General features: G+C 41.9%; 2 protein-coding genes across 2 annotated transcripts; both read left to right on the top strand.

The window, feature by feature from the left end:
• The first annotated feature begins 21,375 nt into the window (after window positions 1–21,375).
• On the top strand, window positions 21,376–72,404 carry LOC126419576 (uncharacterized). The gene is made up of 7 exons (XM_050086763.1): window positions 21,376–21,458; window positions 34,312–34,723; window positions 36,499–36,852; window positions 38,788–39,000; window positions 43,851–44,077; window positions 68,835–69,246; window positions 72,006–72,404. Exons 1-7 carry the CDS (start codon window positions 21,376–21,378, stop codon window positions 72,402–72,404), a joined length of 2,100 nt encoding a protein of 699 aa, XP_049942720.1.
• Window positions 72,405–105,683: 33,279 nt separating this feature from the next.
• On the top strand, window positions 105,684–111,381 carry LOC126419577 (trypsin delta-like). Its single transcript, XM_050086764.1, has 2 exons — window positions 105,684–106,049; window positions 110,983–111,381. Exons 1-2 carry the CDS (start codon window positions 105,684–105,686, stop codon window positions 111,379–111,381), a joined length of 765 nt encoding a protein of 254 aa, XP_049942721.1.
• Window positions 111,382–144,179: the final 32,798 nt, after the last annotated feature.

Here is a 144,179-nt window from a genome sequence, read left to right on the forward strand (position 1 = left end):
GGCTGCTGCCCCTCTTCAGGAACCACACGTTTGTCTGGCCTCTCAACAGATACCCCTCCGTTGTGGTTGCACCTACGGTACGGCTATCTGTATCGCTGAGGCACGCAAGCCTCCCCACCAACGGCAACGTCCATGGTTCATGGGGGGGTCCGTAAAGGATAAACCAAAAAACACGCGTGTTGATAATGAATATTTGTGGCAACCAGGGAAAGTCATTGGCAGACGCAACAAAATCTTATGAGTCCAGGTCAGCCAGTAAATTACATATGCGCTATAACCATGCCGAATATCCAGTATCCACAATGGTGGGACCCAAGTAGACCACCTCCGACTGTATAATCACAAAATGTGAAAATAGTGGAAGTATCCTCGGAGCCGAAACAGAATATACCAAAGTCAACAAACTAATCTCTGTCCTTGTAGGCCTTCGCCAGGAGACTGAGACTAAGAATTAAGGCAATAGGTGTATGCAAGAGAACGTCAATATGATTCGCTAACAGGATGGTAAGAAAATCGAAGACGAACTCTATCAAGAATCTGCCTTTGCTGATAGGGAAGAAAAGGAATGTATTTAGGCAAGTGTCAATGGAACCATCAATGGTGTATCAACCATTATCCTCGTCGACACAGGTGCGAATGTATCGGTGATGAATGCACAATTTTTCAGAATGGTAACGCAAATAAAAAGACTGCCGATTTTGCCCGTTATGAATTGCTAAGTAATAGGAGCGTTTGGAAAGAAAACACAAATTATTAAGTACGAGACACAGGTTTCCTTTGGAAGTGATAGCTTTATATGCGCGTTCCTATTAATGGAAAACTTATCAATACCGGTGTTACTGGGACTTGAGTTTTTATGGGACAGAGAGACTGTAATAGATCTCGACCGGGAAACGTGTACTTAAGTATTGGCAGCGACCAATAACGCTGAAGCTGAATCGAGAGTTTGGTGTGAGCCTTCCGCTGTCAAGAGGATTAGACGTATCTGTTGGCAAACAAAAATTGTTGGTGTTAGAGCATGATCACCCACAAATGTGTCATACCAACCGAAACAATATGCAAAAAATACCGTGACTGACATCGGTGCAACAATAGAGGAGAAGGTGAGAGAGGCATCTTGCATTGACGCTTCAGAGACTGGGCACTTGATAAAACTGCTATGCATACACCATGAAGCATTTATAGATCGACCAGGTATCATGAAATTACCTTTATGATATGAAAGTCTATCCCGTAAGACCTATTGCAGAGCTTCATACTCGGTCCCCTAGACAAAGAAATTGGCAATTATTCTATGAAGGACCATTTAAAATAATCTCAATCCCATATGACGGGTGTTATGTACTAGAAGATGTCAGTACAGGGAACCTTAAAGGAGTGTATTTTCATAGAGACATTAAGAAATATTTGTAGTAGGAAACCACTTTTCTGTGTCTGTAAAGAGAATAACATGTCCAGTGCAAATGCACAGTAGCACATATGTAAATAATAGTTACAGTGAAAATGAATTTATATGTACTAGTCTATAAGCTCACATCATGTCAGTGGTTACATTGTAGTATACATGAAGTATAAATCCCAAAGGAGGGAATAGTTTTTTATATTAAAAATTTTAATCATTTATTCGATAGAAGTTGGTGCAAATGCTATCCCAGCAAGCATAATCTTCTTGTTGAGTCATGAATGTTTCTATGAACCTCACCTATGTAGAAACACACACGTGACAAAAGTTAATTGCGTGTGAGTTGCGTATTTGTCTCTATCCGCATTCGCTCTTAATGGAACATTTTCCTGTCGTGTATCGTTTTGGGTACACTTGCCATTTGCTCTTATGAGCTTCAATCTTGTTAGGTGAACCGAACATGGGCATCTGTCCCATAATCTGGTATTAATTCTAACAAGGCTATGAATGAATATACATGCACATAAATAAAATGTATGACATCAAATATGGAAATGTACTGGTATCTACACAGTTCAATGATGATCCTACGGTCTGAAAAATGTAGAGGGTTCTAACAGTCATCTTGTCTCATATTTTTGACAGTATATTATCTTTGTTATCATGTTATTGGAATATGGAACAATGTGCATATGAACAAAGATTCATTACTTTGTAAAGTGCCAATTGTATAGAAGATTGTCAGTTGTTTGGTTTATGAAACACTAGCAGCAATCAGGTCAGTGAAGAATTTAACAACTGGATCCTCTTACCGACCTCCCAATTCAGATGATAACATTGCTGATAGGCTCAATGAAAACTTAATACTAGTTTTAAACACGTACCGGACTCATACAATTTTGGTTGGTAGTGACTTCAATCTACACTCGATATGCTGGCGAAAATGAATGTTTAAATCCGGACGCACGCATAATACATCATCTGTAACTGTGCCAAAAACATTCCCTGAAAATATTTTCCAGCAATTACTTCATGAGCCTACTCGAATGGCAAACGGTTATGTAAACACTCTTGACCTCTTGGCAACAAATAATCCTGGGATAATAACGAGCATCAAAACTGATACAACGATTTGTGAACACACCGCTGTCGTAGAGAGACTGTATACCGACAGTTCCAAATCCACCAAAAACAAACGAAAAGTGTATCTATTCAAAAAAGCAGATAAGAATTCACTTGATACGTTCCTGAGAGATAATCCCTACTCCTTCCAAATTAACAATGTAAGTGTAGACTAGATGTGGCTTTAATTCAAAGAAAAAGTATCGACGTCGATTGTAAGATTTATACCAAGTGAATTAACCAACGACGGGGCTGATCCCCCTTCGTACACAAGTCGGGTCAGAACACTGTTGCAGAAACAATGAAAAAAGCACGCCAACGTTCAACGGACGTAAAATCTCCAAGATAGGTGATATTTACAGAATGTCGAAATTTGGCGCCTCCTCCAATGGGAGATGCTTATAATAGTTTGCACAACGAAACTTAATCTCGAAACATGGCAGAAAATCCAGAGAGATTCGGTTCTTACGTAAAGTAGGCTAGCGGCAAGACACAATCAATATCTTCTGTGCGTAGTAGTAATGGAAATACTATCGATGACAGAGCTGCTAGAGCAGAGTAATTAAACACAGACATCTGAAATTCCTTCATCAAAAAAGCCGAAGTAAATATACCAGGATTGGAATCAAGAACAGCTGCCACTATCAGTAACTTAGGAGCAGATAATCTCGGAGTAGTGAAGCAATTTAAATCACGCAATAAAAGCAAGTCTTCCAGATCACACTATATCAATTAGGTTCCTTTCGGAGTATGCTGATGCAATAGCTCCGTAGTTAAGAATAATATACAACCGCTCGCTAGCCAAAAAATGCGTACCCCAAGACTGGAAAGTTGCACAGGACACACCAGTAATCAAGAAAGGTATTAGGAGTAATCCACTAAATTAAAGGCACAAATCATTAACGTCGATATGCAGCAGGATTTTGGAACATGTATTGTGTTCAGACATTGTCAATTGCGTGCTTATCGAATATCGTGTCAGTTATGTGACCGGATACGTGATTTCATGTCAGAGAGGTCAGAGTAGTAATTGAGTCATCGAATAAAACAGAAGTGATTTCTGGCGTTCCCTAAGATAACGTTTTATGCCCTCTCCCTGATCTATATAAACGATTTAGGAGACAAATTATGCAGCCATCTTAAGTTGTTTGTGTATGATGCTGTCATTTATCCTCTGGTAAAGTCATCAGAAGATCGGAACAAATTGCAAACGGTTTAGAGAATATATCTGTATGGTGCGAAACATAGCAATTGACCCTAAATAATGAAAACTGTGAGGTCCTCCATATGAGTGGTAACACGACAAACAGTCAGATGTAAAGGCCGTAAATTAACTAAATACTTAAGGACCATAATCACGAACAATTTAAATTGGGAAGAACACATAAAATGTTGTGGGGTAGGCGAACCGAAGACTGCGTTATATTGGCAGAATACAGAGAAGATGCAACAGACATAATAAAGAGACGGCCTACACTACGCTTGTTCGTCCTCTTTTGGAGTACTGCTGCGCATTGTTGGATGCTTAACAGATAGGATTAACGGAGTTCATCGAGAAAGTTCAAAGAAGAGCAGCGCGTTTTGTATTATCGACAAACAGGGGAGGGAATAACACTGACATGATGCAGGTTCGGGGTGGACATAATTGAAACAAATGCGTTTTTCATTGCGGAGGGATCTTCTCACGAAATTGCTGTCACCACCTTTCTTCTCCGAATGCGAAAATATTTTGTTGGCGCCGACCTTCACAGGGAAGAACGATCATCATAATAAAATATGAGAAATCAGAACTCACATGGAAATAAATAGGTGTTCGTACTTTCCGCGAGCTGTTGGAGACTGGAATAACTGAGAATTATGTGAATGTGGTTCGATGAAGCCTCTACCAGGCAATTATGTGTGATTTGAAGAGGATCCACGTAGGTGTGAATGTATTTTCCGTCACACTCTTGTTCAGTGACCGACAGTCTCAATCACTCGACACAAGCTTTCGTCCGCCCTGCGACTAAAATATTATTTTACCGCTTTCCCTGTATGCACTATAAATCTACGATACTGTGCCTCTTGTAACATCAAACACTTCGGCCTCATTGGTTGCCATACGAGCACCAACAATGCGCCCACGTAGGAATTCACTTAGCTCCGGCATAATGCACTCACAGCTGTTCCAGACCACGACTGACACTTGAAGGACAAAAAAAAAAAAAAAAATGTTCAAATGGCTCTGAGCACTATGGGACTTAACATCTGAGGTCATTAGTCTCCTAGAACTTAGAACTACTTAAACCTACCCAACCTAAGGACATCACACACATCCATGCCTGTGGCAGGATTCGAAATTGCGACCGTAGCAGCAGCGCAGTGCCGGACTGAAGCGCCTAGAACCACTCGACCACAGCGGCCGGCACAGAGATTCAAATCGACCGCTAAAGGTCTCTATCCAGGTAATGGAAGTAACGTAGTTGATCCATTATTGAGGGCGATGCGACTTAACGCGTCAACAATGTGAAGGATCCTATGACCCAACCTATCATTATAGGCTTAGCCTGGCAGTATTTTGAGTTAGTTAAAACCCTCAGCTGCCGAACCAGTGCGTAACACTTTTCAGTAGAAATATACGACTTCGACAGCCACATTGGTTAGGCGACCTATTGGACTAGTGAGTCTGGCCGCTAGCGTTTGAAAGCAGCCGACATCCACGTATGATATCTTTACTGGGGTGTGGTGGAGTCCATTATTAATGAAAACGGCCACACCTCCTCTACAATGTTCCCTGTCTCGGTGATAAACCTGGTATCCTCGATAGCGGACAAGAGAAGAGAATCTGGCTGAACCACGTCCCTGAGATCACAGCCGCTGCTATCTTCCGAGTCCAAGGTTCATATTGAATGACTCATTTACATTCATGATGAAGAACTAATTTATTGGCAATCGCAGATCGTGTATGCCATTGGAGGATCCTAAAGACCGCCGCAGGTGATAGGCGTAAGTGGGTTCGTTAATAGTAGTCGTAGAGACTGTACCCGTAAAGTTCCAAGTGGCTGTGTCTTCACATCTGCCAAGAAGTGCATGATCAACGAGATAATTTTCTTTTGATGACATACTCATTGTTATAACAAAGCGGCATCGGTTGTTGACTGTACTGAGGATGATATGGGTTCGGTGGCAGGAGGCCTTGGTGGAGATGATGAGAGACAGATTATTCGTGACAAATGTCTGAGAATCCCTGTCGCCAGACTAGCTTAGGAGCACTCAATTTCGATGGACCTTTCACGTCAGATACGTCACCCTATGTCTGACAATTGGAGGTCATGTTGACGATATCCGGCAGCGTGATGGAGAGAGCCTAATTGGGACGACACTGGCGGTAACGCTGGTCACTTGGAAGTATCTAGTAAAGCGACTATCGTTTGCAGGGAATGCGTTGGGAGTAGCGGCGGGAAATCCAGAGGATCTTTGGGACTACGGGGTTGTCGAAGAGCAGCGGAGTGCGGGCTACGAATTACCCTCCCCGACGTGGCGTAGGCCTCTGCACGTTGGAGCTCTTGTTGATTGAGAAAGGCCACGAATGAACGGTCTGTCATTGCAATTTAAACATGTCGAAAACGGGGCCATACATGAAACTGCTGGTTGCGGACCATCTCACTTGCTGCAAAGAGTATGACTTCCACATCATCTCCCAATGATGAAACCGGCAGAAATTTATGCTTTGAACGACTGGAGTGATGTACGGTTCCAACAGATTACGCGTCCGCGGTGTAGCAACATGTCAGGGTAGAGTTCGGAAGGGAAACACCACCAGACAGACTGGAATCGGCACCATTTGCTCAGGATGTGAATGATATTTCTTAGTGTATCGTTCGATAATTGCGACAGAAAATATGCTCTGCGCTCTACCATTACCAGATGGGGGGAGGGGGGGGGGGGATTCGAACCCAGTAACTCATCTACATCTATATCTACATACATACTCCGCAATCCACCATACGGTGTGTGGCGGAGGGTACCTCGCACCACAACTAGCATCTTCTCTCCCTGTTCCACTCCCAAACAGAACGAGGGAAAAATGACTGCCTATATGCCTCTGTACGATCCCTAATCTCTGTTATCTTATCTTTGTGGTCTATCCGCGAAATGTAAGTTGGCGGTAGTAGAATTGTACTGCAGTCAGCCTCAAATGTTGGTTCTCTAAATTTCCTCAATAGTGTTTCACGAAAAGAACGCCTCTTTTCCTCTAGCGAGTTCCACCCGAGTTCCTGAAGCATTTCCTTAACACTCGCGTGATGATCAAACCTACGAGTAACAAATCTAGCAGCCCGCCTCTGAATTGCTTCTATGTCCTCCCTCAATCCGACCTGATAGGGATCGCAAACACTCGAGCAGTACGCAAGAATAGGTCGTATTAGTGTTTTATAAGCGGTCTCCTTTACAGATGAACCACATCTTCCCAAAACTCTACCAATGAACCGAAGACGACTATCTGCCTACCCCACAGCTGTCATTACATGCTTGTCCCACTTCATATCGCTCTGCAATGTTACGCCCAAAGATTTAATCGACGTGACTGTGTCAAGCGCTAGACTACTAATGGAGTATTCAAACATTACAGGATTCTTTTTCCTATTCATCTGCATTAATTTACATTTATCTATATTTAGAGTTAGCTGCCATTCTTTACACCAATCACAAATTCTGTCCAAGTCATCTTGTATCTTCCTACAGTCACTCAACGACGACACCTTCCTGTACATCAGAGCATCATCAGCAAACAGTCGCACATTGCTATCCACCCTATCCAAAAGATTACTTATGTGGATAGAAAACAACAGCGGATCTACCACACTTCCCTGGGGCACTCCAGATGGTACCCTCACCTCCAATGAACACTCACCATCGAGGACACATATCACAGTCTGGAACTGGAGGTGAGTCGACCTACAGGAGTTTACTACGGGACTTGCAGATACACTGGTTTCAAGCGCGAAGCTGGAAAGGTCGCTGAGGTGCCTAACTTGTTGATAAACCTGATGCAGCTGTTGTTGTTGGTGGTGAAGCTGCTGGCGTTGCTGTTTTTGTAGCTGCTACAGTTGAAATTACTGCTGTTGAGCCATTTGTTGCAGCTGAAACTGCAGTTGTTGACGGCGTTGGTGCAGATTGCCGCTGTGTGGGTTGATGTTGTGGATCCTGTTGTTGGTGGTGCTGTAGGAGAAGCTGTGTATCCGGCAGCTGTCATCCACTTTGCTGGATCTCACCATGGTTGTCGGACATCGGTAGCAACAGAACATCTGTTGGTACGTTTTGATGATAGATTTTTAGTGCCAACAGTATGACCTGCCCGTATCAGGGGCATAAGCCATTTTACGCTGAACTATACAGCACTACCGCCGAGAACGCACAACGAAGAAAACATTCACAAGCCAGTGTAAGTTACGCTGCACGTAAGTGATCCTGCAGGAAAACCGACGATACAAATAGGGAAATACCAGGAAGAGCACGAAGAGTACGAAGCAAGACACTCGTTCGCGAAACGTAAACAAAAAAGGCGACGCGGAGCGCACTAGCGAGAACGTCCGAACACCGCCACAAGCGAAGTCCACACTTTGCCTGTGAAAGTCTGATTGCTTATTGCTGCTTTCCGATTGGGTGATGATGTTGTTTGGTTTGTAGGGCGCTCAATTGTCATCAGGGCCCGTACAATGTCGCAATTTTTACACAGTCCAATTTTTTTCGCAGTCCAGTGTAGCCACTGTGACGAATAATGATGATGATGATGACGAAATGATGAGGACAACAGAAACACCCAGTCCGCGGACAGAGAAAATCCTCAACCCGACAGAAAAATCGAATTCGGGGCCCCGTGATCCAGTGGCAGCAACGCTATACCGTAGATCACGAACTGCGGACTTCCGCTCTGGTGTTCGCATATTCGTGAATAAGATGCATGTATGAGAACTTAATACAGCAAACAGTTTGAAGTTCAGTTTTGATTGGAACTACGTTAAACTGAATCTTTTCTTGAAGATTTTGTGAAGATGGGTTGTGATGATTTCGTTGATATCTATCCACGGAGGATACTGTTGTGTACGTAAAATTGGTAAAATCCGATCATTCTGATAAAGTTTGCTTGCGTGGTAAGCACAGAAATACTTGTTTTTTAAATAAAGGCGTTTCGCCTTTTTCTGACTATAAGGCATCTTCAGTGGGATCTATAATGGTTGTTATGTTTCGATTATTCCCTGTCTTTTGAAAATGCATACACAACCCTTAGTTCTATACAAAAATATACCCCAAAACTGACAAAAAACAGTGAAATATACCAGAAAGCAGGTATATATCAGTACAGTGTAACATTTGTGAAGGCAGATACAAAGAACAAAGAGGTAGATCATTCGATGTCAGACACAAAGAACCCATGAGAGCCTGGAAGTACGGGACAAACCACTCCGCATGTACAGAACACCTAAGAGAACATAATCACAAACCAACTACTAGAGAAGAAGACATGGACATGATTAGAATCAACAATAATTAGATTCAATAATAATTAGAATCAGTCTTGCAAGAAAATTACCACATACAGCAAACCAAAGCAGACAGGAAAAAACTGTCGAATGGTCAGGTACACATTCCAAACAATTCAGTGCTTACAGTAACAGATCCAATAATGGAATAACGCTTCAAAAGAGGACTAATACAATAATAATACCACCCAAAACCTTTTCACTCACTTTTTCTCGAAGTCCTCCACAGAACATTGAAACCAAAAATCAAATCATCTGACCCCCGAAGCTTTCAACCACTCTCTCACAGTTATCACATTCGATCACATTCGTATTCAACATTCTACAACTGAAACCACCAACCCGCCCTCCTCCAACCCCCCCGCCCCCCCATACACACAACGAAAAAAATAAAAAGTATTTATACACACTGTTCGGGTCACTATCCCTCTCTCGCTCGCTCTTTCTCTCTCTCTCTCTCTCTCTCTCTCTCTAATATACACACACAGACATAAATATCATGAATATAAATTGGTTTTGAACTTACACTTCGTTACATTGGCAACGTGTGGGTAAACAAACCAAGAGGAGGAAATACGTAATGAAGTTACAATATTTATGTTGTTAAAAGCACGATGTTCGAACAAATATCTGTAAGTAGTGGCAAAAGAATAATAGTACATCACAGAGAAGAAGAAGAGACGTGGTGGACAGTCTGAAAACGTTTGGGAAACAAAATTGTGTTCATGTTTCGGAAATAAAACGGTAGTGCCACCTCCAGACCAGCCGGCCGCGGTGGTCTAGCGGTTCTAGGCGCTCAGTCCGGAACCGCGCGACTGCTACGGTCGCAGGTTCGAATCCTGCCTCGGGCATGGATGTGTGTGATGTCCTTAGGTTAGTTAGGTTTAAGTAGTTCTAAGTTGTAGGGGACTGATGACCACAGATGTTAAGCCCCATAGTGCTCAGAGCCATTTGAACTATTTGAACCTCCAGACCAGATGAGAGGAAACGCAGATCCCTGCAGACTGTAAGAAATTACTTAGTTCCACAACAAACGCGACGTGAAGTGTTTAATATTCTAAAAATAACAAAACTTTATATGTATGGATGCCACTGAAGACGCCTTAGCGCAAGAAAAAGGCGAAATGTGTATGGGACAAATAAATTAAGTTGCAGCAAGAAAAGGCTTATGTAGAAACCTTCAGGTTCATGCATTCTGACAGAAGCACTAGTGAAGTTGGTGTTACTCATTCTGGTTTTGGTATAAGAAGGTGAGGATTTTGGAATTACCGTTAGAATTTCCGGGCAAGCAAATAAATGCGGCAGTGTTGTCTTAAGGAAAAGTGCTGAGTGTGTGAAATCTTAATGGATTTAACTACTAAGGTCATCAGTCCCTAAGCTTACACACTACTTAACCCAAATTATCCTAAGGACAAACACACACACACACACATCCATGCCCGAGGGAGGACTCGAACCTCCGCCGGGACCAGCCGTACAGTCCATGACTGCAGCGCCACAGACTGCTCGGCTAATCCCGTTCGGCAAAAGTGCTGAATCAACGGTTGAACACGCATCAGTTTCCAATTGTTGAGCAGTATTAGACAACTTAAAATGGAATTACAGACATCTTGTATTAGCGTTTGTGGCTACCGAGCTATCATCATGTATGAGGGGTAGCCTAGAACGTGCGCAGGGCGTGGCTCGATGGGTCACGTGCGAGCTCAGTGTGCAGGATGATTGCAATCAAACTTTCAAAACGCTGTAGAAATAACAACACTGGTCAGAATGACTTCAATTTCCAACGGAATATTATCGGAGAATGGGGGGAAGAAGAATAAAAATAGTTTGAAATTTGATTAATAGATGGCGCTCTATGTGTCAGGATACCTAAATGAAAACACCTATAATGCGCACGACCCATTGAAGTCGATATAGGTCCGCCGGTTAGACGGCTTTTCCTCCTTTCGCGTCTGCGACGTTCGCCATGGCTGCCTCAATGAAGAATCGCACTTTGTTTGTAAAGCTGTATTAGAAAAATGATGACTGTGCACACGCCGCTCTGCAGAAGTTTCGGACACCGAAGGGTTTGAAAAAAGGCGTTTGTCAGATTGCTGCCCTGGGTCTGGAGAAAAGACGGGTTCTTTTGCTGTGCAACCTGAATTCGACGTCAGTGGAAAAAGTGGCCACAGCAATCTATGAGGAGATGAGTAGTGGTGTGCAAACGTGTAGTGCACGGAGAATTGCCCGAACATTGGACATACCCGTAGGAACGGTGCGTAAAATCCTTCTTTGCTATCCATTCAAAATTGTCCGTTTTGCACGAGTTGTTTGCTATTGAGCGGCCAGCAAGAGAGGCCTTAACTATAGAATTTCTTGCTCGACGGAAGTGGACAACAATTAGCCGTGGAAGGTTTTATGGACAGACGAAGCCCACTTCCATCTGACAGAATATGTCAATACACAGAGTTGTGGAATATGGGCAACAGAAGATCCACACGCAAATCAACCAGTACCACCTCATCCTGAAAAGGTCACTGTGTGGTTGGGGTTTACGGCATCATGTATCTTACAAGGGAACCTCCCCATCGCAACCCCCTCAGATTTAGTAATAAGTTGGCGCAGTGGATAGGCCTTGAAAAACTGAACACAGATCAATCGAGAAAACAGGAAGAAGTTGTGTGGAACTATGAAAAAAATAAGCTAAATATACAACCTGAGTAGTACATGCGCAGGATATGCAACAACAAGGAGATTGTTAGTACAGGAGTGCCGTGGTCCCGCGGTTAGCGTGAGTAGCTGCGGAACAGGAAGTCCTTGGTTCAAGTCTTCCCTAGAGTGAAAATTTTACTTACTTTATTTTCGCAAAGTTATGATCCGTGCGTTAGTTCACTGACGTCTCTGTTCACTGTAATAAGTTTAGTGTCTGTGTTTTGCGACCGCACCGCAAATCCGTGCGATTAGTAGACGAAAGGACGTGCCTCTCCAGTGGTAACCGAAAACATTTGATCGTAAGGTCATAGGTCAACCGATTCCTCCACAGGAAAACACGTCAGATATATTCTACACTACATTGATGACGGCATGTGCGTCACATGACAGGAATGTGTTGTCGACCCAGCTAAATTGTACACTTGGCGAATGGGTAAAAAGATTCTACTACCTTGCCCGATTTAGGTTTTCTTGTGGATGTGATAATCACCCTCAACAAAGTGATGAAAACATAAGAGTTTATCACATAAACTGCAACAAATGAATGCAACAGTTTCACAGTCGCACAGTTTTCTCTGTGCTCTGTCAAAACATATGTTTTTAACGTTTTCAAAAAAATGGCTCTGAGCACTATGGGACTCAACTGCTGAGGTCATTAGTCCCCTAGAACTTAGAACTAGTTAAACCTAACTAACCTAAGGACATCACCAACATCCATGCCCGAGGCAGGATTCGAACCTGCGACCGTAGCGGTCTTGCGGTTCCAGACTGGAGGGCGTTTAACCGCACGGCCACTTCGGCCGGCTAACGTTTTCAAATTTTTCCGTGTGTAGACTGTCAAATCCTGCACATGTCCAAGCAAATCTGAACATATCCTGGAGTTTTGGAGAGCGAAGTCTATGTCTGAGTGCCTGAACTTTGATAATCGTCTGAAAATAAAAAATCAAACTTTTCACTAGAGAAAAGATTTGAACCAAGGATCTCACGTTCCGCAGCTACTCGCGCTAACCACGGGACCACGGCGCTCGTGAGTTCATATTACCGTGGATGTTGCGTATCCTGCCCATGGACTACTCAGTTTGTATATTTTGCTTATTTTTTTCATAGTTCCACACAAGTACTTCCTGTTTTATCGATTGATCTGTGTTCAGTTTTTCAAGGCCTATCCACTGTGCCAACTTATAACTAAATCTGAGTGGTGTGCGATGGGGAGGTTCCCTTGTTAGGGCCATATTTTCTCGAAGAGGCAGGTGCGTCCGGTCCTGTTACCTGTACCGTCACTGGTAAGCGCTATGAATGTCTTTTGCGCAACCACACATCATTCTAGCTCTCCAACAGCGTGGATGTGTGGATGGGATTATTTTTATGCAAGATAGCGCAGCTGCTGAAGCGCCATTTCGGAACTGCTAGAATTATCAGCCGCCATTTCCCTGCAGCCTGGCGTCCCGATCATATGATCTTAATCCGCATGATTTCTTGCTGTGGGGCTCTCTGAAATATGCTGTGTTCAGTGTTCCGATTGGAAACTTAGCTATACTGAAGGTATGCATTATGAAAAACATTCTGAATGTTACCCCAGAAACACTTCGATCAGTTGTTGAACATGCTGTCTCGTGGTTTTAACTTGTTGCAGAAAACGGTGGGCGGCATATTAAGCATGTTTTGCGCCAGTCACACGGAGATTAATAAAACGATTTGATGTTATGCTTTTTATGCGGTTTTTGGCCGTGGGAGAATTAAAAACGGATGTGATTGACGCTTTGTATGCGGTTTATGGCCTCATTATAGTTGAAAACCGATTTTTCCCATGCGATGAGATATGTGGTGAATGGGATTACGTAACTAACAGTATCACAACACACGTTTTCCCCCTTCTCCGATAATATTCCGTTGCAATTTGAAATTTACGTAAGTAACAGTACCACACCACACGTTTTCCCCCTTCTCCTATAACATTCGTTGCAATTTGACGTCATTCTGAACAGTGGTGTTATTTTTACAGCGGGTTGAACTTTTAATTATAATCACCCTGCATACAGCGGCGCTCGACCTAGGAGCCGACCGGCGAAGCTGTTAGACCTCTACTGGCCGGGGTGGCCGAGAGGTTCTAGGCGCTACAGTCTGGAACCGTGCGACCGCTATGATCGCAGGTTCGAATCCTGCCTCGGGCATGGATGTTTGTGATGTCCTTAGGCTAGTTAGGTTTAAGTAGTTCTAAGTTCTCAGAAGCTAAGTCCCAAAGTGGTCAGAGCCATTTTTTTGTTAGACCTCTGGCTATCTCTCCTATCCCGATAACGTATGCTGCGCCTCTCATTGGACTCCCTCCCTCCGCCCACATTCTGGTCACTCCTCAAATTGAGAATGCTACTCATAACGGTTACCCAAAGAAAATTACCGAAGCAGCGAAGGTCGTTCCGGCCGCACCACAACCGTCTGAGCATTCCAATGAAGCCCTGAACGTGCCACTTCCGAGTAGTGTTGCTAAATTGGAACGTTACTGAATCTTAACAACACATTGCAGCAGAAAATGCTGTAAGCTCACCGAAAAGCTGCTTCCCCACAAAAAATAAGAAATGAAAGATTTTTCATCAAGCTGCTGAGTAAGTTGTTCCGCTGATGCGCAAAGAGGTCCTGCAAGCAATACAGTGTGAGATAACGAGCATTTCGCTCTCATTTAAGTATATGGCCGAAAGAGTCAGCCTTCAGAAATTGTGGAACGAACCCTGTCGTCCAGGACCGGGTGCCACAAAGGGCGCAGATTCACCACGTGAGGGGGAAACTCACAAGCGTCTATTGTCTATTGAGGCCTAAGCGCTCTAGTGTGCGAGTGAGACAGACCAGAACCTACATCATAGGTAGAAGAATTTTGTGGCCTGGGATAAGTAGGGATGTTAAGTATGGCAGACCTAAGATCGGCCATAAAGGGAAACATTTATGGAAACCATTTAATTCTGTAGTAATACAGGGAATGAAGTCCTTGTAATGTTAATGTGCCATCGTCCATAAATTTTCATGGTGATCCCAATAAAGCTTGAATATTGATCATATCTATAATAATTTAGGATTTTCTGTTAAAGTGAAGTTAACAAGTTTTGCAACAATGACCTGAATGCTAAACTCTGAACTCTTTGGTCGATCTTAACGATCGACATTTCATATAGAAACGCATGATTAAAATGACAAATGCTGTAAATTTCAACTCAGTAACTTCATTTGTTTAAAAGACATAGTAAATTTAAATTATCAGTATTTTCAGTTAAGCATCAGATGATCATTTCCACCAAACAAAACACATTGAACTATGGCAGCATGATACCTTGTTGAGCCATTGGGTAATAGAGCATTTGATGTAAAGTTTAGTGCGTAACAGTTACTTTTGTTCTTTATTTATTTATTTATGAGAAAACACATTGGTGCTATGCTACTGGCCGTGACATTCAAAGTTAAAAAGGAAATTGTATTGGTTTTATGCAAAAGAATTTAACGTTTATTGTGTAATGGATGTTATTGTTACTTTATTTAGAACGTGAAAGTGATCAAGCTTTGATTATTTAAATAAAAATGTAAAATAATGTAGAATAAGCTGTAGCCAGTCAGATGGACGGCTTCAGGAAAGGGAACTACCCTAGTCAGTTGAGCGAGGATATTCGGCTCGCGGGAAACGCGGCCGGTGACGGGTAGACGGAGTGCTGGTGCAGACGCGAAAGTCGGCAGTTCTGGTATAGACACCAAAGAGTACAGTTCGGCTGGAGGCACCAAACGGTACAGTTCGGATTGAGACGCGAAAGCAGACATTCGGTCTTAAGGCAGCTAGGAAGTGAAATGACTTAGAAAATTGTGTGGTATCGCGGGATTAGTCTCCTAGCGGTGAGCAGCCACGCACCTGGTGCGAACTCTACCTTTTCGCATAGTTAACGAGGTGGAGTATCGAACTTTTATTTCGCGATGAGATTGTTTATGATCGAACTGTGTCGAATGGATATGCGCTCGAGTGTAACAGTAACTCTAAAAACGATCACTTTCGCTATTAGTTTGCTTTCTGAATAAACATATCCTAACCAAATCGCAACTCTGTGGCCTACCTCATTTATGGGGCGTTAATTTAGATCCCGGTATTATTATTACTGTTATTTTATGTTATGTTAACTTCGTATTTCCCAAATTTGCCTTCAGCCAGACAATTTAACCAAAGGGTAACAAGTGTCTAATTTTGGGCGTGTAATGCGACACGTGCGGTTCAACCCCTAGACGAGTTTGAGCCAAGATATTCCGACGAAGAGGAACCGCATGTGAGCCCGAACACCTTTGGGATGTTAGCTCGCAACAGGAATTAAATGATAGTTTGGAAGAATGTTGTAAGCAGACTTAGCCTGTCTCTCTTCACACACCAACCGCCGGTAGTGCACCCAATCGAGCGGAAGCAAAACAAAACAGAACTGTGGCCCCTCACAAAGCTACTGCAGAAATCCGCAGTACAACCGCGAATGTGTTGTTCATACATGGGCGGAGGAGACAGCGGAAGATGCGGAAATCAGAGATATTGAAATAACCTACGGATTTGCTGCCGGGTGACGTCGTCGACCACAGCCGATATTTCGTCAGGAGACACCCTGCCATTCTCAAGACACAACTGCAAGGAGGAAGCACTCTGCAAGGGAATTTAATACCTCGGTTCACAGAGGAGAAACAAGGAAGATACCACACACAGAAAAAGTAACCGCAGAGTCAACACAAAGATAACCAACATCAGAAATATCGATAGTGACTGTTAATCAACAGGTGAGGTAGCACTAGTTCTGTCCCTCTGTTTTTTTGATGAGAGACAGAGCTGGATTCCAGGCAGCATTTAAACAAAATCCACCATCTCTGTTTATAAGGTGGCTTGATAGTTCGATGTCAAAGCTTCCTTAAAACACTATCCCAATAGGTGGACGTGCAAGCCAGAATCTCCGTGTTTTTGTATTCCATAGGATGACCGGTTTCATAGCAATGTTCTGCAATAGCGGATTTGCTCTGCTGTTTTAAGCATGTGTGACGCTTATGTTTAATACACCGGTCTTCCACAGTCCTGACTGTCTGACCACTATATGACATGCCACAACTGCAAGGAATACGATAGACACCAGCCTTACGCAAACCAAGATCATCTTTTACGGACGCCAACAGGGCCTTAATCTTAGAAGGTAGTCGAAAAACACATTTCACATCATATATCCGCAAAATAAGGTAATACTGTTGGAAATGCTTCCTGCGTAAGGAAAAAAGGCCGTAGACTTACAGGTCACTTCATTGCTATCGTCAATCAGCCGTTGCACAGAAGGCTGATAGAGCAACGCACGTTTCATCTGCCTTTCACTATAACCATTTTGACGAAAGGTGACTTCGAGATGTGATAGGTCAGCTGCCAAGCTTTCAGGGTCTGAGATAACGTGGGTCCTGTGAACCAAGGTACGAAGTACTCCTTCACGCTGAGTTGGATGGTGACAACTATCAGCTGGCCGATACAAGGCAGTGAGAGTAGGCTTCCTATAAACAGAGTGTCCCAACGTACCATCAGTCTTCCTTCTGACCATCACATCAAGGAAGGGAAGGCATCCACCTCCATAGTGAACTGAATATTTGGGTGGGTTGAATTCAGGTGTTCGAAAAACCGGTTTAAATTCTCACTACCATGAGGCCAAACAACAAAAGTATCGTCTACATATCTGAAAAAACACGCAGGTTTCAAGGTCGCTGACTCCAATGCACATTCCTCAAAGTGTAACATTACAACAGCTGAAGCGGCTGCTTTACGTTCATTCAGAATAGATCCTGATTTGTTATTTTAACTACGGACAAGGGAAATGCCACGGTTTTCCTGAGCAAACACGATTACATTTAAAAGATGCAGTGTCTACTTGCTGATTCGGCGTATTGCAAAGTCGGTGCTGACGCTACTAAGAATGTTGAGAGAAAGAATAATAACTACGCGATATCTTTGGGTATAGCGCTGTAATTGATACTAGGACTGGAACTGAAATGGGGGCAACGCTACTCTCGAAAAAGGGTATAATAGTCAATCTCGCTGTCAATCTCACAGATAGTACAGGGATCGCTTGTACTGTCTACAACACCCGGAAATTTAGTATAAATGCTTCATTGACAGCAGAAAACAATGCAACCGACCAGAGTTTTTTTAAATATGTAATTGTCTCCCTCCTCGGAGTTCATTACGATAACATCATGATGTTAATCGTGTTCTACGTCCAGAGAATCAAGTCGCTAATTGTAACTAGTCTGATGAGTTAGAATACATTATTAAGCAGTTCCATGCAGCTGACAGGTGGAAGCACAAAAACGATGACGCGTCTTGTTTTACATTCATTACTAACTGTTCGGCAAGTTGCTTGGATAGGATATAAGTATCTAATAACTTAAAGACTGCCGGTCGGTGTGGCAGAGTGGTTCTAGGCGCTTCAGTCTGGAACCGCGCGACAGCTACGGTCGCAGGTTCGAATCCTGCCTCGGTCATGGATGTGTGTGAAGTCCTGAGGTTAGTTCGGTTTAAGTAGTTCTAAGTTCTAGGGGACTGATGACCTCAGATGTTAAGTCCCATAGTGCTCAGAGCCATTTGAACCATTTGAACTTAAAGACTAATATCCCGCGAGCGTAACTGCGGCGCACCAGCTTTACTGACCACGCTGAATTTATTATACACAATTAATATGGAAATACAGGGTACTTACCGCGCTAGACGTTACTGTTAGATCAACGCTGCAGACTTGCAAGATGGCGAATGCCGCGATAGTTTCCACAAAACGTGGCAGAAATGCATACCAATTCAGGTCGTACACTTCTTTCTTCACCTGGTGGCTAAAATGCGCGAAACAACGATTAAGGAAAATGTTAATCGACTATTCGTGGAAAAATATATTTCTAGTAGAGAAAAAAAGCCGGGTTTTATTTGCTGTGTCTGCGGCACCTGTACAAACGGGACGCCTCTGTCGTTGAAGATTATGTTGCCATCAGACGAATTAGATCCAAAATTTTCGCTCTGAGGCGAAAACTGAAGGATTCCAAATGCGTGCGAGAACGCAGGGTGCTATTTTAGGTGACGAAACATCAGCATCTTATGTCATGCGCAAACAGAAGAGGAGACACAAAAATTATCACAGAAATTAAAAGAACTGAGAGGACCTCACAACAAAGAACGACATTAAAAAAGAAATCTACGGCCATCTTGCTCATCTGATGTCCGGCAACGCTGTTAATTGCGAAGCACGAGAAGAACTATTACAAAATCCTCAAGCCAGGCTTATCACAGTGCCATCTGTGATCTTATAATATAGACCGAAGATGCAGATCCACTAACCGCAATTGCGCAGAGTCCCAACAACAAAGCGCCGGGCCTTGCGGCGTTCCAGCAGAGTTTTACCAGATATTCCAGACGCAAATATAATCTAAATTGATCTTCGCATCTAATGAATCATTATTTCTGATAAAAACATCCCAAAGGAATTTTTGTAAGATATTGTCGTGCTAGATCCGAAACACACGCACAGCATTCAGTACAAAAACCTACGACAAATTAGTCTCGTGAACAGTGATTACAAATGTATGGCTGGCATTCTTACCCAAAGACTAAAAGTTATAATGCGTAAGGTAACCGGCCCATATCAAACTAAGGTGGGTAACGACAGATCAATTATCCAAACTGTTTGCCAATATATGGACTTCATACCGACGGCAGATGTTTTCAGACTTCAGTGCGCTATAATTTCGGTTGATTTCGAGAACGCTTTCTATAATGTGAGCCAACAGTACCTTCTCAAAACAAAGACAGCACTGGATTCTCTCCGGGTTTTATCAAAATCGTTGGTAGAATTCTGAAGAACAGTACATCAAAAATCATCATTATTGGTCAGATAACCTGCCAAATTGCTTTCACGTGTTCGGTGCGATCCTATGTCAGTGGTATTGTTTGCCGTTGCCGTTGAGGTCCTCATAGCTACTCTGCAGAAAAATGTACGAGGGCTGCATATAAACTACCAAAATGTCATATGTAACACATACACAGATGACGCGGGCTCTCGATCACCGCCGGCCGTTGTGGCAGAGCGGTTCTAGGCGCTTCAGTCTGGAACCACGTGACCGCTACGGTCGCAGGTTCGAATCCTGCCTCGGGCATGGATGTGTGTGATGTCCTTAAGTTAGTTAGGTTTAAGTAGTTCTTAGTTCTAGGGGGCTGATGATCTCCGATGTTAAGTCCCATAGTGCTCAGAGCCATTTTTTTTCTCGATCAGCGGTTACAATGACGTGAGTGACTGTCATCGACAAATATGAAGTTACCTCAGGTGTGTAGCTAAGCAAAACTAAATCGTGTATCATGAATGTAGGCCGTGGAATATCTTTACAAAACGCAGGAGACCTCAATATTCTCATCCATATGCAAATTCTAAGTGACGACTATAGGTCTAATGTAACGTATACCACAGCTGCAAACATTAGAAAATTCTTACCAGCGCGTGAGTCAGCGACATAGAATATAGTGTGAGGAGACCTGAGTACATCCTAAAGGCAGCCTTTGCAAATATGCACATCGTCTCTAAAGTCAGTTGTTATTGTTGTCGTTTCTGCAGCATCTGGAGTGTGCTCAACATCGCAGTCATCAGCGGCGTTTTGCTGACTCTGTGAGGCCTAAAATGAACCATAAGACCACATACGCTCCCTTGTACTGTTATTTGCTTGAACACACAGGACTTCCCTGAACGGTACAATGGAACGAGGCAGACCATTACAGACAATGATATCTGATCTGGACAACCACAAAGAGGTAAGTGAAGAAAAGAAGTCTGGCGGATCATAAAAACAGTAACTGGATCAGCTAGTCTATCATACTAAAAGCTTCAGCCTAAGAACTTAGGTAGAAGGGAATACAATACACAAAATCGCAAAACACGTGCCACATTCAGCTCACTATCACCTAAAAATGAAGGCGGGTCTGTCTGTAAACCAGCTTGAACCATCTTGTCATTATATAAACTACGGTCCGTTAAAATGTGCGACCTGCAATCAGCTCACCACATGCATCACAAGCAGGCGGTTCTTAACGTCTGACAAGTAAGCAATGGGACAAGAGGCTGTGCGCCATTCGAAGTCGCATTAAAAAGACTTCATCAATTCTAATTGGTCGGGAGGAGCTGCACCATGGCCTCACAGTCTCTTCTATTGATCGCTACTTATTTTCCGTTACGCCCAGCCGCTCTTCCTACCAAAGACGCGTGACAGACCTTCGCAGCAATGAACAGCGCAGTGCAATTCGTCCATGTCCGTCGTGCATTTTCTGGACAATTTTACCTGCTATATCTTTTTGATATAGACGATAACCCCAAAACATAGGGGTATCTGATTCCTTGAAATGTATTTCCTGAAGAAACGCACACACGCAAACACACACACACTCGCACGCACACAGCCATAACATAAACACACGCACACACTGGTCTGGTCCGTGTGAGGAACTTTAGTTCATCCACAGAAACTCTGAATCCATTTTAATTCCACTGCAGGATGTCTATTACCTACTGTGAAAGCTTGTCTACCCTTTCTCTTTGCACCTTGACAGGGAAGCGAGGTCATTGGTGGTGGACTAGTAGGGCCATGTGGATCGACGATTGGAACCACATCCACAGCCAAATCGTCAACAGTAGCAGTAGCAACCAGTTCCACTGCCGGTTCTTTAGGTACTGTGCAACTGGACTTTGACTTGGTCTTTGTGGCGGCTTTCCCTTGTTAAACTGAGTCAGGGGAAGATCCCTGAATGAGTGTACCAGTCAGTGCCGGTGGGACAGTTGCTGCTGTGGCTAGTGGCTCCACATTGTCAGTCTGAGAAGTTTGTGTAACTGAATCTCTGGCAAGCGCAGTGTTACCAGAGCCAGATTGTTGCCATGTGCAGCAATAGGAGCACGTATTGGCAGTGACAGTTGTAACTTCCGTTTGTGTCGTTAGACTGCCTACGGGCTCTTTCGCAGTTGATAGAAATGAGGTAGTGAACAATGGGGGCTGTGTGGATTCAAACAGCCTTCGCTTCGGGATATGGCATTCGACGTGTAACATCAAGTTCTTGAAATTTCATTTCGTCCCTTTAGATAGCGCACTTTCTACTCCAGACTGGATGTGACTTAGAGCGATTAACACGTGATGTCCCTTCGCTACTGACTACAGGTTACGTTGGAGCATGTTAGAGGCGTTAGAGACCGGTAACCTTTCTTACACCAGTACCTTCATTGCAGTTAATGAACCCACCGCCGTATAAGGTACATGTATTCTATGATTTATTTCAGCTTGAGATATTAAATACATTGGTTCTGGTTTCACGAGATTTGATCTGTTCGTGATGACATAGTGCCATCAATTCGTTGTTTGGTTCGACGCATTGAAAGTTCTCCACTGGTTAGGGTCGGAATTTTGGTTCAACACTGAAATTTTCATAATTTATTTCAGGATTGAGCATGAGCTCTCCTAGCATACAATGACAGTATGTGACCGTTTCGACCCCCAGACAGAAAGAGATATTTTCGTCACATCGTTAGAGAGTCACACATGTCACTGCTAGATAATAGGGAAAATAATTCGATAGTTACGATACTTTGGTGTGTTGTCAACGACGATATGTGTTGGGCTCGATTCCCAATAATCACTGTACTCTTCGTCATGTCACTTATAGTTTAAACAAGAGCACTTCTCGCTTCTGGTGAAAGAAATATGTATTTTGTATCCACTCTTGCTTAGAAAACAACGAAGACACGGTGCCGGTTTCGAATCTGGGGAAAGTAGACATTACTAATTTCCTCATCACTGTAGATCCAAGCAGCATCCTACTGCTGAGAAAATTCGATATCTGGAATCAGACTGAACCTGCTGGGTTCGACTTGCCATGCAACGCCTACAACACGTCATTTCATGTTTGTTGTTTGGAAATGAAACCACATTTAACATCTTTCGTGGACTGTTACCAGGGACAACAGTTTCTCGACAGTTGTCCCGATCCAACACAGTAATTTTTGTCATGTAATTTAAAGTTCAGTTTTTCTACCTAATACTGGTTAAAAATGCATTATGATGCGTCCCTCGGAAACTAGCCAGAAATGACGATCAGGCCGTGATCTGATCTCGGTGAGGCACGAATTTATTACTTTGTTAGTACTGGGCCTCTGTCTTAACGCAGAAGAAAACAGTTCGACATGCTATTTAAAGTTCAAACATAAGCACAGTGAGCCATGGTAAAAAATTGCTGTTTTGAAGAGTGCGCCGCAGCGCGTTGTGTGAAGCAGTCGCCCTCCGTTTCTGGCGGTGACGCCGCTGTGGTAATCGCAGCCTTAGCGTCTCCCTCTCGTCGGAAAGTGGAAAGGTTGCCTGTTCACGTGCTTTTAAGGGGCGCTATCAGCTCGGCAGGGTGGTCAGTCGGAGTGAGGCTAGGTCAGTCTCGCGTCACCAGTTGCTGGTCTGTCTCTCGTTTACATTAGTGCGGCACTTACTGTCTGTCTGTCGTCGGAGTGCTATTACGTCTGTCGTTTGGATCAAACTTTAAAGCCAGAAAATGAGAGTCTTGCCACTCCGTCAGTAACAGAACTCAGCTAGTGGTAGCCCAGTCGTTGCTGAGTTCCTGCACCTGAGTCTGCGCATTACGCCGCCAGTCTGCTCGAGCTGCTCGGGCAACGGTCATTGGCGGTTGGATCGGTCGGTTGGTCGGTCGCGCACTGAGACACGAGAAGACTTGTCCGCCTTGAGCGTCGGCGCAAGTGAGGTCCCCACGTGAGTCCAGTGGGCAGCGCCGTATAAAAAGGGGTACTGGCTTCGCGGTTCACCATCTAGAGGGTTGGATCCCTTCCTTCGAAAGCGTCAGATTCCAAAGCCTGGGCTACTCTCATGGTGGAATCTCCGTCTTCGAAGATTGTGTCTGTCTGTCTGTCTGTCTGTCTCTCCGCCCGCCCGCCGCTTGCTGCTGTAGCTGTTCGTCCGTCCGCCTGCTTGCTCGCTGTCCATCGCCGTCGCCGTAGCCGCTGCCGCCGCCGCCGCCGCCGCCTCTGCTGTCCGCTGTCCGTCCGTCTGTTCGTCGCCGACCATCGCCACCGCCGCCGCCGCCGCCGCCGACGCCGCCGCTGCTCGCTGCCCGTCCGTCTGTCCGTCGCCGTTCGTCTGCAATGAGTACTACTACCTCAACTGTCATCTACACCTCCCCCTCCCCCTCCCCCTCTCCCACAATCAGTTCCTGGAGTGCCGCCCCTGGCCTCCCTCCTTCCACCTGCCCTCCCCTTCCCACACTTACCCAACCCCCTATCTCCACCCCTGCTGTATACCCACACCTCTACACCCTTCCTCCAGCCTCCACACCCTCAACAGCTCCCACTACTACCCCCACCCTCACGTACGCTTCTATTGCCGCCTCTGCTGACGTCCCTCAGGTGGTCGGATTCCGCTCTCTCACCCACCCCATCACTTCTTCATCTGCATCTCCCGCACGCATCACGTCGCGCCGAGCCACCATCGCCACCACGAACCCGGCTGCTTCTCCCGGCGCCTCCACTACGCCACAGGGATCTGCCACCCGCCACCTCCCTCTCCTCCTCGTTCCTCTCCCCTCCTCCCAGCCTCCAGTCTCCAAAAAACCCCAAAAACGCGTCATTACCGACTCTGCTCCTGCCACTTCCTACAAAAGTCAACACCACCTCCCCCTCCCCCTGCCGTCTCCATGGACACCACCCCTCCTCCTGCCACCCATGCCTCGGCCCCCACCCTCCACACCTTTAGCCTGTCAACTCCCGATCCTAAGTTCCTCGACGCTCGTATCCTCACCATGGAGATACGAAAGTACTTACCTGGCGCTCCCATTTCCCAACTCATACCCTGCAGGGACTCAGTCCTTATCAAGTCCCCGTCCCCATCCTTTCACACAGACCTCCTGCGAAAACTCCCACGAGTTATGTTTGGCCCCCACGCCTCTCTGACACCCTTCCTTTCCATTTCCACTCCTTGTAAGCCCCAGCCTCCCCGTCCCCCGCCCACCTACACCGCTGTGATAACCAAGCTCTGCCCGGTGATCAAAGAGGATGAAGTGTTGGCAGAACTGAATTCCCACCCGGACTTGGAAATCCGCTCTGCCTGCCGTATCCACAATGCCTCTGGTCCCACCTACCTCATGTGGGTGTTCTCTGAGTCCGCCCCATCCATTGACCATCTCCTCACCCAGGGTGCCCTGATATACCACCGTCGCCACCCTGTCGAATCCTCCAAATCCCCACCCCAATCCTACTGTTGCCAGCGGTGCAATGTACAATGACCACCTGACTCCCAACAGCAGAAACCCCCCCACCTGTCCCAATTGCAAGGCCTCCCACTTTCTTAAGAACTGCCCAGCCTCGCTGCTCCTCCTTCCTATAATACCGGCGATGGCCCCCATCCCACCTACTAACACAAGTGTAAAGCTAAACCCCCTCCAGCCACCCCCGAGCTTACAGTCCCAGTTCGTCCCGTCGATCCCCCTGTCCATCCCAACAATTCCCTCTGTCCACCCCCCACGGCCGAGGACATCATCCGGTTCCTTACCATTGTACTCCAAAACATTCACCCTTTTCAGCGCCCCCACACCTTCCAACAAATCTCCCTTGCTGCTCGCTCCATTTTCCACCTGCCCACATTCGCCACCTACTCCCACAACCAAGCCCACTTCACCTTCACCCGCCTCAACACCCTAGTTTAAGTCTCTTCCCTTCCCTCTCTTCCCCCCCTCCTTCCAGTCATGGCGCTGCACGAGTATCACATCCTCTTCCAGAACATTTGCTCCTTCCGCTCCAACAAATATCTCCTCATGCACACCCTCTCCCTCCACCAGGTCGACAACTTCCTCTTGAACGAAACCTTTCTCCAGCCCCACCATTCTATCCGCACCTCTCCCTATATCCTCCACCGCACTGACGCTCCTGGTCCTCGTGCACAGGGTGGAGTCGCGATTGGCCACCTTAAGCATATCCCCGTCCGGCCACAACCTGTCCTCAATGACCCCACTGAACACCTTATCCTTAGCGTTTTCTTTCCCTCCCTCACCATTACATGTTCCACCATCTACGTTCGTTCCACTGCTCCTCTTCCTAATGACTTCATCTCGCACATTGACTGCCCCTTCTCCACCTATGTGATTGCCGCTGACCTCAACATACATAGCCGCACTCCTGCTGCCCTTCGGCGGTGGCATCAGTTCCTCTCCACAATCCAAGGTGACCTTATTCCCCTTCCCCAGCACACCCGACCCGAAAGTGACACCACCCCCAATGTTGTCATTGCCTCCACCAACCTCCTTGGGCGTATCACCGTCGCCGTCCTTGACCCCACAGGTAGTGATCCCCTCCTTGTCCTTCTCACCATAACGTCTGATCACAGCTCCCCTCCGGCTCCGCACTCTGCGCCCCCTCCCAAGGTCATCCATGACTATCACTGTGCTAACTGGGATGCCTACTGGGACTCCATCTCCACCCAGGTCGAAAGCCACCCTCTTACCTATCGCCATCCTGACGACATCATCCACGCCTCGTCCTTCCTTCAGAAGGTAATTACTGACGCTGTGGAGGCCCATGTTCCTATTAAAACCATCCACCCACACCGTCCCACTCTCCCCCTGCGGGCTGTCCTCCTCCTCCATGAATCCCGCCGCCTCTATCGCTCCTTCCTGCGCACTCGTGACAGGGATACACTCCAACGCCACCGGCAAATACAACGATACGTACAGGACCTTTTTACAGCAACGAAACGCTGAGACTGGCGCCAGACCTCACACAACTCAACGCTACACTCCCTACCAACTCCTCCAAGTACTGGTCCGCCTTCTATCGCCTTACTGGTTCCCTTTCCACTCCCCACTACCTCCTTCTCCATAACGATAGCCCCCTTCCTGACAACCTCAGTAAGGCCAACCACTTTGCTTACCACCTTTCTGAGGTCTTCTCCATCCCCGATGATCCCCACTTTGATTATTCTCTTTTCCCCACCATCATGGAACGTGGCGATACCTCAGTCGCTCCACTTGCTCCTAGTCTCCAGTACTTGGGGCAGTTGCCCCCCTCCAACATAAACACTCCCATCACAGCACAAGACATTAAACTTATCCTCCGCAACACGGCCTCTGGTCACGACTGTGTCACCTACTGTCACCTTCGAGAAAGCCCCTATTCTTTCCTGACTATCCTCGCCCATCTCTATAATGTCATCCTCTCTACTGACTTCTACCCGGACCTGTGGAAGACCTCCCGCGTCCTCTTATTCCTCAAACCCAACAAACCCCCTTCTGCAACCTCTTCCAATCGTCCCATCTGCCTCACCTCCATCTTCTGTAAGGTCCTTGAATCCATCCTCTCCCACTGTATCCATCAGCACCTTGCTCAAAACCACCTCCTCCCCCTTACCCAGTGTGGCTTCCAACCCTCCTTCTCTGCTGAAGACCAACTCCTCAACCTTGTTCACCTTCTGTCCCTCCAGCTCAACTCCCGTCGCTCTGCCAATTTTGTTTCCCTTGACCTCCAAAATGCCTATGACCGTGTATGGCATCCTGGTCTCCTCTTTAAACTCCAAACCTACGCCCTGCCTATCAATTTTGTCTGTCTGGTCGCTTCCTTCCTCTCGCACCGTCCTTCCTATGTCACCCTCCACAACACCAACTCCCGTATCTTTTATCCCACAGCTGGCGTCCCCCAGGGTTCTGTCCTCTCCCCTCTCCTTTATCTCTTGTATACAGCTGATATGCCCAAGCCACCCCCCCCCCAGTCCACCTTCTCCAGTATGCTGATGACACCGCCTTCCTGGCTCTCTATCCTATCCTTCAACGGTCTCAACGTGCCCTCCAAACCCACCTCAACCAGTTCACCACTTGGTGTAACCAGTGGTTCCTCCGTCTCAACCCCTCCAAAACCCAGGCAATCATCATAGGCCGCATCACTCACTCCTTTCGCCTCCATGATTTCTACCTCACCCTTTATGGTCGTCCCATCCAGCTCACCCCCACCCTGAAATACCTTGGCCTCACCCTCGACCGACACCTCACCTGGACCCCTCATCTCCAGACCGTCCAGCAGAAAGCCCGTACCAGCCTCCGCCTTCTGAAACTCCTGTCTGGCCGGATATGGGGATTGCATCCTTCTACCATCCGCCACACCTACAAATCCCTCATCCATCCTATCCTCTGTTATGCCAGCGTTGCCTGGATCTCCACCCCCACCCGCTTTTACAAGGCCCTCCAAATCCTTGAACGCCATGCGCTCCGCCTGGCCTTCCGTATCCGCCTTCCTTCCCCCACACGGCTCCTGTATGAACTGATCCCCTTCCCCCACCTCCTCCTGTTCCTCCAACATCTCCGCATCCTTTACATTGTCCGCAGGCTTGATACCCCCACCCTCTGGTTTCCTCCTTCCTCTCCACCCCCCGCTCGTTGCTGCACCTCTATAGCTGTATCCCTCCCTCTCTCCACCTCCACACCCTCCATCTCCTTCACCAGGGCAATTTCCAATGCCTCCCCATCCTGGATGACGAACTTCGCATGACAGCTACCCTACCTTCCAACTATAACCTGGCCTTGTTCCCCCCCTCCCCAGGGCCCCCTTTTTTCCTCTTCCCTCCTTCTCCCAGAGCGGATTTTCCTCCTTCCCCCCCCCCTCCCCTGAGACCCTGCACCCCATACTGGCCTCTTTCCTTTCCACATCCCTCCCTACCTGGCCCTCTTCAGCGCACCCCCCGCTCAACTCCCCCATCTCTTCCCCTCCCTCCTTTCTTCCAGTCTCCCTCATCTCCTTGCGCCTGGCAGATCCTCTGTTTTGATCATCGTCAGTGTGCCACATCAGTGTTGTGCTTAGTGCTGTTTCTCCTGTGTGTCAAGAGGTGTGATTTTACGCCATCCGTCGATACCTTTTATGCTCCAGTCATACTGTGCCTTGTGTTCTTTTAATTGTTGCAGTGTGTGGCTTTTTGTGTGCGCTACTTTTAAACAGTTTTCAGTTTTCTTATCTCCATTTTACGGTCACCCCGTTTTTTTGTCTATTGCCTTCCATGATGTTCCCCCCTTTATTATATCTATGTTCACCATATTCTCCCATTTGTTATTTTTAAATGTCTTCTATTGTTTGTTCTATGTCTTTCGGCTGAAGAGCAGCACATATGCTGCTGCCAGCCCGCCCCGATGGGGAATTGAAATACAATAAAGAACAAAAAAAATCGCGGTTCACACGAGGGCAACAGGAGCGAAACCACGACATCCAGCTGGCCGGGGCGAGCTGCGATGCCGTGAGACAGGAGATCCGCGCGCCTTCCTGCGGCCATGGAAACGGCTGGCATCGGACGGTTCGGGAGAGCGTTGGGGGGTTCTGCGCCAGGTCTTCGCCAGAAATCGCAGTTTATTAGAAATTAAGTGATTGGAGATATGTTGTTTCATTTACTTGTTAAATCTATTTGTTTCCTTGGTGAGGTCACCAGCCGCTTGTTTTTGGGTCGTCCCACCATTCTTCTCCGTATGCCCACCTGGGGGAAGGTGGTTATTTGTGAATAGAGTGGTCCGTCTTTCCCTTTTGGAATTGGGGACGTTAAGAGCAATCTGCGTTTTGGGTTGTTCAGTAAACCCTATCCCCCCCCCCCCCCCCCAGCCCCTGTCAATCTGCCATGCGTTAATAGCTGCCTCTGTCATGTTTGTCAGATTCGGTACTAACGAATTTATTGCTTAAAGGCCGAATTCTTGATATATGTTTTTATCTTGCCTATCATCTTTCGAGGTGGCATGTGTGTAATGTAGAGCATGTTGTACATTTTGTGTAAGTCTACATTTTATTGGTTTTATTTAAATAATCATTTTATGTTATAAGGTTGTCACCCTTTCACTGTAAGAGTCGTTTAAAAAAAATTTCACTTTCGGTGCAAATAATTTGAGTGTTGTACCATTTCCATCCCTCCTACGGAGTGCATAGTTTAAGTGTTTGTGTGAATTCTTAAAATTTTTTTTGTTTAAAGTAATCTGGTGTGTTGCAGATTTGCACCAGTGTACTCTTTCAGAGGTTGTTGTGAGCGGTCATGACTACGTCTATGTTGAAAGGGAGCAGGCCAGGTTCTCAGCCCGAAGGCTCATGCTGTTAATATTGTTCTTTCTGCCTCTAAATAAAATTGGAACTTGATATTTCATGGGTGCTTTTCTGCTGTTTTTGAAAAAGCTTTTAGGAATAAAATTCACATTTGCTAAAGGTAATATCATTTTCCATCAGTTAGTTCCTGACAACTACTTCCACGCTCACCTAGTGTGATTAAATGTGTTAATGTTCCTGATGAATCGCTAGTGAATAAAGTAAATTCTTTAAGAAAAGATTTTGATAGTAAATTTACGGTTCACACAGAAACATTCCTATTTATAACTTTTACTTTCAGTGTAACCTCGTGTTGCATAAAAAGTGGTTTTCGAACTACATACAGACCAATGTGCAAACATGAAGATAATGTAATCACTAGTGATACGTTGTTGATGATGAAGTTTCGACAGGTTCAAAAACAAAAAACCATGGTTCAAATGGCTCTGAGGTCATCAGTCCCCTAGAACCTAAGGACATCACACACAACATGCCTGAGGCAGGATTCGAACCTGCGACCGTAGCGGTCCCGCGGTTCCGGACTGAAGCGTCTAGAAGCTCTCGGCCACTCCGGCCGGCAAGTTTCGACAGGGCTTCCGATTTTGATGGGTACTTAGCTCATTATTCAGTTGATGCAAAAGCACTCGCTTAGTGAACAACGGCTCATACGTGGTTCGGAAACGTTTTAGACAGCAAGAGATGGTAATCATAGATATTTGGGAGTACAGATATCCTTGCAAATCAGTTACTCGCAAGCACTTTTGGGTAAGGATTATGGAATAATTGATATGTCAGAGATTCGGACATTATTTACGTCACAGACTAATGAGAGTGGTAAAAGAAATGTCAATTATAGTAATAAATTTGAGTGTATGAGGGTTAAGGATTTACTCAGATGTCCCCTGATGCCCATAGTATTGTGCTATTTATTTACACCTGGAGTTAATTGCCTTATAGAACAGTGTTTTCTAGAGGTCACTTTTTGTATAGCTACCATTCTGTATAGTTAAGCGACAGTATCGAAATGACTATGGAGGAACTCCAAAATAGTTTACGTTATGTGGGGTGCATGCAATCAGGTGACACCGAATTCAGGTAATTCGTATACTTTTGAGCAGAACAGTGCGTTCTTAACGTTAAGAGGTAACGCAGTGTAATCTCTTCTCTGCACCCAACAAATTGAATTAAGAAGGCCATAGATGAAGATAGCTGCACGATGTACTAGTCACGTCATATCGCAAACATCAGTTAGGATACTCGCCTGCGGCAGCTTTCCATGCCAATCCATCCTGTGCAAGGCTCCTCCTGTCTACGTTGTTAACGCAAGATGGGCCCATTTCAGGGTACTTATCCACTATAATTTCTAGCCCAGACGCTTCGATAGCCTACCAAATTACCTAATTCATGATAACTCACGGCGTGCTCCCCGAAACTAATTAATAGTTTAATCAACATGTGACATATCTTTTCCTCTATATTCTAAGCCATAACTGTTCGTATGGTATGTACGCTACCAATTTATATATACAGGGAGGTCCATTGATCGTGACTGCGCCAAATATCTCACGAAATAAGCGTCAAACGAAAAGACTACAAAGATCGAAACTTGTCTAGCTTGAAGTGGGAAACTAGATGGCGCTATGGTTGGCCCGCTAGATGGCGCTGCCATACGTCAAACGGCTATCAACCGCGTTTTTTAAAAATGGAACCCTAATAATTTATTACATATTCGTGTAGTACGTAAAGAAATATGAATGCTTTAGTTGGACCACATTTTTTTCTTTCTGATAGATGGCACTGTAATAGTCACAAACACATGGCTCATAGTTTTAGACGAACAGATGGTAAGAGGTACGTTTTTTAAATTACAATACAGAACGTAGGTACGTTTGAACATTTTATTTTGGTTGTTCCTGTTTGATACATACTTTTGTGAACTTACCATTTCTGAGAACGCATGCTGTTAGAGCTTGATTACCTGTAAGTACCACATTAATGCAATAAATGCTCAAAATGATGTCCGTCAACCTCAATGCATTTGGCAATACGTGTAACGACATTCCTCTCAACAGCTAGTAGTTCGCCTTCCGTAATGTTCGCACTTGCATTGACAATGCGCTGACTCATGTTGTCAGGTGTTGTCGGTGGATCACGATGGTAAATATTCTTCAACTTTCCCCACAGAAAGAAACCCTGGGACGTAGGATCCGGTGAACGTGCGACGACCAATCCACCTGTTATGAAATATGCTATTCAATACCTCTTCAACCACACGCGAGCTGTGTGCCGGACATCCATCATGTTGGAAGTACATCGCCATTTTGTCATGCAGTGAAACATCTTGTAGTAACATAGGTAGAACATTAGGTACGAAATCAACATACATTGCACCATTTAGATTGCCATCGGAAAAATGGGGGCCGATTATCCTTCCTCCCATAATGCTGCATCATACATTAACCGGCAAGGTAATTGATGTTCCACTTGTCACAGCCATCGTAGATTTTACGTTGCCCAATAGTGCATGTTATGATGGTTTACGTTACCGCTGTTTATGAATGACGCATCGTCGCTAAATAGAAAGCGTGCAAAAAAATCTGTCATCGTCCCGTGATGTCTCTTGTGCCCAGTGGCAGAACTGTACACGACGTTCAAAGTCGTCGCCATGCAATTCCTGGTGCATAGCAATATGATACAGGTGCAATCGATGTTGATGTAGCATTCTCAACACCGACGTTTCTGAGATTCCCGATTCTCGCGCAATTTGTCTGCTACTGATATGCGGATTAGCCGCGACAGCAGCTAAAACACCTACTTGGGCATGATCATTTGTTGCAGTTCGTGGTTGACGTTTCACATGTGGCTGAACACTTCCTGTTTCCTTAAATAACGTAACTATCCGGCGAACGTTCCGAACACGTGGATGATGTCGTCCAGGATACCGAGCAGCATACATAGCACACGCCCGTTGAACATTTCGTTCACAATAGCCATACATCGATATCGACCTTATCCGCAATTGGTAAACGGCCCATTTTAACACTGGTAAAGTATCACAAAGCATATACCGTCCGCACTGGCGGGATGTTACGTGATACCACGTACTTATACGTTTGTGACTATTACAGCGCCATCTATCACAAAGACAAAAAAGTGGTCCAAATAAAACATTCATATTTCTTCACGTACTACACGAATATGTAATAAAATGGGTGCTCCTATAAAAAAAAATGTAGTTGATATCCGTTTGACGTATGGCAGTGCCATCTAGCGGGCCAACCATAGCGCCATTTGGTTTCCCTCTTCCAGCTAGACAAGTTTCGTTCTGTGTAGTTTTTTCGTTTGATGCTTATTTCGTGAGACATTTGGCCCGGTCAGTATCAATGGACCCTGTATATTAATTTATTACGTCACTGTCGCTTAAAAACGTCTGACATTAGTACAGAAACACGGTGTTTATTACTGTGTTCCACGCCCGTACCTCACAGCGTTTAGTTTTTTGTTTCAATTTTCTGACGTCATATCTACTGAACTATGTGTCGCAGAATGACATAAATTTGTAGGTACATTCAGCGGCATGTGTGGACACTCTCGGCAACATGTGTTGCGACTGGAATTGGTAGTAACGAAGTAATAAATTTAAATGTCATGCACTATGTGGCGGTTTGTCGGTGTATGACATCGTATCTCCTCAAATATGTGTCGTAAAATGATGTAGTATTACAGGTACATTCAGTGATACATGTGCATATAACCTACAAAATGTTTCGAGGAGCCAGTTGTTAGTTAAAAAGTAGTAAATGCCTGATACGACATTTTTACTGCACGAAGAGCGGAAAAGTAGTGAGGCATAAAAGGTTTTGCTTTTATCTTTTGCACTCGTCAGGAGGAAAAGATTTCATAGTATGAAATTATGTGTAAAGTCTGTTGCAAGTCGCTACGTGCTCTCATTCACAAATACTGAGTGAATAATATCTGAAACCAAGCAGCTTTCTCTCTGACACTCTTGATGGTGTACCAGATTAACAGGAAAGTGAGATGTTTTTAACTGATCTGTATTGCCTTACATCCAGTGATGATGGTCTATGACCGACCCAGTGGATGAGATATAGGTCAACTAAAGTAGTCCATGATAAAAATGCATTTTCTCAAGTATTCAACTATTGTTGTGCAATCTTCTTCGAACAGACCTTCAATTCTTTAATCTTGCATCACAGATACCAATCACCAGTTATTTTCCGTGCATTACTGACAACTGAAGGAAAACCATGTACCGTTTGAATTAATTATCTTAATTACTTATACGTGATTGAGTCGACATCTCCGGAAATACCAGTGCAGCAACTTATCTCGCTCGATAAAACAGAACCATTAACTTTTGCTCAATGAACGAGAATTCCCGAAGTCTGATAAGAGACAGCAATTACTTATGACTGTGCACGTGTTACAGTATATATAGTGTGCGGCGCCAGCAGCCTGCAGCCACCGCCTCCAGAATGCAGCGCCTCGCCCTCTTGTTCGTGTGTCTGCTCGGCTCTGCCGCGGCCTTGCCGGCCCGCACCAGGCTCTGGAGCAGGGGCAACAGCCGCATCATCGGAGGAAGCAACGCCAACATCGCCAACTACCCGTGGCAGCTGTCCTTCCAGTATGGCGGTTCGCACATCTGCGGAGCCTCCATCATCAGCTCCACGTGGGCGCTGACGGCCGCTCACTGTGTGGACGGTATGAGCCTCCTTCTGATGACTTTCAGAGCCGGATCGTCTATCCGCGGAAGCGGTGGCACCGTCCTGAGGGCCTCCTCTGGCTACATGCACGCATCGTACGACAGCGACACGGTGGACTACGACGTTGCCGTCGTTCAGGTGAGCAACTCGCTAAGGCCTTGCACGTAAGGCCTATTTTTACGTCATTTCCTATATAATTCGGGAAAAAAAAGTTTGAAGTGTGCAAGGTAAAACCGTTCTGAAGCACAAGGTGATCAAAACACCACGTTAGAAAATTGTCAATATCTGTTTTGATGGCATATGCCTTACCATTCTTACTGGACTCGCATTTGGGAGGATGACGGTTCAATCCTGCGTTCGGCCATCCTGATTTAGGTTTCCCGTGATTTCCCTAAATCACTCCAGGCACGCCGGGATGGTTCCTCTGAAAGGGCACGGCCAACTTCCTTCCCTAATCCGATGAGGCCGATGACCTCGTTGTCTGGTCTCCTCCCCCACACAACCCCAACCCTTACTATTCTTCTGATTTAGGGAGAGCTGACGAAGTCACTTGTAAAGGGACGTGCAGTTTTACTGCAGAGTTGAAATCAGCAGGCACTTTATATTTTTCACATGTATGAACAACTTCAAAGACGTGTGTTACGCTATATTAAACAATGCTCTACGAAACATTGTATCTGTAACGTACTTGCACGATCATGAAATAGCAATGAACGTTGGTAACACATAAATGTGCTATGCTTACAGTTGGTAGGTGACTGTGTTGTTTGTAACACTAGTGGCAGTATAAAACATCAATTTTGAGACTGTTTCCCTTCTTAAAGCTTTTAAAACGCTACAGAATGTCTTCTTTAAGGAGTTCTGCAGATTGGGATGACCAGTTTTGTGTATGATACGGTGACTTACATAATTAAGGATAAAAATTGTAAATAGCATTCAGGAATAATGAGACCGCAAAATTTTAAGGACTGATACACTATACACTACAACTATGCACCCAGTGTATGATTCGGATTCTACAATAGTGCATCACCTTACATGTCATTGACTTGACTGTCCTAGAAGCCAATAGTTCAACATATAGTGAACCAAATTCAGACAGACACGAAGAAAGTGTGATAGAATAGCTTACTTTCAGAATGCACTTAGTTTGCTGGATAGCGCGGATAGCATTTCCAAGAGTATTTAATGGTTGTGGTGATTTCTACAGGTAACTGATATCCTTGGATTATTCCAGGAAAATGTTGAGCTCATAGACACTTTCGGTGGAGAATAGCAACTCAGATACAATAGTTTACCTGTAACTGATTAAACGTGAATTGGACGTGCTGTGAAGGGAATGAGTCGTTTCATTCTAATGCCAAACACTACTGCATAACAGTAAATGTAAATAACAAGTGCAATTATAAGCAGTCAAGGCAAATAATTCATTTACATTACGATGTACAAAATGCTCAAATCAGGAGTATTTCCTTGTTGTCACCTATTTGACAATAATTTTCCATTATTTGGGAAACATATCATTTACGGCTTACTGAAAAAATTGAAGAATTGAGAGGCACACTGCTACGACGATACGACTGTAGCCTGTAATAGGTATTAATGTAAATGAAAATTAGTTGAAGAAGCAAACCTATATTAGATGATGGAATTCTATAGGCTCAACTATAATACAATGACTTTAGAGACTTTAGACACGTCAATCGTCTGCCTACATCGTTACTATCAGACAGAGATCATAAGCTATCAGCTTAGCATTTACAGTCGTCTCTAGACAGTCTCCACATTATCACTCCAAGAGTGAAAGAAATAAACACGCAGTGGATAATTGTACATTAAGATCGTGTACAATGGTCAGAATTACATCGCTGCCATTCAGACACAAATAAGAATTGCTTCCTCTCCTGTTCCAGGTGTCTGGATCCCTGCTCGGTACGAACGCCCAGGCCGTCAGCCTCCCGTCCGACGGCTACGACCCCGCCGGAGGCCTGGCCGTGACCGTCACTGGCTGGGGATCCACGTACACGAACGGCCCGGCCCCGAGCAACCTGCAGAAGCTGGACATCAGCATCGTGGCGCGCTCCACCTGCCAGAGCATCTTCGCCAACGTGAACACCGTGACGGCCCGCATGGTGTGCGCCGGCAGCGCGGGCCAGAGCGTGTGCAGCGGAGACTCGGGCGGCCCCCTGGTCAGCGGCAGCACGCAGGTGGGCATCGTCTCCTGGGGGGTCAGCCCCTGCGAGGCCAGCCCCGGCGTCTACGCCAACGTCGGAAACCTGCGCTCCTGGATCCGGTCTGCAGCAGGCGTCTAAGGCCTTCTGGGTCACAGCTGCTCACTACAATGTGCATTTGCACGTTTTGACAAGAATGTTCCTGTTGTATACAAGACGAATTTTCACAAATAAATGAGTATACCAATTATCGACCTTTTGTTATTGGCGGAGATACAGTAGAGAATCCTATGAATCCTTAGTGAACATAAACTTTATAACTGATTATCACAACTAAAGTACATGCAAAAAACAAAAACTAAATTTTTTACTTGTGCGAGTCAAGTCTGTAGACGAAATCTATAGAACACACAGTCGAGGCTCAGTGAGGGAACACATTCACGCGTCAGCTGGGTCCAACTCATTTAAGGTTTCAAGGAGTAATACAGACCAACAGAAAAGAGTCACAGCACCAAGAAGGGGTTGTGTGACAAAGGAACGTTGGTAGAATTGTTTCTGGATCTGAAAGATGATGTCTAATGCACCACTCGCCTAAGTATGGTGCTAGTAGCGCCACTATGATGGTGCAAATCAAGTTTCCTTTAAATACACACTGTGACGGCCGTAAGCTTTAGTTAACTTTGAGATTGGATGGGGTGATTTGATGTTAATCAATAATGTCTTGAAGGCGTCAAAGACACAATTAACAGCACCTCACTGAGTTTGATCGAGCCGTGCAATAGGGCTTCGAGAGATAGAGCTGCATGTTCATTCCGCGATACTGCAGAAAGACTTGGTAGGAATATAGTCACTGTACCTGATCACTGGCAGCGAATGTACCAGAATGTACGGTCGCAAGAGCGCCAGGCCGTGGAAGATCACGTGGCACTACAGAGAGAGAAGACCTGAATCCAGGATGTCATAAACGGGCTCTCCGTTGAGACGAGCAGAAAAACATGGAAGAGCAGGTCTATCAAAGCCACAAATGTATGCCCAACAAGCGGGAGTCTTATTGACAAGAGTCTTACCCCACGCTCTGTGGCATCAGCTGTTAGGCCTTTGCCCACGTCTAACTGATCACTCATGTCCCACGCCAAAAACAACTTTTACTAACTACTGACTTGCAGGGTGACTGATGACAATTATTCTCTGAAATTAAACTAAGAGATTGAAAGCCTCTACCTTGTTCCTGTTGCTCATCCACAAATTTAAGTGCATCATTCGAATCGAGTAATTCATTCAACTAGGAAAAAGTAGGAGGTCTGTGATCAGATACAAAATGCGAAGGATCCTTTGGTCTCATTAATTCCAAAATATTCGAGAGATTATCTCGCTCGGTAGAATTCGTGTTCAAACGGAGGCAGCCATACGAACCTGCTCAATATATTCTTAACGTCTCATTAGACGTTTGCGCTTGCCAATAGTATGCAACCTCAGGCTCTTTATGAATGGCTGATGATAAATTTCTTTCTGTTATCCGAGGTCTGAGTTTGCGCAAAGTACACTGACTTCGATGTATGTCCGACAACAAATCACTCAACAATCCTTTTCACAAATAATAGAGCAAAGAAAGTACCGTTGAATGCAAAACTTGCAAAGAATCGGCATGAAGCTCAAAGCGGACGTGTAGCCACGACACCTGACGAACTTGATTTAACTTAGCAACAAACACCTCAGAAACCCTGATAAACAAACACATAATCAGATTGAGCAACTTTGCAAAGGAATCAGATACCGACATAGCAGTGGCTTGCGTCTCCACAAACCTCAAACCCAGTGACTGACTAACAGCTAAATTACTTTCTCCCATACGACCGAATTCACTACCCAAAGCCAAAAAACCATTACTGTTCTATAAATCTTTCGCCCTAACAATAAAATGTCCAGCGGTCTCCTTTTGCTGATCAGTAAACTCAAGATAATTTAATTTAGCAAGTCAGTTACTCCAATGGAACAAATGCGCTGGTAGTCTACAGATTTTCTTCCACGCAGGTTGATTCCCTCCAAAAATTGAGTATTGACAGAAAGTTCCTCAAAGGCTACAGAAGCAGTAGCAGTAGCAACACCTACCTCACCGACAGTATCGGGGGAAATGTGAAGAGGATCTTCCAGTGCCGTGCACAATTTGTCTCCAAGTTCTACGACACCACTACGAATAGAACTGCTCTTAATCCTGACAACATATTCGAGGCGATCCCTTTTGAGGTAAGATAAGCCCATCCAACCTACGGACTCCAAAGCAATATAATTCTTGGGAAGAGTGTAAATAATTTTCAAATGGAAAATAATACAGAAGTGGTAGAAATTCTCCCTCCCCCTCCCTCCACCCTCTAAGCGAAAGAAAGTAACCACACTCTGTCTTTGAAAGGATCATCTGCAGTTGCGATTACTACATCACAAGTCCGAACATCCAATCTTCAGAACAGACCAACCATGAAAGTTAAGAGGCAATAGTTGCGATACAGCAAGATTTGTTTTTTACGTGCATGTAATAAATACAATATGGAAGTGAGCGCAAGGTAATAAGAAAAACATCTCAAAGATTAACCACCAGAGGAAGGAAGCTCAGAGTTTCCAAATGTTAGCGCAATAAGTACAGGTTGAAACAGTGTCATCTAGAAGCCTGAGGGTTAATAATTAAAAGAGTAAAGTCACCAGTATCAGGAGAGACCTAAAATATTTGAGGTACAACATTAACCATAAGAGTTTGTAAATTTGAGCATATGCTAAACAAAGTTTAGAAATAAACTGCTAGCGCAAACAGCTCCACTAAGGTAATGTCAGGCAGTCAAAAGCACCCAAAAAACGCCATGCTGGTGCATAACAGCAACAATTCTCCACAGCCAAGCGCCGCACCAAACAGCGGACATGCAACTCGCAAATCTAAAAGCTGTTAACAAATGCGGCTCAGGTGAAATATGAACTAAAGGAAACAAGCTAAGAAAATGCAATTCGTCCACTCCTATGTAAGGTTATGGCCTAAATCCTTCAAATATGTCATAATAATCAGAAGGTAACGTTACAGAAAACTGCACAGAACAAACATCGTTTAATAACATAAAACGGTAAAATGTTAGTGTAATAACTTCTCACCTAAAATATCTTAACTGAATAGGGAGAAATCATGAAGCTCAGAAACTTACAGTCAATAAGTCACCTAGGCTACACAAGCAGAGACTTGTTTGCATCAATGTTTGTGAAACAGAAGCTTACTTCAAGCATTTACCAGTAATGCACTCCTCCAACGATCTCAGTTTTCGATACGATCTAAGACCAATTCCAGAAGCATACATTACTTCGACAAATTTCCTTAAAATAATTAAAAGAGTAAGCAATAACGCCAAGAAAGAATCACAAGGCATTAAAAACAACCACTTAATTAAAACAGATTAACCGCAGAGCTTATGAACAAATAATGAGCACCAAATACCCAATTTCTTTAAACGCTAGGGTAATGCCCTAATGGCTCACAAGAAACTTACATTGGTTTGAAAGCCACCATATTTAAGCTACCAGACAGCTTGTGACGAAAACCAGTGAATATCACAACAACAGATTTGACAGGTGACAAAATGAACCCATTCCTGAACACCCATGTGGCTAACATATCACATGCGTCGGCGTGTCATCCAAAGGCACGACGAGTGAGCGTATATACAGACATCGTCCGCATACTGAAGAACTTTGATGGTGTGGCTGCTGAACAGTCTCTAGGTCGGCAACATATAGGGTGTATAGTACGGGATTATGTGTCGTGCCCTGCGGGAGGTCACGAGACACTGGGTATGGACAATGTACCACATTTTCCTGATCACAAATATATACGGTACGGCAACCAGCTAAAGTGTACTTAATCCGAACAACCACCATTTGGAGATGCACCAGTTACAAATTGTTGATAAGTTCAGGTATCAGGACAAAGTCGTACGCCCTCGAAAAGTCAAGTAATAAGACGGCTAAATACCCTTTAGTGAAGAACGGTTTTCCAATCACCGTCGCGAGCGATTTAATATTAAATACTTCTGCCCTCACGAAATTCGTTTTGAGTCCGTATTAGCAAGTTCTCGTGTTCCAACCACCATTCTAAGCGAAACTTGAGCGGACGTTCGGATGTCTCACGTACGCAGGACGACAGTATAATTGGGCAATAGGAGGTCCTAGGTGTGTGTCCTAGGGTTCAATATGGGCACCAATATCTGAGTCGTCCTGTCATCAGAAACCACATGCCATTAAAGATATCCACAAGAACACATTCAGCATCGTCAGATAAATTTATAACCATGGATTGGTGGATCTGGTCATAGCCAGGCGATGTATCAGATGAGGACGTCAGGGCCCTGTGGAGTTCGGCGAGAGAGAATGGCGTGGGTAAACCATTCTCGTACATCGGCAGCGGCAGCTGTCGCCACGAGATTAATGGGTTCCGGCGTGACAATGACAATGGCGGCAAACTCGTCTACCCATATCTGCCACCACTTGCGAGTTACGGTTTCCGGCCGAACCTGTTCACCATCGACATAATATGTCCTTCAGGATGGTGCACAGGTAGTCCTTCAAGAAACTTCCTCCATTGTTATTTCTTGCGGACCTTGAGAAAGCGCTTGGTGGGTGGGTCTATCCGTTTGTAAGCAGCATAGTTCTCCCACGTGGTATGCCATTTAAGACGACTGCAAGCCATTCTGAATTTAGTCATCTGACACAAACATTCTGGAAGCCACCATGGAACTGGGGATCAGCTGGTGCCAGTTATAATCCTCTCCTGTGGAGTGGAATGCGATGCTGCTACATTGATATAATTCCTAAACATAATGTACCTTACTTTCAAGGACGCCCAAGATGGAAAATGACGATAGCTAGACATCCATCAGTGCGCCATACCGTGACCAATCTACCTGCATAACGTTCCACTTAAGAGATGGCCTATAGGCCATGACAGGCTTTGTAGTGAAAGTTGATATAAGAAAAATGTATTGGTTAGACCCCGTAGGATAGAGAAGATCATTACATGTAGAAAATAAAGTCACGTCGAGCAGAGATTAAAATCGACCGCTGAAGGTCTCTGTCCAGGGAAGTAACGTAGCGGATACAGCATTGAGGAGGATACGACTGAACTCGTCGAGAATTTCAAGGATCGTGTCACCCAACCTATCATTATAGTCACAGCCCCACAGTCTTTTGAGTGCGTTAAGATCCTCACAAAATAATAATGGGGATCCCATCTGTCGAACCAGTGCGTAACACTCTTCAGTGGGAATATACGACCTAGGCCGGCTGTAAATCGGTGAGACGACCGATTGGAGTAGAAGGCCAGGCCGCTATCGTTTCAAAGCTGCCGACAGCCACGTGGGATATCTTTACTGGGGTGTGATAGAGTCCATTAGTAATGAATAGGGCGACGTCTCCTCGACCATCGCCTCACCGATAAACCTGGTATCCCCGAAAGCGGACAAGAGAACCTGGTTGAAACCCTGTATCTGAGATGGCAGCCGCTGCTATCTTACGCGTCCAGAGTTAATGCTGAAGGGCTCATTGTCAATCGCATATTTTGCATTCCTTTGGAGGATCCTAAATCCCGTCACAGGTGCTAAGCGAAAGTGGAGTCGTTAATAGTTGTCGTAGAGCTTATACTCGTAAAGTTCCAGGTGGCTGTGTCTTTGTGTCTGCCAAGAAGTGAATGATAAACGAGATAATCGTTTTGATGACATATTAGTTGTTATTACAAAGCGGCAGCGGTTGTTGGCTGTAATGAGGAGGATATGGGTTCGGTGGCAGCAGGAATTGGGGGAGATGATGGGAGACAGAATATTCGTGACAAATGTCTGAGAATCCATGTCGCCAGACTAGCCGAGGAGCTCGCCATTTCGATGGACCTTTCTGCCAGAGATGTCACCCAATCTCTCTGCCAATTGCAGGTAATGTTGACAATACCCTGAAACCTGAGGAAGAAAGCCTAATTGAGGCAACAGTGGTCGTAGCGTTGTTCACTTAGAACTATCTCGTAAGACGACTATCATTTGCAAGGAATGCCTTGGAAGTATCGGCGGTAAATGAAGGGATCTTGGGGACTAGGAGGTTATCGATGAACAGCGGAGTGCGGGATACCCCGACGTGGCGTAGGCCTTTGCACGTTGGAGCTCTTGTTTATAGTGAAAGGCCACGAATGAACGGTCTGTCACTGCGTGCGGACCAGAGCAATTTAATCCTGTCGAAAACGGGGCAGTACATGAATCCGCTGGGAGTTGACCATCACACTTGGTGCAACGAGTATGACTCCTACATCGGCTTGTTCGATGACGGAAATGCCAGAAATTTCTACATTGAATGACTGGAGCGACGTACTGTTCCATTAGAAAACGCGTCCCCGGAGTAGCAACATGTGAGGGCAGAATTTGGAACGGGAACACCACCAGACAAACTGGAATCGGCATCATTTGTTCAGGATTTGAATGATGTTTCTTAGCGTATATATGCTCTCCATTGCGTAAACGATCTCCTTGTCTGTTATGCAGATGTCGACATCACGAATATCGGCATATGTATGAAGCAGGAGGTTTGAAATATAGACATCAAGCTTACGATCTTTGAAAATAGGAACTTCTATCAACGCAGCAGTTTTCAGTTCTATTATTGTTTCTGCTTCATTAACAATGTAATGCTTGAGATGAGATTTATAGGAAAGTAATAACCAGCCTACCGGCGTAGGATGGAGTTTGCCTACATTTTTATGTAAGCTCTCCACAGACAATATAGGGGCCAGCATCTACCGATTGTTGACACTTGGCCGTACGACTGCCGCAGTGGAAGCAATAGTTGACTGAGAGAGCGTTCCGAGTTTCTCTGCACTCTACCATTACTAGATAGGGGATCTGAACCCAGTAACTCACACATACCACTGTCTGGAACTGGAGGTGAGTCGACACACAGCCGTTTAATAATGGGACCACTTTCATGCTGATGCCCTGCAGGTGCATTAGTTTCAAGTAGGAAGCTGGAAGGGTCGGTGGGATGGCTAACTTGCTGACCAACCTGATGAAACTGTTGTTGTTTGCGGTGAGGTTGCTGGAGTTGCTGTTGCTATAGCTGCAACAGTTGAAACAACTGCTGTTGAGCCAGTTGTTGCTGGTGAAACTGCAGTTGATGATGGTGGTGCAGAAGCTGCTGTGCGGGGCAATGCTGTAGCTCCTGCTATTGATGGTGTAGGAGAAGCTGTGTTTCCTGGAGTTGTAATTCACTTTGCTGGATCTCACCGTGGTTGTCGGACATCGGCAGCAACGGAGCGTCTGTCAGTACGTTTTGATGAGAGATTTCTAGTGCCGACAGTATGACCGGATCAGTATCTGGGGTTTCGGCCGTCTTACACTGAACTAAACTGCACTACCGCCGCGAAAGCATGACGAAAAAAACATAAACAATCCAGTGAACGCTACGCTGCACGTAAATGATATTCCAGGAAAACCGATGATATAAGTAGGGAAATACTAGGAATAGCGCGAGCAGTACGAAGCCCCACACTCGTACGTCTAACATAAACAAAGAACGGCCACGATGAGCGCGCTAGCGAGAACGTCCGAACGCCGCGACAAGCGGAAGTCAGCTCCTTGCCTGTGAAAGTCTGACAACTTATTGCTGCTTTCCACTGTGGTGCTCGCGTATTCATGAATAACAGAAGATGGAAGTATGAGTGAACTTAATACGGCAGACAGTTTGAAGTTCACCTTTTAATCGAAACCATGTTCAATCTAACTCTTATGAATTTAATTTTTTCTTGAAGAATTTGTGAAGATAGATTGTCATGATTTACTTTATATCTATCGATGGGGGATACTGTTTTCTACGTTAAACTGGTAAAAGCCGATCTTTGTGATAAAATTGTCGAATCTACTGCAGCAACAATTTTGTTTTCGTGGCCATCCTCAGTGGCATGTACAGAGATAGTTGTTTTGTAAATAAAACCGCCTTTTCTTACTGCAACTTAATTTATTTGTACTAGACGCGGTTCGCCTTTTCCTTACTCTAAGGCATCTTCAGTGAAATCATAATGACACCCTTTTGTTATGTTCAGATTATTCCCTGTCTTTTGAAAATGCATACACAACACCCAGTTCTATACAAAAATATACCCCCAAACTGACGAAAACAGAGACATACAACAGAAAGCAGGTATATATCAAGTACAGTGTAACATTTGTGAAGGCAGATACATAGGACAAATAGGTAGAACATTTGATGTTAGATGCAAACAACACATGAGAGCCTAGAAGTAAGGGACAAACGACTCTATATATGCAGAACACCTAAGAGCACATAAACACACACCAACCACTAGAGAAGAAGACATGAACATAGTTAGAATCAACAATGATTAGAATCAATGATAAATAGAATCAGCCTTGCAAGAAAATTTCCACATACAGCAATCCAAAGCACATAAGAAAGCCCTGTTCAATGATCAGGTATACATGCCAAACAATTCATTGTGTACCCTAACAGAAAAATAATGGAGTAATGCTCCCAAAGACTACTAATATAATAATAATAATAATAATACCACCCAACACCTTTTCACTCACTTGTTCTCGAAGTCCTCCACAGAACATTGAAACCAAAAGTCAAATTAACTGACGACCGAAGCTTTTAACAACTCTCTAACAGTTATGACATTCGTATTCAAAACACTACAACTGAATCCTCCAACCGCTCCCGCCCCCCCCCCCCCACATACACACATGAAAAAAAAAGAAAACATGTATACACTGTTCATTCTCTCTCTCTCTCTCTCTCTCTCTCTCTCTCTCACACACACACACACACACACACACTCAATTTTGAACTTATACTTCATTAGGCTGGCAACATGTAGGGAAACAAACCAAAGAGAAGGAAGCACATAATGAAGTTACAATATTTACACTGTTAAAGCACAATGTTTGAACAAATAACTACAATTAGAGGAAAAAGAATATTAGCACACCACAAAGAAGAAGGAGAGAAACGGTGAACAGTGTGAAAACGTTTGGGATACAAAATCGAGCTCATGTTTCGGAAATAAAATGGTAGACCAGTTGAGAGGAAAGGCAGATCCCAGCAAAGTGTAAGTATTTACTTATTTGCATAAAAAACTTGACGTGAAGTGTTTGATAATCTAAAAATAACAAAACTCTATCGTTATAGATCCCACTGAAGATGCCTTAGAGTAAGAAATAGGTGAAACGCGTCTGGGACAAATAAATTAAGTTGCAGCAAGAAAAGGCGGGTTTTATTTACAAACTTAATATAACTAGTTGGGGGAACTTCGGGTTTATGCATTCTGAAGGAAGAGTTGATGAAGTTAATGTTACCCACGCCGGCTTCGGTGTAAGAAAGTGAGTATTTTCCTACTACCATTAGAATTTCCGGGCAAGCAAATAAATGCAGTAGTGTCGTCCCAAAGCATTCTTCGAAAGAAATACGATTGCAACGTTGCTTTTTCTACTTATAACAATTTGAAAATAACTTCATTCATAATTTACATTCTATTCTTTCCCCTTTAGAAAATTCTGGTGTCTACAAATTTGTCTACGATACTTGCACCTCTTACTATATAGGACAAACTGAACGTACCTTCACTACCAGATATAAAGAACACTTGCTAAGATTAAATGGCACCAGCCCCCAAAATTCGTCTTTTGCTGACCATCTTCTAATTACAGACCATTCGCCTAAAGCCATCTGCGATAGCAACATTTTGCACACCGAAAAGAAAGGGCGTTGAGTAGACATTCTAGAAGAATTAGATATTATCAGGCATCTAGCTCGAAAGGATAGCCTCCATAACAAAAATTTTTTCAACGGTATAAAGCTGTTACTCGATATCTCACTTCGGGTCTCCTTGTGCAGGTTGCCGAAATGTTCTTTTCCTTCTAAGGTAGTCCTATGTTTTCTAATTATGAAATGCTTCTTGGTTGTATTTCACGTCAGTATTGCTTCCTAAAAGTTGTCATTCAGTCCTATCTACATTTTCATAATGATACATTCATGTTTTATCTTATTGTTATAAGCGTTGATGTATGTTGTACGCTACTGTCAAACAAACATTGCTTTCCATTACGTACCAAATACTGTTTATTTATGATAATTTCTGCCTATATTTCAATGTGAAGTAGCCTAATTGTGTCTACAAATCTAGATGGTACGCTCGTTGCAGTGCCATGTTCATCTGGCCGCATTTGTTAACGCGGGCACCTCAGCCCGTTTACAACCCGCACCGCGGAAGTAACGAGCAGCCCTTAGTGGCTCGCCATCATTTTTTTATCATAAATATCTTTATGACTAAAGCCCTTTTGGCATATTTATTATTTTATAAATGACATGTAAGTACTGCCAGTCTTTCACAATAATTCCATACTTATAATTTGTTTCATACAATTTTAGTCATAATTCTGTGACCATGTTATAGACCATTATTTGGTGTAAATTCTGAGGAACACACTCCTAGCAGTGTCGAAACCCGGCTAATTCGTTAAAAATTAGTGACTGAGGGCTGTTTTCTTTTAATTGTAAGTATTCACGGTCTCTGAACGTGCAGCCATGTACTAAAAAATAAAAATAAAAATGAAATAAAATAAAATAAAATTCACATCAGTTTTCTATGTTGAACGGTATTAGACAACTTTAAATGGAACTACAGAAACACATCCCGTCTAACGGTATATTAGCGTTTGTGCCACCGAGGTGCCGTCATGTACAAGGGACAGCCTAGAGCGTGCGCGGGGTGAGGCTCGATAGGTCACGTGCGAGCCCAATGTATACAACGGCGCGCGAACCAGGTACCGGCCGTAGGAGCTGTCAGTCTTGCGGCTACCTCCTCCATCGGATAACGATCGAGGCGCCTGTCAATGGATTTCCGCCCTTCACACCCGTTCTGGTCCCTCCCCAAACTGATAATGCTACTGATAACGGTATTCCAAAGAAAGTCACTGAAGTAGTGGAGGTCATCCCGGCCGCACCGCAACCGACTCAACGTTCCAAGGAACCTCTGAACAGGTCATTTTGGAGTAGAATTAAGAAATCAGGTACACCGTCTACTGACGGGAACGTCACTGAGTCTGAACAAGATACTGCAGCAGAAAACTCTGCAAGCTCACCGAAAAACTGCTCCCCCACAAAAAATAAGAATCGAAGGATTGCACATCATGCTGCTGAGCAAATTGTTTCACTCGCGCTCGAAAAGGTCCTGCAAGTAGTGCTGGAGTTAAATGATAGTTCGGAAGAATGCTGTAATCGTACTCAGCCTGAATCTCTTCACACACCGGCCACTAGTAGTGCACCGAGTTTCGAGGAAGCAAAACAAAACAGAACTGTGGCCCCTCATAAAGCTGCCGCAGTAATTCGTAGTACAAACAGGAACGACTTGCTCGTATATCCGCTTGAGAAGAACTGGGCGGAGGAGACAGCGGAAGATAAGGTAATCAGAGATACTCCCCTAAGTTTCAGAGAAGCTCTGTCAGTCTCCCCTCAGGAACGATTAAGTCATATAGATAAAGTAAAACTAGGCGAAGATATATCTGACACTTGTTGACAGCTTCCATACTGACGGCGTGCGATGAGATTTGAATTTTTAGAAACTTAGTAGATTATGAACCCATCTCAAGCCTAGAGGGTTGCAGCTTTGAACACCAACAGCATACATAGTTCCCAGAAGTTAATTAGCTTGAAAGACTCTCTGTATGCGGTAGATATTGATATTATTCTACTTGAAGGAGTAACGGACTTTGCACTAAACGATATCTTTGGGTATAGCGCTGTAATTAACACTTGTACCGCAGGTGAGCTGGGGACAGTGATACTCTCGGAACTGGATATGTCATTCTCGTTGAAATGCTTACAAGTAATACAGGGATCGCTTGTACTATCTAAAACGCCCGAAAGGTTAACATATTATGCTTCATTGACAGCAGCAAACGACGCAACCGAACAGAGTTTTTTAATAATAAAATTGTCCCCCTCCTCGGACTTCATTCATTCTAGCGGACGATTTTAACTGTGTTACGTCCCAAAGATCAAATCGCAAATTTGAAATCGTCTGCTGAATTGGAATACATAATTCCAGAGTTCAATTTAACTGACACGTGGGAGCACAAAAACTGTGCCGCGCCTTGTTTTACGTTCATTACTAATTTCTCAGCAATTCTGTCGGATAGGATATTCGTCAATGTCAATCGACTATTAGCGGGAAAAGTACTTCTGGTAGAGGAAAACAGCCAAGGTTTTTCTCATTGAGAAGGAGCTGTACAAAGTGGACACATCTGTTACTGAAAATTATGTTGCGATCAAACGAATCAAACCCAAAATTTTGGCACTGAGGCGAAAACGGAAGGATTTCAAATACGTGCGAGAACACAAGGTAATGTTTTCGATGAAGCAGTTTCAGTATTTCATGTCATAGGCCAACAGGAGAGAGGACGTAGAAAAATTATCACAGAAAAGAACTGAAGGGACTATTCTCACAACGCAGAACGAAACTGAAAAGGAAATCAATGGCCATCTTGCTTACCTAGTGGCTGGCAGCCCTGTTAATTGCGAAGTACAAGAAGGGCTGTCACAAAATCTTGAAGGCAGGCCTAGCACAGCGGCATCTCGGAGTCTTGAGTCTCAAAAACAAAGCGTGAAATATGTCGATAGGGTGAGCCACCACTACCTTATCAAAAGAAGGACCACACTGGATTTTATTCAGTATTTTGTCAACATCATTGGTAGAATTATGAAGAACACTACATCGAAAATCCTGGTTTATGGTCAGATAACCTGGCAACTTGTATTCACGAGGTCGGTGCGACAATGTTGTCCTATGTCGATGGCATTATTTGCCATTGCCATTGATTCCCAACTAGCCAGTCTCCAGAATCAACTGCGACGGCTGCACATACCAGGCCAATATATCATATGTAACACATACACAATGATGTGGGTCTTGTGATCACTGGTTGCATTGACATGGAGAAGGCATTGCAGTTCTTCAACAAAGACGAACTTACATCAGGTACGAAGATAAGCAAAACTAAATCACGCATTATGTATGTAGGGCATGGAATATCTTTACAAAATACCGGAGAACTGAATGTGGTAAGCCACTTGAAAATTCTACATATCGACTACACGTATAATACGAGAAAACCTTTCCAGAGCGAGAGCCAGCAACAAAGAATGTAGCCTTAGAAGACGTGACGACATCCAAAGGGCAGTCTTTGCAATTATGTACATGGTCTCTAAATTCAATTATGAGGCACAGGTTTTACCCATACCACGTGAAAGAGCAACAAGAATTCTGTCAGATTTGGGTCATTTTGTAACTCGAGGTAACATTTGCAAAGTCAAATTTGACACTTTGACCCTCTCAGCAGGAAAGGGGGATTAAAACTGAACGACGTTGGGAGAAAGTCACAAGCTTTATTCGTGACTCCCACATACCAGCTGTAGAAGAAGACGTCCACCAGCCTCACGTCCCACTCACTAGACGAAATTACTTCCACTGTCTTGACTCCACCCAAGGATAAACGGCACACCTGCATTGCTTCTTATCATTTTCAACAATTTTTATTCGAACTCAGTTATATTAAAACCAGAGTCCGCCAGTCGAATATGGTAGGAATTAAGAACATATAGGTAAAGTTAATGGAAAACAAAAGCAGAAATGTGACTGAACAAAATTCCCCTCATTACAAGGGAAAATATCAGCACCTCTCAACTACCGACAAATGTGAAAAAGGGCAGAAAAAAGAAAAGTAGCAACTAAAGCGAAGCTTCATGCACTCCATCTGAGTGATTCGCCAACGTGTGAGAATTGTGACCGAAAAGACACCGTAGAACGTAGGTTTGTGTGCACTGAAGCTAAGTAAACCTGTCGAGTTATCACACAAATGTCAGGCACGATAACATGAGGAGTACCCCGATATCTGCCAGCCGATTCTTTGAATCCTAGTGATCAGCTATATCCACTTACAAAACGAAATGCGATAAACTAACCAAAAGGCCAAACAATGTATTATCTGTTGACCGAAAAAAAAGGAGAGATGATTTCGGCATGTATCTTTTCTTTTATCATCATACCCTAATGAAGACGAAATAGTACAAGAAAACTTTCGCAAATTTTTTATAAAATATAATTTTGTGAAAGACAGTGTTCAAAGTGAATAGAACAGGATCTAATCTACAAAACAAAATAACTAAAACTCGTTAAACTCTTTTTTCTCATTCGGTATTTTTTACGTATTTATTTTGTATTTTATTTAAGGAAACAGAAATCCACTCTCAGGTACATACCTAGCTGAGAAGCACAATATTTTGTGTTGAAGCAATCTCGGGAGAAAACTTATTCCTCATGAAAGAAGACCTCGTACTCTTTATTATATCTAATTTTATTCCGTTCCGTATGTCAGAACTTCTTTTTACCAGAAGAAGTGACTGACCCAGTCTCTTCTGTTGTGCGATAGACTCATCGCTACGCGAAGCATCGAAAATGACATTACGGAGCTTCTGGCAAGTGGAGCTATCGGAATTTAAAGAAGATCAACTTGGCAAACACACTTGGCAAACACACCTCGGGAAACTGATGCATCGGATAACTTGTTACATACTGCGAAATAAATTTGAACACAAACTATAGTGAAGACGAACTTCGAATCCGTCGCTCACCTCAGAAAGATCCTCTTCTGCATGACGTATCAGCGTCCCCCAGAAAACAAAGGTGGGGCTTTATACTAGATTAATATCTGTAGGGTCAGAGTTCAATTCCCTCTACAGGCGAAAGTTTTTACTAGGTACTGGTAGATTCTATTTACTCCTGATTATTCCAAATGAAGAACAAATTATCCCAACGTAGTTTCAAATGCGCGCTAAACGTGATGTCCCTTCGATACCGATTACAAGGTACGTTGGGCAATGCCAGAGGCGTAAGGGCAGCATGTAGAACCTTTGTCATTAGTAACCTTTCTTACACTAGTACCTTTGTTTTAGTTAATGAATCAAACACCATATAAGTTCATAATGCCCTTCTTCTTATATTTCCGCTTGAGATGTTGAATATATTGGTTCTGGTTTCACGGAACTTGATTTATTCGTGACGACATAGCGCCATCAATTTGTTCTTTGTTCGAGGTTCCAAACACCTCAAGCTCTCCACATATCAAGGTTCGAATTCCTTTCAGGCTTTTGCATGAGAGCTCCTAACTGTTGATGGATATTCATTTTTACTTTTTACATCTCTTCATTAATTATCAATAACAATATGTGACGGTTTCGACACCCAGACAGACGCAGATTTTTCGTCGTATCGTTACAAGGTCACACATGACACTCATAGCTACAGGTGAAAAATAATTCGAAAGTTAACTTGTCTTCGTGTGTAGTCAAAGTCGATACGAGCGGGGCTCGATTACCAGCCATCACCGTACTCTTCGTCGCCTCACTTGTAGTTTAAAAATGCGCACTTCCCGCTTCTCGCCAAAGAAACCTATACTTAATGTCCACTCTTGCCTAGAAAACGATTACGGTAGGTGCCTAGTTCGAATTCTGGAAATGCAGAAGTTATTAATTGCCTCGTCACTGCAGTTCCAAGCCGGCCGTTTTGACCGAGCGATTTTAGGCGCTTCAGTCTGGATCCACGCGGCTGCTACGGTCACAGGCTCGAATCCTGCCTCGGGCATGGATGTGTGTGATGTCCTTAGGTAAGTTAGGTTTTAGTAGTTCTAAGTCTAGGGGACTGATGACCTCAGATCTTAAGTCCCACAGTGCTTAGAGCCATTTGAAACATTTTGAACTGTAGTTCCAAACATCTCGCTACTGGTGAGAAAATTCATATCTGGAATTTGACTTTGCTTACGTAACAGTCGATTTAGGTTCTGGGTTCGAATCGCCATCCAGCACATATAATACGTCGTTTCAAGTCAGTTACGTGGGAATCAAACCATATTTGACATCTTTTGTGGTTATTAACCAGGGACAACAGTTTCCGGACAACTGTCCCGATCCACTAAAAAAACTTTTGTCGTGTAATTTAAAGTTCTCGCGAACTAACTAATACTGTTTAAAAATGTATTATATTGCGTCTCTTGAAAGCTAGCCAGCAATGATGATCAGTGCTGTGGACGAATATCGATCAAGAACGAACGTATTACGTAGTTAGTATTGAGTCTCTTTCCATTACCACAACGAAACAGTTGTTCAAGTCATTTAAAGTGCAGACTATGTACAGCTATCTGCTCATTAATAACTTCCATTTGTATGTCCCTTTGTGTTGAATAAGTGCGATAAGTGGTTTTCGAACAGCGCATAGGGCAACGTGATATCACGAAGATAGTGAAACCACTAGTGATATGTTGTTGATGCTTTTGTTTCGACTGAGCTCCTTGTTTTTGTGGCTACTTAGTTCCGTACTCTACGCAAAAGCTCTAACTTAGTGAACAACCGTTAATAGATGGTTGGAACACCTTTTAGAGAGCAATAATACATTATTTGGGAGCCGAAATATTATTGAGAATCTCTTATTCGCAAGAGAATGTAGTTTTGATTAGGGATTACGGAATAGTTCATGCGTTAAGAGTTTCTGGCATTATTTGTGCCAAATATTAATGAGAGTGATAATAGTTTAGAAATGTCAATTACACCATTAAATTTGAGTTTAGAAGCGTTAATGACTGTCTTAGATGTTCCCTTATATTTGTAGTATCGTGGCGTTAAATTACACCTGGAGTTAATTGCCACACAAACCATTGTTTTCTAATGGTCACTAGGGGGAACCATTTTGCATAGCCGAGCGTTTGTTCCGAAACGAAGTTAGAAGACCTGCAAGGCAGTTACGTTATGTGGGCAGCATGCAAATCGGGCTAAACGCAATTCAGATCTTTCGGATAATTTGCGCATGATGTACGGTTTAACAAATAAATTAAGAAGTAGTGTGGTATAATTGCTTCTCTCCATGTAACAAATGAAATTAAGAAGGCGGGAAATTAAGATACCTGCATCGTGTAGCAGTCATCTCTTGTTGCGAACATCAGTCAGCACACCTCTCCACCCCTATGTATCCCATGCAACTCTCTACCTGCCTGCGTTGGTACCGCAAAGGTCCTCTTCATTGTACTTACACACTCCCATTTTAGTTCTGACGCTTAGGTAATTTACCAAATTACCTAACTCTTGATAACTTACTACGTGTCCCATGAACCTAATTCACCTTTTAGTCAATATGTGACTTTTCTTTTCTCTTATATTCAAAGCCGTAGCTGTTCATCAGTGTTACTGATCTATGTATAATAATTTATTACGTTACGACCGCTTAAAAATATCTAATACTATCAGGGAAACAGTACCATGTAGCACTCCCCCCCCCCCCCGCATGATTAATTTAATTTTTATGACGTCATATCACCTGAACTATGTGTTGTACAATGATATAATTTTCTCATTACGTTCACTGTTGTATGCGCATACTGTCTGCAAAAAGTCTCGCGAATCCAGTTTGTAGTAAATAAGAAGCAAATTATAACGTAATACCTCATGCAGTACACACACACACACACACACACACACACACACACACACACACACACACACACACAAAACATACATTCATACGTACATAAATTTTAATGCTATCTACGGATTCAAAGCATCAGGTTGCCATCTTCTGTTACACTAATCCACTAAAAAGCATCATCTACCAGGTCTACAACTTTGCTTCCACCGTTTTTTCTCGAAGTTCGAGGCTTTATTGTGAAGAACTTACAAAAAATTTACGATTCAAAGTATTCGCCATCGTTGGCCACTGCTTTCTCCTAGCTTTAGAGCAGCATATCATTTTCGCAGTGTATAAATTGGGCATCTTTTGAGTGGAGCCATGAATCGATCCTATTTTGCACTTGTTCGGATGACCGCAAGTGCTAGTCAGGTAGGTCGTGTGTCATAGATCGAGAAAGGTGGTAGTGAGACGGATGAGTATCTGGATAATACAGCGGGTGTGGTAGAACTTCCCATCTCATCGTTTCCAAGTAGGTTTTGACGGGATTTTAGACATAGGGCCGTTCACTACCATGCTGCAAAATCATTTTTTCATCTCTATCGCTGTAGTGTGGCCGTTTGGCTTTCAGTCCTAGGCTCAAACACATCAATTGCTTTCGATAACGATCTCTTGTGATTGTTCCCGTCGGTTGCAGTAGTATCGAAAGCTTTCTCTCTTTCACAACCATGACGGTCATCAACGTCAAAATCACCCTTCTTGAAGCATGGAACCCATTTTCTGCGAAGTTCTGTCACTAACATGCATCTCATCATACGTCTTACCTGCTTTTTATGAGCCTCAGCCGCAGATTTCTTCATATCAAAGTAGAAAATTAAACCCTCCCGTTGCAATCAAATATTGTCTGATTTTTGATGGCTTTATGTTCCCAAATACCTAAGCTTACTGTATGACACTTACAACGAACGACTTGCACCACTACTTTCCACCACTGCAGTCTATTGCAAAACGGCGGAGGCAAAGTTGTACACCTAATAGATATACAGGGTGTATGAAAAAGAATCATCCAATTTGACACGTCTGTATTTCTGAAACTAATAAACATATGCAATGAATTTGGTTTTTTGATGAAGGGAAAACTGAAGAAGTCTTCTTTCCTACCTTAACGTAGGAGTTCAATATGGCCCCCTTAAGATACACGGCATATGTCAGTGCAGTATCCAAATTGTTCCCACAGTGCTGCGACCATGTCTTGAGTTAGAGCTTCCACAGCTGCTGTTATGCGATGTCTCAGTTCATTCATTGTTGTTGGTAACGGAGGCACATAAACAGAGTCTTTGATAAACCCCCACGAGAAATAACCACATACAGTGAGGTCCAGTGACATTGGCGGCCAGTAATGTAAGGCTGAATTGTTTGGTCCAGTGCGATAGATCCATCGTTGAGTAATCCTTTAATTTCAAAATTCCCGCTCTTGCACACTCCATTGTGGCGATGCCTCATTCTATTGGTAAATGAAGTCGTTCGAATGAGTCTCTAATTGTGGGAAAAGAAAGTTCTCAAGCATATCGAGATATGAGTTTACTGTGACAAGAAAAATGGACCATAAACCTTTTCCTGTGAAACACATTAAATTTTGGCGAGTCCCTGTCATGTTGCACAACTTCATGTGGTTGTTGCGTAACCCATATTATCACATTATGACAGTTTACCTTTCCATCTAAATGGAAACACTAACCTTGGATGAAAACTGCCATCCTCCATCTCGCCAAGAAAAAAATTACAAAACTTCCCACGTTGTTGTTCGTCACCTTCACAAAGAGCTTGCAGCAGCAAAATTTTGTATGGTTTCGTAAACGTCGACGCAACACACGCCAGACGGACATTGGGAGTATGTAGAGCTGTCGAGATGCATGGATTTCTGCGGTTTTCTTGTGAAACTACGACGGATGAGTTCGACGTTTGTGTCAGACACTCAGGGACAGCACGGCTACTTGCCTTTACGCAAACAACCTGTTTCTCGGAATTGTTCATGCCATCGTGTTATGCTCTGTGCTGTTGGAGGATCCACATCATGCCAAGTCTTGAAACAGTACCAGCGATGGCGAGGCATGACAGAATCTCTGACCAGAGAGTTATTTATCGTTGCTAGTCTGCGCTTGACTGCGCGAGAGTCCAGTTGCGAGTTGTACTCAGTCGGAAGTAGTGTGTGAGGAGTCAGCGGGCGTCGACATGGGTCTCTGGTCACGGTTCGGGACGAGGTATATTGATAAATAAGGTAATGAAGCAGCATTGCGCACATCTGATAATGTAATGTATGTTAATTGTAATTAATTTGTTCAAGAAATACCCCAATAATAATTTTGTTTTCAAAGCAATCGTTTTTAAGAAAAGAATCATTCCAATTGAAACAATATTTCCTATGCTTTCCCTCCCAGAATCAATTTAGCAAATTAATTATTGCACAGGGCCTAAGGTAGGCGCAGCTGCCCTTATAAAATTTATCTGGTTCACCTTAAAGTTAATTTTGTGGGCACTTAACATTTTTTCACATTTTTATTATCATTGAGTTTTATTACTGTGGGAAGCTAACATTTGGCACTATTTGCAGTTGTAATCAATTGTTATCATTTTCTTATTTCACGGGGAGGTTACACTTGGCGACCCTGCCAGGATCGTATTTCTTTATGAATCTTCTAAGAAACAGTCAGATATCTGCTCTTATTTACTTAAATATAATTAGCATTTGGCGCAACACTTTTACTAATTTTGTGACTTTCTCCCACAGATCATCGGCAATTCGTTGCTCTTTGTTGTATTTGTATTGGTTGGATATTGCATTGTCATGTCTCATTTGTGAATAATTGTGATTTGTGATAAAATGCCGCGAAAAACTATTAATAGTACATCGCGAGGTGTAATGAATGAAATTACTGACTTAAACAACTTCACCGATAGTACTTGTGACACCCAGTGTAATGATGACAATCCTGTGTTCACTGACAATCAGTGCGTTCCAACCACTAATAATGATTTTGATCTTAGTGATGAACAGACGAATTTAATTGTGTCCTCTGTTAATTTGACGACAATTGATGATGCGGGGCATTCTGTTGTAATGAGCGCTGCCCAGCTCAACACAACCGGTTTGCAAAATTCACGTGACAAGCAGACAAATTTTTCTAATGAAAATGAACAGGATACTCAAAGTAGGACGGATTTATTTAATTCCGAAATAGTGACTGAAAGTGTACATCCGACTGACAAACCTTTTTGTAAATTACAGAATGACCAAATGGTCACACAAAACGCGACAATTGCAGATACACTATCAAACAGTACCGAGAATAGAGTAGGTAATGTTACCTTGGATCAAATTATGGCAATATTGCTACAACATAGTGAAAATTTCCAACAACTTAAACAAATTAATGAAAAACAAGACAACCTTAGTAAAAAATTAGACAACAATTCCAAACAACTTAAAGAAGATCTCAAACAACAGCTTAATGAAAATAACGAAAATCTCAAACAACAGCTCAATGAAAAATTAGACAACAATTCCAGGCAGCTTAGTGATCAGATTAGAGCCGTTGCTGCACAGTGTCATGACACTAAGGAACAATTACGCGAGGAAATTGAGGCTTGTGCTAGGAAAAGCAGCGAAGAAATTAGATCTGTTGGGCAAGAATTAAGGGACATGCAAACAGCTGCAACAGAATCACTCAGAGACGAAATTAGTACAGTCGGTAAACAATGCTCTGAAAAGGCTACACAATTACGCGACGAGTTTAAACTAATGACAGCAGAACTTTCGCGCACAATGGATGCAAGGACAGACGCGAAATTTGACCAACAGAACACTCAGATTGACGAACATTTTAATCACCACATACAAAACAGTGATACGCGTTTCCGCAAATTTACACAGGATCAAAATAAAGTAAAACGTCAAGTAATGGAAACAATCACAGCACAGAGACAAGAAGACAAACGTAAATTGTTTGCGAAGGCAAAAACATACGTAGACAACAATATTGCTACAGTGTCCGACGAAATTAATACCATCAAACAGTTGAACATAGAATTACGTGATGAAATATCTGATCTTAAATCAAAAACAAATACACACACAGCAGATATTCAGACAGTGACAGATAGATTCGAAAAATTAGAACTAACACAGGATTCCGATGTCGTGAAAGCTGACGTTAAAAAACTGAACGAAACCACACGTAAAAAGCAAAAACAGATTAATGCGTCTGACACTAAAACCGATGATCAGGTAAAAATATTGACTGAAAAATGTGATGAATTGGCCAGTCGTATTGATATTATTGAAAGTAATAATGACAGCAAATCAAACGATACCTCACCGGTTTCATTTAATCAAACACCTGAATTTCAAAATCTACAACAGACAATCAATGAGATCGAGAAAATTGTCAAGTTTACAGCAAGAGGTAACAGAGATAAAAAATGTTTCAGCGTTTAACACATCACAGCAGACGCCACTTTGCGAACATTTGCCAGACTCACGCAGCGCGTATAATTTAGGTAATCTACAGAGACTACGCGACTTAAAATCCGAAAAGCTACGCGACTTGAAACCTGAAAAGCTACGCAACTTGAAATCCGAAATGACACAGACAAACAGATTCTCACACAAAGCTGAAAGTGTTCTGAAATTCAGTGACGATAACGTTGATTATAAGCATTTTGCATTTGTAAGAAAATCTAAGGAATTTAATAATGACAGAGCACAGATACACGATTTGAACTGGATACGTCGATTTATTTTTGTACTTTCACCGCTATTACCTATAATGCAGAAACTAGCTTTGGACTGGATACTACAATTTTCTTTTGAATTTATACCGCCATTGCCTGTAACGCAAAAACTAAAATTTATTTGTAGCGCGTAATAGACCTCAGGGGATTCATTACGCTTTAATTAATATGTGCCGTAGCGTGCATAGGGCCCCGAGCTGTAGTAGCGCTGTTTCATCTTTAGTTTTCTGCACTGCTGCCTTCTCTTCTACTATCCTTTATCTATCAAAACAGCTCTTTAACTATTGCTCTACATAGGATTAAGAAATGACTAATGAAAACCCGATAAGACAAGTTCCTACCTAAAGTGACATTTATCATTAGACGCTCAAGAAATGACAACCACGAGAACATTAATATCAGAGAAAATTTTAATCATCAGTATGTGTAAAATTAGCAGTAACAGCAAACGTATTTTTAGTAACAATAGACGGTTTTCACCACAACAGCATGAAAGTCAGCCGGTTAACATACCTAACCAACAATGTAATGCACAAGGTCAACCAAACTTTAATGTTTCGCCGCGTGCACGTATAGTCTCAGCTACAACGAATAGTAACGCACAGCAGCAAGGAAATAACTACGTATAGAAACACACTATTTCAATTCCTATCGCAAATGCACCGTATAGAAATGACTATCATGACGGACGTAAAAATAATGAGCACAATTCTCAGCGTACATTTAATAACAGTCGATCTTTTCAGCAGCAAAAACTTCAGCAAGAACATATTATCATGAATGAACCAGACAATAGGTGTCATCCTTAGCGTAATACGTCAGGAAGAAATAATAATATAGTTCAAATAGTCGAAATGCCACAACATCCTCCAGAAAATAATAACAGCACATACGATAGAATTTGACCAGATACAGTACAGGTTGCATATTCCAGTAACGTAAGCAATATTTTGACACGCAGAATCTTGTTCATGAAAAATGTTATTAATTTTGACGCCATCCCACACACGTTTGCATGAAAGACATTATCACGACGTACGTAGACGACATTCTTATTGCAGAAGCTAACTGGTCTGAACACAATGTGATTTTAGAACGACTGTTGCAAACTTTTCATGCACAAGGACTCACAGTTAATGTCAGTAAATCGCACTTTGGCAAAACTTCTATAAAATTTCTTGGACACGTAATTTCAGCAGAATACATTGTACCTGATCCGGAAAAACTTCAAGCTCTACGTGACATTACTGTTCCTACGACGAAGAAACGACTACGCAGTTTTTTGGGTTTAATTAACTTTTTACGTAAATTTATTCATCACTCTGCTTTAGGCACACATAGGTTATGCCAATTGACTGGAAAAAACACTATTTGGTCCTGGGATAAGCAAGCACATTCTCAATTTGTGAACCTGAAATATGCTTTGTTGAATGCACCACTTCTGTCGCACCCGGATCTTACCAGAAATTTTTCCATTGCCACCGACAGTTCCAACACCGCTTTAGGCGTACATGTTTTTCAGGAAATTGAAGAAGATGGCTCTACAATAATTAAAAACATCTCATTTGCAAGTCGCATTCTGTCACCTGCTGAACGAAATTATTCTGTTACAGAACTGGAAACGTTATGTGTAGTATGGGCTTTTACGAGATTTAGGCATTTTCTTTATGGAAGACATACCACCGTTTACACAGACCACAGAGCGATACAATTCTTACTTACAGCTAAATTCACTCACGACAGATTAAGCAGATGGAAACTTTACTTGCAGGAATTTAATTTTACAATAGTTCACATTCCCGGCACACAAAATATTGTAGTAGATGCACTATCTCGTTCTCTCAGCAACAATCAGCAAGGCATCGCAACCAACTTCTGCAAAGCAAATTTCAGCGTCATGTACATTCAGCATGCTGCATTTGAAAATTTTATTTCGTCGTCATTACAGGACAAAGCAAAACAGCAAAATAAAGACAACGTGTGGAAAGAGATTAAACACCTCTGGCAGGAAAGGAATAATGTTACGGTTAGAAACCATTACACTGTACGCATTGACATTCTACACTCCTGGAAATGGAAAAAAGAACACATTGACACCGGTGTGTCAGACCCACCATACTTGCTCCGGACACTGCGAGAGGGCTGTACAAGCAATGATCACACGCACGGCACAGCGGACACACCAGGAACCGCGGTGTTGGCCGTCGAATGGCGCTAGATGCGCAGCATTTGTGCACCGCTGCCGTCAGTGTCAGCCAGTTTGCCGTGGCATACGGAGCTCCATCGCAGTCTTTAACACTGGTAGCATGCCGCGACAGTGTGGACGTGAACCGTATGTGCAGTTGACGGACTTTGAGCGAGGGCGTATAGTGGGCATGCGGGAGGCCGGGTGGACGTACCGCCGAATTGCTCAACACGTGGGGCGTGAGGTCTCCACAGTACATCGATGTTGTCGCCAGTGGTCGGCGGAAGGTGCACGTGCCCGTCGACGTGGGACCGGACCGCAGCGACGCACGGATGCACGCCAAGACCGTAGGATCCTACGCAGTGCCGTAGGGGACCGCACCGCCACTTCCCAGCAAATTAGGGACACTGTTGCTCCTGGGGTATCGGCGAGGACCATTCGCAACCGTCTCCATGAAACTGGGCTACGGTCCCGCACACCGTTAGGCCGTCTTCCGCTCACGCCCCAACATCGTGCAGCCCGCCTCCAGTGGTGTCGCGACAGGCGTGAATGAAGGGACGAATGGAGACGTGTCGTCTTCAGCGATGAGAGTCGCTTCTGCCTTGGTGCCAATGATGGTCGTATGCGTGTTTGGCGCCGTGCAGGTGAGCGCCACAATCAGGACTGCATACGACCGAGGCACACAGGGCCAACACCCGGCATCATGGTGTGGGGAGCGATCTCCTACACTGGCCGTACACCACTGGTGATCGTCGACGGGACACTGAATAGTGCACGGTACATCCAAACCGTCATCGAACCCATCGTTCTACCATTCCTAGACCGGCAAGGGAACTTGCTGTTCCAACAGGACAATGCACGTCCGCATGTATCCCGTGCCACCCAACGTGCTCTAGAAGGTGTAAGTCAACTACCCTGGCCAGCAAGATCTCCGGATCTGTCCCCCATTGAGCATGTTTGGGACTGGATGAAGCGCCGTCTCACGCGGTCTGCACGTCCAGCACGAACGCTGGTCCTACTGAGGCGCCAGCTGGAAATGGCATGGCAAGCCGTTCCACAGGACTACATCCAGCATCTCTACGATCGTCTCCATGGGAGAATAGCAGCCTGCATTGCTGCGAAAGGTGGATATACACTGTACTAGTGCCGACATTGTGCATGCTCTGTTGCCTGTGTCTATGTGCCTGTGGTTCTGTCAGTGTGATCATGTGATGTATCTGACCCCAGGAATGTGTCAATAAAGTTTCCCCTTCCTGGGACAATGAATTCACGGTGTTCTTATTTCAATTTCCAGGAGTGTATTTCGCCACTCTGATCCTGACAGCAACAATTGGTTATTATGCATTCCTGACGAGCTTGTTAACAAATTAATCTGGTATACTCATTTAAGTTACGCACATTACGGAGCTAGAAAATGTTTTCTTATAGTGAGACAGAACAGTTATTTTGCCAACATGGAGAAACGTTTACGACGAGTTTTAGCGTCATGTAAAATCTGCCAGAAAGCTAAGTCAGATACAACGTCACATATTCCTCCATTATATCCCATTGTACCTGTTAAATTAAGACATATGGCCGCTGTAGACATTTTTGGTCCAATTCCGAGAACTAATACAGGTTTTTGCTAGATCTTTGTTGCTGTCGAACTCACTTCAAAATTTGTTACTTTCACTCTGTTACGCAAAGCTACTGCTAAAACCGTTTCGAAAGCATTTGTAAAGTATTTTCTATTTCATGTAGGGCATGTGATGAAAGTAATTTCCGACAGTGGATTCCAATTTCGTTCTGCTATATGGACACGCATGTTACGAGCTAGAAACATTTCTCCGATCTATATATCCAAGTACCATGCTTCTTCGAACCCTTGTGAACGATTAATGAAAGAAATTGGTAAACTGTGTAGAATATACTGCCACAAAAGACATATTGATTGGGACACACACATATTCTCATTCCAAGATGTAATTAATTCCATTCCAAATGAATCCACTATGCTATCTCCGTCTGTTATATTGAAAAATGTTGAACCACCTAACAAAATTACAGAATTAGTATCCTTTCCTACATCTCGTCGACTACGACACCATGAAATAATTGACATTGCGCTGAACAACATCAAACGTGCCGCAGCGTGCCGGAGAAGACAGCAAAAACAGGTTTGTACACGCCGAGACTTTCACATTGGACAGAAAATATTAGTATGTACACACTATTTATCCAACAAAGGAAAAGGTAGGTGCAGTAAATTTGAACTTCTATACGCAGGTCCATATCGGATTCGCAGCATTCCTCACCCCAATGTTGTACACGTCGAAACTTTGAGAACCAGAAAATCCAAAGGCAACCACCATTGGTGAAACATCAAACCTTTTATTGAATGAAGACACTTTATGATTTAACATGCTATAATGCCATTTTGCTAATTTTATGACTATTTCTGCAATTATATTCACATGAGTACTTATTGATGATTATCGTATTTTTTTTTGGCTAGTGCCCGGCAAGGTAAGGTTAGCAGGTCGCTCTTCTTCTCGTTATACATCAGACCGTGCATATTTCTCCAGATGAATTTACACATTTTATGACCACTTATGCAATTATATTTATGTGACTACTTATTGATGATTATCGTATTTTTTCTTGGCAAGTGCCCGGCAAGTTAAGGTTAGCAGGTCGCTCTTCTTGTTGTTACATATCAGACTGTGCACATTTTTTCCAGAGAAACTTACGTATCTTATAAATAATTATGCAATGTTATCTAGTGACATATTAGTTTTATTAAATTTTCTCTCCATTAAAGTCTTTAATTCTCGCCTCTGTTAACTACACAACATACAAGCTGAACACAACGAACGTCACATTTTTTGTCTTTCTTAGGTATATACGATTGTTTCATGTTTTGTTTGTATGCACTATGAAATAGTGAAGATATAGGAAACACCAGTTGACTTTGACATTTTGCCTTATGATATCACAACATCGTGACTACTTTACTGTGACATTGTGATACACTGAGTACATTTTTGCCTCTGAACACTATATAAGTTTTTCATATATTACGTTTTCTGTCATGTTATGCTGTATGTTTAATTATGTTACCATAAACCAGTCATTATTTAATGAGTATATGATTTAAATGCAAGACATTAATCTCTGTTCATCAATTTCAGAAAGAAATGATGCATGAAAGAAATAAATTAAACAGAAATGGGAATTTCACCTTCGGAATGATCGAAAGAAGATGCAAACCTCGTGAGGAAGAGTAAATGGATCAGGCTTAACAAGCATTAACAAGAATATACTATACACATCGTAGAATAGCAGTCTTAACTAATTTTTTCTTTCAGAATACAAGGCGATTGATGCAGGCAGTCAGACAGAACTACACATCTTAGTTTTAGTGATGGAATATACTACAGATAAGGAATAATTATGTAATGAGTAATGTAGTGATTTTTATTTGCAGATGATAGTGAATGCTGATGAATAGTGATGAAGAATAATGCTACTATCGATAATGAAGTTTTTCTTTACAGGTGATGATAATAATGAAGTTATGATAATATAGATAATGAAGTGATGAATAATGAAGTTTTTCTTTACAGATGAGGATAATGTGGAAGTTATGTATTCATGATATGTAGTTATTTAAGTATTTGTTGCAGTTCGCTTTGACAGCAGGTTTTATATTGCATAGTATAATGACTGAAGGTTTTGGAAAGGACAGCTATGGAACACATTTTTATACACGTTTCACTACCTGTTAATTTGAAGTTCACTGCTTTTCAGCATAAAATGCGTTTCTTCTTTCAGCTTAATAATCCATTTTTTTTATATATTTTAGCAGGAGAAATTATTTATGAAATTAATGTGCCATAAGCAGTTGTTCATTAAATCTATGTCATTTATGAATGTGATTACATATACTCTACTTGTTTCATAACCTTGCTACAGCTGACTCCTGACGAATGACGTTACACATTTTCATTTACAGGAACAACCCAGAAGCAAATTTTTTCTTTTTCTCTTCTTGCTTTCCCCTATAAATACCCAAAGCAATGCATTGCTAACAAAAAAATGTATTACCAGTCTCAAATAATGATACCAGTTTAAGAGAGTTCTGAGTAATTCTGATTAGCTCTGAACAGTATGTCACTTGAATAATGGATGCATAAATACTATGCGCATAATTTCATTACTCTATTGAGATGACCAATGATTAATTAATAATGCTTTGTAACTGGGAAATGAATGCTACTGATTACTCTATTGAGATGACCAATGATTAATTAATAATGCTTTGTAACTGGGAAATGAATGCTACTAATTACTGTATTGGGATGACCAATGATTAATTAATAATGCTTTGTAACTGGGAAACGAATGCTACTGATTACTGTATTGGGATGACCCATGATTAATTAATAATGCTTTGTAACTGAGAAATGAATGCTAATGCTACTGATTACTGTATTGGGATGACCAATGATTAATTAATAATGCTTTGTAATTGGGAAATGAATGCTACTGATTACTGTATTGAGATGACCAATGATTAATTAATAATGCTTTGTAACTGGGAAATGAATGCTACTAATTGCTGTATTGGGATGACCAATGATTAATTAATAATGCTTTGTAACTGGGAAATGAATGCTACTGATTACTGTATTGGGATGACCAATGATTAATTATCAACATTATTCTGTAATACTATGTTATTAACTACCTCCTGTTTTAAGTAATGACTTCTTATGATTTGTAATTAGGCAACGAATTTCAATGTTCTCTGTAAAACTAATGACTTCTGAAGATTTGTAATTACGCAACGAATTTCAATGTTCTCTGTAAAACGAATGACTTCTACGATTTGTAATTAGGGAATGAATGCCAATGTTCTCTGTAAAACAATTTATGAACATTTTTCTGTAATACTACATACATGGTACAGAAATGTTCAATAACTGGGCTATGACTGCCGCAAACTACTAATGTAATTCCCAATGAAGACTAGTATGTGACTTAATGTCCTTCACCTTCTGACCTAACTACCCTGAATTACTGCAATATCCATTTGTCCTGTATATCCTCTTGATCAAGGAGCACTACATTTGTTTTTTGCACTAATTCTACGTTGGTGTGCCTTGTAAGAGCGTGGTGTTGACACGACATGCTGTCCACCACCATGAGCGATGGAGACGTTATTATGGTCCCACTGTTTGGTGTACCTGATGTACTGCCAAAATGATAACATGGAATATTACTACGACATTTCAGTGTCTTGGCTACGCTGATAAACACTTCTGGGAAAAGAACTTCAGATTGTCTCACTTGGTGTTGTACTTCTGTGGAAAGATATGGACCTTCAGTGCAGCTGCGTGCAACCTAAAGTGCTACAACCATGATGCAATCCTTCCCTTTCCTATCCTAATTCTTGTAACATAGTGAAAATCATTTTTTTTTTTTTGCTAACATCATTTGTATTCATGGCCTATACATTTTTTTCGATTTGCTGATATATTCTGAACTACAGTGCGTGTGCACTTTTGTCATTTTTCTAACATGATTTCTACTTATTGTATATACATTTTATGATTTGCTGATATATTCTGAATTTCAGTGCGTGTGCACTTTTGTCATTTCTCTAACAAGATTTCTACTTATCGTACATTCATTTTGTGATCTGCTGATATGTTCTGAACTATAGTACATGTGCACTTATGTCACTTGTCAACATGATTTTTTTTGCCATTACGTTTATTTGTTGTGAAAATGCTAAAGAGTTTTTCAGTGCGTGTGCACTTTTGTCATTTTTCTAACATGATTTCTACTGATTGTATGTGCATTTTGATTTGCTGATATGTTCTGAACTACAGTTCATGTGCACTTATGTCATTTGTCAACGAGATTTGTACTCATTATGTTTATTTGTTGTGAAAACGTTAAAGAATTTTTCAGTGCATGTGCACTTATGTCATTTGTTAATATGTTTTGTACTCACATTTTGTTATTGTCTAATATGTTTTGTACTCGGTGCATGTGCACCATATTTACTTCATGTTCTTTATCTGTATATTCTCTGTTTGTAAAGTTAATTAGTTAAGAAAAAATTTGTTGCTCATGGCAAGTCCAAATGACTCCCCATCGCTGCCAAATTTTTGTCCCCCCCCCCACCCCCCAGTGGAGGGTTACGAAACAGTACCAGCGATGGCGAGGCATGACAGAATCTCTGACCAGAGAGTTATTTATCGTTGCTAGTCTGCGCTTGACTGCGCGAGAGTCCAGTTGCGAGTTGTACTCAGTCGGAAGTAGTGTGTGAGGAGTCGGCGGGCGTCGACATGGGTCTCTGGTCACGGTTCAGGACGAGGTATATTGTTAAATAAGGTAATGAAGCAGCATTGCGCACATCTGATAATGTAATGTATGTTAATTGTAATTAATTTGTTCAAGAAATGCCCCAATAATTATTTTGTTTTCAAAGCAATCGTTTTTAAGAAAAGAATCATTCCAATTGAAACAATATTTCCTATGCTTTTCCTCCCAGAATCAATTTAGCAGATTAGTTATTGCACGGGGCCTAAGGTCAGCGCAGCTGCCCTTATAAAATTTATCTGGTTCACCTTAACGTTAATTTTGTGGGCACTTAACATTTTTGCACATTTTTATTATCATTGAGTTTTATTACTGTGGGAAGCTAACATTTGGCACTATTTGCAATTGTAATCAATTGTTATCATTTTCTTATTTTCACGGGGAGGTTACAGTCTGAAAGCCACGCTGAGAGGCTATTACTGACCCGCACTGCTAAAAACGTAGAACACGAAACGCATTCTGTTGTCCCGACAGTATTTTTACTAGAACTGAAGTGGGCGCACACTGCTGCTACCTAACGAGACCCACACAAATCTCTAGGGTTTGCTTTTTCTAAAAGTACGTAGTTCCCACACATATTTCAAATACCATAATAGTTATGGTTTCTTAAAAATAGGATGATCCTTTTGATACACCATGTATAACAACTACAAGTTAGGCACATTGAACTTCGTGAAGTCTAAAATCTACATGACTTCCTCACGTGTTGAAACTAAGGATTTAGTAATGATCAAAGTGCTTAACTGATGTCCTTCTAGTCGATCCTTTGTGGAGGATTAATCAAACCTGAAGACTGTGGTTTGGTGCTGAGACTGGTAATATCCAAATTACAAACTTTTTAGCGGTAAATAAATTATTATACAAACACTTATTGAAGGTCGCATACTTCCCTTTGGCAATGTCTCAATTTTTTAAAACTGTGCACCTATTGTTGCGCAGTCTTCGTTGAATAAACTTACAATCCTCAAATTATGCGTCGTTGAAATATAGCACCAGTTATTTTCCGTTCATTATAAGCAATTGAAGGAGACCTTCGAATCACTAGAACTAATTATCTCAACCACTTGTAAGTGACTGTTGCAACACCACAGGAAAAACCTATGTGGCAACTTATGTCGCTCGATGAACTTTTCCTCAATGAACGAGAATTCCCGAAGTGTGATAAGAGACTACCAATTACTTATGACTGTGCACGTGTTACAGTATATATAGTGTGCGGCGCCAGCAGCCTGCAGCCACGGCCTCCAGAATGCAGCGCCTCGCCCTCTTGTTCGTGTGTCTGCTCGGCTCTGCCGTAGCCTTGCCGGCCCGCACCAGGCTCTGGAGCAGGGGCAACAGCCGCATCATCGGAGGAAGCAACGCCAACATCGCCAACTACCCGTGGCAGCTGTCCTTCCAGTATGGCGGTTCGCACATCTGCGGAGCCTCCATCATCAGCTCCACGTGGGCGCTGACGGCCGCTCACTGTGTGGACGGTATGAGCCTCCTGCTGATGACTTTCAGAGCCGGATCGTCTATTCGTGGAAGCGGTGGCACCGTCCTGAGGGCCTCCTCTGGCTACATGCACGCATCGTACGACAGCGACACGGTGGACTACGACATTGCCGTCGTTCAGGTGAGTAACTCGCTCAGGCCTCGAACCTAAGGCCTATTTTTACGTCATATCCTATAACATTAGGGTTATGTTGTGGAAACTAAAGAAAAATACGCTTTGTGTAACGTAGAACCATCCTCAAGCGGAAGGGGATGAAAATGTCATGTTGTAGTAACATCAGTAACTGTTTTTAAGGCAGTATACCTCTCTAATCTTCTGATTTTAAAAAATCTACGTCAGTTACAACGGGACGTGCGGTTTTGATCCGGATTTGATGTCAGTGGGCAGTTTATATTTCTTAAATGTCTAAACAATTCAGATACTTATGTTATGCTATACAAAACATAAATCTACGAAATAGAAATCGAACACGATTCCTTTGTATTTGTAACGTACCTGCATGACCAGGAAATATGAATAAACTCTGAAGACACATAATTGTGTTATGCGGCGCTTTGTGTTACACTCGGTAAGTGGCTGTATTGTTTGTAACACTAGTGGAAGTTCAAAACGGCATCAAATTTAAAATTATTCCTCCTTAAAGGATTTTAAACAGTACATGATGTCGTCCTTTTCGGGCTGGGGATGAATAGTTTTGTGTGCGTCTACAATAAGTTGACATACGTATTTCAACTGAAAAGAGCATACAAAAGTAACGAGACCGTAAAGTTTTTGGCACTACAAGCAGGAAACCAATGTGTGCTTTTGGATTCTGAATGAGCGCAGCATCTTATGTGTGACTGACTTCGCAGTCCTAGAAGCCGATGTTTCAACATACACCCAATCAAATTCAGAGAGCACGAAGAAATTATGATAGAACAGCTTATTTTCTGAATGTGCATAAGCAGTTCGTCGAATAGCTTATATAGCAGTTTCAAGAGTCTTCTGTGGCTATTTTGTTGCTTACAGGAAACTAATATATTTGGGTTATTCGAGGGAAATCTTATGCACCATCGAAACAAATTACACTTGCTATGAAGAACAGTAACGTACAAAAATGCAAGATCACCTGTATTGGATTGAAAGAGAAGTGGTAATCCTGTGAAAGCAGTGACATCGTTCCATTCTAATGGTAAACACTACTACATAACACTAAATTTAAGTACCACGTGCTATTAGAAGCAGTAGAGGCGAAAAGTTGATTGGCATTTAGACATAGAATATCCTGACAGCCTATCTTTTACTGAAGTCACGGAGAGTTCGTTGTTGTGACCTGTTTGGTGACACTACTCCAGTATTTGGTATTACTTATGGCTTACGGAATAAATGGAAGAATCGGGACACACACTGTTACGGTCTTAGGACTTGTATATTTGTGAACGGTAACATATATGCTTAGATTAGTAAATGAAAATGGTTCGAAGAAGAAAAAGGCCTACTAGATGATTTAATTGTGTATGCGTCTATTATACTACATGATTTTAGAGAACCCATAAATCAGATAGACAACACACTAATTCAGCTGCCTACGTCATTAGTCACAGATAGGATTAATAGAGGCACCTTCTCATTTTCAGTAGTTCATAGACAGTCTTTGCTTTCTTACTACATTTGTTAATTAAATAAAAAGAGGCAGCGCTTAATTGTGCGTTAGGACCTTATATCAGGCGCAAAGCCACAATGACTTTGCAGATGTCATGGGATAGGCACCTAATATCGCGTTGGACCTCATCTGGCCGTGTGGACTGCCATGAGATGCTGTTGAAGTTAGTCTACAAGTCCCCACTACTTCTTTGGAAGCATGTGACATCAAATAGTTTTCAGAGTGGCAGCCGGTTCTGGTCTCTTCGTGAATGCACGATCAGAGTATCGATGGCATGGAGCCTGCGTTCCATGCCTTTATGCATATGCTCAGTTTGGTTCCAATCCGGACTCTGCGGTGGCCACCCAAGTCTTTCCACCTGTCCTCCTTGTTCCTGTAACCATTCACAGGCGACACAGAAACGATGTTGCTTCTCTTTAGCACTTTGAAACACCGGTGAACCGTCAGGGTGCTGGAAAGCCAAAAATGGATGGAGGTAGTCCCCAAATAGCTCAACATACTGTGGACCATTCCAAGTCCCTTGCACAACAACAAGGGGACCCATTCCATATCAGAAAAGTGCGTTTCAGACCGCCTCAGACCACACCTTCTTGGCATGTATTATCCATCTACACATGTGGTCAGCGCCACACACGGTGCCTCCGTTTGGGATAGTGCAGTTGAAATTGTGATATGTCTGATTAACAGCAGCACCATCGTGCGGTGCCGGCTTCTTTACCCCATGGAAGCCATTACCTACTGAATATCCACAGGGACACATGTGTAACACGTCCTGTGTTGAACTCAGACATGAGTTGTAGCACTGTTGTCCCTGTGGCTGTATTGACGATCCGTCTAACGTCGCCGTTCACGGTCATTGAGGGTGGCTAGTCGGCCGGTAGTTCGACTGCTGCGGACTGTGACACCCTCATTTAGCCGTTCACGATACTCCTTCAAGACGGTTAGACGTGTGAAGACAAACTACTTTATTACTGCCGAAGACGAAATTCCTATCCGTCAGGCATCGTTCAGTTCGCAATGTCGTTGCTTGTTGCACAAATCATTAGCACAACCACATCTCAGGAGATCTTTTATACAACTGCAGCTGGCGCAGGAGATGTGTAATGCCCATACAGCACACCTGCACCATCACTACTTTCCCATCTCCCCCTTCCCCACCATACCATGACATTTGATAAATCAGTGTATACAGCCGTCATTCAGGCACGAGTAACCATTGCTTCACCTCCTGTTCCAGGTGTCTGGATCCCTGCTCGGTACGAACGCCCAGGCCGTCAGCCTCCCATCCGACGGCTACGACCCCGCCGGAGGCCTGGCCGTGACCGTCACTGGCTGGGGATCCACGTACACGAACGGCCCGGCCCCGAGCAACCTGCAGAAGCTGGACATCAGCATCGTGGCGCGCTCCACCTGCCAGAGCATCTTCGCCAACGTGAACACCGTGACGGCCCGCATGGTGTGCGCCGGCAGCGCGGGCCAGAGCGTGTGCAGCGGAGACTCGGGCGGCCCCCTGGTCAGCGGCAGCACGCAGGTGGGCATCGTCTCCTGGGGGGTCAGCCCCTGTGAGGCCAGCCCCGGCGTCTACGCCAACGTCGGAAACCTGCGCTCCTGGATCCGCTCTGCAGCAGGTGTCTAAGGCTTTCTGGGTCACAGCTGCTCTCTGCAATGTCCATCTGCACCTTTTGACAAGAATGTTTCAGTTGTATACAAGATGAACTTTCTCAAATAAACAACAATGAAAATAAATGACCCTCTATTCTGTAATGCCAATTATCCGACTATTACCAGAGTCCCATTGAAGATAACTTACAGAAAGCTGGTGTTGTGCTTCACAACATAGCCACGTTATACAACTTGTCTATGTTATGAAGCAAATGGACAGCTTTCTGTAGGTTGTCCTCAGTGGGACTGAGGCGACTGTCGGATAGTTGGAAGAGAGTTCTGAACTATTAAATCCCCTCTGAAACCAGATTTATGACCAATGAAGGAAACATCAATTATAAGAAATAAAATATACACAGGAGGCATTTATACCGAAGAAATGTCAAACTTTAAGTACTCTGGCTGAATTATTACTGTGAGTAGCACCAACACATAGAGAGAAATTTCTCGCAAATATGCGATAAAACCATGTCAGAGAAATGTTTCTGAGACGAAACAAAGGTTGTGTTACACTGGATGACGTCTTTAACGACGTAAGGACACTGAAAATGTTGTTAATACTTAAAAAATAGAAAATGGTTATTGAACGATTGCCAAAACAAAGTAATGAATAGTGACAGATTGGCGACGATGTGATGGACTGACAAACCGAAATACGTTTAACAGCTGATGCAGATGAAGATGGTATAAAATATTTTTGGTACATTTCAGAGCTCTTTGGTAAAATGAATACCATATTAAAAAACTAGCAGATCACAGTTTAGACAGAAATTTAGCTCCTCTGTGATCTGAAGTTTCCCCCACATGAAATGCATTATGGTACCTCGCAATCCTACTTTAACATATTTGCCCAACAGAGCTCAGTAAGATTCAAATTATATTGCTGGAGGAGAGATTCCAGTTTTAATTTTCAAGTCACAAATCGCGTTATGTCAACGTTTATGCTGTAGATACCAGTTGCACACCAGCAGTCAGCAGTTGTATATCGTCACACGTTTTTGCAGGTTATTCAGATATTATGCTGTAGTATGTTTAATGCCATTTTAGCAGTACTCAACAAATGATACTCACCTCCCTCTATGTCTAGACCTGTATTTGCGCCCCATCAGGAGTTAATTTTATTGCATCTTTAACTGATTTTAATTTCACCATATGTCGTTTGGCTGTCCTACTGCACTAATTTTACGAGCTTTACCACCATAACTTTCGATCAGGGATGTGTAGAAAATTTTCCCATGAATGTCGGATACCTGTTAATCCATGTGCTTAGAGGCTGACCTAGTTAAGTGGGTCTGTCTCAAACCAAGCATTGTCTCCTAACAACTCTATAACATACTGTAAGCATGGGAAATTATATACTATAAAACTTACTGAGGTATTCATACATATAAGTTCTTTGTAAATGTGACCCGATTTAGTAACCACAAACCCTGTCAAAACGTGAAGTTTTATTTCGTTTCATCCTCCCAATCCGAGTGCTTCACATTAACTGTCGGGCAGTGTAGTTTCGAGCAACTGTAGGCACATCATCATACGTGTTTTTTACAGAAACATAATTTTATGGATCATTAGCTGTTGGGCTTTATTGTTGTGAGCAAATACTGTAATCAAGATTGGAATTAACATGAATGTCCAGCAGTAAAAAACATAGAGTTATAATATTTGCAATGGACGGACAATGTTTTTATGAGCATGAACTTTAAATTTAAAGAACTGCTGACTTATTTGTGTTCTTGTTTAAACGTGATATGGAATATTAGGAAAGACCGCTTCTGTTTATTTCAGATATCTACATCTACATCCTACATCTACATCCATACTCCGCAAGCCACCCGACGGTGTGTGGCGGAGGGTACCTTGAGTACCTCTATCGGTTCTCCCTTCTATTCCATTCTCGTATTGTTCGTGGAAAGAAGGATTGTCCGTATGCCTCTGTGTGGGCTCTAATCTCTCTGATTTTATCCTCATGGTCTCTTCGCGAGATATACGTAGGAGGGAGCAATATACTGCTTGACTCTTTGGTGAAGGTATGTTCTCGAAACTTTGACAAAAGCCCGTACCGACCTACTGAGCGTCTCTCCTGCAGAATCTTCCACTGGAGTTTATCTATCATCTCCGTGACGCCTTCGCGATTACTAAATGATCCTGTAACGAAGTGCGCTGCTCTCCGTTGGATCTTCTCTATATCTTCTATCAACCCCATCTGGTACGGATCCCACACTGCTGAACAGTATTCAAGCAGTGGGCGAACAAGCGTACTGTAACCTACTTCCTTTGTTTTCGGATTGCATTTCCTTAGGATTCTTCCAATGAATCTCAGTCTGGCATCTGCTTTACCGACGATCAACATTATATGATCATTCCATAGAAGTAAAATGTATAAAAGTTACAGTATTTGCAATGAGCTAAAGTTGTTTGTATGACCACGAACTTTATAATTAAAACCGTGAACAAATGTTGAGTTATTTCCGTTCTTACATTAATGTGATCTGGAACATTAGTAAAGACAGTTTCTGTCTATTTCAGCTGCAGGAAATATGTATAAACGTTTTAGTAGTTCCAATGAACTTCCGCTGTTTATATGACCATGAACTTTATATTTAAACCAAGAACAAAATTTCATATGAATGCTGACTGATTTCTGCACCTATTTGAACATGATCTGGAATATCAGTAGAGGCAGATTCTGTTTATTTCAGCTAAAGGTAATATATATAACAGTACTGATTTATGTTAACAGTAGAGGACTTCCACATCTAGAAATGCAGTACAGGATCTATTCTGTGATAGGATATTTACATTGACACCAGTACAGTAGGATATAAAGAGAGGGATAGAGGAAGGGTTAGGGGAGGGGGAGGTTTGGGAGAAAGATAGTGTTGATTATCTGTTTTTAACCAGTAAGTCTTCGAAATTATCAAGGAAAAATTTGTTTCTCAGTTCAGTTTGGTCGTTGACTAAGAAGTCAGATGCCACATTTGTCTTCACAAGGATTTCAGTTTCTTCACGAAGATTAAGTATGATGACTTTTGTGCCAAAATGGAGTATTTGGAGGTTTTGTTCTATGTTGTTTGCAGAATGATTGTGTTGGGTAAAAGGTAAGGCAAAGCTAGATTTGTTCGGGTTACTAAGACAGAGTGTTTCCATTTCATACAAAGAGCTTTATTTAGTTACAATAACTACAACATTTATACATACCACCACTAGCTGAAATAAAAAGAATCTGCCTTTACAAATATTCCACATTATGCTACTGTAAGAGCAGAAATAAGTCAGCAATTTATTTGAACTTTGTTCTTGTTTTTAAATATAATCACCATACAAACCTCTGCAGATCATTGTAAATACTATAACTCTGTATTATTTTATTCCTGGACATTCATGTTGATTCCAGTTTTGATTAAAGTGTTTGCTCACATATCGAGTTAAATACAAACAATATCTCTAATGAACGTAGGCCTGTGTCATATTTTTGTGTCAAGATCTTTGTAACAACTAACAGTTGTATAGCACAAGCTGTATGTGTTTTGCTAACAAAGTTTATGTGCATAAATATTGTGTGAAAGTGTGTGACGTAGTACTGACTGGTCATCATAATGGAAGGAGATAGAAGGAAACTAAGAAAATACTGACAAAAAAAGTGCAGAATTGAATTTTGAATCCAGATCGAAAGACAAGCAATACTCAAAGTGGTGCATTAAAACATGTTACATCTTCTTGTCAGAGAGCCAACACCCAGCATTATGCTTGAAACAGATATGCAACTGCCGGAAAACCATCTGAAGATGAGCCGGAAAAGTTTCGAAAAACGGTTCATGGAATAATAAATAACTACTTCAAAAAAGTCACTGGTTGCAGTTTTATGTATTTACATTGAATAAACAGTTACGGTATCTAAAATATCTATAATGGACAAGCTTAATAAGTAGAGCTGTATTTTGGAATCTGTGGTGGTAGACAGTAATCATCAGTGTTTATTCAGAAAAAGACTAAGAATTTGACAGAAATTGAGAATTACCTGGCACTGTTCTCATCCCTGGAGAGTATGCTGTGATAAAGGTATACGTAAAAGGTAAACTGTCATTTAGATTGCATGACTGTAAAATTTGTTTGGAAAACGTTACGTTCACTTTATTTTGAAAAAAACTTAATTTAGGATGATAAGCATTAAGATTTTACTCATCGAGATGTGGTTCGAAAGGTTTTTGTTACCTGCAGGTGTACGAGTTTTAGATTCAAACATCATTATCACATTTTAAGTCAATGAGTTAGTGTATTAACAAATGAACCAAGTTCATCATTTTCATATTACTGTAAACATAATTAGAGATATTCATGCCTCGCTGTGCTACGAATGGAAACACCAACGTTAATTTCTATGTTGTAAAAGCTATTTATAAGTTTAATGTTCTGCACAGAACTTATAATCTCATATGATCTTGATGTCAGATTTATCTTTAAATTGTCAGTTTGTTCTTTTAAAGTTGAAAACTGTTTCCATTCACCTTATTGAACCATACAGTATTTAGGTTCCCTTTTTTTACAGTAGACAAACACCGAGAGTAAATACTAAGTGTACAGGAATGCCATATACTTCACTTTGCCACATTGTGATCTTTGATGTGAGGTGCATTAAATTAAAGTATAAAATATTTACAAGTATGGACAATATACATAAGTGAACTTTACAAAATGTCAGTGTGTACATAGAGTGACACTAAATATATATTATGGACCAAGTTACAGATAAACAGTTAGTTTGCAGAAGCATGGCAATACAGAATAATAAAGAAACAACAGTTATAGGGTATGCAGCACAGTGAAGTACTTGTTACATGAAAGAACAGTGAAAGAGTTGCAAGCATACACATCTCACAGAAATGAACATAAGAGGCTGTGGGTGTGAACATGAGTAGATTTATCGAGTGTGTTAGGCAGAATAATACAATATGCAGACAGATAAATACATCAGATATGCAGCACAGTGAAGTACTTGTTACATGAAAAAACAGTGAAAGAGTTGCCAGCATACACATCTCACAGAAATGAACATAAGAAGCTGTGGGTGTGAACATGAGCAGATTTATTAAGTGTGTACGGTAGAATAATACATTATGCAGCCAGATAAATACATCAGATTATTGGATGTCTGAAGGTCTTTTGTTGCTAGAATCAGTTAATAATTTTGGAAGAGAAAGTTCTGTTTTGATAGAGTGTATTCGTTCAGGATTTTATGAGGTGAAGTTAGGCTGTGAATACAAACCTGTGACAGTTGAAAGAGATTCGTACGTAAATCTGTCAGTACTGTGTAACACAGGAAGGTTGTCACTGACCTCACCAGCTGTGTGTTAATGACGGGCAATGTTTGACACAAAGCTGGGCCTATTTCAATATTTGGGTCAGAGGGCTTCCACATGCATTTCGTACTGGGCTGCCAAGTTTCTGCTTGTTTCTCTGTAAAGTCGCAAGAAAGAGAGCAATTGGCTACATATTAATGAATGAAGGACATTTGATTTATTTTTATGTTATGTACGCTGGAAACTTTATGACATAGTACCGAGAAATGGGAGACTGGAAACTTTTGGCATTTGTTTTTTACCATGCAATGGGGATTGTGGCTGCTTCAGTTTGCCTTATATTTGTAGTACTAGGGTGATCATGAGATAGGAATGATGCCAAATTTTACGATGACTCTGTTGGTATTGAGTGCTGTTACTGGCAACAAGATGGAAAGTATCCAGAGGACTCCATATGCCACACGTAATTTCTGCATGCCTATGAAAACAGACTATATAACACCATACTTCTGACCATCCGAAAAATGACAAGTTTCAGCATTCATCCAACAACCATTGCATTCGTTACCGTACCAATCTGTGTACTGTGCCTTTTATTCCATCAAACTGTGTCACGGCACTAATTATAACAAACCGGAAACACTCAACCTGCTTTCCAAATGTCACCAAGAAATTTTCAATGAGTTTTTTGGTATTATTGTTATTATTATGTACGATTAGGCCTATACCCTTAACCACACTAGGCAGGTTAAATTTTTAATAAACTGGATAACAAAACAATTTAAGATAGTAGCTCATGAAATTACTGGCGAACGTAACTGCATTTGTCTTCGAACAGATCTCAGCAACAGATATAGCGAAATCACAATATTCAAACAGTAACAACTCCAAAACACCATTTATAGACGACCCTTAGTTAATGCACTAAACTTGTGTAGATCATTTACTTATTAGACTTGATGACTTTTAACTTAATGCCAACTACACATGGTGACAAAATCTTCATAAATACATGCCATAATGTCTAACTGCATACGTGAATACACACCATTGTCAAAACTGCACCCACACGACACCATTTCTGGAACAGCATTGAGTGGCGCCACAACCGCGAGCCAGAGACCCTAATCACAACCTGAATGTACCTACAATCAGTACCATGGCACACGTTGGTGCACGAACGAAGTGCGTAGTACGTCTGGACTATTTACGTGTTATATAAATATCGTAGATCTAAAAATAGACAGACAGGATTTACCCATACGTACAAACCTGAGGTGCTATATCAATGTCGGAGGGCCTCGGGAATAATGTCGATATAGGAATGGTAAAAGGGCTGATATGTGAACTGAAGATTGAGGTGTTTACTGAAGTTCGTGTTATGGAGAGCATTGGGATAGGATAGTCTGAGCAGCTTTCATAACCATATTGATATAGTGATGCAATGGTTAGTACATCTGCTCTGTAAGAAGAAGACCCATGTTTAAGTCCTAGCTGTGGCATAAATTTTAGTTCATTGCTTTAGCTTCTATCCTCATCCAAAATTAGAAACAGGCGTGATGTATTACACAATGCTTAAATGTGCAGAACGAGCTCAACGTCATGTCTGCCAACAACAAAAACTGGAAAATGGCGGAAACTCCCAATGGCCGTATCTGTCGTGCATGCCTTCACGTGACACATAAGGTAGTCACTAGGTACACTGTTGTATTGGTACATCACTCTCTCCTTATTGTTTTTTTATTATTCAAGGTAGTTGCTTTCTATAGTTTTATACAGACAGAAACGTGTAATATGCTTGCTAATATGTGAAACACGATGAGTAAATGACTGTTTAAGCTCTCCACTGTATGTTTCTACATGAAACTTAGTCCAAATTAACTCCCACTCTACAAAAATCTATGTATTGGCAAATCCATGAACCCACAAACTCTTATCCAACTTAAACCCATTTGATAACCGTGGACTAAACAGTAATTAATTTCAGTTAAACTCCATCCGGTCTGTATACAGTTTGTCTTTGTATTAAATGCGTAAATGAAGTAAAACAATTATCTGGCCCTAACCAAAATGTCCACTTAACGCGCATTTTGACAACATTGTTGCAGATTTTTCGAAAGTACAACAGCAAGCAGGCAGTGTCTAAGCTACCCTTCTATTCTTAAATAAAATTACCAAACAACATTCAAACTGTTGCATACCACATGATGGAATTTGGTAATTCATAATAATAAACAGTGGGATGGGGAGAGTAAATATTCCTATGAACTGATATTCCAAGGGAATGATCTTAGAATGAAGTAGGCGTTCATACACACAGAGTAAAATTGCACGTGATCTTCAGACACAGCGTTGGTCTGAACAATACCATGCTTAACAAAGTGAACAATGCCTTGGAAGGGGTAGAAAGTTAACAGAGAATTTCTATAAAAACAAAACAGCCTAATCAGTTGATATGTTAATGCGTGACTAAGGGAAGTGGGATGGTTTTTCTCTCAACTATGAGCGTGTTAACTACCTGACAATTATCAATCCATGAAACTAGCTGCTCAGTGCTGCAGTCTTACCCTAAACGTCTTCACTTCCAAAATAATGACGGTATTCAGAATTTAGATTCTTTTCGCCTTCCGGTATATTCATCATATTCATTCTTTTTGTCCTTCACAATAACTCTTTCATCTGATAGATACAATCACAAGTCAACACAGCACTACTGAATCTACAATAAGGATGAAAGCTGAAGAAATGAATTAAAATTTGTGCCATGGGCAGGCCTCGAACCTGGGTCACCTTGCCCACTAGACAGGATAGGTATTTTTGAGTACTGAATATGCTCATCACCTACCACACTTCAACCTAGACCAAGAACCAAAATTGTTTAACAGTAACATAACTTTCTCTCTATCTCTCTAACTTACATACTTCAAAATCACGTGCTCACCTTACATATCCTCCACCATCCCTGAGTAGAATTTTCTACAAGGGTCATTTAAGATAGGAATTGGACGAGAACACTACTGTATACAATATGGATAGGTATATATATAACATGTTACAAATACTAGGAGAAAAATAGCTCTGTAGGGATATGAGTTAAAGAACTATAAGCGAAAAAAAATTTATAAAATTCAAGAACATGTGAATGAAGTAATCAATAGAATTCACCATGGAGAGTTTATCATGTTTCATGATGTCTATGACAGTGTTTTGCATAGGATTATTTTGAAAGTTTATGAGTCACATTTTGTGTTATAGTAAGTAGTATTGGTGATCTACACAGTTTTTGTAGCATAGAGACAGTAGGTTAGAGTGTCTACATCCCACAAGGACTACATATCTGAATCACAGCCACATATGGCAGTAGTAGTTTGCATGATGAAAGTAGGTAGAAGAGTGGACTTGTCACAAACGACGAAACTTTCTTTAATTCATTGCAATTATGTCTCTGTTGTTGGAAGTTATGTGGAAGGAGAGTCAATGAGACTAGGTACAATTCTTAGCTGACAACCCCGCACATGCACAAACATTAAAATGTAATATCAGGTTGAAGCACAATATAGATCCATTGATAACTCCTAAACCATCTAGCAGTACCGAAGACGTCCTTATGAAAGTCAGTTGCAGCTTGTTTCTGTGATGTATGCCAAAATGTGACAGAGAACATTTCAGTATGTAATCAGTAGACATATTTCTTCCGCCCTTGTACATCTCAGTCATTTGCAGTGAATGGTCAATCAGTTACAATACGTCAAATTTAATAAACAATCACCTCTGTCAAGACAAGAGTAATAAGATATTACATCATTGTATATAGGAATGCACATGTAGTGTAATGATAGCAACAGATTTCTTTGTCTGTAAAAAACTAAGGAAAAATAGGACCATAGTTTTTATGACAATGGATTACAAAAACATTGGCTAGTAAATCATGTGAAACAGTGTACAGTAATACACATGATAATAAACAATTATAATATTTGTACGGAATGACTCCACATTAGATTCTAAATCTGTTCAAATAAATACATTTATGTGGACACCAGTGAAATACAAAAAGTATAGAAAGTAAGGTAGAAAGACGTACATAAGGTTAGTGACTACAAAATAAGTAGAGATTTAAAAATAGTCATCACACACACAGATAAGGAGAATACAAATACATATTTAGGAGAGGTCAATATTCACATCAACGAGTACTTCATGCAATCAGTCAAACTTGAGTTTGTGATTATAAATATTATGTCCAGTCGTTAGCATGCTATGTAGTTATCTTTCATCCTTTAGTTCATGCACCTTTTAATCCTTTTGCTTATAATTTCATCAAACTTTCATCAAATATCACTGTTTACTGTACTCTTTACTTCTTCCTGTTGTATGTTTCACATATTTTCATAAGTTCATATTTTTAGCTACACTGCCCTTAATAGCCATTTGTCATTTTTGCTTTACCTAGCCATTCCTCATTTTGGCCTACCTAGACATTTCTCATATTTTCCCTACCAAATCATTTCTTCTCATATTTTTCTTTGTAAGTATTTCCTTCCTCTTTCTTACCTTTTTCTCTTTTGTTTCCTTCTTACGAATGTTTCACGATATCTGAAATCTGTCGGATTCGCGTTGTGTGGTTCTATATAATCGTTCCTTGTAGGTGATGTGGGTTGTGTTCGTTCAAATGATATAGACGCAGTGCATGATTCAGATGCGTCTGTTACTAGTTGATGTAAAATTTCGTACGACTGTGGCGACTTCAGCAAGATTTCGCTGGACTGTGGTGACTTATTGCCGATAGATTCAATTTCAGAAGCTGCTTTATCATTACCCATGTTTTACTCTGTTTCATTACTGTTTGGTAAATTGGTTCATAATTTTGGATCCTTGCATTTTCCTGCAGTCTCATGTAAACTTTGGTAGTTGATAATCGCTCAGTGGAGTTTATCTCATCTTGTACCGAATCGTTATTTTGTAAGACCCTCTGCTGGCTTGTGCTACCGTGGATTTTCATATTGTTTTCTGTTGTGCCAAACCTGATGAAACACTATTTGTCTGAAAAACAGAATTGCTACAATTACCAAACAAACAAAATGAAAAATTTATTATCGTGCACGCAAATACTCAACAACAAATCAATGAAATCCACACCAAATTTGTACTATTATGCCAACTCTTTATGTAGTAAAGTAAACGATAATCGACACGCTACACAAAATATCATGAACTGAAAACAGAATTTGAAATGAATTGCCTGAAAAAAACATTAGGAAAATTAGCGCAGCGGTATATTTTTTTCTTTCCCTTTCTTTTTTTGCTTTCGTGAAATCCAACATGCACTGACTATATATTACTAGTAGAACCAACGAATCATCTTGGTAGAAGAGGTGAACATACGTAAGCTCCCCACTATAATCTTCTGTCTGAAACTTAGCCAAATTTACCCCCCATTCTATAAAGATATCTATGTAATACCAAAGCTATGTACCTACAAACTGTTATCCAACTGAAACTGGCAAACCTTTGACTAAAGAGAACCTAATATGAATTGATCTGCATCTGATCCGAACACAGCTTGTCTTTATATTAAATGCAGAGTTGCCTTAAAAATTATCTGGCCCTAATCTAAATGTCAATTTATCTCCCATTTTGACAACATTGTTTCAAATTTCTTGAAAGTACAACAGCAAACAGCAAGCAGGCAGCAGTTAAGCTAGATTTCTATTCTTAAATAAAATTTCAAAACAACATTCAGACTGTTGCGTACCACATGGTGGAATGTGGTAATGCATAACGATAAACCATATTTTAGCAGTGGGATAGGGAGAGTAAACATTCCTATGAAATTTTGTTCCAAGGCAACGAGATTGGAATGAAGTATGCTTTCATAAAGACAGAGTAAAATTTCGCGTGATCCTCACACATAACATTGGTCTAAATAATACTATGTTTATCAAGGTGACCAATTATTTGATAAAGTTACAGTGTTAACAGAAAATTTCTGTATAACCAAACAATTTAATTAGTTTATATATTAATGCACGGCTCTGGAAAGTGGCGTGATTTTTCTTTCAGCTCTGAGTAAATTAACTAGCTGACAATAATCATTCAGACAAGCTACTTGCCCAGTCCTGCTGTCTTACCTCAAACTTCTTCTCTTCAAAAATAATAACATTATTCTAAATTTTATTTTTCGTATTCCAGTATATAAATCATGTTGATCTTTGTTGTCTTTTATAATAAATCTATCTTCTTCTGACAGACACAATCCCAAGTCAGCACTGAATGTGTCCATCACCTACCACACTGCAACTAAGAGTACGCAGAGGCAAAGACTGTGCCATAACAACCATAACAAGGGCAAACATTGTTTAACAATAACATAACTCCATCTTTCTCTGATGCCCAATTTACAACTGAACTGGAAAATAAATGTGTGAATGTGCCGTAAGAAAAGGAAAATAAACGCAGAAGTTGTTTGGAATACGCTGCATTAAGGTGGTTAAGCATAATCAAGAAAATGAATGCGTTTCCTGAAGAGGCTGTTTAAAAGATGACAGGCAAATGTGACGCTTAGTAACAAGGCTTTTTGCGCCTACTAATTTCTAAAATACGTCATTAGCTAGGTTCCTTTCTAACAAGAAATTAACAAAATTAGAAATTTACTTTTGCAGCAATAAGGTAATAGGTTTCCTTAACGCGAGGTGTCTTACCTGCTTGAATCTAATGTGATAAGGTCTGTGAAGGAGTTTAAGAGCTCTAGAGACAAGTTTCCCTTACTTAGCGGAGACTTTATGCAGATCTGGAGTGTTCTTGGTGGCGACTGACGAGCCAAAATTCATCCCCTCAATTTTTAATACGTAAAGGAACTGGTAGTGATACAGAGGTGAATATATTTAGGAGGGGATTCATTGTTTAGGCATTTGCCTTACAACCAAGGGAAACCTGCTGAAAATTTTTGTTATGAAAATGAAGTTTAGCCATTTTCAGTTTACTTCTGTGATAATACGGCTGTGACAAAACGTGAGGGTCTGTTGCGTGTCTGATGTCTGTTTACGTGTTTGAGAGAGTCAAGTCGATGCGTTCATCAACATGCACAATGTATCGTGTCCTAGACATGTTTCAGAGATTTAAAATACAGATACCTCTCCCGTCAGGGCATGAGGTGGATGTCATTTCATCTGTGAAGTCCAGTCAGAGGTAGGGGACTTTCCAGTACCAAATTATATATGATATTTTTTGTCGACCCCAATACATAAATCTGCATCGATACTTGCATAATGTCAGTACAAGAAAATCACACAAATGAACTTAAGAAGAACACAACAAATGTGTTACACAATAGCGAAGATGAACAAGTGCTTATAGCTTTCAAGCTATGCGTTTTAGAAACCATGTTTACTGAATATTTTTCTATTGTTTTGGCTCATTAACCACGCCTCAAAATATGGAATACTTTTTTATCGTCATGTATATATTGAAATGGAGAGAGAGACTTATATAGTATTAGAAGGATATGTGGAAATGAAGAGGAGATGGGCAAGAAAGACATTTTAGATCCCGATCGATATGCAGGACTGCAATAAATACAGCAGCGTTAAGAAGGAAGCAAATGATGGTGTTAAACTAGTTCGAGTTTAAACTCGAACCAGTTCACCAATGTACTGAAATATATGTTTCTCACAAACGTCACATGATATTTAGTACACAGTACTGCGCTTGTGTTTCCTGTATACTGCTTAAACAATGCCCACAGTTAAATTCTCATTAAATTCTACATTTATATCTACATAGAGACTCCGCAAGCCATAGCACAGCGCGTGGCGGGGGATAGCCTCTTTGTTCCTTATCTGTGGTGATTGCGGGAGTGTCAAAGTAGGATGCAGTTGAAACTTGACTCATAACTGTCTTTCCTTATATTCTGCGGTTTAATCTTGTATTCAAAATAAAATACGGTCGCTGAATAACTGCCATGTTCAAAACTGTAGTTTTAAAACTTGTAAATGGTGTTGTGTATCTCCCGTGTGTTTGGTCGCCAGTACTGAATTCTGTGGAAATTGATGTTTTGACGATCCAAACGTTGCTTTTACTTTTGCTGCATTTGTTCATTATAGTAATCCATTACTTGTTATTCTTTTCAATTCTTATTACAATTTCAAGTTGTCAGTCTGCTGGTTCTCCTAGCATTATTTTAAAATAAGAGTGGGTAACAAATGTTTATAGTTTTTAATTGCTTACATTGTTTAATAATCTCACTGATACTTGAAGTAAAGGTTGTTAATCAATTCATATATCTGAAGGTTCTATTACCTTATTATGTCATACACATTTCTTTTTACTGTTAAATTCTTTTATGATGCAATGTGATGATGGATTTGTTAAAATTTCTTTTTTTGTCCTTTAGTAGATGAATAGTAAAAACTTTGCTACTTCTGAAACTCCCTCCCCCTCCCTCTCCCCACCCCATACCCCAACCCCTCTATCGACAGCGCGAGTCAAACAGTGCGGCGACTGGAAGCTTAACCCAAAGTTGACACGAAACACACCGATTCTTGTGGGCAGAATGTCAATCCCCGCACAGCTTCGCCCTGAAACTCTGGCAGGATATGGACCAAAAGCAATTTGATGTCCAACCATAGTGAAATGTCGCCAACAATTTGACTTAGGCCAAACAGACATAATGATGGTGATCGGGAAGTTCGGATTTTGCACCATGCGATTTCCACCTGTACGGCTTCCTGAAAGAACATCTGGAGGGAAAGACATTTTCCAATGATGATGTCGTTCACACAGTAGTTCTTGAATGCCTTCGTGAACGACTTTCTATCGTCGACCGAGCGAGGTGGAGCACTGGTTAGCACCCTGGACTCTCGTTCGGGAGGAATCAGTTTAAGTACCCATAGAAATATCGTGATTTAAGTTTTCTGCGATTTCCCTAAATCGCTCCAGGCAAACAGCGGAACGGTTGCTTTGAAAAGGGCAAGGCCGATTTTTCCTCGTCTGTAATGACCGCGCTGTTGACGTGAGGTTAAATTCCGATTTTCCTTCCTTTCTTCCATCGTCTAGGAACTGAGCGATTCGTAGAACTTTCCGGCCTTTGCTGACAGAGACTTAGTGATTATGTCGAAACACTACGTCATACATCTGTGTCAGTTTGAAGTGTAGTGCAGTATTCAATTAAAGCTACGCGGTCTGCCACATTGAGGTTTAACTTACGTTTTGAAGTTCCATTAAATACATGAGTAGCGTTTCAGACAAAGCGACACGTTATTATACGCACCTGTATAGAGACGCAAAGGAAATGTGTAATACCAAAAGATATTTTTCATAGCACGGGAGATGGAGTTAAATAAAATAACATGCAGGTACCGAATTCACACAAAGAGAGGAATTCTGACGATCGCTTTTTTGTAATCGATAATGATGCCACAGATTGGATAGTATCATCATCATCAGTATCAGCCAATTCAATCATTAAAGGTGACTCGGCTCACTCTGAAGATGGCTGGAAGGTATTCAGCCGAAATATTAGAAGAAGAAGTCAAATTTATGCGGCTGCAGGCCCGAAACTTTATGGATCAGTATTTGCGCCACCAAAATATGAGAATGCATATCAAATGATATGGCCTCTTCGAGTAGTGGATTCAGGTAGGCCATCAGCAGTCCTCTCCAAGTGGAACGGTCTTGGGAAATTCTCTGCCAGGTGCTACTAGCGATCTTTTTGATATCTTTGTCCCATCTCTCCAGTGGTCTTCCTCTAGGCCTCCGATGCTCTCTCGGACTTCACTCCAGTACTAGCTTCGTCCATCTGCTATCTTTTCTTCTAGCGACGTTGCCAGCCCACTGCCATTTCAAGGATCCTACGGTCTCTATGATGTCCTTAACCTTCGTCACAGACCGGATGTTATTTCCCCTTTTCCTATCCTTTCTTGTATAGCCCCGTATTTATCTTTCCATGGCTCTCTGTGCTGTGCTAAGTTTTCCTTTTGTAAATGAGTTCAGTGTCCATGTCTCGCAACCATACGTCAGCACAGGAAGAATACATTGATCAAATACTGTTTTCTTCAGATTTACTGGCATTTTTGATCTGAATACTGTAGAATTCCTCCCAAATGCTTGCCAGCCAAGCTTGATGTTGCGATAGATAATCATTTACACCTATATTATAAAAATGGATGTGCGTATACATGTATGTATGTTGACATGGCCCCGCAGGCGTTGGCTGGGATAGATACCGGTGAAAACATCAGACAACGCCCGAAGGCCAATGCTTTGAATACGGGGAAGTTTTGGGGGTACGGGGTGGCACCGTTTCTCCAATAAAAGCCTTTTTTACCTTTAATATTTTACAACTTTAGAAACTTTTTTTTAAAACAGTAAGTGAACATTCGTTATAATGAACACCCAGATCCTCACTATATTTCGTTGATGAAAGTTCCTGAAGTATTATTTTAACAGATCAAAGGACAGCTCTCAAAATCGATTTACAACGCTTAAAACTCAAAAGCCCTTTTTAAGCAAAGGAAAAACAATACAAATTCCATAATGCAAGGTTAAATAAAAGATTCTAACACCACATGGCAGTACCAAAATTTTCGTAGATGCCACCTATTATCTATAAGGCAATAAAATATTGATCACAAAATTTTTAAATACAAGAACTTAAATGAAATAAAATCTGATTACTATCAACGTACACTCAAACCCCGTAGCCTCTAGGATGCGCACCGTATCACAAAAAATTTGAAACATTTTACACCATAAACCTCCCTACATCTGATGCATGCTACACCCAACGAATTATGACAATTAAGCGTAGATGTTATAATTAATCAGATATGTAATCTTTCCCTTTCAAAATAAATAAAAAAACATACCGTCAACTCTTAATCTCACTGATTACATCCGTTAAAAAAACATGCAATAAGTATCTTTCGATTTCGTCGTGGTCATGCGGTGCTGTGCACCGTGTTCTCCTTCAGGATCACATGCCACACCGTAAAGAGTTTCTACGACGTACAAAGTGTTAATATCATTCAAATCTTGTGGCAGAAGAGACGTAGGTTCAGCAATGATATTGTTCTTTCCCTTAAAATTTCGAATTAACTCTTCAGCGACACAACCCAGCGTGATAATCTAAGATGAACTTAAAGGTTAAAAAAAATGTCACGGCTTGATAATCAGTATAGATTTTCGTATGTTTACCGTATATATAACAATTAAACCTTTTAAAAGCCAGGATAAAAGAAAGGGCTTCTAATTCTGATGTTGAATATGTTCATTCATATTCGCTTAAGGCTTGACTTGCAAATCCAGTGATCCTTACCTCTTCCTGCTCTCCTTCCTTAATCATCTGAACTAGGCAAGATCGTAAGCCACTGCATGACGCACCACATATCATACAAAAGTCTAGACTAAAATCTGAACGGCTTAGAATGTTTGAATTTGCTTATGCATGATAACGTTTTCAAAATATTGCTGGTACTGCTCTGTCCAGATCAATATATCATATTTCTTAAGTAAAAATACGTAGAACGTATTTGTTGCTTAACAATTACTGTGGCAGGAAACAATGGAAGATAGAACAGAGCCCTAGAAATGACTTCAGTTGTCTTTTAGTACGTGGACTAGGAAAGTTTTAATAGCATCTAACTTAAGTAAATTAGAGAGTATACCTTGTGAATTAATTATGTGCCTTGGATACCTTTTCCCACTACATACAAATTTAGATGTCTTAATGTTTGCTGATACACCAGCTTGTGCAAATTTGTACAGAATTTTTTCAAGTATTTCGTGACGTTTCTTCCACGTCTTTTGTGGTGACCAGAATGTCATCTATGTAATGTGTCACACTTTCTGCTAGTTCCTTTCCAAATACTTTATCTAAGGCAGTTATGAATATGCTAGAACTGACGTTCAGTCCGAAGGGTTGAAAGCAGAACTGGTATGTTCGCCCTCAAATATGCAAGCAGTATATTTCCTTGAATCAGGAGAGATTGCCGCTTGCCAAAACGAATATGTCATGTCAATGAAGGAAAAGTACTAAGCGTTTAAAAATTTTTGTGATTGTCTTTCTCAGTTAGCTGGCTTAGTGTGGACTGGTAATATAATCTCATTTATAGCTCGAACTTTTAACGCCAGTCTAATGTTTATGTCAGGCTACGTTAAGGCTGTTAAGTTGAGTCCACTTCGGTGACTTGCACATCGATGGGGATGATATAATGATGATGATGAATACAACACAACACCCTGCCCCTGAGCGGAGTAAATCTCCGACCCAGCCGGGAATCGAACCTGGACCCTTTTGCACAGCATTCGGCCGCGCTGACCACTCAGGTATCAGGGCGGATGTGGAAATTAATGTAAATACACTCCTGGAAATGGAAAAAAGAACACATTGACACCGGTGTGTCAGACTCACCATACTTGCTCCGGATACTGCGAGAGGGCTGTACAAGCAATGATCACACGCACGGCACAGCGGACACACCAGGAACCGCGGTGTTGGCCGTCGAATGGCGCTAGCTGCGCAGCATTTGTGCACCGCCGCCGTCAGTGTAAGCCAGTTTGCCGTGGCATACGAAGCTCCATCGCAGTCTTTAACACTGGTAGCATGCCGCGACAGCGTGGACGTGAACCGTATGTGCAGTTGATGGACTTTGAGCGAGGGCGTATAGTGGGCATGCGGGAGGCCGGGTGGACGTACCGCCGAATTGCTCAACACGTGGGGCGTGAGGTCTCCACAGTACATCGATGTTGTCGCCAGTGGTCGGCGGAAGGTGCACGTGCCCGTCGACCAGGGACCGGACCGCAGCGACGCACGGATGCACGCCAAGACCGTAGGATCCTATGCAGTGCCGTAGGGGACCGCACCGCCACTTCCCAGCAAATTAGGGACACTGTTGCTCCTGGGGTATCGGCGAGGACCATTCGCAACCGTCTCCATGAAGCTGGGCTACGGTCCCGCACACCGTTAGGCCGTCTTCCGCTCACGCTCCAACATCGTGCAGCCCGCCTCCAGTGGTGTCGCGACAGGCGTGAATGGAGGGACGAATGGAGACGTGTCGTCTTCAGCGATGAGAGTCGCTTCTGCCTTGGTGCCAATGATGGTCGTATGCGTGTTTGGCGCCGTGCAGGTGAGCGCCACAATCAGGACTGCATACGACCGAGGCACACAGGGCCAACACTCGGCATCATGGTGTGGGGAGCGATCTCCTACACTCTCCGTACACCACTGGTGATCGTCGAGGGGACACTGAATAGTGCACGGTACATCCAAACCGTCATCGAACCCATCGTTCTACCATTCCTAGACCGGCAAGGGAACTTGCTGTTCCAACAGGACAATGCACGTCCGCATGTATCCCGTGCCACCCAACGTGCTCTAGAAGGTGTAAGTCAACTACCCTGGCCAGCAAGATCTCCGGATCTGTCCCCCATTGAGCATGTTTGGGACTGGATGAAGCGTCGTCTCACGCGGTCTGCACGTCCAGCACGAATGCTGGTCCAACTGAGGCGCCAGGTGGAAATGGCATGGCAAGCCGTTCCACAGGACTACATCCAGCATCTCTACGATCGTCTCCATGGGAGAATAGCAGCCTGCATTGCTGCGAAAGGTGGATATACACTGTACTAGTGACGACATTGTGCATGCTCTGTTGCCTGTGTCTATGGGCCTGTGGTTCTGTCAGTGTGATCATGTGATGTATCTGACCCCAGGAATGTGTCAATAAAGTTTCCCCTTCCTGGGACAATGAAGTCACGGTGTTCTTATTTCAATTTCCAGGAGTGTATAAGAGACGGATGGTTACATCCTACTGAGCTCAATTCTGTATGAATTTTGATGTAATTCAGGAAGATGGAACAGATTTTACAGCATATGCATGAAAACGAATATAAAAGTGATTGACACTTTTCCTTTAAAGTTTCTTGATTTCGTAAGTGTTAGGAATGGAAATAACATTGTTTATAGAAGTGAACATCCTTTTGCTAAATTCGTCTATTTCTGATAAATTATGTTTGCAAGGTACTATCATAAGCAGTAGTAAGGTGACGCAAAATATTAGTGAAGTGCTATATCCTTTGGAATTGCTTGGAGAATTTTTCAAGGGTATCAGAGAAAAAATGTAGGAAGGAGATTTAACTGTATCATTTACATGGAATTCAGCTTGTAAGATGGGCTACCACAAATGCAGACAGAGATGAAGTTGCTGGAACACTGCCTAAAATAGGTAAGATAGTTGTAAATAGTATGGAAATTACGGTCCTGAATATGAGCTTGCAATAGAACAAGAATCCCTCAAAAACGCAAAAATACCTATTCCTTTTTATTACTTGTAGACTGAAGAAGCTGCTGTATAATGTGACAATAGAAACTTTGAAATAAACATCGCAAATTACTATAACTCAGTAGAATAAATATGCCATACTTCATATTTGTTGTATTCCAGAGAGATACAAAAACTAATCAACTTAAAGACTCATCGCTGTTTAGCCATGTTACCTGCAGAATATCAATCTGAAGAATGGTGACAATGAGGATTTCCTCAAGAAATGAGGAATTTAGATGCACCAAATCGCTTTCTGAAACCTTTTGATGTTTTCTGTGATTTTCAGTGTGTTACACAACTGGAAGGAGATGCTAACATGAATCCATAGAATTTTATTAATAACCACCCTATTTATGTTATAAACATGACATATAGAACGAATGTTTTAGCAACACAGAAAACAACAATAAAAGCGTGTACTGTCTTTAATGATAAATTACCTGATAAGAACTATGTATGTATGTAACTATGTATGGTAAGCAAAACTTGACATATCACTGAAAACACGGAAAACTTACTGAAAATTTGTAGGTGGATAAATCAATAAAAATTAGGAAAAGCTATAGCAGCGTTAACTGCATGGTTATATTTCAATCTCAGGTATTTTAAGAAAAATAAAAGCAAGAAAAACAGAAATATTTAGTACATATTTCATAAGATGATATCTTATCTTTTCGTTACTCTTTCTATGGATAGCTGTGTTGACGTAGATGATGTTAGCATTTTGAATATTTAAAATCAGTAATATTTGGCTGAGAATTTAAGAAAAATATTTTGTTCCTTTCCTCTGAGAGTTAGGCATCCCACATACATCCATGTATGGCGGGTAGCGGTTCCTTATGGACATCGACACTATCGAAAAAAGCAATCAGAATTCAATTACGTAGAAAAATTAAAAAAAAAATGGTTCAAATGGCTCTGAGCGCTATGGGACTCAACTGCTGTGGTCATAAGTCCCCTAGAACTTGGAACTACTTAAACCTAATTAACCTAAGGACAGCACACAACACCCAGCCATCACGAGGCAGAGAAAATCCCTGACCCCGCCGGGAATCGGACCCGGGAACCCGGGCGTGGGAAGCGAGAACGCTACCGCACGACCACGAGATGCAGGCAAAAATTAAAAAGTTACAACAAAACAAATTTAGTGCACCCTAAGGTAGGCAAACAATACCACAATTTCTGACTTGGACTGAGCTAATATAACGCCATCTATGAATGGCGTTATGAATTCCATGTGATAGTGCCGTCTGGTAGGTAATTATGTAATCAAACATTTTATTATATTTCAGTTATCTCTAAATTTGTAAAATTTTCAACGTTTAAATGTATTTTTTTCTGGAGCAACAGTAAGAAGAATATGTTTTCATATATTTTCTTTTGTTATTTGTAATATGATTTTATATGTTACTAAGTGTTCTCAAACCAACTTTGTGAAGCAAATAGCAACAACATATACAAGGTCCAAGTTCCTTTGTCTCAACCAAATTATGTAAAGTGCACTGACAAAAGGGAATGGCAACAGTGGCGGTCGTTAAGGCGTTACGTGCAGAGAGTGCTAGCCATTTGGCAAAAAACTTTCTGTCCTCTCTTCTGTACAATTCGTAATTATCTCACGGAGCGTGTGAAACCTGTCCTATACAGCCTGAATAAAATGGAGCACTGTTAATCCAGAGGCAGGTCTCCGTGCCGAGCCCGATGAGGAGGGATGGTGTGTTTCAGCCAGCATAAACGGTGCAGTCTGTTAATTCAGAGGCAGGTCACCATGATAGACCTGACAAACAGAAGGTCGGAGGCCCGAAATTCGGTGATGAGTGGATGGTATATGGTGGGGAACGTTTAGCACTTTTTAAAACTTGAACACCAGTTTAATATTTTAAACATATCTCTTTTCGAGTTTTGTAAATTCATTATATTCGACAGTTCTTCTTATAAAATAGGCTACTTTTTAACACTTTGGTATTATCCGCAGTTTTGTGTCTATTGTGTGGCTATTTTTGCATGAAATGGGTTACTTTAGTAACTTCAATATTTTCAGCGATTTTTAGACGATTTTCGAGGTATTTTTGCATAAATTTGCATAAAATTGATGATTTTTGTAATTTTCTTTATATTTTCAGGGATTTTGAGCCGATTTTGTAGCTATCTTTGAGTAATATCGAGCAGTGTTAATAATCTGTGGTGGTATTGCCTTTTATATATACTATTATCCAAGCAATATTAATCACAAGGTACACTATCAACAGAACTTACACTACACAATTATCACTACTGTGACACTGATAGTGTACAGGAAGGCCAGCGAGTCCCACGGGCTGTAGTATAACAGATGAAAAGGGAACACAGAAAGATAAGAATTTTTTACTATGTTCACCTAACCTTTTTTCTGGTTTATTTGTACTTTGCCAGAGCAAGATTGATTCAATGGAGACACAGTAACATTGATAACAGTATACATGAAGACGCATCTCTAAACGCTAACGAGGCACTCCCTGAAAAAAAAGCCATGTGAAGAAGCACGTACAGTTTTTTTTAGATCACAGCCGTCTGTATCTCTTTGTCTCTTCTTCTTACAGTGCGCTTCCTAAGTGAGAAAAATAGTTTAGAGTTAGTACACACAGTGCCTATTTATTTATCAACTGATACATTACAACCCGCCGTGTTACGTTACAGGGCTTGATTAATACGTATCTCCAAACCGGACCTTCTGGTAGGCCCTGCTGTTGCACAAGTGCGGTACTAAGTAGCCAGGCGTGCACACGTTCTGTGGATACCAACAGGACTACACGTGCCTCATCTCCGTGCCGTACAAACATCGGTTGCCGCAACCACCGCTCACCAGCCAAGTTTATTAGAACAGCCCAACAGAGCTGCTCGGCGCACACCCAGCTCACTCTTCCAACCGGCCAATAAGCAATGTCTCTCCACGCTGCTCGCCCAAGGTCCTCCAGCCTCTCTCCTCCCCATCGGTGCGACCTCCAGCGGTCACTGTACCGCCAGAGAAGCTTGATGCGACTGCTATATCGTTACAGGCGAATAAATTCTGGACGTACCTGTCGCACGGCACGCACTTGATAACCAAAGGAAACCTTAATAGGAAACAGAAGTAATATTTTTCCAAATTTGGTATTGATCAGTGACAGTGACTGACGAACAGGGAAATATTATTGAGCTGGTATCTATTAGCCCCAGTCAGCGCCATTAAGATGAAAAAAAGATTGCTTTGTCCATAAGCTCTCGGAAATTGCTCTAGTTATTACATACTAAATAGGTGTGCGATACAGTGAAACTGACGGATAATTAGGTACTGAAGCGCCAAAGAAACTGATATAGGCATGGCATTCACATACAGAGAAATGTAAACAAGCAGAAGGTAGCACTGTGGTCGGCAACATCTATATAAGAAAACAAGCGTCTGGCGAAGTCGTTATATCGGTTACTTCTCCTACAATGGCAGGTTACCAAGATTTAAGTGAGTTTGTCCGCGCACGAGCGACGGGGCACAGCATCTCCGAGGTAGCGATGAAGTACAGATTTGCCAGTACGACCGTTTCACGATTGTACCGTCAATATAAGGAATCCCGTAAAACATCAAATCTCCTACAACGCTGCGGCCGGAAGAAGACCCTACACGAAAGGGGCCAACGACGAAGAAAGAGAATCGTTGAAAGTGACAGAAGTGCAACCCTTCCGCAACTTGCTGCAGATTTCATTGCTGTGCTATCAACAAGTATCAGCATGCGAACCATTCAACGAAACATCATAGATATGGGCTTTCGAGCCGACGGCCCACTCTTGTCCTCTTCATGACACAAAGCTCTGCTCCTCGCCTGGTTCCATCAACACAGACACTGGACTGTTGGTGACTGGAAACACGTTGCATGAACGGACTAGTCTCTTTTCAAATTGTATTGAGTGGTTGGACGTATACGGGTATGGAGACAACCTCAAGAATCCATGACCCCTGCATGTCAGTAGGGGACTGTTATAGCTGGTGGAGGCTCTGTAATGGTGTGGGCTTGTGGAGCTGGTGTGCATGGGATCCCTGATAAGTCTCTTGACAGTTGACACGTACATAAGCATCCTGTCTGATCACCTGCATCCATTCATATCCATTGTGAGTTCCGACAGACTTGGGCAATTCCAGCAGTACAATTCGACACCCTACAAGGCCAAGTTTGCTACAGATTGGCTCGAGGAACACTCTTCCGTGTTTAAACACTTCCTCTGGCCAGCAGACATGAACGTTATTGAGCATATCTGGGATGCCTTGCAACGTGCTGTTCAGAAGAGGTCTCAACTCCCTCGTACTGTCACGAATTTATGCACAGCCCTGCACGATTCATGGTGTCAGTTCCCTCCATCACTACTTCAGACATTAGTCGAGTCCATGCCACGTCGTGTTGCGGCACTTTTGCGCGTCGTGGGAGCCCTACACGTAATAAGGCAGGTGTGCCAGTTTCTTTCAAATGAAGTACAGAGTTTTAAAGATAAGGTTTACAACGTCATCCATTGTTCTATCTAATAAATTTTTGTACACTGTAACAAGAGCTATTTAAAACTGTTTTCGATAATAGTGAGTGAATTGTAAGTTGTTTCCTTTGTCCCCTTACTAGAGACGTTGCTTTTGCGTCAGTTTTATGGTACTGATGATGACAAGGTTTCTGACTGAAGATGGATAAGGAGAAGAGATTAAGTATAACATCCCGGCGATAAGGATATCAAAATTGAAACATAAAAACGGATTATACAAGGATGATGAGTAAGATAAGCTGTCTTTTTTTTCAGACGAAGCACGGAAGACCTAAATCTAGGTTCCTGGACGGAGATGTGATCTCTGCAGACAAGACAGATTTAAAACTGAATTAATATTACCCAGAGATATCTTGGAAATTTATTGCTTGTGATACTGTGTGATTATTGTAAAATACACGTGACACTGTTGATTAATGAACCTTGGCGCCAGAAGATAGCATCGTTCAGCTTGATAACTCGCATGTAGATAAGATTACATTCATTTAATGTACTGCTTCCAAAGTCTAATAACATTGAACGGTTCACTGTCGGTTGACAGATTCATTTTAGAGTGGTCACATCTTTTTCTCCAAATTGTAGCCTCTCTGTAAGCTGTTCGACTAAAACAACTGTGACAAATACGGTTGCATTTAATTCTTATTTCCATTTACAACGTAAACGCTCATAGCAACAAATAAGCGTGTAAATAAGAATGTAAGTGAAATAATTTCGAGACTATTGTAAATGGGTATTTCTTAAAAAATAGAGCTCTTAGTATTATCATTTACTGATGACATTATTTCATTCAAGACGTACGGAAGTCTAATTCTTACAGTATTCGTATCTAGTGATATTATTAATGTAATGCGCATAACTTAATCACACTAAGAAGTTCGTCACTAGAGTAGATATACCTGACCACAAGTAAATCTTGCAGCTTCTTCTAAACCTTAATTTGTGTTATCTACTGCTATTACGGTTGCTTGCCCAGTATTGAAACTGATGTGCTTCTGTATAATGCAAGTGTTCTGCACAGCAAAAGGGTTATTTAGTCGTCATGTTTACTGTTCACATTCCAATGTTGAGATGTGTGCTGTCAGATGGAATAAGGGATTTATTTACAACAAATATGATTAACGACTAATAAAACGAGGAGCAGTAGCTAGTGTGCCTAGATCTATGACAGGCTTCTGCAGTATGAGTATTTTGTGAAACAGATGTGGCAAATCATCTTGACTCTGAGAATGGTGGGCAGATCTATGTGGTACACATATGTTCTCGAAGACATGCTAATATTATTGGCTCCGAAGATTTTACATTGTCGAAAGGAGCTACCTTGATAACATTTCAGGATCATACTACGAAATAAATGTGTGTCAGCATCTTTCTTTTATTTATGTCACAAGCGAAAGTACTGAAAGTTTTGTTCAGCATAACATAGTAGTACAGGACAGCGAGAGAGATCGGTTGTAGCTACAGAGACATGATCGCCTACAGAGACAGAACGGGTCGTTGCCCACTGCGGTCCCTGGTGACCGACAGGGACAGAAAATGGACAGTTCTCCAACGAAATCGTCGTGTGTTGCACGCGTTTAGATTGTCGGCAAAGAGCGAACACGGTGTACAGCGATAGCGAGTGTGCTCATCATTGCGACAAAAACTGTTCATTATGATAAGAATGAAACATTGGCAGGTCTTATGTATATGTAGTTTCCGAAATTGCAGTGCATAAACAATATACTGTATTATTCTCAGCATACAACGGTCCAAATACTCAGAAGTTATCTGTGTCAATATACAATTCTTTCCTCTTACTCATTCAGTGACTTTGACGTTGTTTTTGTAAATAGCTTTAACAAAATGTCACTACAGATATCATTTGCCATGAGCAAAATTACGAAGCCTGAAAGAGATTGTTGACTTGGGAAGACTTTTACCATTTTAAAGGTATCAAATGATCTCTATGAACGAAGATTTGTAGATGATGCAGTTACTGTTAGTTGTAGCCACGTACGAAGTTGACGTAGTGCTGTAACTATATGCGCCGGCCAAGGTGCCCGAGCGGTTCTAGGCGCTACTGTCTGGAACCGTGCGATGTCCTTAGGTTAGTTAGGTTTAAGTAGTTCTAAGTTCTAGGGGACTGATAACCTCAGCAGTTAAGTCCCATAGTGCTCAGAGCCATTTGAACCATTTGTAGCTATATGCCAGCTCTCTCTTGAACAAACACGTTGCAACGGTGTTTGCCAGTGATGTATCCAAACGAGTAACACACCAACAAAACTGTTACGACTTACATGTATTGTATTGGGCCTGATATAAGATATAACTGAATTTCATATCGGAAACGAATATTCCCTTTCATGGAAATTGAATCACTGATAATGTTAAACTATATTGACTGAGTTTCATAAAAGAAAAATATCTCCAGTAGGTCTTCGATGTGCACTGCGGAACAGAATTAAAGGATACTTTTTTCGAAACTTCGTAATTGTCTCCGACTGCGACGCATAAATTTGAAATTTGTCCATGCATCCATCCTCTGCAATGTTGCAAAAGCGTGGCGCCCTGTGACATCTTCCTCTGGCTCTACAGCTCATCGACACACGCAAAGAGAAATCCAGAGGTCAGAAGTTCATATCACGTGCGTAGTGGTTTCGAAAATGTGCCATTATAGAGAAAACCTTTGAAGTATTGCCAGGCGCCTGCAAGCAGGCAACCACTTGACACCCCATCCTGTGCTAGTTGCCTGCCTGCAGGCTCCTAGTACTACTTCGGAGTATTTCTCCGTAAAAGTACATTAATATTCTCATTAAATGTGGGAGGGTGCAACAGGTGCCAAGGTTGGGAAAGAACAAACATTCCAAGACACAACAGGTAGGCACAGTCTACACAACCTAAGCAATGACAATGGAGTTAGGTTCATCAGCTTCGCTACATCATTAGGGTTGTTCATCTCCAGCACAAACTTCCAGCGGAAAAACATACATAAAGGAACCTGGGTATCACCTGATGGGAGAACTGTAAATCAAATAGACCATGTTGCCGTTGATCTCAGAGCCAAGAGATGGGTGTTAGACGTTAAGACAGCGCGGGGTGCCGAAGGTGGGAGTGATCATTTCCTGGTCAGAGGCCATTTAAACATACAGTGTAAAGGAAGAACGGGGCCTAAGCTAAAAAGAGTGGAAAGGTACCGTGTGTAGAAACTAAAAGATGAGGCAAAGAAGAACAGATACCAGTAGCAACATAGTAACCACTTTGAAGCACTCAGCGAAGTGGACGCGAATCAGGACCTCGAACTTATGTGGGGAAACATCCAGAGCTCAGTTAGGGATACAGCAAAGGAAACACTCATGGGAAACCCAGTGGGCAAGAAGATCTGGTTTGGAAATAATGTGCAGATGCCCTGGAACGGAGAAAGGAAGCCAGGAACAAATGGCTGAAGGGGACAAATCTGGCACAGGCCAAAGCACAATTAGAGGAGGTCTGAAAGACTACACAAGCAATTCTGAGAAGAGCAAAGAGGAAATATATAAGGAATATCATCACTGAAGCAGAAACAGACTTCAGAGAACAAAAGACGAGGGAAATGTTTCTGAGGGTGAAGTACCTCTGCAAAGGTCACCAGGCCAAGCAGAAATTTGTCAAAGATTCCCGTGATAAGATCCTGATGAACGATAGGGACATAGCTGAGAGATGGAAAGAGTACTTTCGACAGCTGCTAAATTGTGATGAACCCGAACTGCAGTTTGATTTCCAGCACCCAATTACAGCCGATGCAGACTATCCCCCACCTACCCTGGATGAGATAAAAACCAGAATCAGACACCTTAAACAGAATAAGACTCCAGGTCAAGATGGAAGACAGGCTGAAATGATCCTGGCAGGAGGAGAGAAACTTGCAGAAAAAATACACCGACTGATACAGGTAATATGGACCAAAGAAGAACTACCAGGAAAATGGAAAACAGCTCTGATTTGTCCAGTACATAAGAAGGGCGACAAACTGAAATGTGACAACTATCGAGGAATCGCCCTGCTTAACGTCTGCTATAAGATCCTGTCCAATTGCCTCATACATAGAATTCAGCCAGTGGCAGAATCGGTGATTGGGGAGTACCAGGGAGGTTTCCGGCCAGGACGGTCAACAGTAGATCACATCTTCAGTCTCCGGCAGCTCACTGAGAAACTGGGTGAATATGGTAAAGATTTGCATATTTTATTCGTTGATTCTAAGAAGGCCTATGATTGCATACATCGCAATAGCCTGCTCAACTGTTTAAGGGAGTTTGGCATAGCAGAGAAACTCATCAATCTGATAAAGATCTGCCTGAACGAGACACATGCAAAGGTGAAGATGGGAAATCGCGTAAATGAGGAATTTGAAATTGTGGCAGGACTCAGGCAAGGAGATGGGTTGTCCCCTATCCTGTTCAACTTTGCCCTCGAGAAGAAGGAAAGAGACTGGCATACTTAGCCTATGCAGAGGACATCTGTTTACTCTCTAGGTCGGAAGAGGAGTTGGAGCAAATGACCAAAGCACTAAAGGAGGCTGCCAGCAAATTTGGGCTAAACATAAAGGAAGCTGAGTACCTCGTTATGACGCGTGGTCATTGTCAGACTGCTGATCATCTACAATCACTGCAGGTTGGGGACCATTCCTACAAGAGAGTGCAAGAATTCAAATACCTAGGGGCACTTTTCACTGAGAACTCGTCATGTGAAGCAGAGATCAATGCCAGAATACAAGCAAGAAACCGATCTTACCACAGCCTGGCACAACTGCTTCGGTCCAAATCTCTCTCCAGACAGTTCAAGATTCGACTGTACAAAACCCTGATCCAGCCTGTTGTTCTATATAGCTGTGAGACATGGAGTATCCGGAAACAGGACTTCCATAAGCTCCTTGTCTTTGAGAGAAAAGTGCTTCGGAAAATCTTCGGTCCAGTTCTGGATGCAGATACAGGGGAATGTAGGATCAAATACAACCAAGAGCTTGAGGAACTATACCAGCAGCCCAACATAGCAGGAGCTGTCAAAGCCAAACGAATGCAGTGGGCCGGCCATGAGGCCCGGATGGAGGATCACAGATGGCCTCGGAAGCTCATGGATTTCACACCTACAGGAAAGAGACCGCCAGGGAGACCCAAGAAGCGTTGGAGGGATGGACTCCATGAAGATTTAAAACAAATGTCAATAGATGTGGCCGAATGGCGGATAGCAGCAATGGACAGAATACAGTGGAGGAGGAAACTTGTAGATGCGTGCGGTCCACTGGGCCTGATCACGTAGTAGTAGTAGTAGGGTGCAACAGCGGTAGCGGGGTTAGAGAGGATCCTTTTGCCGTTTTATTCACGCATATGTCAATATCACACCATCAATGATCACTCCACAGGAAGACGTGAAACATGAATATTGAGAAAGCATAAGAACGCTGTTTTGCTTGAGATCACGAAGAAATTTCGTCAGACGGCTTTGAACGGTCGCTATTGGTGCCAAGATGTACACCAGAGCAAAAATTTCGGTTTATCGGCACTCCAGAGGGGAGAGATCAGGTTCCTTAGAGAAGCAACAAAGAATGTCAAGAGCGTCTTCATGTTGGTCATCGCACTGCAAACTGTCGTTTTATATTACGAAATGTGTGATAATCAAGATCTCAGTGGAAGTTTCATGGACGCCCTTTATGCCACTCCCTGAGGCCTTGAAACTTCCCCTTTGAACAATTATACACGACTGTGCTTAACCTGACACACAATATTTTTTTAGCGCAACGCAATCTGACTTTCAAAAAATCCCTACGAAAGAATGGCCCTGACTAACATTTACCTATACGTTTCACAAATCACTTACCTCACAAAAATCTTCGCTACTCAAGCTACTGCAATACAGCGAGCGCCACAACTGCCAGCTAAATAAAAGATTCAAACTATGGAAGGCACTAACTACTGATAGGGATAGTTAGCAAATGAAAGATATTAATAGAGAACAAACAATGTATTTACCTTGATATCATCATATATAAATATAGCAGTTCATGACAAATTTCAAAACTCCGCCGTCTCTCTCCCAACATCCACCACTGCTGGCGGCTCACCTCCAACTGCACAACGCTACGCGCTGTTCATATCCAGCTGCCCAACACTACAATGGCGAGTATTACAACAATGCAAAGCAGCCACAGACTGCACACAGCACAGCCAGTGATTTTCATACAGAGGTGGCGTTACCAATAAAAAAACTTAAACAGCCTACTTACAGCCGTTTCGTGTGGATTATGAGCGGCGATGTGTCCGAAGTGTTTCCCTCGGCCACTCACCGGAAACCACGTGATTTCAACGCTGCGAACTCGGTTCCGACCTCCATCATATAGGCGTCAAAAGAAGGAACGACACGTATCTAAGTCGGGGTGTGGTGACCGTCCCATCACGTGACACGTCCACGGCGGCGTTGCGAAGAACTGTGGTGAAAGTTGGTGCCAGTGGGATATCAGTAAAAAACTTTGCACTTCACATGAACTTCTGAGCTCCAGCCTATTTTTCGCACGTGTTGACACCTCGCTTTCTGAAGCGTCGTCGTGCCGGCGAGTGAGGCGCCACGCTTTTGCGCCATTACAGAGGAAAGATGTGGATGTGTTTGAACCATGTATGTTGTTTGCAGTGAGGAGACACTGGAAGAAGTGTTCGGCTTACGTGATGTAGGACCTTATCCGCCACGACGTAGACGGAGCAAATAACGGCTGCCCCTCTCTGGCGCTATTAGCAGACCACATAGTTGAGGGCTTGCGAAACCTTATTATCAGCGCACTCGAAAGGAATTAAAGGGCGAAAATGAATGTGGCATAAATGAGCCTTGTGCCACATATATCCTCGACGAAAAAACACACATATGCAAATGTAGCTGTGTAGTATCAAGATTTTCGAGCACTTGGCATTTGTAAATGAAAGCGTTCATCTCCAATTTATCGGTGCTCTCTTCAGAACTGTAAATGTCTAAATGGTACGACGTGTCATGCCTGCACAGGGTGGACAGGTTGGCGAGGACAGAAGTTGCCTAAACAACTGCCAGAGCGAAATTTGTCATACACTCGTGAGATCCATTACTGTTTATCTACACTATTGCAGATACGCCATGGGAAACGTTGACCGTCGTAAAATTTCTTGGATTATCAGGCCGAAGCAAACTAGAATAGGTGCACGGAATACGCAAAATGTGATTCATCTACAGATGAAGCGGTTTACATAACACGCGTTCGACATATTCTCGAGGTTTGCTCATTTACCTGGGACGCTTACTAGGTTGAAGATTTCTAGAAATGTTGAGAAAACTCAAAGAAGCACGAAACATTTCGCTAGGGAATTCCAGTGACGTACAACTCACTAAATTTAAAAAAATTAAAAATTTAAAGAATAACAGACTGTCGTTAGTCCTTGTGATACCGTGACCACGAGCCTGAATAAAAAAAGTTAGAAATAGAAGAGATTCGAAGAACAACTCTGCGATGTCTCTCGGGTCTGTTTAGACAAACGGAGAGCATCATTGAAATGCTCAGTGAACAGCAAACAGAGACACTATAATAAATACGTTGGCAAACGTCGAAACTTTACTTTCAAAATTTCAAGAGCCCAGTCCAGAAAAAAAAAGAAATACTCCCTTCAACATACACTTTGCAAGTGACCACGTTGCTAAAATTAGACTCTCGTTCTCATGCAGATGAGTTCCAAAATTCTTCGTTCCCGCCATGTACGAATGGAATAGTAAGGAGGAAAAACTATACCGGTCTATGTACCAGCCAACATATACAGTATCGTGGCTTACGGAGTACAGATATACATGAAAATTCTGGGAGGAACGATTCAGTTACTTGCCAGTGTTCAAAACAGAAGCGCTGCTCAGCAAGAGTAATTGACACCTCGCCCTGTTCTCGAGTCTAGGAAGTGAGGAGATTAATTCATAATGCTAATATTAAATGAGAAGACTACGGTCTATTCTAGAGTATTCTACAGTATCCTGGTTTTTGAAGGAGAGACGGCATTGCTCGTATTTTTTTTGTTTTATTAACCGCAAAATCGATTTTCGGTCACTTAGTGACCATCCTCAGTGCTGTAATAGACAATTTAAATAGGTAGGCACTGGTGTCAACAAGCTTAGAGCGAGTTTATGTGATCGCTCTAAGCATGTTGACACCAGTGCCTACCTATTTAAATTGTCTATTACAGCACCGAGGATGGTCACTAAGGGACCGAAAATCGATTTTGCGGTTAATAAAACAAAAAAATACGAGCAATGCTGTCCCTCCTTTCTAGTATATCCATTATCTGGTCGTGGTGCACAGGACACTCCATGGAGTCGCCAATCAATAAGTATCCAGGTTTATTATCACCCACCCTGCAACTGATGGGTACATCTCAGAGCGTTTACTGTACAATAAATATCTGCTTAAAACAAACTAATTAATTTTCCTAATTTCTTACACCTTCATCCCTGTAATATTACACTTGTCGCCATGGCCTAGACCAATCGGACGTGACCGTTTGCAAAGCATTAGGCGATGATCTCAGGCAAGACAGCGTCTGCGAAAGACGACCTGTTCTGCTCATGCAAGTGACCGGTGTTTGTGGTTACCAAAGTCTTAATTTTCAACATATTCAAGTGCAGAAGACTAACCGCTACTTACTACGTATGACAAAGCACAGACAATAAACAAAAGCAATAGAATTTTCGTGGAGCGACCTTTCACATTACCCTATTAGAACATCTCAGCAGGAATATGACAACTATTACAAAGTAATCCTGCGCAGCCCAATCCCTTAACACGCTGCGATTACAGTACTCAGAAACTCTCACAGCCAAACCATTGTCTACAGCATAATCTACATAAGACCGGGAAAAGGCTGAACAGTGAAAGAACTTACTGTTTTATATCAATGAGCTGTATGACGCCATTGAGAGGGTCGTATCAAGGTCTACATCGATTTTTAAGTGCTTTATCTCAGCAGATAAAGAATCCGACTCAGAGGTTTTTTTCAAGTACAGGGATTACCCCCAACTGAGATAGAGCACTCGTCCTTGGGTCTCTTACAGTATATATAGGCCGGGGTCCGAGAGGGCTGCACCACCGCTTCCTCCATGCAGCGCCTCGCTCTCTTCTTGGTGTGCCTCTTGGGTTGCGCCCTCGCCGCGCCCTCGCCGGCCAGGCTGTGGAGCCGGGGTAACGGACGCATCATTGGAGGCTCCAACGCCAACATTGCCGACTACCCGTGGCAGCTGTCCTTCCAGTATGGCGGTTCGCACATTTGTGGAGCGTCCATCATCAGCTCCAGCTGGGCGCTGACGGCCTCTCACTGTGTTGACGGTATGAGCCTCCTTCTGATGACTTTCCGAGCGGGGTCTTCAATTCGTGGAAGCGGTGGTACCGTCCTGAGGGCCTCCTCTGGTTACATGCACGCGTCGTACAACAGCCGCACTATAGACTACGATATCGCAGTCATACAGGTGAGTCTCAGTGGCTGAAAGTATGGGTCACCAAATCAGTTCACAGTTTTTAGTCTGTTCTCATCAAACATATGTCGCATTTTCTTGTGGATGTTTGTAAAATATATAAATGAACTGTCCGTGTCTTGAGCTGAATTCATAGCTGTGCAATACAGAATAACACAGCAAGCATGAATGTTCTATGTGGCCTCGATATTAATGAAGCATTTTCGACAGTGTGTGCCTCTAATAAGCATTGACGTTGTAATTTTCGTCCTGGACTTAGATTTATGCTTCACCAATGTGTCTGACCGGTTTTACGTAAGTCACATAGGGGATTACACTGAGAGTAGAGTACGAATTTCTGTAATGTTCTGCCAATTTTATTATTAATGGTAAAATCACAAAACAATAAATACCTCTGGCAAATGTACGTATAATCAGATTCGATGTCGACAAGGACAGTTTGTTTTGTGTTCGAAACATGAACAGTTATAGGTGCTTCTATGTTCTACTAGCTGTGGTATGTCAGGTATGACCAAATTTACGAGTTGAACATACATGGTACATACCAACCGGCCAATGGGTCATACAAAATGTCTTGCTTTACTGAAAATATGAACTTTTCCAGGTTCCTATATAAAACATGCGTTTTATGCTATTTTTTCTCAATTGCCGAAGATACAAAAACGCCACGTGCAATTGGAGAAAGAAGATGATCTTCGAGCTGTAAAGGAACAGGGGAGAAAGTATTGGCCCAACCCAAATATAAAGAACATAGAGAGAGGAATAAATATTCCCTGAAGAACAATATGAAATGCTAACAATGCAATGCAATTAAAACACATTTCATAACCTAAGATGATACTCGAAATCTACTGGAAAATGGTTTGTAGGACTTCTCCCACCGAGAGGCGCGATTAATTAATTTAAAGTGGGCTATTGAATCTCCGACCAGTATCGCGATGTTAAAATCCAATCTTGTGTAGTACAAAATTATTTTATTTATTCATCCATATATGGTAGGGCCAGACACTGTCACGTCATCTTTGAACAGAATGGTCCAATCTAAGATGTCGAAACCTAATCTGAAATTTTTCACGCAGGGACAATACACCAAAAGAAATACATTGTCAAAATTTTAGGTGCTAAGACACATTTCAAGTATTTTTTTGAGAAAAAGAAATATTTAAGTAACGGATTTATTCCGCATGAAAAACAGCGGTTTTGTAGAGACCTTCCGGCCTAGAGCTCGAATCGATGAATAAGCAGACGGAGACGTGACAAGGGAATTTAACTCCGTGTACTGGGAAGTCAAAAACTTACACACGTCAATTTTAAGCACTTAAACCATACCAACAAGGTCACAAATCATCAATTTTTGAATAATCTGGGTTTCTATTGACAGCTAAACTGTTGTAGGTATAATCGTATCAAAACTGACCAGAAAACTAGAAAAATCAAGGCAGTGTTCATATGGTTCAAATGTCTCTGAGCACTATTGGACTTAACATCTGAGGTCATCATTCCCCAAGAACTTAGAACTACTTAAATCTAACTAACCTAAAGACATCACACACATCCATGCCCGAGGCAGGATTCGAACCTGCGACCGTAGTGGTCGCGCGGTTCCATACTGAAGAGCCTAGAACAGCTTGGCCATAGCGGCCGGAGGCAGTGTATGATTACAGACAACATGAATCAATTGAGACTTAAGTTTGAAGACCCCCTGTAGCACATTTTTTAGTTAATTTATGAATAATTTGTATTTTAGTACAATGAAACAGTACGTTTTTCTTCCCTGTAGTCGTCACAAAAATGAGGTGTCTGTAGGATGACGAAAACAACCATTTCTCCTACACCCGGTAAAAGTGAAACTAATGCATTCAGGCACATCACAGTAATTACTAGATTCATTTGGTCAGAAATCAGAGGGATTATGAAGTTGCCGTGGCCGTTGTTCCGCAGTTAAGCTGGGTGTCAGACTAATTCATAAAACAGGGTAACGCAAACAACAGTTTACATATTACTGAATTTTGATAATACTGCTCCACTAATAAAACTGAAACGTTATATATTCCGAGGATTTCCTAAAAATGTTTTACATTGTTGAAGACATTCTTTGTAGACAGGGCTGAGGCACCGTTAGTTTGGTTGGAATCCGCACCTCATTAACAGCCGTTTCTTCATGCTCTGAAATACAGTGGGGTCGTTAAAGTTCACATCAAGAGATCAAGAGTAAAATAAAAGCAATTAATAATTTTCCGCAGCTGGTAAGAGACATTTCAGGTGTAACATTGAACATTATTCTCTCCCAAATTTCGAGATCGATTACAAGATTTTGGCAGTTAAATTGTGCTTTCTAAACTTTTGGTCCTAATTATACCTTGAGGATCCTTAAGACAGATATAAATGCGCGGAAACAGTATTGCTATTGTGGTATACGAATTTGTTAACCCGTTCATCGATTGCACAGTCGACTTTGTCTTTTTCTCACTCGCATTGATTAAGCACAGTTCGCATACAATCCTTACACGAAACCTTAATAGCTTAATACACAGCGTTTTAGGGGTAACAAGAAGCTTCGTCTTCACGTCAGCTATCAATTTCTCTTTAGTGTTATCTACTAATCAAATCTCCTCTACACATTTACCTGAAGTAAACTTCGTAATTATGTGACTTCCTCTCCCGTATAATTTCCTGAAACTGTTTAACCAGGTCAAAATAGCCTGGAAATCAATACTGCCATCTCACTTGCAATTCAGCGAGCTCAGTCTCATACATTTCCCTCAGTAACGGAGTACTGACTCATTCGGATTGTTCTAAGTCTTCCGAATAGTATACCTTTCACACTTTCGCGATTTTCATCGCCGCATATTTCTACTTCGTGTAAATCTTTCTTCTGTTGATACAATTCACGTTCAGATTCTACGAAATGAAACGTACTCAGCACACTGCTTAAATTTAAGCGTATTCTCCATTCTTTGTTTTCCAAAAAAACGTTACAGCTTTCGTTTTTCACTGAAAGGTAACATTCCGTAAATATTTCTTTGGCCTAGGAAGGTACTGTTTCTTGTTCTGGACTTTGATTAATACAGTAATCGTCGTTCGAACTGCAGTTCACGGAATCGTCAGAGTTATTTCCTATTTCTTCTTATGTTTCCACAATTTGCAGAGAAATGTTGGCATCATTCGAATGAATGTTAAAGAAATTAACTGATAAATAACATATACGTGGATCTTCAGGAGAATTAGAGGACTTCGACTGCATACCACATTCTTATTTCTCGTTTGAGTCCACAAGTGTGAAACCATGAAACCTGTCAGCAGGCGCAGACAAACAACACACAATGGAAATCAGTTGTTTTATCTCCCATTTTAATACTCAGTGATAACACAAAAGCAACTGCCAAATATTATGGATATGAAATGTGTTGAAAATTAAAGCGAACAGCAGCAATTGTGTCAGAGAAACTCTCAATGGAAACTGCAATTCGCTTATCAAATTACAATCGTGTTGCACCGTGTTATCTGTTTACTGAAGTGTCATCAACCAATGGCGTATGCCAGCCGTATTTCACATGCATAGTCTGCTGCACTTTCGCTAGAGACGTACATTTCCCCAACTACCTCGAGAGCTACAATTTTTTGCAGTTTTAAGTTTTTTTATGCAGTTTTCAGTTTTTTTTAAAGTACTGCCGGTTTTAGCAGCTAAAAATTTTGAAACTGTGTTTCTTTTGATGAATTCTTCCTGTATAAAATAATTCACAGCAAGTTTCGACGTGAGCAGTTGCCTTGTTAGGTGGAAAGTCTGCCGTCGAGTGGCGCACAAATGATGTCAGACCCTTTCACTGATTGGCCCGACCAAGTACTATACATGACCATTACCCTCTGCCAGGCCCTTAAATGTAATTTGCAGAGTATCCATGTAGATGTAGAAATCGACACATATTCTGAAATAGACAGCACAATACTTACTCCATTCTCAGTTCTCCAATCAGACGGAAACATAAACAGCATCGAATATTGCACAAGATACTTGTATAAAGTTCCTAAAGAAGTGCCAGAATGTTTCAAAAACGCTAAGGTGAGATGAAAAGAAACAACATAATAGTTCACAGCAGAGCACTAACGTCGAACCGACTTCCTTCAGCAACGTAATCTACGATGTTAAACATTACGCTACGTAAATTCGCATGATTTCCGTCTTTTGTCTTGGCTACCTCTTGATGGCTTATGCGCTGACGCATCATTAAACTGCCATATAACGATAAGCGTGAAATGTCAGTGACAAATCTTCAGCGCGTTGTTACTTTGAATCGGCAGACTAGAACTTATACAGCAAAACAGCTAAATAAACCGAAATAAATATGGTGTTGCAGCACCGAATCTCTTTTGTTTGTAGCAGATGAATATTGCGAGTTTAACGTCTTCAGTGACATAGGGCTACAAACTTTTTTTCTAGTGGCTACCAACCTTTACAATCGATCCAATAATTATTGCAGTACTGTTACTATAGCCATTGAAAAAAGATCTTTCGAACAGTAGGCATCTTTGTAGTGAATTGAGTGAAAGCAACTCTAGATTCATCACATGCATTGTCTAGCTCTGTTTGAAGGGAATATTCAACAGATAGGCTATAAATGTCCTCGTGGAGGCTCAGAAGGAAGCACAAACCATTGGGAGAGCGCCTGCACTGTGCAAGGGAGGGGGTGCTGCGAATGTTCCTCTACACCGCTCCTCTAGCTGCCGCAGGTGCGATTTACAGCACGACTCCTCCGCTCTCCTCCTGGAGTACAGAAAAGAGTAGTTTTATGTCTCACACGTTGAAAACATTTCCTCTATATTGGCACGTTCGCCCTTTCTTTCAAAACCTACACAATTCCACCGTAGAATATATATTAGAGATGAGTTGGGAGTAACTGTCACCAAAATTTTCTTTCATATTTTCCAGGTGTCCGGATCTCTTTTGGGCACGAACGCTCAGGCCGTCAGCCTGCCCTCTGACGGCTACGACCCGCCAGGTGGTCTCGCAGTGACGGTGACTGGTTGGGGAACCACGTACACGGACGGGCCCGCAGCCAGCACCCTGCAGAAGGTCGACATCGGCATCGTGGACCGCAACACCTGCAGGAGCATCTTCGCCAACATCAACACGGTGACCGCCCGCATGGTGTGCGCCGGCCAGGCCGGCTTGAGCGTCTGCAACGGAGACTCCGGCGGTCCGCTGGTCAACGGAAACACCCAGGTGGGCATCGTCTCCTGGGGGAATTCACAGTGCGAGGCTGCCCCCGGTGTCTACGCCAACGTCGGCAATCTGCGCTCCTGGATCCGATCTGCAGCTGGAGTCTAAACTCTCCTGGCTCTCAGCTGTTCTCGGCTCACTGAACGTTTCGACAATAACATTCCAGTTGCTCTAAAGACTGTATTTATTATAATAAAGAATTGTGCTGGAATTGCAGCATTCATACTTGTAGCATTTTCCTTCATTATTAAGCTCGTTGTCAAGGACAATGAAAATCACACATTTCCTTAAGCGAGGGACGTATGTGAAGACGTAATACTTTGAAAAAAAGCTTTACAAAGTCCAAAGTTTTCAAGGAAACATAACTACATTTCGCACATTTCTTGAGAAATGTTATACGTATACACACAAACGTGTGTCATGCTTACTGAAGTTATACGTTTCTAATCATAAACAACTGAATTTTTTTCAACAACGTGAGTCCAAATGCTCCTTTTTCGAAAAATCTGTGAGAACGAAATTCATATATTTTCTTACAAAGTTTGATATACCATTATTACAAATGTCTGTGTAACATACACTACCTGCCATTAAAATTTCTACACCGCGAAGACGACGTGCTACAGACGCGAAATTTAACCGACAGGAAGAAGATGTTGTGATAGGCAAATGATTAGATTTTCAGACCATCCACACAAGGTTGGCGTCGGTGGCGACACCTACAACGTGCTGACATGAGGAAAGTTTCCGACGGATTTCTGATACACAAACAGCAGTTGCCTGGTGAAACGTTGTTGTGATGCCTCGTGTAAGGAGGAGAAATGCGTACCATCACGTTTCCGACTTTGATAAAGGTCGGATTGTAGCCTATCGCGATTGCGATTTATCGTATCGCGACATTGCTGCTCGCGTTGGTCGAGATCCAATGACTGTTAGCAGTATATGGAATCGGTGGTTCAGGAGGGTAATACGGAACGTCGTGCTGGATCCCAACGACCTCGTATCACTAGCAGTCGAGATGACAGGCATCTTATTCGCATGGCTGTAACGGATCGTGCAGCCACGTCTCGATCCCTTAGTCAACAGATGGGGAGGTTTGCAAGACATCAACGATCTGCACGAACAGTTCGACGACGTTTGCAGCAGCATGGACTATCAGCTCGGAGACCATGGCTGCGGTTACCCTTGACGTTGCATCACAGACAGGAGCACTTGCGATGGTGAAATCAACGACGAACCTGGGTGCACGAATGGCAAAACATCATTTTTTCGGATGAGTCCAGGTTCTGTTTACAGCATCGTGATGGTCGCATCCGTGTCTGGCAACATCGCGGTGAACGCACATTGGAAGCGTGCATTCGTAATCGTCATACTGGCGTATCACCCGGCTGGTGGTTTGGGGTGCCATTGATTACACGTCTCGGTCAGCTCTTGTTTGCATTGACGGCACTTTGAACAGTGGACGTTACATTTCAGATGTGTTACGACCCATGGCTCTACCCTTCGTTCGATCGCTGCGAAACCCTACATTTCGGCAGAATAATGCACGACCGCATGTTGCAGGTCCCGTACGGGCCATTCTGGATACAGAAAATGTTCGACTGCTGCCCTGGGCAGCACATTCTCCAGATCTCTCACGAATTGAAAACGTCTGGCCAATGGTGGCCGAGCAACTGGCTCGTCACAATACGCCGGTCACTACTCTTGATGAACTGTGGTATCGTGTTGAAGCTGAATGGACAGCTGTACCAGTACACGCCATCCAAGCTCTGTTTGACTCAATGCCCAGGCGTACAAGGCCGTTATTACGGCCAGAGGTGGTTGTTCTGGTTACTGATTTCTCAAGATCTATGCACCCAAATTGCGTGAAAATGTAATCACAGGTCAGTTCTAGTATAATATATTTGTCCAATGAATCATCTGCATTTCTTCTTGGTGTAGCAATTTTAATGGCCAGTAGTGTAATATAGATATCTCCTTCTGTTAGATTTTTACGGCTCTTCAAATTTCTATGAGAAATGTACTAATTAGTAGGTCTTTCCTCTTACATGAATGCCTGACTATTGTAGTAAATGAAAATTCCTTTCACAGAATGTTTCACTATAGCACTGAATAATGGCATTCCATACTTAAGTAATATAATGTCTTTGGTTTGTGAGAATAAGATACGTAGAGCCGCAAAAACGTAAGTTACAGGAAACCCGAATCAGAGATTTGACGGTTTGTATTAGTCCTTACTTTATCTGGGTGAACTAGAGCAATACATACACTTTCTGCTCTTCATTCTGAAGCAATCTTTTCTTTGCTTGCCCTCTTATTTTTACCTGAGTTTCAAACAATGATGTCAGCTGCATCAATTCTGCTGTTACCAAACTCTTTCAGTATCAACCATGTGAAAGCTTCTAAATCAAATCCTGGCCTCTGTACAGTCCTTAGTCTGCCAGGGTTAGCACACTTACGGACTAAAGAAGCATCAAACGCCGCAACTTCGCCTAGAGTTGTTGAATCAAATGTATCCTTCGGACATGGTTTTCCTGTCAGTGAGCTGTATTTTGGATTTTGAATTTTTCCATGCACACACATTAGTAAAAGTTCTGGTGTTCCTAAGCACAAAAATATTCCTCAAATTCTGGCTGCATGAAACTGGAAGAAACGCCACTGGGTTAAATACTATGATGAAACACAGAGCAACGAAGGGATTTGGCTTTCTGAAAGCCTCTGTTAATTGTAATTTTTATCTTACTTAGATTAGGAAATGAGACGTTTAAAGTAGTAAATGAGTTTTGATATTAGGGGAGCAAAATAACTGATGATGGTCGAAGTAGAGAGGATATAAAATGTAGGCTGGCAATGGAAAGGAAAGCATTTCTGAAGAAGAGAGATTTGTTAACATCGAGTATAGATTTAAGTGTCAGGAAGTCTTTTCTGAAAGTATTTGTATGGAGTGTAGCCAAGTATGGAAGTGAAACGTAGACAATAAATAGTTTAGACAAAAAGAGAATAGAAGCTTTCGAAACATGGTGCTACAGAAGAATGCTGAAGATTAGATGGGTAGATCATATAACTAATGAGGAGATATTGGATAGAATTAGGGAGAAGAGAAATTTGTGGCACAACTTGACTAGAAGAAAAGATCGGTTGGTAGGACATATTCTGAGGCATCAGGGGTCACCAATTTAGTATTGGAGGGCAGCGCGGAGGGTAAAAATTGAAGAGGGGGACCAAGGGATAAATACACTAAACAAATTCAAAAGGATGTAGGTTGCAGTACGTACTGGGAGATGAAGAGGCTTGCACAGGATATAGTAGCATGGAGAGCTGCATCAAACCAGTCCTCGGACTGAAGACCACAACAACATCTTACTTCGAAGTTGAATTGGAACGTAATATGCAGGAATTGAGATCCCAACACCACATAGTAAATGGAAGTCCAATAAAAATTTTTCAAAATTTTAGTCGGTTTGCCATATGATTCCTTTTAATATCGTTATCTGAGTTTGCCTCGGTGTTGACGGGAACATAATATTGGAAATACCACCTTCAAAACAAATAATCTGATCCGCGAAAATAAAATTGCATCTGTACATGTTTTTTCTACTCAGATATCCACATACAAATTGCCATGACAGCGTACTGCGTAGCACTGTCACTTCCAAACATTCCTGTTCGAGTCGCGAATAGTTCGTGGGATGAATGATTAGCGATATGCTTCCATATGGGGTGAAATACCTGTAACTTTGTCTTCTTGGTCTTTTTGGTAGATGTGCGCGTGAGTAAGAGATGAGAAAGCAATACACATTGACAAAAAAAAAAAAAAAAAAACACCACACCAAGAAGGAGTTGTGCGACAAATACGAAAGTTTACAGAATGTAATTTTCACTCTGCAGCGGAGTGTGCGCTGATTTTGAAACTTACTGGCAGGTTCAAACTGTGTGCCGGACCGAGACTTCAACTCGGGACCTATGTCTTTCGCGGGCAAGTGCTCTACCAACTGAGCTACCCAAGCACGACTTAGAGTTCGAGTCTCAGTCCGGCACACAGTTTTAATCTGCCAGGAAGTTTCATATACGAAAGTAGGTATGTGGGTTTCTACATCTGAAAGATGATGTCTCTTCAGACTTCGCGCCAGAAGCATAAGAGTGGCGATAGTAGGGCCTCTATGAGGATACATATTAGATTTTCTTCAAAAATACACGTCGCTAGTTGATGTTAGTCAAGAATGTCTTTAAGGTGGCAGAGACGCAATTACCAACACGTCAGTGTGGTTGAACGAGGTCGTGTAACAGGGCTGCGAGAAGCCGGATGCTTCTTCTGTGATATTACAGAAAGTCTTGGAAGGTATATAGCCATTGTACATGATTGTTGGCAGAGGTGTTCACGAGAATGTATTATCGCAAGAAGACCAGACTCCGACAGCCACGTGGCACTTCCGAGAGGGAAGGCCGTAGCGTTTCGCGTGTGGCTCTGGCGCATTGTATGGCATCTGAAGCACTATTTGAGCAATAATTGGCACCACAGTGGCACAACGAACTGTTACACATCGGTTACATCAAGGAGAGCTCCGTGCCAGACGCCCTGTAGCGTGCATTTCATTTACCGTGGACAACCGCCATTTGCGACTTCAATGATGTCAAGCGAGAGCTCAGGGGAGGGCAGGGTGGAGATCCGTTGTGTCTTCTGATGAGAGCTGGCTCTTCCTCGGTCCTAGCGGTGGCTGTGTGTTGGTTATGAGGAGGGCAGTTGAGGGCCTACAACCAATTTGTCTGCAATGCTAGACACCTTGAGTTATGGTCTGCAGTGCCAATCCGTATAACAGCAAGAACGCACTCATAGTTATCCCGCGTACCTTGACTGCAAATTTGTATGTCAGTCTGGTGATTCGATCTATTGTGCAGCTATTCATTAACAGGGCAACGCTTGCCCACATACTGTGGGGCGGCAGGTGGAATAATTGTTAATGTTCCTATTATTTATTTAATGCTGTTGTTTTCCGTTCTCAACACTGGCTCTCTAATTACAATATTGGCAACCAGAAAGTGATTAGCAAGACGTGAAGCCTGAAATTAGAATTCTTAGTGGCCACTTAATCTGAGAAATACATTTATAGCTACAGCTTATAGCTCTGAGGAATTAGTTGATTGTCTGGGATTCATAACCAAAAACCATTCTCTCTAAAATGTCCACTATATTCTGAAAGTCACAGACCAAAAAGAATCCACACAATCCAACTACCTGAGCAGTTCAGAGTATAATGCGCTGCTGCTACTATAACTGTTCAAATTAAATGTGTAAGTGAATGCTCGCCATAATTTGATGATAATGTTCATCAAACGCCACGCTAATAATCGTAGAATGTCTGTCCTGCGGCAGCACGTGAAAATACGACATACGCAAACTAAAGATAGATCATTAACGTCATCCCAAAATTAACACTTCACTCGGAAACGATATCATGGTTACGCATATCCCGAGTAACTTATTACTGCATCCGAGGCTGTTTATAACAACGATACCGACGTGACGCGACTCCCGGCACAGGTGGTGCGCTAATCAGTGTCTGGAGAGAACTGGGGCCTTCCTCTTTCTCGCGCAGCGTTCTTATATATAAAGCCGCGGTGCCGATGGCTAAGGGAACGCCTGATCATATCTGCTCTCCCGACTAGCCGCTGGGCTAGTAATGCACCACTTTAAGTTATCGAATAAATCATTGCTTCCTTTGCTGATGGCCAATGAAGCTTTCAATTTAATTGCGCAATCGGCACACAAGTAAGTAATCATAATAAAAGTCTGACGTGGCTATGTCAAATATTTCGAGCGAGAGAATTAATTTCATTACACTACACGCTGTAGACGAGCTCTGAACTTGTTATTTGGAGATATGCTATAGCTATAGTTTCACAGTTATTCTGTTGAAACTTCTCACATTTTTATGATTATAGCGGATCTCCCTTCTACTTAAATTTAAACATCCTAGCTTTATTTATTCGCCTACTTAATCTATCTTGCTTCCTTAACTTCTAAGACAAAAACCAGAAAATCTTAAATTTCAACTAAAATTTTAATTTGTGAGGTCCAGTATAATGCTTCTACTAAATTATTATGCAAAAGGAATCTAAATATAAATTTTTAAGTTTCTAGCTCTTTTCTGTTGCACCAATGATTTTTATAGAAAAACATTGAAATTTCGAAAATGGTTAAAGTTATTGAGCTGATATCCAACACATATTGATTTTGTATTACTCCTGATTTTATGACGTCAAAGCTAGTTACAGCGAACTAGGCTGGCACACAATGGAAAGACTGATGTGAATTTTATAAGGCGTGAGTATGCTGCTTCCCTACAGTACCGCTTTTGTAACCCAACATGCCCTACTGACTGCCAACAAGTAGTATTGGCCTACTCGGTCACCAGATCTGTCTCCAGTAGAGCACAAATGAGACACCACTGGGCAACAACCAGCATTAACTATCCCTGTATTGACTGACAAATTGCAGCAAGCTTGGAATTACGTCCCACATCTGGCATCTGTACCACACAATGCAAGCACATCTGCAAGTTTGCATGCAACATTCTGGCGGTTACACTGGTTTTTAATGTACCACCATTTCATATTTGCAATGGCTTATTTTGGGCCGACATTAATATGTAATCCTGCAACGTTAATCATTTACATACGCTAGCTAGACAAATGTATGCCAGATATATCACTGCTCTTATAAATTGCTTTTTTGCAGTCTGGCTGACTGGCCTGGCCCTGTAACATCAACAAAAACGGCTGGCCGGCCGCGGTGGCAACGCGGTTCTGGGCGCTTCAGTCCGGAACCGTGGGACTGCTACGGTTGCAGGTTCGAATCCTGCCTCGGGCATGGATGTGCGTTATGTCCCTAGGTTAGTTATGTTTAAGTAGTTCTAAGTTCTAGGGGACTGATGTCCTAAGGTCCCATAGTGCTCAGAGCCATTTGAACCATTTTTGAAGAATGGCTGCACTGGAACATTGGACTGCTGAAAGCAAGAGGAAACTACAGCCGTAATTTTTCTGGATGGTATGCTGCTATACTGTATGGTTAAATAATGATATCCTCTTGGGTGAAATATTTCTGTGGTAAAGTACTCCCCCACTCGGGTCTCTAGGCGGGAACTACTCATGAGAAACAAAACGGCGTTCTACGGATCGGAACGTGGAATGTCAGATCCCTTAATCGAGGAAAATTTAAAAAGGGAACTGGAGAGGTTACAGTTAGATATATTGGGAATTAGTGGAGTTCGATGGCAGGAGGAACAAGACCACTGTTGAGGTCAATACAGGGTTATAAAGAAAAAATCAATTGGGATAATGAAGGAGAAGGTTTAGTAATGAATACAAAAATAGAAATGCTGGTAGGCTACTATGAACCGCATAGAGATATCATTATTGTAGCCAAGGTAGACAAGAAACCCACACCCATCACATTAGTACTGATTTGTATGCCAACTAGTTCCGCAGATGAGGAGGAGATTGAGGAAATGTATGATAAGATAAAAGAATTATTCAGATATTTAAGGGAGGTGAAAATTTAATAATAATGGGGGACTGGAATTCGATAGCAGAAAAAGGAAGAGAGGGAAATGTAGTTGGTGAATATGGAACGGGGTAAAGAAACGAAAGAGGAAGCCACCTGGTAGAATTTACCACACAGCATAATTTACTCACAGCGAACACTTCGTTTAATAATCATGAAAGAAGGTTGTACACTGGACCTGGAGACATTAGAGGTTTTAGATTGATTATACAATGGTAACACAGAGATTTCAGAACCAAGTTTATAATCTTAAGATATTTCCAGAGGCAGATGCAGATTCTGACCACAGTTTATTGGTTATAAACTGCAGATTGAAACCAAAGATATTGCAAGGCGGGAATTTAAAAATATGGGGCCTGGATAATCTAAAAGAACCTGAGACTGTAGAGAGTTTCAGATGGGGCTTCAAGGGATGATTGACAGGAACAGGGGAGAGGAATACAGTAGAAGAAGAAGGGGTAGCTTTGAGATATGAAATAGTGAAGTAGACCAAGTAGGTAAAGAGACGAGGGCTAGTAGAAATCCTTGGGTAACACAATCAATTTAATCAATGAAAGGTGAAAATATAAAAATCTAATAAACCAGGCAGATGAAAGGGAACACAAACTACTGAAAAATGAGATCGACAGGAAGTGCAAAATGGGTAAGGTGGAATGCAGGAGGACAAATGTAAGGATGTAGAAGCATGTATCACCAGTGGTAAGGTAGATGCTGCATACAGGAAAATTAAAGAGACCTTTGATGGAAAGAGAATCACCCATATGAATATCAAGAGCTCAGATGGAAATCCAGTCCTAAAAAAGAAGGGAAAGCCGAAAGGTGGAAGGAGTATATAGAGGGTCTATACAAAGGAAATGTACTTTAGGGCAATATTATGGAAAAGGACGTAGACATAGATGAGAAGGGATGTATGATATTGCGTGAAGAATTTGATAAAGCACTGAAAGCTTTAAGCCGAAATAAGACCCAGGGAGTAGACAACATTCCGTAGGAGCTACTGATAGCCCCGGGAGAGCCAGACTCGAAAAAACTCTCCCATCTGGTGAGCAAGATGTGTGAGACAGGGGAAATATCCACACTTATCAAGGAGAATATAGCAATTCCAATTCCAAAGAAAATAGGTGCTGATAGATGTGAAAAACTGTCGAACTATTTTTCTAATGTTACAGCTGCAAAATACAAACACCAATCCTTTACAGAAGAATGGACGATCTCGTAGAAGCTGAACTCGGAAAGATAAGCTTGGATTCCGGAGAAATATAGGACTGATCCTATGACTCCTCATAGCAATTGTAGACTTAGAGAAAGCTGCTAACCATGTTGACAGGAATACTCTCTTTTAAATTGTAAAGATGCTAGGGGTAAAATACAAGAAGCGAAGGGCTACTTACAATTTGTAGAGAAACACGATGGTAGTTATAAGATTCGAGGGGCACGAAGGGTTGGGAAGGGAGTGAGCCAGGGCTGTGCCTATCCCCGATGTTATTTAAACTGTATATTCAGCAACAGTAAACGAAACAAGAGAAAAATTACGGGCAGGAATTAAAGTACGACTAGAAGAAATAAGAACTTTGAAGTTTTCCGACGACGTTTTAATTTTATATGGGACAGCAAAGGACTTGAAAGAGCAGTTTAACTGAATGGAGATTATCTAGGAAGGAGGATATAAGATGAACATCAACAGAAGCAAAACGAGGATAATGGAATGCTGTCGAATTAAATCAGGTGCTGCTAAATGAATTAGATAAAGATGTGAGACACATAAAGCAGCAGATGAAGTTTTCTGTTTGGGAAGCAAAATAGCAGATGATGGTCGAAGCAGGAAGGATATAAAACGGCAGCGGCTAGCGGTTCTGAAGAAGAGAAATTTGTTAACATCGAGTGTAGGTTTAAGTGCCAGGAAGTCCTTTCTGAAAGAATTTGTATGGAGTGTAGCCGTGTATGGAAGGGAAACATGGACGATAAATAACTTATGAAAGAAGAGAATAGAAGCTTTTGAGCTGTGGTGCTACAGAAGAATGCTGGAGATTAGATGGGTAGGTCACATAACCAATAAGCAGGTAACACACAGAATTGGGGAGAAGAGAAATTTCTGGTAAAACATGGCTAGAAGAAGTGATCTGTTGGTAGGAGACATTCTGAGGCATCAAGAGGTCACCAATTTAGTACTGCAGGGAGACCAATAGATGAATACAGTAAGCAGATTCAGAGGGATGTAGGTTGCAGTAGTTAGAGATGACAAGGCTTGCACAGGATAGAGTAGCATGGAGAGCTGCATCAAACCAGTCTTTGGGCTGAAGACCACAACAACACAACAAAGACAGCTAGAAAAATGCGTTCCTGATATATCATTACTCTACATTAATTTTTTTTGTGTCCGCTAATTTTTCACGTCAGTATTTCTGCAGACACGTGCTCTCTCGTAACTTTAATAGTAACCCACTCTGTCATAGAGGACGCATCCTTTTGAGCGTCTGCCACTGCAGTTTGCTGATAATCTCCATGATCATTTCGTGCTTACTAACTGAACCCGTAACGAAACGCTGCCCCTTCTTAAAAATCTCCTCTAATTCCTATGTCAGTGATATCTGATTCTGCGCCCATACTGACGAGCAATGTTCAAGTATATGATGAATAGGGGTTCTGTCAGCTAGTTCCGTTGTTAATGGACTACAACTCCGGAGAACTTTCCAATGAATATCAACCTCGCCTTTCCTTGTGATTAATTCCATTCCATTTCATTTCAGAACACTTCGTCCACAAATTCATAGATATCTTTTTTAAGTAATTGCTTCAATTGCAATGCAGATTCTTTCTATTTATGTATTTGTAATAAGTTACATCTTTGTACGTCTAGGACCAACTACCAGCCCTGCACCAAGTGTCAAATGTCTGTAGAGCTTTCTGCATTTCGCTACAATTTTCTAGGTTTTCGATTTCTCTATAAAAACCATATCATCCATGAAAAGGCCCATCCACTGAGTCGTTTATATATATTGTGAAAACTAATAGTTCCCTAACACTCACCCAGGGCACGCCCGAACGTAGTACCACGCCGGAAAACTCCTTTCTGTTCAATATAACGTGCTGTTTTATGTTTTCTAAAAACTCTTCAGCCCAATAACACAACTGGTATGATGTTCTACAATACGTACTCATAGAACTTCAAACAACAGATTCTTCACTAGTTTCTTACGCCCACATAACAAACTGAACACTGAAATACGTAGACCTAAACGTACAAAAGTAAAAGCTGATGACATACAGAGCATGCTCAGAAAAATACGTGCCATAGCAACATGTGATAAATCGACAATTAAAAACGACCCATTAAACAGATTCTTATAGGAAACAGGGTTACCAAAGATCATTTTGAATTACAGTATACAGTAGAGAAGAAGTATTTAAAATTGTCAACATTCAACAAGATGGCTATGCAGAAAGACTGCCTGTATCTGTAATAAAACCAAACTTAGGAAACGAAAAACAGAAACTGTCGCATTTAAGTAAAAAGAGTGATAAAAATGCCTACCCACTGTAGATATTCTAGTGTGACAGCGGGAACAGTGGTCAGCAACATCAGTTATCTGCTATATTAGCAGGTCATTTGCCTCTCCATTTTCTGCGATCCATTGCTTCCTTCTTAAGGCTGCTCTATGTTGTACCGTCCATCACGTCATCCAGTATCTGGAATCTCTTCCTTCCTCGCTTCCTTTTCCCTTCTACATAACCTTCTAAATCTGTTTTTATCAGTCCGTCGTTCTTTCTTAATATATGCCCAATCCAATTTCTTTCTCTTCTCTTTATTACAACTAGTAACTGTCTTTTCTCTCCCACTCTTCTCAGTACCTCTTCATTTTTACTCTGTCCATCCAACTTATTCTTTCCATCTTCCGCCATGTCCAGATCTCAAAAGCCTCCAGCCTTTCTCTGTCTTTTTCCTCATAGTCCATGTTTCAGCGCCATATAGAAGAACACTCCATACAAGACATTTTATGAGTCTCTTTCTGAGTTCTCTGTCCAGACCGCTGCAGAAGATTCTCCTTTTCTTATAGAACGCCTCTTTTGGCATTGCTATCCTTGTTTTAATTTCTGTGGTGCACCTCCAGTCGGTGTCTATCCTGCTTCCAAGATACTTAAAATTTAGCACCTGTTCTAGTGTTTCTCCATTCAGCACAATTTTTATTTCCTTATTTCCTCCTATTGCCAATACTTTTGTTTTATTTGTGTTAATTTTCATTCCATAATTTTTTCCGTTAGTTGCAATGGTGTCCACCAAATCCTGTAATTCTTTTCCCCCTGTGGCTAGAAGGACCATGTCATCAGCAAATCTCAAGCACCCTACTCTTATTCCTCCAATTTCTATTCCTTTGTTATCTAATGAGCATTGGTCAATCATATTTTCCAAGTACAGGTTGAAAAGAGTGGGTGATAAACAGCATCCTTGTCTTACTCCTTTCCCTAGTCTGATCCAGTTTGTACTTTCTCCTCTCACTTTAACTGAAACTTTTTGATTAAGGTACAATGAGTTTATAAGTCTTCTGGTTTTCCAGTCCACTCTCTTTTCCCTCATAATAGTCGCCAGCTTGTCCCAAACCACATTGTCAAATGCCTTTTCTAAATCGATGAAGCACATATATAGGTCTCTTCCTTTTTCAATAAACCTTTCTCCCACGATTCGTAGGAGCCCTATTGCATCTGTGGTGCCCGTATTCCGTCTAAAGCCAAACTGCTCCTCGCCGAGATTCTCCTCTATTACTTTTTCAAGTCTTATATTAACTATTCTTAACATCACTTTGGCTGCATGTGAAATGAGGCTGATTGTCCTGTGCTCGCTGCATTTCTTGGTTCCTTGTTTTTTCGATAATGGAATTATTATTGTTGTCAAAAAGTCCTCAGGCCATTCACCACTGTCATATATTTTATTACATAACCTCAATATTTCTCTTATTCCATTGTGGTTCAAGCATTTTAGTATTTCTCCCGGTATTGTATCTGTACCTACTGCTTTGCCATTTTTCATTGCAGCAATGGTAGACTTTACTTCTTCCATTATGATGGTCGGTCCTTTCTCTTCATCACTTACACTGTTGTGTGATTCAAGTTCCAGAGTTTCTGGTTTGCTATTTGTGTCATATAGCTCTTTTATATATTCTTCCCATCTCTGGAGGACATCGTCACGATCTTTGTACACTACCTCTTCGTCTTTACTCAAAATTTCCATAGTAGCACTTCCTGCTCTGTTTTGTTCCCATGTCATAGTCTTTACTCTGTTGTATAGCAAGTCGTATCTTCCCTTCCTGTCCACTTCTTCAATTTCATCACATTCCTCTTTTAGCCATTTTTTCCTTGCCTGCTCTGTTTCTCTTCGCAGTTCGTTATTTAGCCTTCGGTATATCTTTCTTGCATCTTCAGTGTTCTTGTTTTTCAATTTTCTTCTCTCCTCCATCTTGGAAATCTTTTCTTGTGTGACCCATGGTTTTTTTTGACCTTTTACATATCCTATATTTTGCTGTCCTGCTTTAATGATTCCTTCTTCCAGCATATTCCAGTACTCGTTGGCATTATCAGGTGCTTCTTTGTCTCGTAATGTGTTTAGAAAGTCCCGAGACAGCATTTCTGTAATTTGTTCTTTGTTGGACCTTATCTTCTCTAGATCCCACTTCTTCACCATTGTCGCCATTTTCAGTTTTTTCATTCTTATTTCTATTTCTGCCATAAGTAAGTTGTGGTCACTATTCATATCTGCATCTGGTAATGTGTGCACCTTTTTGATTCCATTCCTGTATCTTTCTTCTACCAGTGAATAGGGAACAGTGGTAACACTGAAAAAAAAACTAGTACCTCAAAAAATCAGATTTGTTTTTAAGATTAAGTTACATGTTGGGTGTGGATTTTTTATCTAATTTTTTTAGTTACTTTGCACAAAACTTAAGAAACAATGCTAAAGAGATTATAAAACTGAAAACCTCTATGATTTGTTCAACATTTTGTGTTCCTTCTTTTAGTGCCAGTAATATTTCTAAAAGCATTTTCACTTTGATGTGGAGATGGATGCTGCTTTCTTCTAACAGATTACGGTATCCATGGTGTTCGGAAATTCCCGATTAGAGAATTTGAGACATTTAGAGGGGAGTGAATACATAAAATTTTAAATAGGAATCCATGTCCGGATACGTATCGTTTCCGTTCTAGGACGGTTTCAGTTCAGATGTTTAATTTGTTTCTGACGCAGCACAATTAAAAGGCAAATGTGCGAAAGGAAACATAACGAAACATCCATTTATCACTTAAGCACATTTGCTTGTGTTAACATTTAAACATCAAGTGTTGACATTATTCCTGAACAAAAAAGACGGCAGCATATTGTAGGCACAGAACAGATCTGATGCATTACGATATCGCCTTGATGTGGTGACCGCCATCGCCGTTACAGACGTTGCACTACGAAACATGTTCTTGTAGACACTCTCCATCCCAATTATTGTCTCCTTTGAGTAGTTTCTAGTGCAGCGACCGCAAGTCTTGCCAGCACGTCTTCCTCCGTGTGTCCTGGAGTCTCGTAAATTCAAATTTGCTTACGACCTGACAAGAAGTCGATAGGAGTTAAGCGCGGCGATCGCGGATTACCGCGGCTGTCCATCTTTCACTAAACTGTCACTTGAGATACCTCCGAATCGAATGTGAGCAGTGAGGTGGATCACCGTCATGTTGAAACCACGTTTTCTGACAGACATTCAGTGGCACAGCGTCCAAGAACGTGTACAATACGTTTTGTTGAAAGACCAAGTATGTAAGACCAGTTATATTGATTGGAAGGAGGTATGACCTAACGACATGACCCTCTATAAACCCAGCCCACACGATAATACCAAACCGATGCTGAAAACCCTGCATAGCACGAGGGAGCAGGGGTATGTCGATGCAGCATGCAGGAAACACGCGCAACAGGCAACACGTTGTAGAAAATTGGCTGGACTCAATAGCGTGTACCCTTTGTTGAGTGGTACGGATGTAATCGTTGCTCAAGCAGAACGTCCTGACGATACTGTGGCTACCACCCACTGCAGTACTCGTTGACGGGTTCTCTTCAGCGCGATGCAGTATATCATCTTCAAATTCGGGCGTGCGGTGTTGCCGTGGAGCATTACAGTCCTCCTTCCTCGCGGTGAAGGTACCTGTTTCCCAGAGCCCCTTGGACAAAAAGTTTGCGCGATGGCTGGTACGTTGCCGAAAACGTTTATGACATAGCCAACTAGCATCTCTTTCAGTACCTCGGACGTCGCCACACACGTGAGCGCGTTACACATTTCAAATGAAACTGTCGTTCCTATTTAAAATATTATACACTCACTCACCTCTGTGATCTCTAGATATTTGTAACGCGAATTTCCGAACACCCTGTATACCTAACACATCTGGAGCCACTGTCTTTGGTCAAAAACGTGGGAGGTAATAATACTGAAATTACGTCGTAGATGGACTGGAAAACCGCCGTTACTTTGCTCCAGTTAAGAAGCTCACAAAAACTATAGTGGAATGAAACGCTGAAAAGTATGGAAAAATACTAGTATTAATGTATTTTCGAAAATACGGTATTGTAATAGAAGTTGAGATATGTTGTTGTTGTTGTTGTGGTCTTCAGTCCTGAGATTGGTTTGATGCAGCTCTCCATGCTACTCTATCCTGTGCAAGCTTTTTCATCTCCCAGTACCTACTGCAACCTACATCCTTCTGAATCTGCTTAGTGTATTCATCTCTTGGTCTCCCTCTACGATTTTTACCCTCCACGCTCCCCTCCAATACTAAATTGGTGATCCCTTGATGCCTCAGAACATGTCCTACCAACCGATCCCTTCTTCTGGTCAAGTTGCGCCACAAACTTCTCTTCTCCCCAATCCTATTCAATACTTCCTCATTAGTTATGTGATCTACCCATCTAATCTTCAGCATTCTTCTGTAGCACCACATTTCGAAAGCTTCTATTCTCTTCTTGTCCAAACTATTTATCGTCCATGTTTCACTTCCGTACATGGCTACACTCCATACAAATACTTTCAGAAATGACTTCCTGACACTTAAATCAATACTGGATGTTAACAAATTTCTCTTCTTCAGAAACGCTTTCCTTGCCATTGCCAGCCTACATTTTATATCCTCTCTACTTCGACCATCATCAGTTATTTTGCTCCCCAAATAGCAAAACTCCTTTACTACTTTAAGTGCCTCATTTCCTAATCTAATTCCCTCAGCATCACCCGACTTAATTAGACTACATTCCATTATCCTTGTTTTGCTTTTGTTGATGTTCAAAGTTGAGATATGCACATCTGATTTGTCGACATTCTCTATCGTGCCTTGTGTAGAGTCAGATTTAAGCGCGCCAATTTGTTGTCTCTCGCAGCTCAAAGTACTAATAAAAGATATAAATAATTACATGGCATCTATTTGACCTTGATTTTGATGACGTAATTAAGAAACATTTTGGTGGAAATACATTGATGTGTACTAGAGATGGGCAAACTGAAACACTTCACTGTTCCGAAACAAATGAAACAGTACAATGTAATGTTTCGATACGCTGTTTCGAAACAGTGAAACAGTTTGTGTTTTGTAATCTAATAAACGTACACATTTAATCGTCTTGAATGTCTACTGTATAAGTATGTCCATATAAACACAAATGAGGTGCGAGAGCGCTAATAACTTCGCAGGAAGTATGAAACTATCACTTGGGCGTCTTGGCAGTTTCGTATTTCCTGCAGCAAATGCGCTGATTTCGTGTCGCGTGACTTTCATACTTTCCAATTGGCTGAGGACAGCCGTAGCTGAAGACAGAAGAACCACCACGAACGGAACTGAAGGTGGGAGCAAACTGCAGAAACAACGGATATGCTGCTCGGATTCCCACATTCCTCTAGTATGGGTAATATACCCATCCCGCTAATTTCCATGCACACAAAGGGAATCATTGTGGATAATAGGCACAGTGACTATAGACTCACAAATAATGCCAAATAATTCGATTACATAACAAAATATAACAGAAAAAATTTTGTCTTTCAAGGTGTTTCGAACCGTTACTATAAATTCACCATGCTTCCCAGCCCTTCCCGTTCACCATTACACTATCAGTGATATGTCAAATAGATTGCTTGCAATTATACCTACATCAAATTTATGTATAAGTGTAATAACTGTCACTCTACGCCTTTCTTTTATTCAAAATGTTGTAGGCTTACTTGCGTTTCTTAATATGATTACTGTACGTGACCAGAGAAACGTATGTTATAAAAAAAGTGTAATTTAGCTGAATAATTTTCACATATTTATTATTTTGAGTGTGAATAGTATGCGTTGTTTTATTGTTTGGTTAGTGTTTATAAAGCAGATGTTACGCCATTTCGTAATAGGACAGTCAGCTAGAAACGAAGCTTTATTTTCGGATATCTTAAGCTTCTTCTATTGCTTGTCAAAAAGAATTCGACACTCTTGAAAGTGTTTCATGAAGTGTTATGTTGTGTTTCAGTATCTGTGCCGAGCCCGAATCTCGTACGACACACAGCGGAATGAAACATTACTGTTTCGATACAATTAGTCCGTTCCAAGCACAGGTGGACTGAAACAGCCTTATTTTGAAACAACGATACAGTTTCTGTGTCTGGCTCGAGATCGAATCTGGTGCGGTTATCCGAAACAGGGGCGGAATGAAACACCACTGTTTCGAAACAGTGAACCACAGCCGTTCAGACACACTGAAACAGTTCCACGTATCGACACACTGTATCGAAACATAGAAACAGTGGCCAAGTCTAATGTGTACAATTGTTAACCTGCACTGAATATGTATGATAATGCATTTTATCGAATGTTGTAATAATCCACATACATTGAATGCTTGCTTATAAAGTCGTCTCAGCTGCCATCAATGAATTGGTGTCTATTACAAATTTAAGATTGTACAATAAACATACTGAGTGATTTCCCAAAAATCACTCCAGGCAAATGCCGGGATGGTTCCTTTGAAAGGGTACGGCCGACTTCCTTCCCCGTCCTTCCCTAATCGGATGAGACCGATGACCTCGCTGTCTGGTCTCCTTCCCCAAAACAACCCAATAAACATACTGATATTTATGCATCCAAGGTTCTCGGGTGTCCAGCCGGATACGATCGTTGAAGTTCCACGGACACAGCGCAGACAGATCATTCCATCAGCAGTGGTGGGAGGGGTGGGGGTGGCTGCAACCACGCCCGGTGGTAGGCGCAGTTCGTCCGCCGTGGCGGAAGTATCTCGCGTCCGCTCGCGCCGTTACTCTTTGATGGTGTGTAACATTGGTTTCCAAGACTTGGTAAGTTGAAATCCGGTGTCCCTGTTGATGAGGTTATCTGCTACGATTTCTATGGCCTCCTTGTAGATTCTGTACCAGTAGGCACTTGTGGCCGTCAGGATTTTTGTCTCTTCGAATTTCGCTGTGTGTCCGGTTTCAATGCAGTGTTCTGCTAGGTCCATATGGCTGGGTTGGCGTAAGAAGGTGTGACGTTCGTGTTCCTTGCATAGGTCCTCGAACGTGCAAACTGTTTGGCCGATGTAGGATTTGCCACAGGCGCACGGGATTATGTATACGCCCGCTTTCTTAAAGCCTACGTCATCTTTTGCCGTTCCTAGTAGGTCACGAATCTTTGCTGGTGGCCGGAAGACTGTGTCAATCTTGTGTCGCCTTAACAGTCTCCCTATTTTTGACGTCACGTTGCCAGCAAACGGCAGAAAGGCCAGAGCTGGCTTCTCTTCTTCGGGTTGTTCTTCATCTCGGTTCTTGCTGCACTTCTGTTGTCGGAAGGCCTCCAGGTGCTTGAGTTCCGTTAACAAGTTCTGTTCATCAGAGATCGAGTGTGCTCTATGTACCAAGGTGTTGAGCATTCCATTAAGCTGCGTCGGATGGTGGCAGCTGGAGGCATGATCCCTTACAAATCCCTTACAGATGAACGGAAAAACTGGTAGAAGGCGACCATGGGGCAGATCAGTTTGGCTCCCCCAGAAATGTAGGCACACGCGATGGCAACAGTGACACGACTTCTCATAGAAGATAGGTTAATGAACGGAAAACCTACGTTTATAGCATTTGTAGAATTGCAAAAACTTTTGACAATGTTGACTGGAATATACTCTTCCACATTCCAAAAGGTGGCAGTGGGAAAATACAGGGAGCGAAATGCTGTTTACAACTTGTAGAGAAACACGATGGCAGTTATAAGACTCCGGACACAAATGTGAAGGAGTGGTTGAGAAGTGAGTGAGACAGGATTGTAGCCTATCTCCAATGTTTTTCAATTTGGGAAGAGCAGTTTAACGAATTGGAACTATCTTGAAAGTAGGACATAAGATGAACATCAACAAAAGCAATAGAAGGATAATGTAATGCAGTCGAATTAAATCAGGTGATTCTGAGGTAATTATATTGGGAAATGAGAAACTTAATGTAGTAAACGAGTTTTGTTATTTGGAAAGCCAAATAATATATAATGTAGACTGATAATGGCAAGCAAAGCGGTTCTGAAGAAGAGAAATTTGTTAACATCGAGTATAGATTTAAGTGTCAGGAAGTCGTTTCTGAAAGTATTTGTACGGAGTGTAGCCATGTATGGAAGTGAACATGGACGATAAATAGTTTAGGCAAGAACAGAATAGAAACTTTTTAGATGTGGCACTAACGAAGGATGTTGAAGATTAGATGGGTAGATCACATAAATAATGATGCTGAAGAGAATTGGGGAGAAGAGATATTTGCAGTGTGCTCCCTGCCGCCGTTGGATAAGCAGCTGCAGCAGCAAGTCGTATACTCCTAGCTCACCCATTTGTTACATAGTTTAATTCTTAATTTCTTTGCGTGTTTTTGGTACTTGCATTGTTTAATTCATAAATTTCGGTTGTCTTATAGTATTTGAGAGTAGTAGCATCGCGTTTTAGTACCTGAATAGTGTAAATACGCGTAGTCGTTTGCCTTCTGTTTTTGTTTTGAACGGCCAGTGTCGGTTGGTCACAGTCAGTGTGCTCCCTGCCGCCGTTGGATAAGCAGGTGCAGCAGCAAGTCGTATACTCCTAGCTCACTCATTTGTTACATAGTTTAATTCTTAATTTCTTTGCGTGTTTTTGGTACTTGCATTGTTTAATTCATAAATTTCGGGCGTATTATAGTATTTGAGAGTTGTAGCATCGCGTTATAGTACCTGAATAGTGTAAATACGCGTAGTCGTTTGTCTTCTGTTTTTGTTTTGAACGGCCAGTGTCGGTTGGTCACAGTCAGTGTGCTCCCTGCCGCCGTTGGATAAGAAGGTGCAGCAGCAAGTCGTATACTCCTAGCTCACTCATTTGTTACATAGTTTAATTCTTAAATTCTTTGCGTGTTTTTGGTACTTGGATTGTTTAATTCATAAATTTCGGGCGTATTATAGTATTTGAGAGTTGTAGCATCGCGTTATAGTACCTGAATAGTGTAAATACGCGTAGTTGTTTGTCTTCTGTTTTTGTTTTGAACGGCCAGTGTTGGTTGGTCACAGTCAGTGTGCTACCTGCCGCCGTTGGATAAGCAGGTGCAGCAGCAAGTCGTATACTCCTAGCTCACTCATTTGTTACATAGTTTAATTCTTAATTTCTTTGCGTGTTTTTGGTACTTGCATTGTTTAATTCATAACTTTCGGGCGTATTATAGTATTTGAGAGTTGTAGCATCGCGTTATAGTACCTGAATAGTGTAAATACGCGTAGTCGTTTGTCTTCTGTTTTTGTTTTGAACGGCCAGTGTCGGTTGGTCACAGTCAGTGTGCTCCCTGCCGCCGTTGGATAAGAAGGTGCAGCAGCAAGTCGTATACTCCTAGCTCACTCATTTGTTACATAGTTTAATTCTTAATTTCTTTGCGTGTTTTTGGTACTTGCATTGTTTAATTCATAAATTTCGGGTGTCTTATAGTATTTGAGAGTTGTAGCATCGCGTTATAGTACCTGATTAGTGTAAATACGCGTAGTCGTTTGTCTTCTGTTTTTGTTTTGAACGGCCAGAGTCGGTTGGTCACAGTCAGTGTGCTCCCTGCCGCCGTTGGATAAGAAGGTGCAGCAGCAAGTCGTATACTCCTAGCTCACTCATTTGTTACATAGTTTAATTCTTAATTTCTTTGCGTGTTTTTGGTACTTGCATTGTTTAATTCATAAATTTCGGGCGTATTATAGTATTTGAGAGTTGTAGCATCGCGTTATAGTACCTGAATAGTGTAAATACGCGTAGTCGTTTGTCTTCTGTTTTTGTTTTGAACGGCCAGTGTCGGTTGGTCACAGTCAGTGTGTTCCCTGCCGCCGTTGAATAAGCAGGTGCAGCAGCAAGTCGTATACTCCTAGCTCACTCATTTGTTACATAGTTTAATTCTTAATTTCTTTGCGTGTTTTTGGTACTTGCATTGTTTAATTCATAAATTTCGGGCGTATTATAGTATTTGAGCGTTGTAGCATCGCGTTATAGTACCTGAATAGTGTAAATACGCGTAGTCGTTTGTCTTCTGTTTTTGTTTGAACGGCCAGTGTCGGTTGGTCAGTCAGTGTGCTCCCTGCCGCCGTTGGATAAGAAGGTGCAGCAGCAAGTCGTATACTCCTAGCTCACTCATTTGTTACATAGTTTAATTCTTAATTTCTTTGCGTGTTTTTGGTACTTGCATTGTTTAATTCATAAATTTCGGGCGTATTATAGTATTTGAGAGTTGTAGCATCGCGTTATAGTACCTGAATAGTGTAAATACGCGTAGTCGTTTGTCTTCTGTTTTTGTTTTGAACGGCCAGTGTCGGTTGGTCACAGTCAGTGTGCTCCCTGCCGCCGTTGGATAAGCAGGTGCAGCAGCAAGTCGTATACTCCTAGCTCACTCATTTGTTACATAGTTTAATTCTTAATTTCTTTGCGTGTTTTTGGTACTTGCATTGTTTAATTCATAAATTTCGGGCGTATTATAGTATTTGAGAGTTGTAGCATCGCGTTATAGTACCTGAATAGTGTAAATACGCGTAGTCGTTTGTCTTCTGTTTTTGTTTTGAACGGCCAGTGTCGGTTGGTCACAGTCAGTGTGCTCCCTGCCGCCGTTGAATAAGCAGGTGCAGCAGCAAGTCGTATACTCCTAGCTCACTCATTTGTTACATAGTTTAATTCTTAATTTCTTTGCGTGTTTTTGGTACTTGCATTGTTTAATTCATAAATTTCGGGCGTATTATAGTATTTGAGAGTTGTAGCATCGCGTTATAGTACCTGAATAGTGTAAATACGCGTAGTCGTTTGTCTTCTGTTTTTGTTTTGAACGGCCAGTGTCGGTTGGTCACAGTCAGTGTGCTCCCTGCCGCCGTTGGATAAGCAGCTGCAGCAGCAAGTCGTATACTCCTAGCTCACTCATTTGTTACATAGTTTAATTCTTAATTTCTTTGCGTGTTATTGGTACTTGCATTGTTTAATTCATAAACTTCGGGCGTATTATAGTATTTGAGAGTTGTAGCATCGCGTTATAGTACCTGAATAGTGTAAATACGCGTAGTCGTTTGTCTTCTGTTTTTGTTTTGAACGGCCAGTGTCGGTTGGTCACAGTCAGTGTGCTCCCTGCCGCCGTTGGATAAGCAGGTGCAGCAGCAAGTCGTATACTCCTAGGTCACTCATTTGTTACATAGTTTAATTCTTAATTTCTTTGCGTGTTTTTGGTACTTGCATTGTTTAATTCATAAATTTCGGGCGTATTATAGTATTTGAGAGTTGTAGCATCGCGTTATAGTACCTGAATAGTGTAAATACGCGTAGTCGTTTGTCTTCTGTTTTTGTTTTGAACGGCCAGTGTCGGTTGGTCACAGTCAGTGTGCTCCCTGCCGCCGTTGGATAAGAAGGTGCAGCAGCAAGTCGTATACTCCTAGCTCACTCATTTGTTACATAGTTTAATTCTTAATTTCTTTGCGTGTTTTTGGTACTTGCATTGTTTAATTCATAAATTTCGGGTGTCTTATAGTATTTGAGAGTTGTAGCATCGCATTATAGTTCCTGAATACTGTAAATACGCGTAGTCGTTTGTCTTCTGTTTTTGTTTTGAACGGCCAGTGTCGGTTGGTCACAGTCAGTGTGCTCCCGGCCGCCGTTGGATAAGAAGGTGCAGCAGCAAGTCGTATACTCCTAGCTCACTCATTTGTTACATAGTTTAATTCTTAATTTCTTTGCGTGTTTTTGGTACTTGCATTGTTTAATTCATAAATTTCGGGTGTCTTATAGTATTTGAGAGTTGTAGCATCGCGTTATAGTACCTGAATAGTGTAAATACGCGTAGTCGTTTGTCTTCTGTTTTTGTTTTGAACGGCCAGTGTCGGTTGGTCAGTCAGTGTGCTCCCTGCCGCCGTTGGATAAGCAGGTGCAGCAGCAAGTCGTATACTCCTAGCTCACTCACTTGTTACATAGTTTTATTCTTAATTTCTTTGTGTGTTTTTGGTACTTGCATTGTTTAATTCATAAATTTCGGGCGTATTATAGTATTTGAGATTTGTAGCATCGCGTTATAGTACCTGAATAGTGTAAATACGCGTAGTCGTTTGTCTTCTGTTTTTGTTTTGAACGGCCAGTGTCGGTTGGTCACAGTCAGTGTGCTCCCTGCCGCTGTTGGATAAGCAGGTGCAGCAGCAATTCGTAAACTCCTAGCTCACCCATTTGTTACATAGTTTAATTCTTAATTTCTTTGCGTGTTTTTGATACTTGCATTGTTTAATTCATAAATTTCGGGTGTCTTATAGTATTTGAGAGTTGTAGCATCGCGTTATAGTACCTGAATAGTGTAAATACGCGTAGTCGTTTGTCTTCTGTTTTTGTTTTGAACGGCCAGTGTCGGTTGGTCAGTCAGTGTGCTCCCTGCCGCCGTTGGATAAGCAGGTGCAGCAGCAAGTCGTATACTCCTAGCTCACTCATTTGTTACATAGTTTAATTCTTAATTTCTTTGCGTGTTTTTGGTACTTGCATTGTTTAATTCATATATTTCGGGCGTATTATAGTATTTGAGAGTTGTAGCATCGCGTTATAGTACCTGAATAGTGTAAATACGCGTAGTCGTTTGTCTTCTGTTTTTTTTTTGAACGGCCAGTGTCGGTTGGTCACAGTCAGTGTGCTCCCTGCCGCCGTTGGATAAGAAGGTGCAGCAGCAAGTCGTATACTCCTAGCTCACTCATTTGTTACATAGTTTAATTCTTAATTTCTTTGCGTGTTTTTGGTACTTGCATTGTTTAATTCATAAATTTCGGGCGTATTATAGTATTTGAGAGTTGTAGCATCGGGTTATAGTACCTGAATAGTGAAAATACGCGTAGTCGTTTGTCTTCTGTTTTTGTTTTGAACGGCCAGTGTCGGTTGGTCACAGTCAGTGTGCTCCCTGCCGCCGTTGGATAAGAAGGTGCAGCAGCAAGTCGTATACTCCTAGCTCACTCATTTGTTACATAGTTTAATTCTTAATTTCTTTGCGTGTTTTGTGTACTTGCATTGTTTAATTCATAAATTTCGGGCGTATTATAGTATTTGAGAGTTGTAGCATCGCGTTATAGTACCTGAATAGTGTAAATACGCGTAGTCGTTTGTCTTCTGTTTTTGTTTTGAACGGCCAGTGTCGGTTGGTCAGTCAGTGTGCTCCCTGCCGCCGTTGGATAAGCAGGTGCAGCAGCAAGTCGTATACTCCTAGCTCACTCATTTGTTACATAGTTTAATTCTTAATTTCTTTGCGTGTTTTGTGTACTTGCATTGTTTAATTCATAAATTTCGGGCGTATTATAGTATTTGAGAGTTGTAGCATCGCGTTATAGTACCTAGATAGTGTAAATACGAGTAGTCGTTTGTCTTCTGTTTTTGTTTTGAACGGCCAGTGTCGGTTGGTCACAGTCAGTGTGCTCCCTGCCGCCGTTGGATAAGCAGGTGCAGCAGCAAGTCGTATACTCCTAGCTCACTCATTTGTTACATAGTTTAATTCTTAATTTCTTTGCGTGTTTTGTGTACATGCATTATTTAATTCATAAATTTCGGGCGTATTATAGTATTTGAGAGTTGTAGCATCGCGTTATAGTACCTGAATAGTGTAAATACGCGTAGTCGTTTGTCTTCTGTTTTTGTTTTGAACGGCCAGTGTCGGTTGGTCACAGTCAGTGTGCTCCCTGCCGCCGTTGGATAAGCAGCTACAGCAGCAAGTCGTATACTCCTAGCTCACTCATTTGTTACATAGTTTAATTCTTAATTTCTTTGCGTGTTTTTGGTACTTGCATTGTTTAATTCATAAATTTCGGGTGTCTTATAGTATTTGAGAGTTGTAGCATCGCGTTATAGTACCTGAATAGTGTAAATACGAGTAGTCGTTTGTCTTCTGTTTTTGTTTTGAACGGCCAGTGTCGGTTGGTCACAGTCAGCGTGCTCCCTGCCGCCGTTGGATAAGCAGGTGCAGCAGCAATTCGTATGCTCCTAGCTCACCCATTTGTTACATAGTTTAATTCTTAATTTCTTTGCGTGTTTTTGGTACTTGCATTGTTTAATTCATAAATTTCGGGCGTATTATAGTATTTGAGAGTTGTAGCATCGCGTTATAATACCTGAATAGTGTAAATACGCGTAGTCGTTTGTCTTCTGTTTTTGTTTTGAACGGCCAGTGTCGGTTGGTCACAGTCAGTGTGCTCCCTGCCGCCGTTGGATAAGCAGGTGCAGCAGCAATTCGTATACTCCTAGCTCACCCATTTGTTACATAGTTTAATTCTTAATTTCTTTGCGTGTTTTTGGTACTTGCATTGTTTAATTCATAAATTTCGGGCGTATTATAGCATTTGAGAGTTGTAGCATCGCGTTATAGTACCTGAATAGTGTAAATACGCGTAGTCGTTTGTCTTCTGTTTTTGTTTTGAACGGCCAGTGTCAGTTGGTCACAGTCAGTGTGCTCCCTGCCGCCGTTGGATAAGCAGGTGCAGCAGCAAGTCGTATACTCCTAGCTCACTCATTTGTTACATAGTTTAATTCTTAATTTCTTTGTGTGTTTTTGGTACTTGCATTGTTTAATTCATAAATTTCGGGCGTATTATAGTATTTGAGAGTTGTAGCATCGCGTTATAGTACCTGAATAGTGTAAATACGAGTAGTCGTTTGTCTTCTGTTTTTGTTTTGAACGGCCAGTGTCGGTTGGTCACAGTCAGCGTGCTCCCTGCCACCGTTGGATAAGCAGGTGCAGCAGCAAGTCGTATACTCCTAGCTCACTCATTTGTTACATAGTTTAATTCTTAATTTCTTTGCGTGTTTTTGGTACTTGCATTGTTTAATTCATAAATTTCGGGCGTATTATAGTATTTGAGAGTTGTAGCATCGTGTTATAGTACCTGAATAGTGTAAATACGCGTAGTCGTTTGTCTTCTGTTTTTGTTTTGAACGGCCAGTGTCAGTTGGTCACAGTCAGTGTGCTCCCTGCCGCCGTTGGATAAGCAGGTGCAGCAGCAAGTCGTATACTCCTAGCTCACTCATTTGTTACATAGTTTAATTCTTAATTTCTTTGTGTGTTTTTGGTACTTGCATTGTTTAATTCATAAATTTCGGGCGTATTATAGTATTTGAGAGTTGTAGCATCGCGTTATAGTACCTGAATAGTGTAAATACGAGTAGTCGTTTGTCTTCTGTTTTTGTTTTTAACGGCCAGTGTCGGTTGGTCACAGTCAGCGTGCTCCCTGCCACCGTTGGTTAAGCAGGTGCAGCAGCAAGTCGTATACTCCTAGCTCACTCATTTGTTACATAGTTTAATTCTTAATTTCTTTGCGTGTTTTTGGTACATGCATTGTTTAATTCATAAATTTCGGGCGTATTATAGTATTTGAGAGTTGTAGCATCGCGTTATAGTACCTGAATAGTGTAAATACGCGTAGTCGTTTGTCTTCTGTTTTTGTTTTGAACGGCCAGTGTCGGTTGGTCACAGTCAGTGTGCTCCCTGCCGCCGTTGGATAAGCAGGTGCAGCAGCAATTCGTATACTCCTAGCTCACCCATTTGTTACATAGTTTAATTCTTAATTTCTTTGCGTGTTTTTGGTACTTGCATTGTTTAATTCATAAATTTCGGGTGTCTTATAGTATTTGAGAGTTGTAGCATCGCGTTATAGTACCTGAATAGTGTAAATACGCGTAGTCGTTTGTCTTCTGTTTTTGTTTTGAACGGCCAGTGTCGGTTGGTCACAGTCAGTGTGCTCCCTGCCGCCGTTGGATAAGCAGGTGCAGCAGCAAGTCGAATACTCCTAGCTCACTCATTTGTTACATAGTTTAATTCTTAATTTCTTTGTGTGTTTTTGGTACTTGCATTGTTTAATTCATAAATTTCGGGTGTCTTATAGTATTTGAGAGTTGTAGCATCGCGTTATAGTACCTGAATAGTGTAAATACGCGTAGTCGTTTGTCTTCTGTTTTTGTTTTGAACGGCCAGTGTCGGTTGGTCACAGTCAGTGTGCTCCCTGCCGCCGTTGGATAAGAAGGTGCAGCAGCAAGTCGAATACTCCTAGCTCACTCATTTGTTACATAGTTTAATTCTTAATTTCTTTGTGTGTTTTTGGTACTTGCATTGTTTAATTCATAAATTTCGGGCGTATTATAGTATTTGAGAGTTGTAGCATCGCGTTATAGTACCTGAATAGTGTAAATACGCGTAGTCGTTTGTCTTCTGTTTTTGTTTTGAACGGCCAGTGTCGGTTGGTCACAGTCAGTGTGCTCCCTGCCGCCGTTGGATAAGCAGCTACAGCAGCAAGTCGTATACTCCTAGCTCACTCATTTGTTACATAGTTTAATTCTTAATTTCTTTGCGTGTTTTTGGTACTTGAATTGTTTAATTCATAAATTTCGGGTGTCTTATAGTATTTGAGAGTTGTAGCATCGCGTTATAACGCCTGAATAGTGTAAATACGCGTAGTCGTTTGTCTTCTGTTTTTGTTTTGAACGGCCAGTGTCGGTTGGTCAGTCAGTGTGCTCCCTGCCGCCGTTGGATAAGCAGCTACAGCAGCAAGTCGTATACTCCTAGGTCACTCATTTGTTACATAGTTTAATTCTTAATTTCTTTGCGTGTTTTTGGTACTTGCATTGTTTAATTCATAAATTTCGGGCGTATTATAGTATTTGAGAGTTGTAGCATCGCGTTATAGTACCTGAATAGTGTAAATACGCGTAGTCGTTTGTCTTCTGTTTTTGTTTTGAACGGCCAGTGTCGGTTGGTCACAGTCAGTGTGCTCCCTGCCGCCGTTGGATAAGCAGGTGCAGCAGCAAGTCGTATACTCCTAGGTCACTCATTTGTTACATAGTTTAATTCTTAATTTCTTTGCGTGTTTTTGGTACTTGCATTGTTTAATTCATAAATTTCGGGCGTATTATAGTATTTGAGAGTTGTAGCATCGCGTTATAGTACCTGAATAGTGTAAATACGCGTAGTCGTTTGTCTTCTGTTTTTGTTTTGAACGGCCAGTGTCGGTTGGTCACAGTCAGTGTGCTCCCTGCCGCCGTTGGATAAGCAGCTACAGCAGCAAGTCGTATACTCCTAGGTCACTCATTTGTTACATAGTTTAATTCTTAATTTCTTTGCGTGTTTTTGGTACTTGCATTGTTTAATTCATAAATTTCGGGCGTATTATAGTATTTGAGAGTTGTAGCATCGCGTTATAGTACCTGAATAGTGTAAATACGCGTAGTCGTTTGTCTTCTGTTTTTGTTTTGAACGGCCAGTGTCGGTTGGTCAGTCAGTGTGCTCCCTGCCGCCGATGGATAAGCAGGTGCAGCAGCAAGTCGTATACTCCTAGCTCACTCATTTGTTACATAGTTTAATTCTTAATTTCTTTGCGTGTTTTTGGTACTTGCATTGTTTAATTCATAAATTTCGGGCGTATTATAGTATTTGAGAGTTGTAGCATCGCGTTATAGTACCTGAATAGTGTAAATACGCGTAGTCGTTTGTCTTCTGTTTTTGTTTTGAACGGCCAGTGTCGGTTGGTCAGTCAGTGTGCTCCCTGCCGCCGTTGTATAAGCAGGTGCAGCAGCAAGTCGTATACTCCTAGGTCACTCATTTGTTAAATAGTTTAATTCTTAATTTCTTTGCGTGTTTTTGGTACTTGCATTGTTTAATTCATAAATTTCGGGCGTATTATAGTATTTGAGAGTTGTAGCATCGCGTTATAGTACCTGAATAGTGTAAATACGCGTAGTCGTTTGTCTTCTGTTTTTTTTTGAACGGCCAGTGTCGGTTGGTCAGTCAGTGTGCTCCCTGCCGCCGTTGGATAAGCAGGTGCAGCAGCAAGTCGTATACTCCTAGGTCACTCATTTGTTACATAGTTTAATTCTTAATTTCTTTGCGTGTTTTTGGTACTTGCATTGTTTAATTCATAAATTTCGGGCGTATTATAGTATTTGAGAGTTGTAGCATCGCGTTATAGTACTGAATAGTGTAAATACGCGTAGTCGTTTGTCTTCTGTTTTTGTTTTGAACGGCCAGTGTCGGTTGGTCAGTCAGTGTGCTCCCTGCCGCCGTTGGATAAGCAGCTACAGCAGCAAGTCGTATACTCCTAGGTCACTCATTTGTTAAATAGTTTAATTCTTAATTTCTTTGCGTGTTTTTGGTACTTGCATTGTTTAATTCATAAATTTCGGGCGTATTATAGTTATTGAGAGTTGTAGCATCGCGTTATAGTACCTGAATAGTGTAAATACGCGTAGTCGTTTGTCTTCTGTTTTTTTTTGAACGGCCAGTGTCGGTTGGTCAGTCAGTGTGCTCCCTGCCGCCGTTGGATAAGCAGGTGCAGCAGCAAGTCGTATACTCCTAGGTCACTCATTTGTTATATAGTTTAATTCTTAATTTCTTTGCGTGTTTTTGGTACTTGCATTGTTTAATTCATAAATTTCGGGCGTATTATAGTATTTGAGAGTTGTAGCATCTCGTTATAGTACCTGAATAGTGTAAATACGCGTAGTCGTTTGTCTTCTGTTTTTGTTTTGAACGGCCAGTGTCGGTTGGTCAGTCAGTGTGCTCCCTGCCGCCGTTGGATAAGCAGGTGCAGCAGCAAGTCGTATATTCCTAGGTCACTCATTTGTTACATAGTTTAATTCTTAATTTCTTTGCGTGTTTTTGGTCCTTGCATTGTTTAATTCATAAATTTCGGGTGTCTCATAGTATTTGAGAGTTGTAGCATCGCGTTATAGTACCTGAATAGTGTAAATACGCGTAGTCGTTTGTCTTCTGTTTTTGTTTTGAACGGCCAGTGTCGGTTGGTCAGTCAGTGTGCTCCCTGCCGCCGTTGGATAAGCAGGTGCAGCAGCAAGTCGTATACTCCTAGGTCACTCATTTGTTACATAGTTTAATTCTTAATTTCTTTGCGTGTTTTTGGTACTTGCATTGTTTAATTCATAAATTTCGGGCGTATTATAGTATTTGAGAGTTGTAGCATCGCGTTATAGTACCTGAATAGTGTAAATACGCGTAGTCGTTTGTCTTCTGTTTTTGTTTTGAACGGCCAGTGTCGGTTGGTCAGTCAGTGTGCTCCCTGCCGCCGTTGGATAAGCAGGTGCAGCAGCAAGTCGTATACTCCTAGGTCACTCATTTGTTACATAGTTTAATTCTTAATTTCTTTGCGTGTTTTTGGTACTTGCATTGTTTAATTCATAAATTTCGGACGTATTATAGTATTTGAGAGTTGTAGCATCGCGTTATAGTACCTGAATAGTGTAAATACGCGTAGTCGTTTGTCTTCTGTTTTTGTTTTGAACGGCCAGTGTCGGTTGGTCAGTCAGTGTGCTCCCTGCCGCCGTTGGATAAGCAGGTGCAGCAGCAAGTCGTATACTCCTAGGTCACTCATTTGTTACATAGTTTAATTCTTAATTTCTTTGCGTGTTTTTGGTACTTGCATTGTTTAATTCATAAATTTCGGGCGGATTATAGTATTTGAGAGTTGTAGCATCGCGTTATAGTACCTGAATAGTGTAAATACGCGTAGTCGTTTCTTCTGTTTTTTTTTGAACGGCCAGTGTCGGTTGGTCAGTCAGTGTGCTCCCTGCCGCCGTTGGATAAGCAGCTACAGCAGCAAGTCGTATACTCCTAGGTCACTCATTTGTTAAATAGTTTAATTCTTAAGTTCTTTGCGTGTTTTTGGTACTTGCATTGTTTAATTCATAAATTTCGGGCGTATTATAGTATTTGAGAGTTGTAGCATCGCGTTATAGTGCCTGAATAGTGTAAATACGCGTAGTCGTTTGTCTTCTGTTTTTGTTTTGAACGGCCAGTGTCGGTTGGTCAGTCAGTGTGCTCCCTGCCGCCGTTGGATAAGCAGGTGCAGCAGCAAGTCGTATACTCCTAGCTCACTCATTTGTTACATAGTTTAATTCTTAATTTCTTTGCGTGTTTTTGGTACTTGCATTGTTTAATTCATAAATTTCGGGCGTATTATAGTATTTGAGAGTTGTAGCATCGCGTTATAGTACCTGAATAGTGTAAATACGCGTAGTCGTTTGTCTTCTGTTTTTGTTTTGAACGGCCAGTGTCGGTTGGTCAGTCAGTGTGCTCCCTGCCGCCGTTGGATAAGCAGCTACAGCAGCAAGTCGTATACTCCTAGGTCACTCATTTGTTAAATAGTTTAATTCTTAATTTCTTTGCGTGTTTTTCGTACTTGCATTGTTTAATTCATAAATTTCGGGCGTATTATAGTATTTGACAGTTGTAGCATCGCGTTATAGTACCTGAATAGTGTAAATACGCGTAGTCGTTTCTCTTCTGTTTTTTTTTGAACGGCCAGTGTCGGTTGGTCAGTCAGTGTGCTCCCTGCCGCCGTTGGATAAGCAGCTACAGCAGCAAGTCGTATACTCCTAGGTCACTCATTTGTTACATAGTTTAATTCTTAATTTCTTTGCGTGTTTTTGGTACTTGCATTGTTTAAGTCATAAATTTCGGGTGTCTTATAGTATTTGAGAGTTGTAGCATCGCGTTATAGTACCTGAATAGTGTAAATACGCGTAGTCGTTTGTCTTCTGTTTTTGTTTTGAACGGCCAGTGTCGGTTGGTCAGTCAGTGTGCTCCCTGCCGCCGTTGGATAAGCAGGTGCAGCAGCAAGTCGTATACTCCTAGGTCACTAATTTGTTACATAGATTAATTCTTAATTTCTTTGCATGTTTTTGGTACTCGCATTGTTTAATTCATAATTTTTGGGCGTATTATAGTATTTGAGAGTTGTAGCATCGCGTTATAGTACCTAAATAGTGTAAATACGCGTAGTCGTTTGTCTTCTGTTTTTGTTTTGAACAGCCAGTGTCGGTTGGTCAGTCAGTGTGCTCCCTGCCGCCGTTGGATAAGCAGGTGCAGCAGCAAGTCGTATACTCCTAGCTCACTCATTTGTTACATAGTTTAATTCTTAATTTCTTTGCGTGTTTTTGGTACTTGCATTGTTTATTTCATAATTTTCGGGCGTATTATAGTATTTGAGAGTTGTAGCATCGCGTTATAGTACCTGAATAGTGTAAATACGCGTAGTCGTTTGTCCTCTGTTTTTGTTTTGAACGGCCAGTGTCGGTTGGTCAGTCAGTGTGCTCCCTGCCGCCGTTGGATAAGCAGGTGCAGCAGCAAGTCGTATACTCCTAGCTCACTCATTTGTTACATAGTTTAATTCTTAATTTCTTTGCGTGTTTTTGGTACTTGCATTGTTTAATTCATAAATTTCGGGTGTCTTATAGTATTTGAGAGTTGTAGCATCGCGTTATAGTACCTGAATAGTGTAAATACGCGTAGTCGTTTGTCTTCTGTTTTTGTTTTTAACGGCCAGTGTCGGTTGGTCAGTCAGTGTGCTCCCTGCCGCCATTGGATAAGCAGCTACAGCAGCAAGTCGTATACTCCTAGCTCACTCATTTGTTACATAGTTTAATTAATTTCTTTGCGTGTTTTTGGTACTTGCATTGTTTAATTCATAAATTTCGGGCGTATTATAGTATTTGAGAGTTGTAGCATCGCGTTATAGTACCTGAATAGTGTAAATACGCGTAGTCGTTTGTCTTCTGTTTTTGTTTTGAACGGCCAGTGTCGGTTGGTCAGTCAGTGTGCTCCCTGCCGCCGTTGGATAAGCAGGTGCAGCAGCAAGTCGTATACTCCTAGGTCACTCATTTGTTACATAGTTTAATTCTTAATTTCTTTGCGTGTTTTTGGTACTTGCATTGTTTAATTCATAAATTTCGGGCATATTATAGTATTTGAGAGTTGTGGCATCGCGTTATAGTATGTGAATAGTGTAAATACGCGTAGTCGTTTGTCTTCTGTTTTTGTTTTGAACGGCCAGTGTCGGTTGGTCA

The sequence above is a fragment of the Schistocerca serialis genome, chromosome 9 (genome assembly GCF_023864345.2).
Source record: "Schistocerca serialis cubense isolate TAMUIC-IGC-003099 chromosome 9, iqSchSeri2.2, whole genome shotgun sequence".
Taxonomy (NCBI): Eukaryota; Metazoa; Arthropoda; class Insecta; order Orthoptera; family Acrididae; genus Schistocerca; species Schistocerca serialis.

Bases quoted from the DNA above. Each gene is read 5' to 3' on its own strand.
- LOC126419577 (XM_050086764.1), top strand. From the start codon at position 105,684: ATGCAGCGCCTCGCTCTCTTCTTGGTGTGCCTCTTGGGTTGCGCCCTC. The intron at 106,050-110,982 runs GTGAGTCTCAGT...CATATTTTCCAG, and splicing joins ACGATATCGCAGTCATACAG to GTGTCCGGATCTCTTTTGGG.
- LOC126419576 (XM_050086763.1), top strand. From the start codon at position 21,376: ATGTGGATCGACGATTGGAACCACATCCACAGCCAAATCGTCAACAGT. The intron at 36,853-38,787 runs GTCGGAAACCTG...TCTTCCACGCAG, and splicing joins GCCCCGGCGTCTACGCCAAC to GTTGATTCCCTCCAAAAATT. The intron at 44,078-68,834 runs GTCAGTACGTTT...CACGTGTTACAG, and splicing joins TCGGCAGCAACGGAGCGTCT to TATATATAGTGTGCGGCGCC.